Source organism: Schistocerca piceifrons, chromosome 3 (assembly GCF_021461385.2).
Source record: "Schistocerca piceifrons isolate TAMUIC-IGC-003096 chromosome 3, iqSchPice1.1, whole genome shotgun sequence".
In the NCBI taxonomy this organism is placed as follows: domain Eukaryota; kingdom Metazoa; phylum Arthropoda; class Insecta; order Orthoptera; family Acrididae; genus Schistocerca; species Schistocerca piceifrons.
Genome location: NC_060140.1, coordinates 713,552,365 through 713,696,543, shown reverse-complemented (window position 1 = coordinate 713,696,543; position 144,179 = coordinate 713,552,365). Strand labels below are relative to the sequence as shown.

General features: G+C 39.4%; 1 protein-coding gene and 1 pseudogene across 2 annotated transcripts; both read left to right on the top strand.

Moving 5' to 3' along the window:
• Positions 1–26,955: 26,955 nt before the first annotated feature.
• LOC124788074 (TGF-beta-activated kinase 1 and MAP3K7-binding protein 1-like) lies at positions 26,956–132,602 on the top strand. 2 transcript variants are annotated; one of them, XM_047255167.1, is made up of 8 exons: positions 26,956–27,097; positions 72,861–72,967; positions 78,034–78,271; positions 97,853–97,985; positions 127,548–127,788; positions 128,739–128,895; positions 131,353–131,452; positions 132,017–132,602. In XM_047255167.1, the coding sequence occupies exons 2-8, from the start codon at positions 72,889–72,891 to the stop codon at positions 132,497–132,499; spliced, it is 1,431 nt and encodes a 476-aa protein (XP_047111123.1). In that variant the 5' UTR covers positions 26,956–27,097; positions 72,861–72,888; the 3' UTR covers positions 132,500–132,602. The 2 variants fall into 2 exon arrangements, with proteins under 2 accessions (XP_047111123.1, XP_047111124.1); XM_047255168.1 differs by lacking the exon at positions 26,956–27,097 and adding an exon at positions 40,350–40,370.
• A 10,621-nt stretch (positions 132,603–143,223) lies between these two features.
• On the top strand, positions 143,224–143,343 carry LOC124790344 (annotated as a pseudogene).
• The last annotated feature ends 836 nt before the right edge of the window (positions 143,344–144,179 follow it).

Here is a 144,179-nt window from a genome sequence, read left to right as displayed (position 1 = left end):
GCTTTGACAAAAGAATTCTAAGTTGGTTTCTTGGCGTACATCTACACTTTTTCCAAAGATTGCACCTTGTAATTTAATCTTACGTAACGGAAGTGTGGGGCAATCGTTCGATTTGTTGCACTTGCTAAAAGCTGTTTCACTAATTACTGAAATGGGACTGCCAGAGTCAAGTACTGCCGTAAATTTTACGTCATTTACTGTAATGTGAATCACAGGATATGCAATGTTGTTATGTTTTACGTCGTGTTCCTGGAGTAAGATGTTCCTAATGTCTTCCATTTTTACGTAATTACCAGCTACGGCAGCTGCGTCATCAGTTTCATACGCACTTTTCGTGGCTGCCAGCGGTATGAGTCATTGCCTATTGTCTCTTTGTTGGCGCGCGTCGTTATTGGGATTTGGAGACCTAACTTCTACAAATTCACCTCCTCGAGAGGGCCCTGCTCTGTTTGAATCCCGCCAGTTCTGATGCAATTCAGGTCTGTCGTTACGATCATATCGTCTGTCGTCATGTCGGTAGATGCCATAGTTTCTTTCTTGTCGGTCACGTGGTGGAGAATTTCTCCCTGAATCGTACCTGCGCGCTGAACTGTTGCGTCTGAAGTTATTCTGTCTCCCTTGATAATAATTATTTTGGTTCCCATATTGTCTGTTTCTCTGATTGTCTCTGTGATATTCGTTACAGCGGAGAGGTGATCTTTCCCTGTAATTATTACTACTCTGCCAACGGTTGTCATACGGGTGGTGACTGTTTTGGTCACGATTTGTGTTGTGAGAATAGCCTTGTCGTGTCCAGTTATTATTTCTTTCATCGCGGAATTGCGACGGATGTGACCTGTAATTGTTGTGTTCTTGTTTTCGCGTTCCGCGATTATCAGTGTCAATTTCTAGTTCTTGTAACAGTCCCTGAAAAGCTTCAATGTTGTCTTTGTAACGTCCTGCTAAAATAATATGCCGTAAATGTTCAGGTAATTTGATTAAGCAAATGCGGATGAGTTCTGAGGGGCTGTATGGGTTTGAAAGATACTGATTCTTATGCAACATGTCTTCAAAATATTTCATAAGACTGGAAAATTCAGATTGTTCCAAACGTTTCATCATTATGATGCTATGTTTTACTCGGTCTTGTGTAGCTTGAGACCAATATGCTGAGAGGAAGGCATGATAAAATTCTCCTTCACTGTGACAATCGTGAATGACCGATCGCATTCTTACAGCTGGTTCATTCTCCAAGTAGCCACACATAAATTCTAATCTGTGTTCTAACGACCAGTTGGGAGGAAAACAATGAGAGAATTGATGGAGCCATGCTTGTGGATGAATGTCGTTGCCAGAATTCTTAAATGTTTTGAATTGACGTGTAGTAATGAATAGCTTATAGTCAAAATCATCATATCGGCGAGTCGCATATCGGTCATTGTTAGGTCGTGTCGGCCGTTCCATCTCAAAATTCGGTGCACATTGCCAATTTCTTTCATAACTTCCGAAATGCCCTGTGTTATTATTTTGTGGCTGTTCCGTATTTCTATGTCCCTCTTCCCGTATTGGGGCGCGAGTGTCCTCTGAAATACCTAATTCTTGTATTACCTGTGTCAGCTGATCTTGTACTTCCCGGATTTCTCTTTTGTACTGTGTATTGATTTGATTTTGATTCTGTTTGAATTTTCTAATTTGTTCATACTCTTCTGTGTCAGTGAAGGCTACAGGTCTTGTGTCATTCAGATCATCATCTACCTTTGTAGATAAGTTAGTGACCTGATCCGAAAGTTCGGCTACTTTCTCCGATAGTGAACACATTTCCTCAGTGTGTTTTTCTGAACCAAGTTTCAGAGTGTCCATTTGTGTTGAAATCGAATCTACTGTGTCCTTTAAGTTTTCCTGAGTTTTTGCAAGTTGCGTAACCAAATCGGTAGATGCAACTGAGTCAATTTTAGCCCACAAGGTCTCATGATTTTCATGAACAATGGTTTGCAGTTCTTTTATGGCTGCTTCGTGATTCTGTAATGCATTTTCATGCCGCGAAAAAATAGGTTGAAAATGCTCACAAATTTGTGTTTTTACGTCATTACAGACTTTTTGACATTTCGATTCAATGTCATGCAACTCAGTAGTTAAATCTTCACGTGTTTGTTCAAGTGTGGTGTCTAACTTTTGAAGATTTTGTTCCATTGTGTCTAACTGTTGCTGTGTTTGTCTCTGGTGTTGTTCCATTGTGTCTAACTTTTGAAGATTTTGTTCCATTGTGTCTAACTTTTTAAGATTTTGTTCCACTGTGTCTAACTTTTTAAGATTTTGTCCCATTTGTCTCCGATTTTGTTCCATTTGTTGCATTAATTGCAATAATAATGTATTAGTGTCTGGAATCTGTTTCTCTACGCTTTTCGGCAGTGCATTTGCACCGGCAACATTCACATTTTGACAAGCAGAAAATGTGTCTTGACTTATTTGAGAAAACGGTGATGACCCAAAACCTGAATCTACAGTATTTGCGAAATTGTGTCCTGTCATTTCGGATTCCTGAGGCGAGCTGTTGCCGACCGATCGATCGATAATGCTTCCCTGTTCACTACCTGTTTCACTGTCTACACCATTCTTTGCAGCCCGCTCCATTTCCCTATGCACAATTACCAAATTACTACTTTGAACATCAGTTAATTCATTACTCGGTGGCGCTAACACACTGCTTTCGTCTTCACTGTCATTTCTCAGTTTACTTTGGAGCCTAGTATTACGTTTTTGACACGCCATAATTGTCACAATATTTCACACGATAACACAGAAAAGCACAATTTGAAGACCAAAATAAAATAACATAGCAATGGATATAATGTCTACTTAATTGCAAGCGCAGCTGCGAAATACTTGGTGCAAATCTACATGCAGGCCACACCTGTTTTACTGTACAACAATGAAAGACCGCAACTACAAAGGAGATTCTCTCTACAATTACGCGCCAGCAATAAACAAAATCTACACTAATTACACGAACTACAAGAAAAAATCAGAAGATTCCCGTGAGGTATCCTCGGCTAAGGGTCGACATATGAAACGTCCCCTTTGAATAATTTATACTGGACTGTGCTTAAACTGACACACAATATTTTGTTAGCGCAACGCAATCTGACTTTCAATAATCCCTACAAAAGAATGGCCCTGACTAACATTAACCTATACGTTTCACAAATCACTTACCTCATAAAAATCTTGGTTACTCGAACTACTGCAATACAACGAGCACCACTACTGCCAGCTAAATAAAAGATTCAAACTATGGAAGGCACTAACTACTGATAGGGATAGTTAGCAAATGAAAGATATTAATAGAGAACAAACAATGTATTTACCTTAATAGTCATAATATATATAGCGGTTCATGACAAATTACAAAACTCCGCAGTCTCTCTCCCCACATCCACCACTGCTGGCGGCTCACCTCCAACTGCACAATGCTACGCGCTGTTCGCATCCAGCTGCCACTGCCCAACACTACAATGGCAGACAACAATGCAAACTAGCCACAGACTTCACACAGCACAGCCAGTGATTTTCATACAGAGGTGACGTTACCAATAAGAAAACCTAAACAGCCTACTTACAATATTACCAAGAAATTAATCATTTTGTGTGTGTATAGATCTCCCAGTGGATGTGTGGACACTTTTTTCAATAAATTAACAGACGTTCTAGATAAAGTCTCAAGTACAAAGTTCAACATAATTCTGAGTGGGGACATTAACATTAACACTAATATCGTAAATGAATCCAGGAGCACCCACATAAATATCCTTTAAAGTTTTGGAATGTCCCTATTGGTCAATAGTGCAACAAGGGTTACTACAATGACTGCATCAGTAATTGACTATGTGGCCACAAATATGGACAGGGAAAAATGTGATGTAGCTGTAAAAGATCTCATACTATCAGACCATCTGTTTCAAATAACAACAGTAAAATCAGGAATCTTATCATTCCCTAAACTACGAGCCTACAAGTGACATCTATCAGAAATTAAAATAAAAGGTTTTTCAAAAGAACTAGCAAAACAAATCTGGGATGAAGTTAATAAGGAAACCAATGTGAATTTGAAATTTTCTAAATTCTCCACATCATTTAAATTGAAGTTTGAAATGGCATTTCCAAAAGTATGCATGTCTGTATCAAAATCTCACAAAAACAGATGGATAACAGCAGGTATTAAGAATTCCTCCCAAATACTTAAATACCCCAGTTCCATGAAAAAGAGTCGCAATGATCCAGAGTTCTTAAATTTCTATCATAGATACAAAAAGATCTATAGGAAGGTACTGATTGCTGCAAAAAGTCATTTAATGAAAAAATATACAATGCAGAGAATAAAAGCAAAGCAGTCTGGGATGTTATAAAAAAGGAAACGGGGAGAGGCAAAGAAATGCAGAATAACATACAGCTAAGGAAGGGGGATAAGGTAATAAATGATGCACAACACTTAGCAAACTATGTAAACGAGCATTTTTCAAGTACTGCAGAGACGTTACAGCAAAAATTCCCCAAAACAAATATAACACCTGTAAATAGCTTTGCACTAAATACAATGATGTTACTTCCGCCCTTAGAGAATGAAGTCAATAAAACTGTTCAAAAACTAAAAAATAAAAAGTCAGAAGGCTTAGTGAAGTACTAATGTATGTACTGAAACAATGCATAGGGATTATACAAGGACCCTTGAGAAATATAATAAATAAATCCTTCACATCAGTGACATTTCCAGAGGAGTTAAAAGAGGCAAGAGTTGTACCTTTGCTTAAGAAAGGTAATTGTGGAAGATATAGAAAATTACCAGCCCATTTCCCTGCTGTCAGCATTCTCAAAAATAATAGAAGCAATTATGAAAGACTGATTAATGAATTACCTGAATAAATACAATCTTTTAAGCAAACCACAGTTTGGCTCCTGAAGCGGCAAACATATGGAGTCAACCATAGTAGAATTCACAAAAGTTCTACTTGATGCTCTTGATAAAGATGAGTGTGTCACAGGCATATTTTTGGATCTTAGGCTTTTGATACAGTCGACCACAAGATTCTATTAAATAAATTAGAAACATTAGGGATAATAGGGGTAGCTAATGACTGGTTTCGATCATACCTAGCAGATAGGGTACAAAGATTAGAGATAAAACATACTTCAAATAGATATAAACATTTAGTAAAACACTTATCAGAGCCAAAATACATTAATATTGGAGTTCCACAAGGTAGCATATTAGGACCAAGACTATCCCTGATATACATCAATGGCTTTGCCTGTAGTGTTACTCATGGTGAAAAAAATCTCTTTGCTGATGACAGCAATATTATAGTCACTGAGAAAACAAGAGAACTCCTTGTAGAGAAAGCAAATGACACTCTCAAGAATGTTTACGATTGGTCGATAAGCAATAAAGTGACATTGAACATAAATAAAACCAATGCCATGAATTTCAGTTTGAAGAGGGAAAATGACAATGTTAAATTAAATGTAGATGGAACTTCTGTAGACTGTGCAACAAATGCAAAATTTCTAGGAATGAATATTGATTCTCCATTGAAGCGGAGTGAACATACAAAGGTACTTGCAAACAGAATGTCATCAGCATGTTATGTCCTTAGAGTCCTATCATCAGTGTGTAACACACAGGGTCTTTTAGTTACATACTATTCATATGCACACCAAATTCTTAGCTATGGCATTCTTCTTTGGGGAACAAATGCGCAAAACATGAACACAATTTTCAAACTCCGGAAAAGAGCCACAACAATAATAACCAAAAATAGTAGTCGAGCTCATTGTAAAGATCTGTTCAAAACACTGGGGATTTTAACTGCACCATGTGAATACATTTACCAGTCAGATGTACACATCAAAAATAACATTGTTAATTACTGCACAAACAGCTCTGTCCATGACCATGGAACAAGAGCTAGACTTAACTTACATTTACCAGGAAAAAATATACATAAAACTCAAAACAGCGTTTTCTACCATGGAATAAAACTGTGCAATAAATTACCAAAAGAGATTAAAGAAATTACAAAAATATGCTTATTTAAAAAGGCAGCTAAGTAGTACCTGTTATGTAATACATTTTATACATTGAAGGATTACTTAGAAAAAACAGAGTAGGTGTTTGGTTAAGAAAAGTTATACAAATAAATAATACTAATGACTATAAAACATCCAACATTCGACGTAACACCTTCACACTATGTTTCTTTCCTTCTTTTTTCTTTTCTAGAAAAACTTATCCCTAAGCTATGCATAGCACAATACTAACACCTCTTCCCCTTCCTGAGCTCAATATCTCACTCTTTATAGAGGGATGCTGACTCAGTATTACAGGATAGCAAATGGGAAGTTGTGGTGCAGAAATGGCCCAGAGGTCACCAGTGTGTGTGTGTGTGTGTGTGTGTGTGTGTGTGTGTGTGTGTGTAGTGAGTGAAGTGTTATGAAACAATGTGTGTATAGTGTGTGTAGTGACTGGCAGTGAGATATGAGTGAATAGTGTGGCATTACGTCATGTAATATGTTATTTGGAAAAAAAAGTATTGTATACCAGGAGAAAATCTAACGATTGTCTCTACCTAGATGTCTGTAAGTGTATGTGTATACAAATTAGTTTATTTTAAATTGGTCTAAACTTGTAAATATTTGACACGTTCTATTCCTTGTAAAAAGAGATTTACAGATGAATAAAGCTACTACTACGACTACTACTACTACTACCGTCATTTGACAAGATTTGGTCATAGCCTGTTGCAAAACTTCCTTCCAAAAGCCCTCTGGAACCACCAAACGTGGTCCACAGCTCATCATTGTACACAACAAATCCTTGTGCATAATGAAATGTGGTTGTTACTTACATGCCTGGCACTCCTTATCCCTTGCTGTGCTTGCTGCCACTATTCAACGCTTTTCCCTAGTGTACTTAACATCGCTACCCTGCAGCTTAACGAATCTTCATTTACATGTGATGTCACTGGCTTATGGGCTATCTTGTACTCGGATTCACTAAACTTAAATGCTCTCCGAGTTAATCTACTAGATGGATCTTTCAAATCAAGCAACAATTTCAGTGAGGTATGGTCTGTCACGACCTTAAACTTCTTGCCTTACAGATAACACCGAAAATACGTAATACCATATATGACCGCCAACATCTCTTTCTCCATTGTTGAGTAGATACGCTCCACGTCGTTTAACTGCCTTGAAGCATAAGCTAACAGGTGCTCCTGACCGTCTATCATCTGTCGCAAAACACAACCAACTGCCTCATTTGGAGCATCACACGAAAGGGTAAACTCTTTCTCGAAATCATGAAAAACCAATACTGGATCTGAAACTAATATTCCTTTCACTTTTTCATATGCCTCCAGATATTCCTGTAACCAATGGAATTTCGTCCCTTCTTCAGTAGCTTGTTCGAGGGTCCGGCTATTTTCGCAAAGTCCTTTTCGAACCATCTATAGTAATCACAGCGGTCAATGAAAGACTGTATCTGCTTAGTTGCTTGTCGTATCAGATAATGTTGAACTGTGTCGTAAGATGAGGATCAGTCTGTACACCACGCTCAATTATCATGTGCCCCACATAGTTTATTCGAGTTTGTGCAAAATGGTACTTGTCCACTCTTAACGTCAAATGTGCCGATCGTAGTCTACTAAAGACATCCTCCAAACGCCTCACACGCTCCGCTGAATCCTTTGAATAGAGAATTATGTCATCGAGATAAAGTAACCAAGTTTTTGGCTTTAATCCTCTCAGTAACCCATCTAACAACCGCTGAAATCTTGCCAGTGCGTTCTTTAGTCCAAGTGGCATACATTTGTAATGAAAATGTCCTGCAGGGACGGTAAACGCTGCTTCCGGCCTATCTTCAGACCCCCCCCCCCCCTCAAATTGATGATATATACTTCTGAGATCGATAGTTGACGCAGATTATCCAAAGTTTCCGTGATGTTTGGAATTGGATAAGCATCCGAAATCGTTCGTGCGTTTAGATATATGTAATCACAGCAAAATCTGTATTTCCGTCCCGTCCATCGACTTTTTTTGACACGGTAACTGCTTTAGGGACTACCACTCGGTTCTAGTTGTTGCTCAATAAATTCGTCTACCAATGGCTGCAGCTGCTTTGCTATACGGTATGGCTTCCTATAAATTGGCGCTCTATCCCCTGTCGATATAAAATGTTGCGTCAGCGGTTGCTAGTAACACCTCATTCGCGCAAAATAAATCACTAAACCTCAGCAACAAGTTTCCCTAGCCATTCGGTTCCTGCCCCCAGCAAATGATGTACTTTCCCTTGTAACAGTTTCGTACTGATGGTTTGCTTGTGGCTTTCCTCTATGCTCGACCTACCGAAGTCCACATCTTCCAAGAATTGCAGAGAGGCTATTATTGCACCCTTTGACAGGGGCACCTCCTCTCTGGCAAAGTTATTCACACTAACCGGAATCGTCTGTTCCCCATTAACGCCACTCACATGCACTAAACTCCTGCGAATAAAACAATGCTAACTATCCAATTATTCACTGCTTAAGAGCGGATCAACCACGTATAATGTTTTCCTTGGCAAATTGGTATCCACTGAAACACACGATATCTTTCCCATACTGTTGGCATTTGATCTTGCTGATCGATCTTTACCGAAAATGTATGGAGTTTAGCTGATCTCAACTCAAGATAGGGGAACCTTGCGCCACTGTCTCAGATGCAACCGTTTCCCCAAGTTGAAACATAGTCCCACTGAGTTCCACTGTGTGTAGCAAATATCTCTCCAAGAATCACTGAATAACCTTCGCCTACACATGACAACACCTCCATGTATGCCCTGAACTTAGTTTTCCTGACCGAAAATTTCAGTAGTGGTTTACCCAATGATTTCACCCTGTTATCGCCAACCTCACATACCCTTTACCATCGTGGCCCCAGTCTTCTCTTTTCCATGAGACCCAAACTGACAATGGACTCATTCACACCTGTGTCCAGTCCACCAAAAATCTCTGTTTCCAACGACCCACTAAGCCCACTAAGAAACGTTCTATCTGTGCACTGACTTGTGCCACGTTGCGGTCTACCGGTACTGCCTCTGACAGTTGAAGCAATCCTGTTTGAGTTTAGTAGCTGCTTCCCTTGCCAGTGCTTTCCACCCTTCCTACCTCTACATTCAAATGCTAAGTGACCCATTATACCACTTGTATAGCACTCTGGCTGCTTCCTGTGTTTCCTTACATACTTCCTTCTGACCACATTTATAACACCTGACTTCAGAAGTGAACATGAGGTGGTTCACTCTCTTCTCGGTGGGCAAATCCGCCTTCTCTATAAGTGTTGTGGTCCTAATTAAGTCCTCTGAATTCCCCACCGCTACTCTCTATGACAATTCAGCGGGTATACCACACAAAAAAACATCCACCGCTCTATTTTCTGTCTCCTGTAACAACATCCTGTTAGCTTCTGCATGCCAGGTCTGTACATAAGTCTTTGCATTTAGCTTAAGCATTCTATTCAAAAACGCTTCCACAGACTCATTGTGCTACATTGACGATATACTTAATTTCTCGAAAAAGGTTGAGCACTGTTCTGTTTTTGGTACCTTTGGCACAATTCAGCACCCACTCCTGGAACATAAGAGCTCAATGTCTCGTGGTATACAACGTATGCTTTGACGTCCCCCACCAAACACATGTTAGCAACATACAGGGTTACTTCATCTGGCCACACATGTGCTTCGGCAGCGTCCTTAATGCCCTTAACGAAAATTGTCATGTCTTCTGTTGCCTTGCGCAAGAAGGGATTAATCAGCGCGACCACTGCTGGGTCATATGGAACAGAAGGCACTCTCAATCCAGACTTAGTCTCCTGTGACAAACCAGATTGTTACAACTCTCTAAGCTCAGGGCTGTAGCATGTCATAACGACCGAGAGGTATGATTTGGGAGACAGGGGTGACTCACGACAAAGCGTGTGAAGATACATACGCAAGTGTGTCATTTACTTTATCACACTGAAGGTACACAACGGGCCTTCTGCTGACCTCAACGATGCGCCGCATACCGGCCATGTGTGGGTCAGCGCGTGTTAATGCTGAAATCTGCAGCCTGCAGCATCGGTCCCCGATCGCTCAGCCTTGCGGACGTAGCGCTCTAATTCACAGCTAAGTAGCTGCCGTATGTGTTGCTGCATCCAATAGCCTGGAACATGGCTGACTGCTTCCTCAAGCGCGACTCGTGGACCCCATGTAGAGTGCCGAAGGGAAACAGCCGATCACCATCGTTGTACTGAACCATAGCAGCTCCTTTCACCCACTAAGGGCAGCTTGCTCAGTGAATGCAGACAGCTCTGCACCAGTGACGCCGCGAATTTGCGCTCTAGCCCCGCCGCTTTGGAAGGCAGCTTCCAGTTGCCAGACAATGATACCTAGAGTGAGGAGGCCAGTAGTCCTCTCACTCCATGCAGCATTGCAGCTCCAAGGTACGGCACGCCCCGCCACAACTACGATATGTCCGTGCAACGGAGGTTGGAAATAGCTTCAGCGGGCTGGTTGGCTGCCTATATCCATCACCAGAAGGTCAGAATAGTTGGCCTACAACTTAAACAATCATCATTCTCGCTGGTTCTAGATGCGGACACGCTGGTGACACTACTGCCTGGTTTGAGCCTCTGGGCTCGCGTATTTATAAGTCTTTTCCCTACACCTCTGATGTAGTTCCTCTGGAAGGGACAAGTGGAGTGCTATTTAATAACTACAATGTCAGCTTTCAACAGTCCGCTTCAGCCCCTAGACACAAGTCACCAGTTGATTTTGTAACTGCAGTGTATTGGTTCTTCTTCACCACACGTCAGTGCTCTGTGCTGCCCTGATTATTTCACAATTGTATACAGTGCTTTCTAGGCCTTGCCTTCTTGCCTGTGGGAGGTGTTGCAAACTTGCCTAACAGAATCGTTTGCAAAACATCAACATCACCCACGCCTGCCATGTGATGTGCCAATCTGTCCTTAACTACTACCTTCCAGACGCAGCTGCGCGAAATTTACAAAAATTCCCCAAATCCAGATCTTTACTTATTCTTGGCACAGCAGTACAACTGAATTCCTCCAACCTCAAATTTAACCCTTTCTCCTTCACATTTTCTCTCCTATCAGATCCTCCACTACTTTGTGCTTTAACATATTGTCTGTATAACACATTTTTACATTCACCCTTCAACATCCACTCAAAATTCATGTTTTCGTCAAGAGCCATCCGTTCACTACCACCAGCAGCTTGTATTCAAGCACAAACTCCTTCCTCTGAATAAATGATAATTAACTGAAACCCTCAGCTGCCGACAGGTGTTGTTGATATACCTCAGTGGGGACAGCTGAAAATTTGTGCCCCTACAAGGACTTGAACCCGGGATCTCCTGCTTACATGGCAGATGCTCTATCCATCTGAGCCACTGAGGATTCAGATGAATAGCGCGACTGCAGGGACTTATCCCTTGCACGCTTCCCGTGAGACCCACATTCCCACCTGTCCACAATCTATATACGTAATGTACCTAATAGATATTTGTCCATCCACTCATTACTCGTACACACTAAGGTGATGATTCCCGTAAGAGTTTAGGCAACCTGTGCACATTCGCACAGATGAAGGTCAATGGCGGGGTAGCCTTTAACTATATATATGACGATAGCAACTGTCCCCCGAAAGAACAGATACCATTGATGACTGTGCAGCTTCTCTAGAATAAATGATAATTAATTGAAACCCTCAGCTGACAACAGATGTTGATATACCTCGAGATAACTCTGAAATGACTAAATCAGTAGCTTCAGTCTTCACAACTTCAGAACCTAAAACCTCATCTTCATCTCCCTTTAACAATAAATAAACCAGGTCCATCGAAAATGTACTGTATTCTTCATCAGCTGACGAGACTATTGCTATAGCTTCTCCACAGATACCTTCACATACTTCTGTTGATACACCAAAAACTTTGTGTCCAACTGACGAAACTATAGCTTTGCCGTGTTCACAGATAGCTTCATTTACTTCCTCCAACACAAAATCTTCTACATTACTTTCACTTACATTACTATACTTATTGTTAATGTCTAATACCTCATTAGATTTCGTCATACATTCCATCTCCACCAAATTCAGTTCTGAATCAGCCTCTCTTCTGATCACAGGGTCTTTCAACAAGCATACATTCAACCCCTCATTCAGTTCCCTTTCACAAAATAAATTCTCCAGCCATATCTCGTCATTATCAAATATCTCTACATCTTTTATAACATTTCTTGCGCCCTCTTCATGGTTACATTGCTCAATATTATCCTCGATTTTAATCTCACTTCTTATAACCTCTGTATCCAACATTTGTAGCTTCTTTGGTGAATTTTCGACACCCACAGAATTTTTGAAATAACTTGTTGTTTTTGAACTCAAGTTTATTTCACCAAGTCCGGACCTGAGATGTGTGATCTCTTATTTGCTGACCTCGTATTCTGGCGTTGCTTTTCATAAGGCTCCCCCCTACCCCCCTCAAATATTTGTCCTTGATTTTGGTTTCTGTTGTGGGAAATTCTGTTTCTATTTCCCCTTTCAAAATTGTTATCACCATTGCGTTGAAAATTATTTTGGTGCTTATTATTATTCCCATTCTGGTACCCTCTTCCCTATGTACTGTTCACATTATGTGGCTTGAATTTCTACACATGTTCAAGTTTCTCATAAAAATCAAATATGTGTCAGAGGAATTTCCAGAAGTCGTCTCTTGAGCGTTGTAATTTCCATCATCACTCCCAGGAGATGATTTATATGCATCAGCTTAGCCACTTCACACACATAAAAATACTGCACTGACCCACTTCCACGTTCAAATTTGGTCTTTTCAGGAACTCATGCTCATGCCGTGTTTGTTTCACTTCACTACAGAATTTGTTCAGGAAACAACTCTTAAACACTTCATAGGTGGTAAATGGAGTACTCATTAAATTTGCCTATGCTCGCGCACTATCCTCAAGATGTCTTTTAGAGAACTTAATTTTTGCTTCTTCCAACATATCTCCCACAAAAACATCTCTACAAGCAGCAACAAAATCAACTAGATGACATTTTCCATCATCTGCAAAAAGTTTGTAATTCCCAAATTACCCCATGGAACACCTGTCACACTAGTAGCCAACTTAGTGCTATATAATGGATATATATATACATACATACTAAAAATTGCAAATTTTATAATGAGATAAAAATCCGAAAATGTGAAAATAATTTTTTTTCTGTTCTGACTCTCCTTGATATAGCTGCCCAACTTGTGCCATATCTTTTCCAACTTTTGCCCAAAATATTTTTCTGCTGTATCGACTCTGGTGATAACAAGACCAACTTCCTCAGATATTTTGCCTGCATCTACTCCTATAATTTTTAATTTTTTATCAATAACCCCTATAATATCTGATTTCATTTTTCCTCCTGTGCTGTACACTGTCAATATTTGAATTGAGATCAGAATTTCCCTGTTCCATTTTTGTAGTCAATGCCCCTAATCTACCACATTCAGATTTAGGACTAACTGTTTCACTAGCATTATAAAAACTACTCACACAAAGTGGTTGTCCATTCGTTGTAGGCTCCACACTGATGATGACTCAGTTAGTTCACATATATTAAAACTATGGGCACAAGCACTTTACTTATCAGTCATGCTGGCTGCTACTGCTGTACTGCTGCTGCTATATGCACAGTTGCTGCTAATGCCGATGGAGATGAATGAAGTCGCCCCCAGTGGCCCATGTACCTGTTGCTGCCTTCAGTCTCTATTGCTGCTTGCTGCTGCAGACTCGAACTCAGCATGCCTCTGAATAGGCTTCCTTCTTCTTTCTTGAAGCTCTGTATCTAACTTCTCCACACCTAAATTCTGCTAGCAGTTGTCATGCATGCAACTGCTGCAAAATCTTGTGCTTAGAGCCCCAACACAGACTGCCTATCATGCAATAGATTTGGGACCTGGATCACAGAATACTGTAAAATTTCAGAATTACAGCTGCAATTCTAAAGGGATTAAATTCATATCATAGGTAAGCCCCCTCCCCCCCAACTGTGACAGCACATAATGGCTGCCACTTCAGAGTTGCATATCCCATATGAGCAAACCATTTGTTTCTTTATTCATAGTTTTTACTCATAGTTAGGGTTTGGGCTATGCACAGATCTGTTTGAAAAGAATAGCTTGATATAGTCAGAAGGTAGAGCTGTACATGTTTGCTCTCATACCCCATGGCTAATTCGCTGCAAATCATAACCTGTGGCTGTGACCCTGCAGTCAAATAGTCTATGCATTGAGTAGAATTGCGAGTTAATAAAATATCTAGAGATACAAAATAAAAGTCAAGTGAATAATTTTTGTGAACAAGGGTTCTATTCTAATGTCTATAACAGGTGTAGATGACAGAAAATTATGTTGGATAATATTTATTCAAGAAAGGACCTCTCAAATAAACGGTAGTCCCAGAATATTCAGTTAAAATGCAGACAGAAAATACACTTATTAAATGTAATAAAGTTACACCCAGAACATTACAAGAATGGTAGTAAAATCCTCAAACTAAATAGTCATTGAAGAAGTCTATTTCATAACTGTAATACACGAAATATTCACCAGCTCAACAGTTCATCATATGATTTACAAATTATTACATGTGATACAGAGAATAGTAACTCATATTCTGTCTGTTCTCAGTTCTGTAACACAAGAGGAAAAAATTAGAGCCCTGCTCTGTGGCACATTCAGATTGCTCATGAGTTTGAAGCTGTTCAAAAGTTAGATTACTGCAGCAGCCATTCACCTCCCACAATCAATCACCTATACAACTGAATCATGCATGTTATGATAGGCAGGTCTGTCTTCTTCCAGTTCTTCACACAAAGTACCCAAATTGCTTCCCTGAGGTCTTCACACAAAAAGTCCCAGTCTCCACTTTACTCCTGTTGTGTTCTGCTATTATCTGTTTTCCACTGGCTGAACGCTATCCCTACCAAAACTACGCTGTTGTTAAGCTCGAAAGACATGATTTTATTCAATGTGACCACTTCCCAGATTAAACTATTAGATTACAACAATATTTAAATAAAGAAATGTTATAAATATTCAGTCACACTATGATCATTCACAATAATTGCAAACAAAGGTCTGTTCATAAATAAATAAACTAGTATTTTCACACCATGTGCTTATGTTAAATGAGAAGGACTTGTTGTTATCTTTTGTTTACAAATTATTTATGCCTTTTTTGACATAAGCATCTTGTAATTCTCTTTTCAGTTGTTGTGTATACTGACACTTGTGACTGACCACTTTCAAATTAGCACAGTTATTTAATAGCTCATGCAGTCAGTACCTGAATAAAGTTACTGGCAAAATAGTAAACTGCTCATTAAATAAGTACATGAGTATGACAAAATGTGAGGTATTCATGCTGTACCCATTTACTGTGTAATTGTGGGATATATGATGTTCTGACAAACATTTGCATAGTTACAAAGATATGAAAGACGACGTAAATCAATAAATAAAATAAATATGTGCATGTAGCTTTCAGGGATGGTAGCTATAGTGCAAATCATCATCTGTGATATCATATGTTTAAATGGCATGTAGCGTTTAAAAGTTGTTGATTCAGAGGTTCATTGTGAAAATGTTTATTCACTGTTAAACATTAACTTCTGTAGTTTTAAAGAAATTGAAAATATAGTTGTGTCATCAGAAGCACCTCTTTTGTTTTTGAGACCGCAGATGTATTCAGATTCCCATTAATATTTGACTGAAGTTATTGTCGAATTTCAAAGAGCTGTAAGAAGTCATCTTTCAGTTTGTCTGACACTGCCATTTCTTGGAGCATCGTCTCCTTCACAAATGCCGTGTAAGGTCTAGCCACCCAGAATCCCTGCTTCGAGATTTATCCATTTCTGGCGATGCTACTCCTCTCTGCATATGGCTGGCCAGTACCAGATGCAACACAACCACAGTCCTAGGACCACACAGCTAGTCCTTAGCTGCACAAGCAAAATTCACCTCCTCTTAATATTAGCCCTAGCTGTATGAATAGCTCAACTACATACTCTTAATGTTACAAGCCCAATGGTACCATGTAGGCTTAGAAATTTGGCGCTGGACTGCATGGCAGTAGCTAAGACCAAGATTGCCACCATATTAAAAGAAGACATTATCCAATCAGCAAATGGTCCATGCTGACTGCCAGCATCTGTTTGCTAAGAAGAGTGGAGCATGTCGTACATGTGGTGATTATAGTGTGCTTAATGCAAGAGCCATACGAAACCATTGCTCAGTTCCATTGTTATGAGATTACAGTCATTTTTTTCATGATGCAACAATCTGTAGTGTGCTGGATTGTGCCAAGGCTTATACTCAGTTCCCAGTGGCAGAAGGAGATATACCGAAGACAGCGTTTATTGCTCCATTTGGATTGTTCAAGATCCTGTTTATGACCTATGGTTTAGCAATGTTGCCCAAACCCAGCAAAGATTTATTGATTTTATACTACAAGGCCAACCCTTCTGCTTTGCCTACCCTTATGATATCTTTATCTTTTCGACTATAAAAGAAGAACATCAACATCACCTCAGAGATGTGCTCAAATGGTTGGAACAGTATGGTGCCATTTTTAACACAGTCCAGTGTATATTCGGACAACCTGAAGTCTATTTTCTCCATCATCATATATCTCCTCCAAGTCCCCTTCCCCTATGCGATAATGTTAAGCTATTCTGCGAATACAGAAGCCAAGCATGAGGAAGGATTTATGTCCGTACGTCAGGATGATAAATTTTTATCGTCGACATCTACTTCAGGCAGCATAACAAGAACCGTTAACTGCAGCACTTTATGGCCCTAAGATTAACGGAAAATCTCTGGCGAAAACGACTGAGGCAATACACTTCATCTTTGACGCCGATAAACAATGCATGGCGAATGCTGCTCTTCTGGCGCCTCCTAAGCTTGATGGACCCTTAGCGATCGTTGTTGATATAGGTGCTGTACTACAACAGTGGACAGACTGCTCATGGTAACAGCTAGGCTTTTATCCACATAAACTGTCACAGTCGCAACAAAAGTGAAGTACTTACGGCCGAGAACTAACTGTGTATTAAGCCATCAAACATTTCCGGCCAAAGATAGAAGTGAGAGACTTCACTATCTATGCATATTGGAGAAATAGCAACAACTGTTCACCAAAGCAGTATAAACATCTGCAGTTTATTGCCCTATTTACCACCATCAGGAACATGCCTGGTATGGACAACATGGTAGCTGACTGCCTTTCACGAGTCAACAGCGTTTCGAGCTACACTGACTTCAGTGTGCTCAGCCAAGCACAACAGACTAACCAAGAACTTCAAGCTATTCTGAACGATGACAACTCGGCATTACATCTGCAACTCATTAGTGGCCCTGGCGCAGGTGCTGAAATATATTGCGACATCTAGTAAGAAAAATCCTGACGATTCTTGCCCACTCAGTTTTTCAAGCAAGCCTTCAACAATTTACCCAGCTCTTCTCATCCCAGAGTCATCCGACGTTCTGTGTGACGTCATAATGTTTTTTTCTGTCCAGAATAGAGGACTGCTGTGAGTGGAAGGGCACATGTATGCCGTGCCAACGAATTGAAGTGTCTCACCACATACATGCAGCAGTGGGCATATTCCCCAACATCATCTCACGTTTTGCGGATGTATGTTTAAATTTCATGGGACTGTTACTGCTGTCGGATGGTCAACAGTACCTGCTGACTATGGGTGGCGCAATACCACTGGGCATCTCCACAGAAACATTAGTCTCTATCTTCATGTCCATATGGTTGTCAAGATTTGGTTACCCACTGCACATTAAAACAGTTCGTGGTAGGCAGTTTGAATTAGAGTTATTCGCTAAGCTTGCAATTTTCTGTGGGTATGTCCATCACAAAACCAAAAGTTACAATCCACCAAGCAAGAGTCTGACAGAATGATGGCGCCATTCATTCAAAGCTACTCTCATGTGCCACGAAACGATTTGGACGACTGCTCTGCTGATCGAGTTACTTGGTCTATGAAATACTTAGAAACCAGATGTAGGCCTCTCATTGGCAGAACTGGTTTTCGGCGAAGTGATACGTCTTCTGGACAAATTCGTCAAGACCGATTCTCTGCAGTCAGCTAAGCAAAATCAGCCAGACTTTCTATGTCACTCGCATAGGCGCTCGCTTGATTTTGTCTACATCAAGGTTCGAAATGTGGCACACCTGTTACATGTATCATGATTTGGCCAGCTGCTCACAAATAATGCCACAAAAGGATGGTGTGAAATCTCATCTGCAAGCTCTGTACACAGGCTCACACCATCTTTTACAAAGACATACTTGGACATTAGATATTTCTGTTAATGACAAGATGATGACTGTCTCCACTGACCGCATCAAACTGCGTACATCTTTCACGATGAATGTACGGCCGATGCTTCAAGAGGACGACATTATCTCTCCATTCCAGCACCGTCACCGCAAACATGGCCTCGAACTCAATTGAAACTGCAAGCACAACAACCATCTGACTCAGTTCCGCATCCAGTGCACACGTCAAGCTCTGGATGGCATGTGAATTTTCCTGCACATTCTGGCATGATGCTCCACTTCCACGACGAGGGCTGAGACAGCAACGGGACACTATCATCTGCCGTCGTCTACTGTGTATTGTCGCGTATCTCACTTGGAATTGCGCGCATCGCCACAGATCGTCTTGCAGGGGCAGTGCTCTTTTATTCCTTGCTTTTCGCTAGGACTGTACTTGAACATGACTCGAACTGTTCGACAGTTTACTACAAGTTCGGGAAATCCACAGACATACATTACTGGACTGGCAAAGATGCATCTCTTACTGAAGCCTGGTGTTTGGTGAGGTAAGATGGCAGCGTCAGCAACCAAGATTTTCTGAAACCAAATGATTTTGTAGCCTTTATGAGGTGATCTAATAAAGTTCTGCAGCTGAGTTAATATTTGTGTACTAGTTAAATAATACATTGTAGAATTGTGTTATGAGAAGAACATCAAGTTGCATATACATGCATTTAAAGCAGATGGTAGTTTTCAAAAGAACAGTCAAATGAATAAAGACACTAGTTCTCAAAGACAAATAACATGTTCTACTTATAGGAGCACTTTCATAAGGAGCATACTATTCGAAGAAAAGTCAAAGTTGTTAAAAGCATATCATTAAGCTATGTCTGTAATACTAGATTTATGCAACCCCCTAAAATGGACATAAAATATTTAATAATCACCAATATTTCAGATAAGACAAACTGTAATGTAATTATTTAGGATCACACACAGCAAAAAAGCAAAATAGGGAAGATGTTTCTAGTTATTCTTACATTGTGACATGTTCCTTTCCTTGTATCTTCCATCTGCTGTATGAGAAATTACAACCAAACATGACACACGTAATAACCACTTTGTCAAAACTCTCAAGGTAACGTAGTTATATCAGTTTATCCCCATTTCTTACAACTATTTTATCAATAAATAAAAGGATTTTTACGCGTCCTTTAAGCCCACCGCCATATTGCTGTACTAAAGTGCTGGCTTCAGTAACACCTATGATACAATATGCAGTATTGCCAGTCTATTAATGTATGTATGTGGAGAAATCTGAGGTTCTGTTCGATCTTTTGATTGTCATGCAATCTAATGACTTTTGTTAGTACTATCAACGACCTGTCTTAGCGCTTTTAATGCACTATGGATTTCAATGATAAAAATAACTGAGAAAGATGGACTGAAATATCTTCCAGGGTGCAGATCCTGTATAATAACAGCAACTAATAAATAAATAAAAGATAGCCAGCAACACTCTGTCCAATTCTGGAACTTCCGCTCGTCCTGCGGTCTAGTGACTTATGACATTGCTATTTCCAAGTCGGATCTTGCTGCTGTAATTAATTCTCATGATAAAAATTGCAGTACTTTATTACTATATATTTCGTTAGGTTAGCATTCGATTCTTGTTCAGTTTTCCAGATTCTTTCAACTAGATGCTGCCATCTTGTTTTCAAGCCAATTAAAATATGATAATGTTCCTAACTGTTATTTTAGTATGCGAAGAGTAACTTAATTGCTTATAGGTAACCTGCTTTGTAAATCATTACAGTCTCTCATAAACAAATAAAATATTGTCCTGGGTTCAGTCAAGTTAAAATTTTGGTGGACAACTTTTTCATCTTTGTATTTTACCTTCACGCAAATATCAGCATGAATGTTTAGCCTACATATCAGTACCTACCAATGATGTAAGAACCCTTAAATTTGTTCAGACCCAACAGGAGTTGTGCTGTAGTAGAATATAATGCGATTTCGTCCAGTGGTTCACGAAATAGCAAAATTTTAAACAGAGCTATAGCACAGTGTTGCTCTAGTTTGTAGTTTCTTGTGTATCCGTTATATTCGCGCTGTATGAGTCAAATGTCATGTGATTGTGCGAACAAGCTCGATATTGTATCGAACGATGTGGTGCATCGGTAAATCTCGAGGCCATTCAAATACAAATATCGTTTGCTCAGCCCTACTTTTCGCTTACTCTCAGAGAGACGGTACATAGATACATACAGTTTGACTACTGATTCATTGTTAACCGTTTCAGCCTTTTAAAAGAGGATTATACATTCATGTAAAAGTCTCTCAACTGTTCATAGTGAGTTGAATGCAACTGTACACCTGTTCAATAAATAAAGTTACTGTTCTACATAATTCAGAAAGTGGCTAATTTACACACTGTAGCAGGCTTGAAAGATACATGCCTAACAAAGTCAAGCATTCCCAATCAAACTCTTTTAATCAATACAATTATTTCTATGCTAGTTCTATTTACAAAACATTTCAAGCATGAACACTAAAATCATCGGCAGTACTGTGGCGCATATACTGAATACGTTTTGTAGCACTTGAAACTCACCCATGAACATTCCTCTTCTTCGAACTGGTTACAAGTTTTGCAGTAGAATTTTCACCACACATACCTGCTTGAAATTGAGTAAATTTTCGAACACGTCTCAGCATACAATTACAGCACAACTAACAGTGCACTGACAATGATATTCTAAGTCTGTGTTTCCTACAATGAAAAACAATAATGAACAATTAATGTCTGAAAGTATGGACTCTGATCACCCTTTCAAAGGAAGAATGTGACTTTGATCATTCTTCCAAAGTACACAACTATGAGCCTGAATTAAGTGGGCATCGGTCATTTCTGCAAAGCTACAGTTTTACAGTCAGGAAGTTCCTCATTTCTACTACAAGTTATCAGGGAAAGCTAAAATTCGATCTGGGAAGGACTTTTATCATTATTCCCGTGTTCTCTTCATATATGACTGTAATGAAAATTAAATAAAGTTATTGTTTTACCCTATGTAGACTGGTACAATCTACTATGGGACGTACTCTCTGCCACACATCTCGCAGTTGCTTGCAGAGTATAGATGTAGATGTAGAATTGAAGCTGAACACATTGCATGGCCAGATGAATGCAAGTCAGGACCAACGAAGTACCACATTCTAATAATTACAGTCACGACACTCTCGGGTGCGAAATTTGGTACAGTTTGACAGCTGGAGCGACACTAGTGCTCCAAGCAGTAAGAAATTAGATAATCGCCTGTGTTGTAAGTATAATGTTTGTTTTTAATTATTTTCTGCTTAATTAGCTCAATAGTTGTTATATTTTTGGGTTCCAAGCGTTAGTAAGTTACCAAGAGATATGAGTGATCGTGAAATACATCTAAAAACAGTCAAATAACAATGATTCATTGAAATATGCTACCACTCATTCGTGAAGAAATACTTTATGACGTATCTATATTTGCAGCTTGTTCCTCTGAAAGTGAAAGCATATAAACACATTTCAAGCATGAGAAGCATATATTTCTGTTATTGTCGGTTGTTAGTATCATAGGCCCTTTCCATTTCATTTAAAATTTGTTTCATGGAGTACAGTGAATCCCTGTTTTTTACACTTCACTCAAACTTTTTAATACACGAATATTTCTGTGAATGTAATTACTTTTGCTCCAAAAGTGAATGTGATGAAGATTTTTGGCGTTTTTGGTTCCGGTTTAGCAACAATTGTGGGATTAGTTTCACCTTCTTTTATTTTTATTTTACATATCTAGTTCTGTAGAACCAAATTGAGGAGAAAATCTCTAGGGTCATGGAACGTGTTAGTACTTGAAATTGCAACATAAAAGCAATAACAGATAAAATAAAATGCTTATGAAACCAAAAAAGACAAGCCATAAGTTTATGTAGGCGCAATCAACAAAATAATACAAGAACCATCTTAATTTTTCAAGGAACTCCTCAACAGACTATAAGGAGTTGAAAGAAAGATTATCGTTAATGAAGTAAAAGATCCACGCAGTGGACTCTAAGTGAAGACGCTACTCCTTATGTTTCAGAGCTAGACTGCCATAATAAAATGGGAAGGAACTGTTAATTAGAGCTCAGGGAGAAGTTTTAGTCTAATTGACAATGGATTTATTGATCTTAAACGTGACAAGACAACAAAATTATTAAATAAGCATCACACAAACATTTTTATTTAACAAACGCCTTACTAACAAGGGATCTATGGTGGACAAAGTGGTCTGCTGGGGATCGATACACAATACTAACTAGAACACTATTCGCTCTATGTGATTTCATACACATGAAGCCAGGTTATGGTATCAAGCTACGCCACCACCAAGCATCTATATTCTACCATACAAAAAAAATATGGTTCGAAAGAACAGGGTGCTGAGAAATACATATTATTGATCTACGTCGCAACAGCGACTGCAGTCATGGACAGCGGCAATCTGTTATTAAATACGCGTTCCCGAAAAATGCAAGTACACGGTCTCGCGTTTGGTTAACTCAGAATGCAGGTACTTCCCTGTGAGCCTCTGAAACCCTGATGGATTCCAGTGTGCATTTGGACCAGTTTGCTGGTCTGCCAAACCAATTTGACTCCGTGGCACGACTGTGTGTGTCAGAATACGTTAAATGTTTAGACGGCCGACTCAAGACAAATAAGTACATGCACATGTCACTCGTTGTGACCATGATGATATAAGCAGTACCTCTGATGGTTCAGAAGGTGACTGGCACAGGCTCTAAGTCGCACTCTAGCAAAGGACACAAGTCTCACCATTTAGGCAGAGACCTGAAGTTCTTTACTAGCGAAGCGCCAGTACAAGAGACTTGTACAAGAGTGATCATTCTTCCTTTCTCACCACTTCCTCCTCAACTCAGTTCCTAAAGCACATTTCTCTTTTTTGACTTCACCCACTTTCACACAAACAAATGACGAGCTGGAGCCCAGCATTCTAAGTTGGGAGAATGGTCTTTGTACTGCAAACCGATTTGACCAATCAGAGACTTTAAAGTAAATTGGCAGAAAACGGAAAGAAGATCCAGCTTCATGGCCTCTTTCCTAGGTGGAAGAACAGCCCTCCATAAACAGCTAGTTATCTCCCATGTTGCATCCATTTCATAGTTTCCAAGGAATGGCCATAAACTCGTAAAAAGCTTTGTGGTCTCACAAACATCTTTTGAAACAGAGTCTGGACGTCTGGACGCCAGTTCCCCTGTTCCACGGACATTTGCAGAACGTTTACATTTCTTTTGGCAGCTTGCTCCCTAACAAGGGCCCATCCTCTGCTTTATTCCCGACATACAGTGCGCTGTCGACGACTTTTCGGGGCTACGTCGTATACCTGGACGTCAGCCTCCCGTCCAGCGCCAAGTTAATGTGTTTTGCACAATGCGACCGCGGCACGCAGCTGTCTGGAAATGTCTCTCATCGTTCCCAAGAAAAACGCGCTTTGTCGGCTCACCAACGCCGTGCTTTTACGGCAGCCGTTTAAATTGGCACCCTGTTCCTTTGAACACACGTAAATCTACCGTATTTCCTTCCATAGAGCACGCAAACAAGACCATAAACTACTGCCCACCATTTCATCATTATGTATGAAGTCAAATCACAGTGAAGATCGTATTTCCTAAGAACATGAAGTGGCATAACACTGAATCAGAAGTGAGAGTGCCCTGCAACTTCTCAGAGTGAGCCATGAAGAGAATTTTCAGTTTCGAGTTGAAAGTGCGTGAATTACTGCTCAGATTTTTGAATTCTTGTAGTAGCATATTAAAAATGGACGCAGCAGCATACTGCACGCCTTTTTGTACAAGAGTCACAGAAGTGCAATCCAAATGCACATTAGATTTCTGCCTAGTATTAACTGAGTGAAAGCTGCTAATTCTTGGGCATAAGCCGATATTGTTAACAAGAAATGAAAGTGAAGAATACATACACACACACACACACACACACACATACACACACACACACACACACACACACACACACACACACACACACACATATATATATATATATATATATATATATATATATATATATATATATATATATAGGGCAACGCCAGTATAAAGAAACTAATGAACAGGCGTCGACAAGAGATTTGGAAACTTACACCACTTATTGCCCGAACTGCCTGTTTCTGAGCCAAAAATATCCTTTGAGAATGGGAAGAGTTACTCCAAAATGAAATACCTAACATCACGAGCATATGAAAATAAGCAGACTAGATTACTTTCCATGTCGAACTATCACTTACATCAGATACTGTTCGAATAGTAAAAATGGCAGCATGAAGTCTTTGAACAAGAGCCTGAACATGGGGTTTCCAAACATGGGGTTTCCACGACAGTTTACTACCTATCTGAACACCTAGAAATTTGAACTGTTCAGTTTCAGTAAACATACACCTGTTCTGTGAAATTAAAATATCAGGTTTTGTTAAATTGTTTTAGAAACTGTAAAAACTGAGTCTTACTGTGATTTAGCTTTAGTCACTTGTAATACTAGAGAGCATATAATGTATATAAATAAGGAACAAGTGTGGCCGCAGCACTGATCCCTGGGGCACCCCCATTTAACTGTGCCCCTCTCAGACCCTACATCATAGCCATTCTCGACATTCTGGAGAATGTTCTTTTGCTGTCTGTTATTAAAGTAAGAGGTGAACCGATGCTGGGAAACAGTTTTATTGCTTTTGATGGTTTATTATTACGTTTGTGTGATTTTCCCTTAAGCTAAAGTTGTCGTGGCTGATTCGATACGTTAAATAATGTTGGTACCAGTATTATATTCCATATAGATTTCCACATTCATGGATTAGGCTGAAAGTGTAGCGAACCAAACTCTGCTTTGTTGGTTTGATATACGACGTATTTCTGTAAAAGGTCGGCACACCTGGTGTTTACTAGCAATTTATTGCTCTTAAAGGAAAACGACATTATTCAGTAAATGTCTATGTTACAAGAGAATCGTAAATAAACTGTCCTGTCGTGCACCGTTTCGTATCTCCTAATGTCCTTAGGAAACTAAATACTCACAAATGCGTTGTAATTTTTTAGTTATTGTCGATTTTATGGCACTACCTACATTCCCTATCATAAAAAAATGATGTTACAAATCAATCTAAACATTAGGTTCGCCCTCATTCGATCTCGTATTCTGAAGCGTTGCTTGCTGGCCACTTGGAGCGCTGCTATCGCTTGGGTAACAAAAACGAGACGAGTTGCGACTGTTTGTTAAGCCCGGTCCACACGCAACGATCTGTCTGCGCAGACATCGGCGCAGATGTCTGTACATGCAAAAGATCGCTGCAAATGTGGTGTGTTCACACGACACAAACCCCAATCTACTACTCGCCCGCCATCAGTGGCTAGCGACTATGCTCCCCGTAAACGTCAAAAATTTAATTCGGTTCTTTTGATATATAGAAATGGAGGAAGTTCTGTTGTGGTCTGTGTTCGCAACTTGCGTTGCAAAAAACATTCAGACCAACCGCAGGAAACAGAGAAAGCGGTCAAAATGGTGTAGACAGTGGTTGGTAAAGCGAAAGCAGTTTTCTCACGTAAATTTACTGCGAGATTTGCAGGGCGAACCTTAAGAAAGCCAAGCAGATCAAAATACCATAACGTTGGCTAGTATACTTGATCTACTCCTACACCAGATCTTCTAGGTTTCTGTACTTTGGATAACTCTTTTCGGTAAACAGTTCGCAAAGAATTTTTTATTTTTTTATTACTATTTCTCTCTTTGCCGAGGGGTCAACTACCCGCAGTTTTTCAATTAGAGCATTGTATGGTACTGTCATTTTGTCTCGGTCACTATATTCTTTACTTTTAATCTTCAAGAAACATGGGTGGTTTCTACATATTTCAATGAATTCACTAACAAACTCTCGAGAACACTGACGAGTATCAGCCATTTTAATGCCCTGTGCGCACAAATACAAACAGTAGACTGAGCAAACAGCTGTTCCGCGCCAGATTTGCGGCGATCTCCTGTCCACACGCTCCAACTTGTCTGCGCAGATGTGGTTTGAACCCACAGATTTGAGAGGTTTCGCTCAAACCTCCAACTCCAACTTCCAGGTTTGCACACACCTCAGGTTGGTGCAAATCTTCTGTCCACACGCAACGATCTGGCTGCGCAGATGTGATGTGCGCAGACATTTGCGCAGACAGATCGTTGCGTGTGGACGGGCCTTTAGACTGTGGATTGTGTGGAAGTACTTCATTTGATCCAAAGAGAAACGAGAAAAACAAGCCGACGAGATAGCAGAAGATTGGCAATATGCATTTTTGAAAAATATACATTAGCAACATAATGTTACTCCTATAGGTGAAGAAATTAATGCATGAGAAAGTTTAAAGCTGTCGTATAACCATTGGACGTCAGATTGCTAACGATGCATATAAACTGAATTTTTTGCGCAATCTAGAAAATACTTGTCTGTGTTAATATAGGAATCTGTAACAAAATTGTGTTGGCAATCTTGATGGGTGGCCTGCAATTGTTTTCACGTGTTTACATTGTGTAATGTGTTTGTAAATAAAAGTATAATGTGACAGAGTATGTTGTCTGCAACTTTTCCCCCTTCCGTGTAATTCGTTGCTGATGGTAAGTCATTTTCATGCTTGCAGTTTTTTAAAAAAAACTTTTATGTAGGGTGCAATTGCGAAGTCACAATTGCAGTATATTCATATGGAAAATGAGAAGAAAAGGACTCACAAGATCTATAAAAGATTCTATAAACATTTCTGTTTTAAATGTTAATTATATTTTTTTTCATTGCTTGACTGGTGAAAGTTCTTGGTAGCATGACAGGCATAAACGATAGATAGTTTACCGAGATCAAAATATAGTAGTTGCACGCTTTACCCCGATATGAGCGCCTAGCAAATATGAATTTCCAGTTTGAGCCGACGCTTTTCTGCCTAATTTTACAATTGCGACATTTCATTGAAAACTGGTTTCACAGTGTATCTGAAACAATAATTTTACTATGTCTGGCCGATCAAGACTCTTGACTGTAATATAAATATAAATAAATCAATTGAAGTACTTGGATTGTAGTGAAGGGATTGGCATAGACCATACGAAAACTTAATTTGCTAATTATATGTGCAAAATAAACAGTTATTTTGCTATCGTTAATTAGACGGATCTGTTCCAATACAGTAGGCGTTCGTCAACACCAGCGAAAATATAAAGCGCTTGATTTAACAGATGAATAGCAAAGAATATTTTGAATTGACAGTGCAAAATCATTAATTATATTTAATATTCCCAAAACTTTGATAGCTTGTATGTATAATTTTACTCAGATATGTTTTGAATACTGTGTAACTACGGCAAGTTTCGTCATATTGCTTTTATTTTATTTAACTTTTCCGCATCTTCAGATGTACATATTGATTTGACACTGTAAAGGCTTTCTAATGCTGTTACTAGACTTGTTTGTCATTCGATCAGACTTTTAAAACGAAAACATTTTATTACCCAACAGACTTTTTAGCCCCATTAACAGTCTGCCTAATGACAATATGCTGTTGACGAATCCAATGCTCTTTGTAACTGTGCTGCAGACAGGTGGTTTGGTAGTGGGTAGTTTATCCAATATGTTATTATCTTGTCATGTGGTATTAAATTTCTTTCTCAGGAGAACTATATTTTACATTCAGCATTCCTTTCTCTACCTTGCTTTACGTGTCTTATTGTGTCTAAAATTATAATAGCTTCCTAAACTGAAAGTTCATCAGCAGAAAGGGAAAAATGTAAGCAGTGATTCTAAATTCAAAGACGTCACCATAGAATAGAATGATGCTGTATGTATATGAAAGGAGTAGGTACTCCCTCATTGAAACAAGCATGAGAGCCATAGATATATAAAGCACTGCATTAGAGCCATTGTAACTCATCATTCATTGTAAGCACAGTTTGCTCTCCCAATGAAACTTACAATGTAATGCAATAGAAACAAAATGTTTACCGCATATTACAGGTAGAAGTTTTGGACTTCCTTGTCTCAGCAATATTGAATGTGACATGTTATACCGTTTCAAGATTTTGTTCACAATTCTGAGACACAGTAAATGTTTGTTGTAGGCCAATACAGGACTGATCAAAAATTTACATTCCACAACTAGTACAAAATGTAATTTTAAGTGCTTAATGAAATTGAATTATGTTTCCAAGTTCTTATCAGCAGTGCATAAAAGTGCTTCAAGAATTGCCATCTTCCAGTTGCCATCAAATTCTGAACATCTTTCTCCAGAAGGCAAATGTCAGCTGCATGGAAAAGCCTGTGCTGATATGAATCCAACTGAACTTGATTTGGACCAGCTGAAACTGGCATTGTGAAATTGCATGAACCCTCGTCACATACTGGATGCCTTCAGTGGGCCTGATGTTCTCCTTGAGCAGCAACATCATGTTTAGTAAAAAATTTTCTCATTCTGGAATCTTGTTTAGTACTTATGGAAAGCATACCTAGCAACATGTTATTGAATTTACTTAACAACAGCTGATTCTGATTTCACAGATGTATGCTATTGAATGGACTGCTTTCATATTTTCTTGTTGTTTCATTTTTATATCACATTAAAAAAATTATTTATTTATTTTTAGTTTCCTAAAGCTTTTTCTTTCATTTCCAGCCTGCCTTGAAGTGAAGTGAAACCCCTATCACTTATTGATATGCAGGTGGCACAACGTTCTCCTCCTCCTTTTTTGTATACGTTTGGTGGTAGAAAAGCTACCATTTAGTTAGTTAGTTATGTGTTCCATTGATCAAGCTCACGGTAACTGTTATGATGTGTAATGTGTCAAGAGTATAAGAAATGCACACATGGATCAAGGTCTTTTAATTTTTTTGTTACCTATCCAATTCCCTTAAATGGCAAAATTCGTATATTATACCTATAGATTTATTCCTATTCAAAAATTCCTCTACAGTATAGAAGGAGCTGTGAAGGAGATATGATTTCAATTTATTTGTAAAACTATTACTGCTGTCTGTCAGACATTTTATTTCATATGGTAATTTATCAAAAAGTTGTTCAGCGGCATATTTTACCCCTTTCTGTGTCAAAGATAGGTTAAGTAGAAGATAGTGTAAGTCCTTCTTTCCTATGGTATTACAATGATGAATGTCATGTTGTTTTTAAAACTGGTCCATGTTGTTGAGAACAAATTTCCTTTTAAACAGATGCCTACAAGATGTGTGATTATGAGCCCCACACGTTATTCTAACGATTCTCTTTTGATGAGTGAACACTTTTTGCCTAAGTGTTGAGATACCCCAAAATATTATTCCATATGCCATCAGAGAGTGAAAATATGCAAAGTATGTTAGCTTGCTAATTTCTATATCCTCAAAATTGGCAATTATTCTGATTGTAAAAGTTGCTGAACCTAGTTGCTTTAGGAGATCCAAGATATGAATTCTCCAATGAAGATTCTCAGCTATATGTTCATCCAAGAACTTAGTATGCTCTACCCTGGCTACCGACTTCTGTTGATGTGTTATGTTTATTGAAGGAACTGTACTCCTTGTAGTAGAAAATTGGATGTACCATGTTTTTTCAAAGTCCAGAGCAAGCTCATTCACAGAAAACTAATCAATAATTTTTCCAAAGTCATTATTTGTGTCATTTTCTATTGGAGTTTCTTTGACTGAATTAATAATGATGTTTGTATCATCAGCAGTTAGAAGACAAAGAAGAAGAACAGGAAGAAAAAAAGTCATCTGCACATCCTCTTGAACTACTCAACTGCTATTATCATCTTATATTTTAAACTAAGCATGTATGCAACTTAACCCAGATGATTATCAGTTACAACCTGTTCAATATGAGAATTAGCATTAACTGAAAGTTACATCTACAAGTTCGAGTATTCTGATGAATTATAGATAAGTTGGTTAATAAGGCACTTCTTTTACTTTGTTCCCAAATATCTGAGGATTTTAAATTGCCTGTCTGATGTCTATCAACAGCTAGCTAAAATGCATAATCTGATGGAAAATAAATTTATGTGGATTAAATGAGACCATTCACACACACACACACACACACACACACACACACACACACACACACACACACACACACCACTACATGGAACTGACTGGACCAATGCTGTATTTCGGCAGGTGGACTGGCTGTGGTGGCAGTTGTGTTGGATGGGGTGAGTAGAGGGAGGCAGGGAGAGGGACTGGAGATGAGTGGCTAAGAGGGAGGCAGCCAGTTTGCAAGCTAGGAGTGTGGGAGGGAGTTGTAGCAGCTGTATGGGTCTGGCATGTAGTGCATGATTGTAGTGGCCAGTGGGGAGCAATGCACACTGAAGGGGGTGTGGGGGCATGAATTGGGAGGGTCTAACAGGATGGAGGAAGGGGAAACTGTTGGGTTGGGGGGGGGGGGGGTGCAGTAACAATAGATTACATGAGATTAGGCCAGGACAATTACAAAAGTGGAGGATGTGTTGTAAAAATAACTTCCATCTACACAGTTCAGAGAAACTGGTGGTGGAGTGAAAGATCCAGATGGTCTGGTTGTAAAGCAGCCATTGAAACTGAGCATGTTGTGCTCAGCTGCATCTTGTATTAGCAGATTAGCAGGTCATCAGTTTTGTTCTTGGCAACAATTTGGAAGTGGCCGGTCATCCTGCTGGACAGCTGGTTGGTTGTCATACTTTGCAGTGTTCTCAGCAGCTGCTTTAACAAGTGGCCTGTCCTCTATGGAGTGGGATAAGCCTGTGACAGGACTGGCCCAGCTTCTGATGGAGTAAGATAAACCTGCAACAGGACTGGTGTAGAAGTTCCTGAGTGGGTGGATTGGGCAGATCTTACACCTTGCACCCATGTGGCAAGAGTTTGGGAGTGGATGTGGCATAGGGATGGTTTAGGATGTTGTGTAGGTTGGGTGGGCAGCAGAACACCACTTTAGAAGGGTTGAGAAGGATCTTGAGTAGAACGTCCGTCATTTCAGGGCAGGATGAGAAGCAATCAAAGCTCTGGCGAAGGATATGTTACAGTTTTACCAGTCCAGGGTGATACTGGGTGACAAGGGATCACTCCTTTGTTGCTGATACTTGGCAGTGGTGGGAAGGTTGGGGGTGTGTGAGGATATGGCACAGGACTAGGTTTGGGGGTATTGCCTGTATGTGAAGGCCTGGGCAAGGGAGTTCTCATCACTGCATATATACCGTACACTGCTTGCTAGGCTGTATTGGAGGGATTTTGTGATGTGCATGGGATGGCAGCTGTTGAAATGCGGGTACTGTTGGTGGTTACCAGTATATGCTCAATGAGGCGATAAGAATTCATCATGTTGTTGCAGTTGACACTCAGACTTGATGTCTAGTTGTAAACCACCAAAACTTTCCAAATCTACTTGCGTCCAGGATTCATTGTAAGTAATCCTGTATTTGTCTTCACAACCAGAGCTTCTCTGAATCATTGTGTCTTGAAAGAACACTTTGGCTGTTTTTAAAAAGGTCATTCAATTTTGTATAATTCCCTGTTGAACAGCAACGATTTGGTAAGGCCTTGGATTCTATCCTGTGGTTAGAAAAGCAGTTACTTAGTCTTTTGGTAACTCTGCAGTAGTCTTCTTTTTATCAAACCATAGTGTTTACCACTTTACAAGTAAGGGTGTCTTCATATTAGAAATACAATTTTGATGCTATCTGATCTCTTAATGATGTGAATGACATAGTGGAAGTATAAGAACACTGCATAGTTCTTATGCTGTTCTGAGCTTGAGTCGCAGATTTAAAAAAGAAATAAAGGAATGAAGATCCATTCATTCCTTTCTTCCCTTCCAGTGTAAGTGTAAAAATATTACACCACTGCTGAATATAACAATGTAGGAAAAGATAGATAACTACTTATCGTAAAAAAGACACGTCAAGTCGCAGACAGGCATGATTAAAAAGAGACTCGCATATAGCTTTCAGCCACAGCCTTCATCAGTAAAAAAAAAAAAAAACACACACACACAAAAAAAACTGCCAACTCCAGCATCTCGGGCCGGAATGCAACATCACATGGAATGCAAGCAGCAATTTGGAGGGAGTGGGGATGTTTGATGAATTTTGAAACTGTAAAATGATAATTGACACTTGTAATAAATATCATTAATTCTGGTATTTGACAGGGGTAGGGTTTTCTGATAATTTATCCATACTGCTTCATTTTCTACTATCTTTTTACTTTCTTACCTACTTTTTTGCTGTCTTGGATAAAACGTAAAGGCTTTTAGTTTGTGGGCCTGGCCTTCCATACTAATTATTTTAATTTTATTTGTAATTTCTTTTCTTTTTCAGAGATATTTTGTTAAAGATTTACATTAAAACCTTTTAATACTACTTGAAATTTGTCATATGTTGAGCAGGTATCAGTATTTGGTTACCCAAATGATGAGTTGAATTTGCTGCTAAATATTTTACGGTGTATTCCACATGCAACAGGAAGTTCAGGGTAGTTTTATTTATATAACTCATGGTGTCTTTTAATTGATAATTGTTCTGGAAGGTAAATCCTGCCTCTCTTTCCCTTGTCGTAGTGGTCCTTTCTTCCCTTAAAGCACCTATGAAGTTTATAACGCTTGCCTCTTTTTCTATGGATAGTTTCCAAGGCTGATTAGCATGCATGCCTCTTTTGTCCTTGAGAGATATTCCAGTATCTTCATACTCGATTGTACAGTCTGCACTTTGCTATCCCATGAAAGCAATGCAGGCCTTTTGGCAAGCAGGAATTTCACTCATGGTATCATTTCATTTGATTCTTATGGTGCAGAAAGTTCAAGCTCTGACACTGAAATTGTCATGCCTTGACCTTCTGTGAGCAAATAATGTCACAGAAATTAAGCTGGTTAAATAAGAAGATTGATCATTTCAGTTACCCAAAAAATTAAAATTCTTGATAAGCTCTTCTTGTTTCTGGCACTTGAGTTGTTTGAAACATTCCAACAGTGAACATTTGCAGTGACTGCCAAACTCAGAAGACATAAGGTCTCTTCAAACATTACACATTCTATCATAGCTTTTTCTCTTTTCAGCTAATTGATTAAAAAATGGCTTCTCACCTTCATCTTGCAGTAATGAGTCACAATACTATTACACTGCAGACTAAGCACTATTAATGTAAGAAACAACACTGAGTAAGAAACTTGACCAATGACATCAACAGTTGCAACCCAATAGGTGTAATGTAAACAGTGGGAGCAAACATTGGACTTGTCCCATTCTTTCCATGAGAAGACCAACACAGAACTTTTTTCTGTTGCCACTAAAAGTGACTTGCCACATCATTTGACAGTCTTATTAATTGCCTTGTAGTACCAATAGCTGGCTGTCAGAATGTGTTATAATTCATAATTCATTTCCTAATTAAATGGACTTGCCCTGGTTTTTGCTTGGAGTCTTCAATTTCTTTTTGATTCAATAATTGTGTTGCAATTTGTCTTAAACTGTAGGTACATAAAATTGTTTATACTATTGTAACAATTTACTATCAAAAAGATTTGGGATAGTTTTTGAAAATATTTTTATTGTCTCTCTCTCTCTCTCAAATATGATGAGAGTGTTTCCAGGGCTTTTGGTCCTGCATATGATGGCTTTGATTTGTATTCCATGGTGTTGTGTATGGGCACAAGGAAGAGGTTCCATTTCTTTGTGTCATGGTTGTGTTGTGTCTTATCTTGATTTATAGGTAGCATACTTGAAGTTTGTCCATCATAGGAGTTTGTATAGGTATATGCTGGATAGTGTTAATATCCTGTTAGCTTTTAATGATTTTCTACAGAGAAAGCCAAATAGGACCTGTAAAGTGTTGTCCTAATAGAAGCTAACATAAAAATTATTCTGTTGGTATTGTGTAATTTTGAATTATATAGGAAGAATGAAAATATTATAGCGTTAGTTCCACTTCCTTACATGATGGGATCATAGCTCCACAATATAAAGCAAAAAAGGACCTGCTGAACCTTCTGCACAAAACAGTTGTGAAAATAAACTCAGAATAACGGAACATACAATATTCCAGTCTATTAAGTTTGACTCTTTGTTTTCTACTAGTCCTTTGTTTCATAAATGAGCTGTTCACAGGGAAAATTAACATACATTCCTGCTGCTATGTAACATTTTCACTTTTTTCAAAGGAAGAAAACTACACACTTTTGAGACTTGTACTTGCAACAATTTCTTTACATCAGTCTTCATCAAATGAGAAATGCCCCCACTAATAAAGATTATTTATTTGTTTATTATTGTTATTATTATTATTATTATTCTTTCTTTCTTTTATCAGACGTTATGTCTGGTCAAAAATGGAAAGTGACGCGGACCTTGATCAAGCGTGATTTCCTTTTAACTGTACGGTATATGTTATATTGCATTTAGGAACTTCCGGGTGATTGAACATGTATCAGTAATTACGGATTTCTGTAGTTGTATATATAAGTTTGGATGTAGCTGCATTGCATTGATGTACTGGTGGATATTGTGTGGTATCACTCCTGTAGTTGATAGTATAATTGGTATAATGTCAACTTTATCCTGATGCCACATGTCCTTGACTTCCTCAACCAGTTGGATGTGTTTTTCAATTTTTTCTCCTGTTTTCTTTTCACTGCCTTGTGTCCCAGTGGGAAAAGTGTCTCAAGAGCCAGGGTCAATACTTCTAACATATAGGTACTCGTTTCTGTAACTATGCCTCCGGCTCGTTTCTTTTTGAATGCCCCGTATACATTGTTTGTGATTCCCTGTTCTTACATGTCAGAATTCTAAGGAGACAAATGAAATTTTTGCTTGATGGTCTCTGTGTGCCATGCTGAAAACATTAGAACTTTGTGTCACACCAATCTGGAGCATGTTAACATTGCCCTACACTTAAAACTCATAGTTCTAAGTTTATGTGTTCCCAAACTCATTCGAATTTGCCTGAAACAGAAATGCATCACTGAATTCACAGTGTAAGGACAAACTATAGTTACTCAAGACAACTGACAACTGTAACTCACCAATATGATATGCTTTGGACATAACATTGTTGCTTAAAATGTGCAGGAGGCTCTTTATCCTGATTTTACAACAGTTTAGATTTGGAACAGCATTGTAGCATCAGAACTATGGCAACCAAAGTTGGAATCATCAGACACATGAACACAGTGGAAATTGTCTGGTTTGTTGGTGATGGGTCCCTGGTGAAGAAAAGTTTCGAGATGTGTGCTACTGCAACGAAATATGTGACTTCAAAGCTGCAAGTGATCCAGAATACATTTTGCTGGGTGATAATGTCCATCCTCATTGAGATGATGGGATGGATCAATTTCTTGCAGGTGCTGCTATCCACTACAGACTGACAAACTGGGTCTCAGTATCTGAATTCTATAAAGCATATCTGGAATGCATATGGTAGACAAACTGTGACCCACCAGCTGGGACTGTTCCAGACCTCCAGATCTATTTCTCACTTTTGTACGGTACTATGTGCCAATAGATTTCTTGGGGCCACCTTATAGAGAGCATACACTTATTAATAGGTTCAAAGAAAACTTGAGAGTCTGTATACCATTGATATGTTGGTATAAAAAAACATGTTTAAAGTTAGTAATGGACATAAAACATCATCCAAAATTGTGTTAAAAATGCTTTCTCTGAAAATTATTTTCAACAGCTAGTTCACATGCCTACTCCAACTGTAAATGGTTGTGAGAACATACTTTATATCTTAGCAACAAATAATCCTGGGCAGATAGGAAGCATCATGACAGACACAGAGATTAGTGACAACAAGGTCATTGTAGTGAGACTGAATACCATAAAAACCAGAGTATATCTACTTTAAAAAGCAGATAAAACTTCACTTTATGTTTTCCTAAGAGACAGACTCCATTCCTTCGAAACAAACTATGTAAGCGTAGGCCACATGTGGCTTAAATGCTAAGAAATAGTGTCATTGGCAAAATGGTGTGGATGGCAATTGGGAGATTTATACCAAATAAACTAATTAAAGGCGGAACTGATCCCCCAAGGTTGGTTGAGTAGTTACTTATCATTTGCATGATAAATTGTAATGATGTGGGGTCAGTCATTTCACATTCACATCAAAAAGTAAAATATAAATATGGCTAAATGCAGAAGTTATGTCTTTTATAAGTAAGATATACCGATGTGAAATAGTGGTTCCTATCCACCATATTTTACATATTACAATAACAGAAATTCTTCTGTGGGATAGAAGGAGTTATCAAAGAGAAACGTTGTCAGTTTGTTTTCATATTTTACTGTATGCTTTCTGTCAGACATTTTATACCACTGGGTAAGTCATTGAAAAATTTAGTGCAGCATTGTGCACCTCTTTTTTATGCTGGAGAAAACTTTGGTGTGGAGTAATGAATGACATTTTTTCTTCTGATGCTGTAATTATGTACATAATTGTTCCTTTTGAACTGCAGTAGATTATTTACAACAGACTTCATGGTGGAATAAATATACTGTGAAGCAGTTGTCAAAATGCCTGCCTCCTTAAACTCTTGTCTACAACACGATTGTGTGTGAACACCACATATTATTCCTACAGCACATTTTTGAGCAATGAAGTCATTCTTCCTTAAAGATGAACAAAATCAGGAAAAGTATAGATTGCTACTCACTGTAAAGATGACATGAGTTGCAGACTGGCACAACAAAAATTATAATTAAAAGTGAAATGTTTTCTGGTGTTAATTCACAAGCATACACTTTAATGTGTTATTCACTACAAAATCACTTGTCTTAATATCTTTGAACTTGTATTGTGTCTTAATGTATGATATGTTAAACAGGTTAAATAGAAGCAATGAAAAAAGTGTGCAAAATGTAAAAGAATGCAAAATCGCCAAGACTGACAATGTTATGCAGAAGGTCAAAGTTCTACGCGAACTTCAAAGTGAGATATTTTTAACTGTTTCCATACTGAATCTTTGTCTCGAAATCTGGCAGAAAATCCAGAGAGCCTGGTTGTATGTAAAGTACACCAATGGCAAGGCACAATCACTGCCTTCACTACACAATAGCAATGGTAATGTTACTGATGACATGCCACTAACGCGGAGTTACTGAACGTGGTTTTCTGAAGACTAGGTAAATATTCCAGATTTTGAATTAAGAACAGCTGAGAAACTTAGAAGTCAGTATCCTCGGCTAGTGAAGCAACTTAAATCACTTAATAAAGGTATGTCTTCCAGGCCAGATTGTATACCACTTAGGTTCCTTTCACAGTGTGCCGAATAATAGTTCCACACTTAGCAATCATATACAACATTGGCTTGATGAAAGGACTGCACCTGAAGACTGGAAAGTTGCACAGGCCACACCAATACTCTGGAAAGGGAATAGGAGTAATCTACTGAGTTACAGTCCCATGTCATTGATGTCAATTTACGGTAGGATTTTGGGACACGTACAGGGTGTCCATAATTCAAGTTCCAGTTCCAAAATAGTTTAGAAAGAGCACCACTGCCCAGAATGATTTCAATTTGTGCATCATATTATTGATGCAGAACAAAACACATCTTTCAGGTAACCCCACAGCCGGAAGTCACACAGATTAAGATCAGGTGATCTGGACAACTAGGCTGTAGGGAAATGGCAGCTGATAATTTTAGCATTTCTGAAATGCCTCTGCATTGGCCACTCCACTGGCTGTGCAATCTGTGGAGGAGTGCCATCCTGCAAATAAATGATCCTGCTCAAACAACCATGCTGTTAAAGGAATGGAATGTGTTTACCAGTGATGATACAGGTGAGAGGACCCACAGAACTCATCTTCTCAAAAAAATGCGGTCCTAAGATAAACAATGCTGTCAACCTGCACCACACAGTCACTATTGCAGACTGAAGTGGTACCAGTTGATGTGCATGTGGATTTTCTGTTGCCCATACTCTGAAATTCTGTGCTTAAATATGTCCTTCAAGACGAAAATGGACGTTTTCTGTCCACAGAATGTACCATGACCATGAATGCAAATGTCATGTGATTAAGCCCTACCCTGTTCTGTAACTTTCCCGAATTCCTACTCAGGAAATGTGCTTTCATTTGTGGATTGTGCTTTAGTTCACAATGCTTGTGTAAAACACACTGCATATATGCAATTTCCTGTAGTTGATAACTGAAAATTATTGTAATGTAGAGACCTGGCACTACATCGCATGGGTAGCACTAAGTGTATCTATGGCCAGGTCAAGGTATATAAAAAAGGAGGTAGGTCATTCCAGTCCCTGGTGAACAAAAAATTCCCAGATGTGCCGGCGCAGCATGCACAAAACCTGTGCATGTAGCAAAACATGGAAATCATGGTACATCCAAGGAAAACTCATTTTGTGTCAATATGAGCAAGGATTATTGTAACTGCAGCCTTGGCACAATTCATTAATGTTGTTTGAGAGATGACAAACATTACTTACCTTGGTTTAACCAAAAGTGAGCACTTGCAATATGAATGAAAGTGCGGGGACGCCACGAGAGAGGAACCTCTTTGACCATCAACTGTGTCCTTGCCAAGCGTATCTTTGTAAGGTGGTCTCAGTCCACTCTATCACTGCAAAGCAACATAACGTGCTTTTGTATTCACATCAAATTTTAAATAAAGAATGATCTAACCTGCACGGTATCATTACTAATTGTCATCCTTATCTTATTCTGTTCCTTGCAAATACATGGACAATTTTGTGTGGTGGGCTAGACGCATAAAATAATGTTACTTCTCAAAGTGGTGGCATAGCATAATGGCTAAGACTTATTCTGGTTATGCTAAAGATTGTTGGTTCCAATCTTGACAAGTATTCATCCATTTTTATTTTTAAATGTTTATCAAAATAACTTTGATTATTATTTTTATTCAGTTAATTGGTTTAACTTTTTTTTATTTCTAGTACATCACTTTAATCATCATTATTTGCTCTCATTTTTTCTTCATATCATTTGCCGTTTGTTTGTAATCTTTGTAGACATAATTTTGATTATTTTTAGTTATCTATCACAGTATTTAAATATAAGGAAATTCAGATCTGTTGGCTGCAAAATAAAAGACAAAATAATCCCTTTATACTGGCTGTGCAGTGGTGTCAAAGATGTGTTTTTTGTTACAAGAAGTTCATCTCTTTGGATGGTCATCATCTTGCAGACACTTAAAACAGAAACTTGTATTGCGCTGTGGACAAAACAACACACACAAAGATTTAAATGAAAGAAGGGATTATGAATAAAACAAAATACAAGCAACATGAGGAATTGAATGCAATAACATGGATGAAAATATGAAATGATAAAATGGAAATTAAAACAAAGTTAATATGTAAAAAATAATTAAAACCACATAGACATAGATTCCAAATGAAAAAGAGCAAATAAAAATTTAATATGATGATTAAAATGTTGTGGCAAATTATTAAAAATAAAAAATTACATTCCAATTAATTAATTCAATAGTAGTAATAATAATAATAATAATAATAATAATGGTAGTTATTTTAATAAATATATAAAAATAAAATTGAAAAAACACTTGAGAAGCTTCGAACCAACAATGTTCATTATGTCAAGGATGCATCTTAATAAAATACTATACCAACATTACGTGTAAATGGTGTTGGTTAAATATAAGTGTGAGGAATGCCATAAGCTGTGAAAGTTAAATAAAATTTATTAACAGATGTGAGAACAGTGTGCAATGACTCTTTAATCTCGGATATTCTTTCAGATGATGAGCTGAAATCGGTCTGCAAATTTAAATACTTGGGGTCGTACATACAGAGGGACGGAGGACTGGAAAGCGAGATACAACACTGAATAAATTGTGGTTGGAACAACTGGAGGAAAATGAGTGGAGTGTTGTGTGACAAGAAGGTGAGCACTGGGTTGAAAGGAAAAGTGTACAAGTTGGTGGTAAGGCCTGCTGTGATGTGCGGGGCAGAGACATGCCCAATCACAGTAGCGCAGGAAAGGAAGATGGAAGTGGCGGAAATGAGGATGCTGAGGTGGATGTGTGGGGTAACAAGGAAAGACAGGATTAGAAATGAATTTGTTAGAGGAGCTGTGAAAGTGGGACCCATGGGGAAAAAGATACAAGAGAGCAGACTAAGGTGGTACGGACACTTACAGAGAAAAGGGGGAGAGTATATCAGAATCAGAGTTGAAGATATAAAGATTGAAGGAGTGAGAAGGAGAGGAAGACTGAAGACAAGGTGGAAGGATAAGATATCCGGGGACCTAAGGGAGAAAGGATGGAAGAAGGAAGAGGCAATGGATAGAGTACTATGGAGGAGAAGGATCCAGAAGAGCAACGCCGACTCTATGTGACGTGGGACAAGGCAACAATAAAGAAGGAGAAGAAGAAGATTCTTTCAGATTTGTTGAAATGCGTTGCAGGCTATATTGAATTTAAATCCCAAAACATTGATAAATCGTTGGGTTTTCCAGCAGGGAAAAGTGAAGTAGGTGTGTCTAATACAGACTGAATATCAGTTATATCTCATGGATTTTTTCACCACCTGCTAACAGCATGTAAAAACAGTGTGTTGTACTTCGAAACAGAATTTGCTGCTTTTCGTGGAAACGGAGTGTGCAAACGAACAAACAAAAACAAAATGTAAAATATCTGTGCACTGTTTTGAAACAAAAGTTTCCTGAGGTTGATGTCACAGATAGTTTTGCTCTTTACATGCAATTGAGGTCATCTATGTAAATTAGGAATCTGAATCAAGAAGCTATGTTGGAAGCCTTGAAGAAATGTGTCACAATGGGAAGCAGCTATGGATTACATTTTCGTCTGGTGTATGAATGGCAGTAGAATTCTGGAACGGAGTACATTAACATCTGTTTCTTCATCAAAGCAGTGAATTATTTACATTTTAACTATCATTTATTTAATTCTAAGGTGTAATAATCTGTCATGCTACTTGATTTGACTTTTTTAACTTTGTTCTGCACCTAACTACTGGTGGAAAATGAACAAGTAATATGCCACAGCATCTATATCTATGGTGTGTCACATTTGCCATGTAACCAAACTGCAGCACTGCTCTCCACATCCTCACTGTGATGTCAGGGGCTCCAGCCATAAAATCTGTTTTCACCAAAATGGCTGCTCCTGCACTGAACAACTTGTATGGAATAGTGGTAATTTTACTCAGGGCTGCTGCATAGTGTTATGATTGTAGTTCAGTATCACTTTCATCTAACTTAACTATGTAAGCAGCACACCCTAGGAAATTTGTCAGGTGACGTGGATGTTGTGTGTTCAATATTTAATTGGTGTTCGGAGTGACATCTCATGATGCCGATTGGAGCTGTAAACTGTAGTGCCGTCCGGCTCATCCAGAGCCTATCTATTATTAGTGAAAATCATATCAAAATCCTTGTAGTAGTTCCTGATATAAGCCTCCACATATACACAGAAAAATGGGATAGGGGCTGTATAAAATGAATAGAAGAAGAAACGTATAGATGTGCAGATTCTGGTAATAACAGTTTAGTGTGGTGCAGTGGCCTAGTGCAAGTCTTTCAATTAGATGCCACTTCATGGGAAACATTGATTTGATCAATGGAGATACATGGGCAGTATAAACGTACAGAGGTCAGAATGGAAAATGGCAATAGGCCACACAACAACGAGCAGAGAACCGTCGCCACTGTTGGGAGCAATGAAAATGAAAATGAAATGAATGCTCTTGATTGTGCAGCAACAGCCTCCACTGTGAGATACGTCATTCACTACTAGATGGCAGTGGCATTGTTCTCATAGCAGTGGTTGACTTTAAATCATCATCGCTCATAAATATTTATAAATTATATGTAGAAACCTTTCCTGTATCTCAGTTTACTGATCAGTAAAAACCTTGTCAAAATCGCTACAGTAGTTCCCGATATTAGCCTGAATATACAGCCAGCAGTGAGCAGGGGTGTTCAATTTATGTATGTAGAGAAAAGAAGAAAATTCTCCACATATGGCTTGGGATATTCTTAAACAAGGTTAAGGTTTTTCTCAGTGATTTCTAATATAGAAAGGTGAGCTGTATTTTATTTTGCTGTTTCCATAGAAGAGACAGTTGCTTTCTGGAGAGGTATCTGGTATGACATTAATAAGAATTGCTTAATGGAACAACCAGCCTTGTATGATGAGAGTTTCTTCTAAGTAGCTGCTGTCTGTGAGTAGTGCATCTTTGATCTGGCAACGAGAGAATTCTGGTCTCAGCCCAGCCAAGATCGTAACAGAAGTGACATTGTTTCTATTTGAGAAATTCCACTAGGATCCAAGCTGGAGGACCTCACTTAGTTCTGGGTGGAATATTGCAAAATGCCACTCAAAAGAAATAATAAATGTACTGTATTCACTTCACCCACCAACTACAATTACAAACAGGGGATACCTCATAATCCATAATATTATCATTTTATCTTTAATGGAAATGTGTGTGACTGTGACTTTGTCTAATGATTCAATACTGACAGTTAGATGCTGATTATAGTTATATTATACTTTTACATTTAAGGAACCACAGGACAGATTGTGGACTCACACGGACTTACATCACAAATTACCAGAGCATCATAAATGCTAAAGAATATGCTTGATCAGCATCATAATAACATGTGCAGGATGAAACTGGTATTTTACAACATATTACTCTACAGAAGGTATCAGAAATGTTGACCCAAGTGTTCAGAAATGTTGATGTAAGTTTAAGCAAAGTGACAGATTGAGGTACTTAAAGATGAAGAGGACCAGCCCACTGTTTTTTCGTAAGTTGAACAGATTGCGGCTTGTATTGCAGAAGTACAGTACAAAGACCATAGATAATGACCAATAAAGTGGTTAAATGCCTCATACAAGCTACAGAAGTGGTTTTTGTACTTCCCTATGCACCTGTAGAAAACATTTGTGTCGAGATAACTCCTCCATTAGTGCTGCTTTCACAGTATATAAATGAGCAGGCTGGTGCAATTGAGTAAACAAGTGATCACAGGAAATTCACTAAGAAACAATGATCCTTTGAAAACTTAGTAATAGAGAGGCGGAATATAAAGAAAAGTTAGAAGATATTTGTGCTTAGCGTGAGTGACAAGAAACAGATTTCAAATTACTGGAGTGGTCAACATGAAAATTTCATCTCAGTACTGACAATACTGAGCATCAATGGACCAAGTTCAAGAGTATTGTACAATATGCCTTAGTTAGGCATGTGCTGAGCAAAGTTTTGAGGGATGGGAAAGATCCACCTTGTTTGACAGCCATTTCAAAAAGCTGCTATGAAAGCAAAGAGTACTTTACTGCAAATCTAAATATACACAAAGCCTCATAGACAAACAAAAACTAAATGAAGATATTTGTGCTTAGCATGAGTGACAAGAGAAACCTGTGTGAAGCATTCAATGAATTTGAAAGTAAAATTCTATGTACCAATTTAGCAGAAGATCCTAAGAAGTTTTAGTCTTATGTTAATTCAGTAAAATGATTGAAGCCACATATCCAGATGCTCTGTGATCATAATGGCACCAACACAGAGGCCAAAATAATAAACGTCTTTCTCCAAAACTGTTCCACTTAGTAAGATTGCAGTGTAGTTCCTGCTTTAAATCATTGCACTAAAGTCAAAATGACAATTATTGAAATAAATGATCTTGGGTTAGGAAAGCAAATGAAGTCACTCAACAGATGAAAGGCCACTGGACCTGAAGCCATTATAATTCTACATAGGTGTGAGAAGAAACTGGCTCCTCTTTTAGAAGCAGTGTACCATACTTCCTAGTGATTGGAAAAAGCACAGGTCATTTTCGCTTGCAAGATTGGTTGACAAACAGATGCACAAGACTATAAGTTTACATCTCTGATGTCAGTCTGTTGTAGAATTTTGGAACATGTTTTATGTCCATGTATTATGGTACTTCTGGAGACTGAATATCTCCTTTGTAGGAATCAACACGGGTTCTGAAAACATCATTCATGTGAAACCCAGCTCACTCTGTTTGTCTGCAAGACCCAGAAGGCAGTAGCTATCATTACCAAGGTTGATGCAGTGTTCTGATATATCACTTTTTCAAACCAACAGCTCAATTCATGGAATCAATACTAGAAATAAGAATAATCTTCACAAGGATTTAAAGTCACTTAGTCTTGTACAAAAAGGTGTGCATTATTCAGGAACACACATTTTCAATAACTTGCCAGCAGCCATAAAAAGCTTAACAACCAATGAAATTCAGTTTAAGAGAAGCCTAAAGGATTTATTGGTGGCCAACTCCTTCTACTCCATTGATGAATTTCTGAGGAAAACCAACTGATTTGTATATAAGAACAACATAACTTCTGCACAATTTCAGTGCAGTAATGTGTTCACTGAAAATTGTGTGTGTGTGTGTGTGTGTGTGTGTGTGTGTGTGTGTGTGTGTGTGTGTGTGTGTAAGTATAATCTAACTTCTGCACCATTTCAGTGCAGTAATGTGTTCATTGTAAATAAGTACACTCCTGGAAATTGAAATAAGAACACCGTGAATTCATTGTCCCAGGAAGGGGAAACTTTATTGACACATTCCTGGGGTCAGATACATCACATGATCACACTGACAGAACCACAGGCACATAGACACAGGCAACAGAGCATGCACAATGTCGGCACTAGTACAGTGTATATCCACCTTTCGCAGCAATGCAGGCTGCTATTCTCCCATGGAGACGATTGTAGAGATGCTGGATGTAGTCCTGTGGAACGGCTTGCCATGCCATTTCCACCTGGCGCCTCAGTTGGACCAGCGTTCGTGCTGGACGTGCAGACCGCGTGAGACGACGCTTCATCCAGTCCCAAACATGCTCAATGGGGGACAGATCCGGAGATCTTGCTGGCCAGGGTAGTTGACTTACACCTTCTAGAGCACGTTGGGTGGCACAGGATACATGCGGACGTGCATTGTCCTGTTGGAACAGCAAGTTCCCTTGCCGGTCTAGGAATGGTAGAACGATGGGTTCGATGACGGTTTGGATGTACCGTGCACTATTCAGTGTCCCCTCGACGATCACCAGTGGTGTACGGCCAGTGTAGGAGATCGCTCCCCACACCATGATGCCGGGTGTTGGCCCTGTGTGCCTCGGTCGTATGCAATCCTGATTGTGGCGCTCACCTGCACGGCGCCAAACACGCATACGACCATCATTGGCACCAAGGCAGAAGCGACTCTCATCGCTGAAGACGACACGTCTCCATTCGTCCCTCCATTCACGCCTGTCGCGACACCACTGGAGGCGGGCTGCACGATGTTGGGGTGTGAGCGGAAGACGGCCTAACGGTGTGCGGGACCGTAGCCCAGCTTCATGGAGACGGTTGCGAATGGTCCTCGCCGATACCCCAGGAGCAACAGTGTCCCTAATTTGCTGGGAAGTGGCGGTGCGGTCCCCTACGGCACTGCGTAGGATCCTACGGTCTCGGCGTGCATCCGTGCGTCGCTGCGGTCCGGTCCCAGGTCGACGGGCACGTGCACCTTCCGCCGACCACTGGCGACAACATCGATGTACTGTGGAGACCTCACGCCCCACGTGTTGAGCAATTCGGCGGTACGTCCACCCGGCCTCCCGCATGCCCACTATACGCCCTCGCTCAAAGTCCGTCAACTGCACATACGGTTCACGTCCACGCTGTCGCGGCATGCTAACAGTGTTAAAGACTGCGATGGAGCTCCGTATGCCACGGCAAACTGGCTGACACTGACGGCGGCGGTGCACAAATGCTGCGCAGCCAGCGCCATTCGACGGCCAACACCGTGGTTCCTGGTGTGTCCGCTGTGCCGTGCGTGTGATCATTGCTTGCACAGCCCTCTCGGAGTGTCCGGAGCAAGTATGGTGGGTCTGACACACCGGTGTCAATGTGTTCTGTTTTCCATTTCCAGGAGTGTATTACAGTAGTTGTATTACATGTTTCTTACCTTATAAATAAATATAAAACTTTTTTATTTTAAATTCAGTGCAATAGTATTTGTAAAATGACTCTTAGTGTTCATTAAAAAATGACGATCATTCCACTTGGGACCTGTGGAATGGTACATTAGCTTATTTGTTTTAGTTTAAATATTTGTCATGTATTGTTTTTTTCTGACATGTTCCACATCCTGGAGGACCTCCTCACTACGGATCAATTGGAATGAAAGTAAATCTAATCTAATCTAATCTAATCTAATCTGACTTCCAGGTGTTTGATACAGTTTTGCACTGCCACCTATTGAACAAAATATGAGTGACTGGAGTGAAGAATTTCTTGCAAACAAAACACAGCATTTCATCCTATATAAAGAGAAATCTTCAGACATAAAAGTAATGTTGGATGTACCCCAAGGAAGTGTTAAAGGAACATTAATTTTCACAATTTGTCGTGGTTGATTTGAACATTGACCCTGATTTGGCTGTAAATAAAAAAGTTTCAGAGAAAAAAATTATTATATGCATCTTAAAACTACAGGTTTTTACTATTTTTCGACATACCATTTAAATTTAAGCATTTGTTACAGAATTTCGCTAATTTATTAAGTTTGGTGCATAAGTTTGTAGCATTTTTGTTCCCACGTTGGTATTCCATTTGCTATGAGTTTATTTATCGATTGTTAGTTTTTATTTGCAGTTCACTGTTGCTATTTAAGTTTACATATTGTCATTTTGTCATTTGGAGGTAGTGACTGGAGCAGTGGACACTAGAAAATGGAGTGCAAAGTGCAGAAATCAAAACATTTCTGATGTATTCTTCGTTTGAGTTCAGTAGAGGGGTGACTGCAGTGAAGGCAGCCACAAACATTTGTGCTGTGTATGGGGATAATGTCATGGTTTTCTTGTTCTAAGGTGGATCATTTTGACATTAGTGACACTCTATGTTCAGGGAGACCTTCGAGGTTTGATGAAGATTGTTTAAGCAAGTTAATTCACATCAGTGTGCTCAAGAATTGGCAAATATGGTGAACTGAGATCTTTCCACCATTGTGCACAATTTGCTTGCAATGGGAAAGGTTCAAAAATTGCTTGTATGGATACCACAAGCTCTAAGCCAAAATCACAAAAATCAGCAGGTGGCCAAATGTGCATCTCTGCTTGCTCATCTCCAATTGACTTGTGAACAACACTAACCATTACTATTCTGCATCAATACTGGTGAGTAGAAATCATGTCTTTATGTTAACATAAGGAAAAGAAAGGAATTGTTGAGCCCAAACATAGCAGCAACTCCCTGTACAAGACATGCGCACATTCACAAGAGATAACATCATGCATCTGGTAGAGCAGTGATGGTGTATTTGTTTATTTGTCCATATAAATCTCTTCCCCTCCATGAACCATGGACCTTGCCGTTGGTGGGGAGGCTTGCGTGCCTCAGCGATACAGATGGCCGTAACGTAGGTGCAACCACAACGGAGGGGTATCTGTTGAGAGGCCAGACAAACATGTGGTTCCTGAAGAGGGGCAGCAGCCTTTTCAGTAGTTGCAGGGGCAACAGTCTGGATGATTGACTGATCTGGCCTTGTAACATTAACCAAAATGGCCTTGCTGTGCTGGTACTGTGAACGGCTGAAAGCAAGGGGAAACTACAGCCGTAATTTTTCCCGAGGACATGCAGCTTTACTGTATGATTAAATGATGATGGCGTCCTCTTGGGTAAAATATTCCGGAGGTAAAATAGTCCCCCATTCGGATCTCCGAGCGGGGACTACTCAAGAGGACGTCATTATCAGGAGAAAGAAAACTGGCATTCTACGGATCGGAGCGTGGAATGTCAGATCCCTTAATCGAGCAGGTAGGTTAGAAAATTTAAAAAGGGAAATGGATAGGTTTAAGTTAGATATAGTGGGAATTAGTGAAGTTCGGTGGCAGGAGGAACAAGACTTTTGGTCAGGTGATTACAGGGTTATAAATACAAAATCAAATAGGGGTAATGCAGGAGTAGGTTTAATAATGAGTAAAAAAATAGGAGTGAGGGTTAGCTACTACAAACAGCATAGTGAACGCATTATTGTGGCCAAGATAGACACAAAGCCCATGCCTACTACAGTAGTACAAGTTTATATGCCAACTAGCTCTGCAGATGATGAAGAAATTGATGAAATGTATGACGAGATAAAAGAAATTATTCAGGTAGTGAAGGGAGACGAAAATTTAATAGTCATGGGTGACTGGAATTCATCAGTAGGAAAAGGGAGAGAAGGAAACATAGTAGGTGAATATGGATTGGGGGTAAGAAATGAAAGAGGAAGCTGCCTTGTAGAATTTTTCACAGAGCGTAACTTAATCATAACTAACACTTGGTTCAAGAATCATGAAAGAAGGTTGTATACCTGGAAGAATCCTGGAGATACTAAAAGGTATCAGATAGATTACATAATGGTAAGACAGAGATTTAGGAACCAGGTTTTAAATTGTAAGACATTTCCAGGGGCAGATGTGGATTCTGACCACAATCTATTGGTTATGAACTGCAGATTGAAACTGAAGAAACTGCAAAAAGGCGGGAATTTAAGGAGATGGGACCTGGATAAACTGAAAGAACCAGAGGTTGTACAGTGTTTCAGGGAGAGCATAAGGGAACAATTGACAGGAATGGGGGAAAGAAATACAGTAGAAGAAGAATGGGTAGCTCTGAGGGATGAAGTAGTGAAGGCAGCAGAGGATCAAGTAGGTAAAAAGACGAGGGCTAATAGAAATCCTTGGGTAACAGAAGAAATATTGAATTTAATTGATGAAAGGGGAAAATATAAAAATGCAGTAAATGAAGCAGGCAAAAAGGAATACAAACATCTCAAAAATGAGATCGACAGGAAGTGCAAAATGGCTAAGCAGGGATGGCTAGAGGACAAATGTAAGGATGTAGAGGCTTGTCTCACTAGGGGTAAGATAGATACTGCCTACAGGAAAATTAAAGAGACCCTTGGAGAGAAGAGAACCACTTGTATGAATATGAAGAGCTCAGATGGCAACCCAGTTCTAAGCAAAGAAGGGAAGGCAGAAAGGTGGAAGGAGTATATAGAGGGTTTATACAAGGGCGATGTACTTGAGGACAATATTATGGAAATGGAAGAGGATGTAGATGAAGATGAAATGGGAGATAAGATACTGCGTGAAGAGTTTGACAGAGCACTGAAAGACCTGAGTCGAAACAAGGCCCCGGGAGTAGACAACATTCCATTAGAACTACTGATGGCCTTGGGAGAGCCAGTCATGACAAAACTCTACCATCTCGTGAGCAAGATGTATGAGACAGGCGAAATACCCACAGACTTCAAGAAGAATATAATAATTCCAATCCCAACGAAAGCAGGTGTTGACAGATGTGAAAATTACCGAACTATCAGTTTAATAAGTCACAGCTGCAAAATACTAACGCGAATTCTTTACAGACGAATGGAAAAACTGGTAGAAGCGGACCTCGGGGAAGATCAGTTTGGATTCCGTAGAAATGTTGGAACATGTGAGGCAATGCTAACCTTACGACTTATCTTAGAAGAAAGATTAAGAAAAGGCAAACCTACGTTTCTAGCATTTGTAGACTTAGAGAAAGCTTTTGACAACGTTAATTGGAATACTCTCTTTCAAATTCTGAAGGTGGCAGGGGCAAAATACAGGGAGCGAAAGGCTATCTAAAGTTTGTACAGAAACCAGATGGCAGTTATAAGAGTCGAGGGGTATGAAAGGGAAGCAGTGGTTGGGAAGCGAGTGAGACAGGGTTGTAGCCTCTCCCTGATGTTATTCAATCTGTATATTGAGGAAGCAATAAAGCAAACAAAAGAAATATTCGGAACAGGTATTAAAATCCATAGAGAAGAAATAACAACTTTGAGGTTCACCGATGACATTGTAATTCTGTTAGAGACAGCAAAGGACTTGTAAGAGCAGTTGAACGGAATGGACAGTGTCTTGAAAGGAGGATATAAGATGAACATCAACAAAAGCAAAACGAGGATAATGGAATGTAGTCGAATTAAGTCAGGTGATGCTGAGGGAATTAGATTAGGAAATGAGACACTTAAAGTAGTAAAGGAGTTTTGCTAATTGGGGAGAAAAATAACTGAAGTAGAGAGGATATAAAATGTAGACTGGCAATAGCAAGGAAAGCGTTTCTGAAGAAGAGAAATTTGTTAACATCGAGTATAGATTTAAGTGTCAGGAAGCCGTTTCTGAAAGTATTTGTATGGAGTGTAGCCATGTATGGAAGTGAAACATGGACGATAAACAGTTTGGACAAGAAGAAAATAGCTTTCGAAATGTGGTGCTACAGAAGAATGCTGAATATTAGATGGATAGATCACATAACTAATGAGGAGGTATTGAATAGAACTGGGGAAAAGAGAAATTTCTGGCACAACTTGACTAGAAGAAGGGGGATCGGTTGGTAGGACATGTTCTGAGGCATCAAGGGATCACAAATTTGGCATTGGAGGGCAGCGTGGAGGGTAAAAATCGTAGAGGGAGACCAAGAGATCAATACACTAAGCAGATTCAGAAGGATGTAGGTTGCAGTAGGTACTGGGAGATGAAGAAGCTTGCACAGGATAGAGTAGCATGGAGAGCTGCATCAAACCAGTCTCAGGACTGAAGACCACAACAACAACATAAATCTCTTTTTCAGTAAATATATTGTACACAGGATATTGGACCTTTTTATCTATTGATTTTTCAAATGTCAAACATATATTATTTAAATTTTTATAACAGATTGGATCTGTACAGTTAATAATTACAATTTTTTTAAAATGCTGTGTGTTTATAACTGTGGTGTCACCGCCAGACACCACACTTGCTAGGTGGTAGTTTAAATCGGCCGCGGTCCATGTAGTACATGTCGGACCCGCGTGTCGCCACTGTGATCGCAGACCTAGCGCCACCACCAAGGCAGGTCTCGTGATACGAGAGTGGACTCGACCCCAGTTGTACGAGAACCAAGCTACCGCCCAGTTGTACGCGAACCTAGCTATCGCCCAGTTGTACGAGAACCAAGCTACCGCCCAGTTGTACGCGAACCTAGCTATCGCCCAGTTGTACGAAGCCTTTCTCTCTCATTAGCCGAGAGACAGAATAGCCATCAGAAGTTAATGGCTACGAACTAGCAAGGAGCCATTTGTATCAGTGCCTATAGCTTACGAGTAATCAAGAGAGATGTATTCCAAGGAATCAATAAAAGTTAAGTAAAAAGCATCTACATACTTTTCTTCGTATTCATTTATAATTTCTCATGTTCCAGACTTCACGCCCGTCTGCTGTATGCCGTGCACTATCGGCTACCGCGTAGTCAAGCTTTCTTTTTCAGCAATCCACATCACGGTGTCGGTCCAGCTACCGACACTACAATAACTTATTTCTACAATTAAAGAAACAAATTACATTTTTTCTTGCATAAGATACTAAGAGATTGAATAGAAGCAGTTTTTCCGAAGGTAGGCTGTCGCAGACATTTTAAAGCTCTGTAGTTCAGGAAGAGATTTTATATGTCTCGGTAATCTGTTGTATAGTTTTGTTCCTGCAAGATATACACCTTTTTGGCACAATGTGGTGTTACACTAATTAATATATATGTCACTGTCTGACTTGGTACTGTAATCAAGGACACTTTTGTTTTGAGGAAAAAGGTTTTCTTTTCTCGGTATACTTTTTTTGACAGGCATGACTACCTCCAGTATGTAAATGCGGGGAATGGGTAGGAACTTTCTTAAAGATTTACATGGTTTTCTGCTGCTCACTTGTTTCATTATTATTATAATTGCCTTTCGTTACCTGAAAACTGTTATTGCCTGGTGATATTTCCCCAAAAAATGATAACATACTTCAGTACTGAATGTACACGAGCACAGTATACAGCCCTAACTGTTTCTGCACTAGTATTGTTGCAAAGAACTCCTTAGGGATGTGATATGAGTGCTCCATTTAAGATTTTCCTGGCTACGAATCCAAAGAAATTTAGTTTCATTGAGAGCACTAGTATTTGGTTATCTATACATATTATGGGTTGTGCCACATTTTTATTTTTATTGGTATGGAAATTCATGAGTACCGTTTTTTGGTGGTTAACTATTAGCCTGTTTCTGGTAAACTATTCAGACACTCCTTTTGTAATATCTTTTTCAGATGCAGTAAGATTTTCTTCTTTATTCCCTTCAGTCAATAGACTGGTGTCATCTGCAAACAGTACTGGTTCAGAATCCCTAACGTATGATGGGAAATCATTAATGTACACAATAAAATAAAAAAAGGGGGGAGCCCTGTGGAACACCATGACTTAGTCCACATGGTTCTGCAAGGTGTACCTGGAGTTCATTTCGTTCCATGTACTTAATTTCAGTCACCTGAGAGCGATATTCCAAATATGATTTAATCCATTGATTTGGTGCACCTCTTACACCATGCCGTTCAAGCTTCCTCTGGAGCATAGAATGATCAATCACATACGTATTGTTCCCCGAGGTGTAACCATCACTGCTGACATTTATTGTCAACAACTGAGATTTCTTGCAGATGCAGTCCAAGAACATTAACCAAGGAGACTGTCTAAAGTGATGCTAATCCAGGATAATGCCCTCCCGCATTCCACTAGACTGATGAAAAATACTAAATAGGAGTTGGGCTGGGAAGTCATTCTGCACCCAACTTATTCATCTGATCTTGTGCCCTCAGATTTGTACTTTTTCCACTCTCTCTCAAACAACCTTCAAGGAAGTTTTCTAGATGAAAATGTGCCCTGGACATGGCTCGAAGAATTCTTTGGCTCAAAACCACGTGATTTCTACAGTTGCACAATTGAAAAGTTACTGCAGCATTGGCAAACTTGTAAATAGTGAAGGAGAATATATTATTGATGATGAAAGTCTTTGTTATGTGTATATGTTGTGTTTATTAAACTTATGGAAAATTCTGCTGTCTGGGAACATAGTCAATCTTTCACAGCATTTTGAAGGTCATCACTGAGGTGCTGCGACACAAGCCACTTCTTTGTGTGAGCAAAGAAAGGAAAATCACTTGGCACCAAATCTGGGCTGTATGGATTGGACACAGTCACGTCCATAAAATATATAGGAGTATGTAGACAGAGTGATTTAAAGTAGGATGACCGCATAAAACTAATTGCTGGCAAAGCAGATAACAAATTGAGAGTCATTGAAGGATCCTGAGGAAGTGTAGTCCACCCACAAAGGAGGCAGTTTACGAAACCCTCATTCAACCACTACTTGAATATCGCTCATCAGTCTGAGATCTGTAGAAGATCGTTTTAATAGAGGAATTAGAGAAGATCCAAAGCAGAGCAGCCCATTTCTTTACAGGTTCATTTAGTAACTGCAAAAGCATCATGGAGATTTATTTATTTATTTACACATCAAATTCTGTAAGACCAAATCGACGAGCAAACCTCCAAGGTCATGGAATGTGTCAGTATATGAAATTATGACATAAAAGTAATAACGGATAAAAATAAAATGTTTAAACCTGAAAAAAGTCAAGCCATAAGTTTAAGAAAACACAATCAAGAATACAACGAGAATCAGTTTAATTTTTCAAGGAACTCCTCGACAGAATAGGAGTGACCCATGAGGAGAATCTTCAGTTTTGATTTGAAAGCATGTGGATTACTGCTAAGATTTTTGAATTCTAGTGGTAACTTATTGAAAATGGATGCAGCAGTATACTGTACACCACTCGCCGCAAGAGTTAAGGAAGTCCGATCCAAATGCAGGTTTGATTCCTGCCGAGTATTAACTGGGTAAAAGCTGCTTATTCTTGGGAATAAGCTAATATTGTTAATAAGAAATGAGAGTAAGGAATATATATATTGAGCAACCAATGTCAAAATACCCAGACTTGTGAACAGGGGTCAACAAGAGGTTTGTGAACTTACACAATTTATTGCCCGAACTGCCCATTTCTGAGCCAAAAATATCCTTTTAGAATGGGAGGAGCTACCCCAAAATATAATACCATACGACATAAGACAATGAAAATAAGCAAAGTAGACCAATTTTCATGTTGAATGATCACTCACTTCAGATACCGTTTTTATTGTAAGAATGGCAGCATTAAGTCTTTGAACAAGATCCTGAATGTGGGCTTTCCATGGCAGTTTACTATCTATCCGAACACCTAGAAATTTGAACCATACAGTTTCACTAATCATATGCCCAGTCTGTGATATTAAAACGTCAGGTTTTGTTGAATTGTGTGTTAGAAACTGTAAAAACTGAGTCTTACTGTGATCTAGTATTAGTTTATTTTCTACAAGCCATGAACTTATGTCATGAACTGCACTATTTGAAAGCGAGCCAGTGTTGCACGCAACATCCTGTACTACCAAGCTAGTGTCATCAGCAAGCAGAAATATTTTGGAGTTACCTGTAATACTAGAGGGCATATCATTTATATAAATAAGGAACAGGAGTGGCCCCAACACTGATCACTGGGGCAACCCCCACTTGACCCTACACCACTCGGACCCCACATCACAGCCATTCTCAAGACTGCGAATAATGACCCTTTTCTGTCTTTTGCTGAAGTAAAAGGTGAACCAATTGTGAGCTACTCCCTGTACTCCATAATGGTCCAGCTTCTGGAGCAATATTTTGTGATCAACACAATCAAACATCATAGTTTAATCAAAAAATATGCCTAACATTCGAAACTTTTTGTTTAACCCATCCAGTACCTCACAGAGAAAACTGCACATTTGATAGCAAATCGTGATATAAAATGATCAATTATCCTTACATACACAGCCTTTTCAATAACTTTAGCAAACACTGATGGCATAGAAATAGGTTTAAAATTGTCTACATTGCCCCTTTCTCCTTTTTTATAAAGCGGCTTTACTACTGAGTACTTTTATCATTCAGGAAACTGACCATTCCTAAAGGAAAAATTACAAATATGGCTAACTACAGGGCTAACACGTGCAGCACAGTACTTTAATATGCTGCTAGGCACTCCGTTGTATGCATGAGAGTCCTTAGTCTTCAGTGATGTAGTTATTGACTCAATTTCCCCTTTGTCTGTATCACAGAGCAGAATTTCAGGCATCAATCTTGGAAAAGCAATTGCCAAGAGAGTTATATGATTCCCTGTAGAAACTAAATTTTTATTTAATTCACCAGGAATGCTCAGAAAATGATTGTCAAACGCTGTACATATATCTGATTATCAGTGACAGAAATATTTTTACTACGAATAGACTTTATATCGTCGACCTTGTGCTGCTGACCAGACACTTCCTTCACAATTGACCATATGGTTTTAATTTTGTCCTGTGATTTAGCTATTCTATTTGCATACCACGTGCTCTTTGCCTTCCTAATAACATTTTAAGCACCTTACATTACTGTTTGCAATGGGCTACTGTAGCTTGATTGTGACTACTTCTAACATTGATACAATTCCTGCTTTGTTCTACATGACATCCTTATCCCACTAATCAGCCACCCGGACTGTCTTTTACTGCTAGTACCCCATTTAGATCGTTCTAATGGAAAGCAACTCTCAAAGAGCATGAGAAAAGAGTTGAGGAAAGCATTACATTTTTCATCTATGTTATCGGCGCTATAAACATCCTGCCACTCTTGTTCCTTGATGAGGTTTAAAAAACTCTATTACTGTTGGATTAACTTTCCTACATAGTTTGTAATAATACGTGACATTTGTTTCAGTACAAAAGCCTTTTAGTGTTAAAATTTGTGCATCATGGACTGAAAGGCCATTCATCCTTTTACTAACATACTGCCCATCTAGTACTGAAGAATGAATAAAATATTGCCTATAGCTGTGCTACTGTTCCCCTGCACCCTAGTTGAAAAAATCACAGTCTGCATCAGTTCATATGAATTTAGGAGATCTACCAACATCCTTTTTCTTGCACCATCATATACAAAATGCATACTGATGTCAGTCACCACATATAATTAATTTCTGGTACCTCCTACAAAGTGAATCAAGAACCCTCTCTAGCTTGAGCAGAAATGCTCTGAAGTCAGACTTAGGGGACCTATGAAGAACAACAATTAGAAGTTTAGTTTTACTAAATTTAACTGCACCAGCACAGCATTCAAATATCTGTTCAGTGCAGTGCCGTAATATGTCTAAAATGGAATACTGTTTTTTTACATACATGGCCACTTCCCCACCCCACAAGGAACTCCTTTAAAAATAGCCAGCTAATCTGTATCCTGGTAAAGGAAGCCTCTGAATTGTGAAATTATTTAAGTGGTGCTCCGATATACCAATAATTTCAGAGTCAACAGCTATAAGCAGTTCACTAACTTTATCTCTTATATTTTGATGAGATATGCTAATTCCTTCTCGACTTGGAAACATGATGTCCTCTGAAGGTGAGACCTTAGTTAGAGGGACTTCCTTTAAGCAGGTATACCTATCAGCTGACTTCAATCTAAAAAAGGTGCAGCTCTAACACCAGCTACTACTGGAATTTTTCCATGAGTGATCCACTACCACCCACTACACAGTCACCTACAAGCTTTGCCAGCCTCCCCTTCCAACACCTATTTAGGTGCAGGCCATGCCTAGTGAAACCCAATCTACTGATAGACTCAGCTGGCACCACTGAAATGTGACACATGCCCTCTGACATTAGTGCCCTCTCCAGCACCATGTTAACACACCTAATAGCCACATTAAGATGAGGCTGGTCATGGTGCTAAAAAAGTTGCATGAAATGCACATTAGTGCCACTAGTTTGAGTAGCTCTCTTTACCAGGTCACCGCCTACATCATATTCCCCGTCTCTGTCAAGACTGTTTCCTGCTCCACCCACTATCACTACCTTATCCTCCTTCATAAAATTCCTACATAACTCCCCTATGCTGTCAGTCACCTGAGCCAACCCTGCACTAGGCTTCACAATACTGGTGACCTGCTACTCACTGTCCAACACTTCCTGCAATTGCTGGCCCACACCTCTACCGTGCGAACTACCTAACAGCAGAACCTTCTTCTTTGTGTTAGACTTTGCAACTGACCTAGGCCTCCTAACTGTTGATAACTGCTGCATGTTCCCTATATCTACAGCCAACTGCAGTAGCAGAACTGCAAGACAGGCATTATGCATTATGATATGGTTTACTGTTAAAGTTCTGAGAGCATATATTCCTAGAGGAGTCAACTAAGATATTGCTTCCTCCAACGTGAAAATACCATGAGGATAAAATTAGAGAGTTTGAGCTTGCGTGGAAGCTTACCAACAATCATTCTTTCTGTTAACAATAAAAGGGGACAGTGAGAGTGGCACACACCATAAGGTGGGTTGTGGTGTGTAGATGTAGATGTAAATTTAAGCAATGGTCACTGTTCCTCTACCATACACAGGTTGGCAATATGTGTGTGAAAGGATAGTTTTAGTTCCAGTGAAAAGCAAGGAAAGAGGTGATACATTTTCAGTGCCAAAATAGGGACCATTTAGTATTCTTAACAGTTTGTGAGTGGTTTGGTGATAATTCATTACAAACATTACAGTGTCGTTTGTCAAGATAACTAGGACTTGTTTCTTCAGTTTTCCCACCCACTCCTCCTGGGAGATTGCGTTGAACATAATATGCTGTTGGATTCTGTGAATACCACGTCCTGCAGAGCAGAACTACAGTGAGCTTTATTGTTACATAGAATATGTGTGTTTTGTGCAGGTGGATAGGAATGCACTTCGCTGTTGTTCTTGGCTGTTGACCTTACCTTCTCCACGCTGTTTCTGTGGACTTTATACTATTGTAAGTTGGTACTGATTTGACTTTTGATAACTACTATGTCCATGAATTTTTCAATGCGAAAGACCAGTGTTGTAAAGAAGCCTCATTAACGGATGCTCAGCAGGGGGAACTGGGTGCTTTTAGCCAGTTGGACATGTTAAAAGTCACATTAGTGTGCTTATATGTCTTTGTCCATTTTGCTAAGAAGACATCTACTCTCATGATGGAGTAAAGAATTCTGCTCTTGTATGATGGGTAGGATGGTGTTACTACAAAAATTCAGATGTAGACTGTCAGCAGAAAAGCTAACAGCATTTCATGTTACAAGAATGAATTAATTAAAAAAGTAGACTGAAGTCATGACACGATTTTCTAAATTTAACCAAGGATTTTGTTTCACCAAGGCAGGCAATGAGAGGGTTAAGACATTGGAAAACATGAGGAAGAATGGAGTTTATGTCCTTGGCTATAAGTATTTAGCATTTAGCAGTTTCTGTTTCCTTCAAAAAGACCCCAGTGTTGTGCCCTGTCCTTGTGTCCCATCTCTACAACTTTTGTGCTAATGTAGTGCTGACCCATAAACTTCTTTCCTGTTTAGTTCATCAGCCATCTCAGTATGAGTCCATTGGATTGGTTTCATGCCTATGATGGATTGTTACACTGAATGGGGGATGACTTTAAAACTCTCCCAGTTAAGTGGCCCAGTCCTTCACATTCTGATACCGTGCAGGAAATGTTGAGAAGGGACACTCAGGCTTCAGTTCCAGTAAAGCTGGTATTGGTAATTTTAACCATTCACATCAAGTTGACAACTTACTGCAGTTGCACTTTAGAGACACTTTTCATTTTAAAATGCCAATGAGGTTACTGTGCCTCTGATGAAATACTTGGTTATTAAATTTGAAATTTCTGAAAGTGAGGACATACAGAGGCTTAAAATGTCAATTTAAGTACCCCAGTGGTAGGATCTTGAGGTGGAAGTAGGCAATTTAGTTCTGCAATGGTTGTTCAATAAGTAATGCCCCACATTTTTTTAAATGCTTCACATTTGATGTTTGTTCTGTGTGCCAGTGAAGTTTCAAACCATTCTGGCAGATGGCAGACCCGTATTACATTGTTGAAATGATGACTACATATGACTCACGTTACAAGCTATGTGCAGTTATTGAATTCTTGTGTGCAGAAAAAGAAACTGTAGTGAACATTCATAAATGTTTATGTGCAGTGCATGGCGATGCTGCAGTTGATAGGTGTACAGTTGGAAGATAGGTAAAGAAAGTTACAGCCTCAGGAAATGCAGAAATAGAGCTCCATGATCAGCCACACTTGGGACATCCTGTCACAGCCACTGCTCCAAACATGGTGAATCGTGCGGATGCCATTATTCATGCCCACCGGTGCATCACAGCTCGACAATTGACTCTACAGTTCTGTCAGCATTGGAAGTGGATCTTCAATGATTGAGACTCTTGGATATTCAAAGAAGTGCTCATAGTGGGTTCCGTGAATGCTCACAGCGGACCACAAGATTCAAAGAAAGACCATTTCATCTGATTTGTTGCAGTGTTTTGAGACTGACAGAGAGGCCTTGCTGTCATGGATTGTTACGAGGGACGAAAGTTGGGTGCACCACTTTGCGCTGGAAACAGAAAAGCAGTCCATGGAGTGGCATCAGCCTCATTCACCACAAAAGAAGAAATTCAAGACAACCCCTTCTGCCAGAAAAGTCATGGTGACAGTCTTCTGGGATTGTGATGGCGTCATTCTCATGGATGTGATGTCTTGAGAGATTGCCCTTCAGCCAGTCTACTGCTTTTAAGCTGAACTGTGTTCATATTTGTGAGCATGAGGACAGATTAAAGGATTAGATATCTCAGCTACCAAAATTTCCTGACTTAATACAAGTACAAAAATAATCAATTTTTGACAATATAATGTTATTGGAGAGATAAAAAAATCTACTCACCAAGTGGTGGCAGGAGAACACAAGCACACACACACACACACACACACACACACACACACACACACACAGAGAGAGAAAGGTTTAACTTAGCAAACCTTGGGAGCCAGTGGCTCCTTCTTCCAGAAGAAGAGTTGAAGGGGAACAAAGAGGGGTGAAGGGAAAGGGCTGGAGAGGTTTATGAAAATGATTACATTTCAGAAAGGTCACCCAGTCTGGTAAGTTTTCCCTGACCCAGGGTTCTGGGCAACTTTTCTGAATTTTACCTCTTTTTCTAAACCTCTCCAGTCCTTTTCCAACACCACTGTTACTTCCCCCTCAACTCTTCTCCTGAAAGAAGGAGCCACTGGCTCCCTAAGCTTGTTAAGTTAAACATTTTTCTGTGTGTGTTCTCCTGCCATCGCTTAGTGAGTAGATTCTTTTCTCTCTCCAATTACATTGCATTGTCAAAAATTTTCTGAGTGACGTATGGGCTATCAGGTCAATGTAAAATGATAGAAAATTGTTCAGGACATTCATGATACAGTTTTCCATTTACAGTCAGCAAGGGAAGGTGTACTTGCACATGTTGGTGGCCAAAGAGACAAGTGAACTGATCACTGAGATAGGCCATACACCTGCACCACCACTTTTGAGGAGAAAGATGGTACATCAGTCTGAAAATGAATAACCAGAGGTACAAAATAAGATTCTGCTGAACATCCTACCAACCAACCAGATGGTAAGCAGTCACCATAAGAAGACTGTCGGTAGAGCACTGTGCCACTGCTACCTTCTTCAGTGATGGGGCCAAGGGCCGACTACTCTGGGGCACTTCTGATGCGCTAGTCTGTGTGTGTTACATTAAGCCAGATGATTTTAGATATAGGTGAGACAAGGTTGTAGGTTTGAAAGAAGACCTGCCTTCTATTTTAAGTGATGGAGAGTGAGTGTGATGCAAAATGCAGTACAGTCAAGGGTGGCTTTCAAAGTAGGAGATCCTGCTCTGAACAAATATTTGTTCTGTGTAACATAATAGAATTCAAGTATTCACTACACCTATACTTTGTCGATTTCAAAAAAGCATTTCACCGTACACACTGAGAATCATTGTGGAATATTGTAAACCTCTATGGACCACCCCATTGATGTTTCCCGAAACCCATATCTACATTTGAGCTGCCGTATGGGAACAAAAGATGGGAATACCCCTTTCTCTAGTATTCTGACAGGTGTCAGACAGGGATACATTTTGCCACCATTCCTTTTCATACTAATCATAAACTTCATAATGAGAAAAACATGGTCAACTCCAACATGGACATATGTTCACATTAGCGTCTGAGCTTATGGACTTGGCTTTTGCTGATGACATCGTTCTTCTGACAGAGACACCCCAAAGTTTATAACTAATGAGCACCACGCTGAATGGAATGGCCAGTTCTGTAGGGCTAAAAGTAATTAGTGAACAAGCAAAAACAATGTGCATAAAAAGTGAAAATGTATCTGTTGTATAGTGACCATAGCCTGACTATGTACACTGCCAGTCCTATGTCTTCGCCCTGCAGGCTTTCTTACCTGATTCACATGTTATGAGCTCTGTATTATGTGGAAACAGCCCATTACAGGTGCCACTAAATGACACCAGCCACACTTCTGAGCAGCATATGTGTCAGGAAACCGGCAGCACTGCTGTTGAGGAAGCACATATCACATGGTTATGGATGTACTTCCGTCTTCTGGTTACTTAAGGTCAAGCACAGCCTCCAGCGGGCAGTCAGATGCTCATTCAGTTCTGGGCCAGGATCTGGCTACACTTGCAGATCAAAAATTGGAACTCGCCGAGACCAGCCAGGAAGCTCCGGTTTGCTCCTCTCTGTCTCTGTACAACCCCACTAACAGCTTGCAGACATTCAGGGTGAGGCTTCCTGCAGATCCAGTATCTCGCCAGTCAACTTTGTTTCTGTTATTCTCAAATGATCATAAACAATCTTTCAGATGTTCCTAGAACTAACTTGCTTGTGAACTTGTGCTATGGAAAATGGTGCTCTTACTTCAGTGTGAAAAATCATCATTTACTACGGCTTGCAGAAGTAGGACCGAAAAGTGTTGACTCAGATTATAGTGCAACAGAAGGTGTTACAAGATGTTGAACGATTTCTACATCTCAGCAGCCGTGGATATAGACATCACCAGAAAATTGGAAAAGTTTCAGCAGTATTCCAACGAGAGTGACTCATATGGTAATTATGTAGTGTACACAAAGCTTTGGCTGTACTCCTTTATCATCCTACAGACAGCTATATACGCATGTGTACCTGGAAAATGTTGGCAAAATCAGCACATGAGCTCAGTGTTTGTCACCAATGATGCATGGTGATAATTTTGAAGATCAACTATCATGACCATGTTTCAGATGATGAAGTGTTGAAAGAAGTGGTCTACACAGCCTATATAAAAACATTGCTGAAAGAAGAATGAAGCTTGTTGGACATCATCTCTGCATAAAGGACGGAAGAGTACCCAAGTCAGCACTGTTGTGGAAACCAATGGATGGATACAGAAGTAGAGGAAGACATCATAACACCTGGAAATGAACTTTTGCAAATGAAATTCTATGCATTGATGTGAAATGGGAGGCAGCTGAAAACTTGGTAGCTGATTGAGAACACTGGTGGAAACTTGTTGCCTTATATGCCACCTTGGACAGGAGGAAATAAATCCAAACAGGTCCTGATGGAAATGGAGAGTATTATACCATGAAGCACCATTCTGATTCGTATCAAACATTGTGGAGATGGTCATTGCATAATAATTAAATTATTAAATTTTCATTCCATTCAGAAAAGATGTCCATTGCCATCAGTAGGAGTTTTGACTGTCCAAACTAACTCTACTATTTGTTGTGATATGAAAGCAAACAGCCTCCAGTTATTAGTTGCTGAAGATTGCTGGCTGGAGGCTGGTATGTAGGTGTATGTCTTTCTGTCACATCCCAGACATGCCGTAAGGGTGACAGATCAGGGGACTGGACAGGCCTGTCAAGGACCTATACATTCCTCGAGGCATTTGTGATATGAACAGCAGGGCAGGGTCTCGCATTATCCATCTAGGCTGTGCCATTTGGTATCGTGCTCATAAAGTGTATAACAGGTGTACCATTCTTGCCACATACTGATGAACATTCAACTTTCTTTCAACAATTACTAAATCAGTTCTGAGTTGTCAAGTCAAATAGCTCCCTAGACCGTGGTTCCCAGATTTGGAGAGGTATGGGTCCCAAGAAATGACACTTCCTGTGACCTTTTAGCCACATCGCCATGGTCACATTAGTAGCAATCTGACCACCACAAACAGAAGCGAGACTTGTTGTTAAGTACCACAGAATCTCACACAATGATCCTGTTGTCTCCAGCTCTACACCATGCAAATTTCTGTTGCCTGTGATATTGTACAAATGGTCGACGATTCATGGGAACTTGAGATCTCAGCCCAACTTTCAAGTATTTGTTCTCAAGGGTGTGTGGTGATGTGCCTGTAACTTTTTCTTGGGTTTTAGCTGTTTGCATCCACCTGTTCATGAGAGCCAGTCAAATGATTCTACCTTCTTCTCGTGGTGTACTCCTTCTGGAAGAACCTTTGCCTATTCTTATTATCACTCTCTTGTCCTGAGCTATATCACCACCATTTGTTCAGTAGTCATTGTACTGCAATGAACTGTTTGTGTGGTCAGTCGATATGACGGCCCCATGTACCTCATACAGTGATTTGACCTTTCTCAAAGTTTGGAAGGTGGCGATTAGCTGCACATCCATGTTCTCTGGGCCTGCTGTGTTGTGAACTCTACCTTATAATTTTCAATAATGTTAAGCGCATCCAGTAGCCATGAAGTATTCATACCATTGAGCAACTGTAGGGATGACTTATTTTCTGTACTGAAAATAAACTCACAGTAGGGTGCAATCTTAATCAATATGTCCAACAGACATGAAAAGACTGGAGTATTAGCTTAATAGCATTCTATCAAGACGTTCATGGTGTAATACTTTCTGCCAGTGTGAGAGAAGAGATTGTGATACACTACTCAGTGGCTGGCTATACTTTTACCAGTAAACAGCTAGCCACATATGTCTGTGGTATTGTTTTTCGGACTTAAATTATGTCTGTAAGCTTCAATTGAAACTGTAGCTACTTAATTTTAAAAGGGAGCTGCGGGGGGGGGGGGGGGGGGGGGGGGGAGGGAGGGAGCAAGAGAGAGAGAGAGAGAGAGAATTGTACTGAGCAACAAGTTTTCAATATCTAGGAACAGTAATCTAGCTGCCTAACTTCTTGTTGATGAAGTCTCTACTGTTGCTCAAAATTCAGAATGAGGAACAACATTTTTATCTTTTTTCCTTTGCTTTGGTGCTACTGAGGGAGTGACAGTGACATAATCATGAGATACATTTTTGTTGAAAAAGTAGACATGGTATACATTAAATTCTAGTTTCATATTACATCTCTTCTTAACAGTAGCAATTACAAGGAGGAAAAATAATGTTCACATGAAAGCTTTTATTTACAGAAAGCCACGCTACACAGCTGTTTAATGAATTAAAATGGTTCTCTCATCTGAGGCCAGTCATGATAAAGGTAGTGAGCACTGAAGCCTTTCCATTGTGCTAGAATCCAACAGACTTTTGCACTCCAGTGAATGAGGTGACACAGTAGTTAAAACTCATATTTGGAGGGGTAGTGTTCAAATACACATCTGTTTTTAGGTTTCCCAAATCAGTTGAGATGAATGCTAGGGCAATTCTTTCAACAAGGCCATGGCCAAGCCTTATCCCCTCCTCCTTCCTCCCACCTCCCCCCCCCCCCCCCTCCACACACACACACACACACACACACACACACACACACACACAAAAAAACAAACCTCCATCACCGCGTCTGCCATGCACATACAACACTACACCAATGACCCTTGATGTGGATGGTGTCTTTGTAATGGCATGCATGGGTCTCATGGTCCTCAGTTGGTAAATGTGTTTGAGACGTGTAAATTACTTTCATCGTTGATGTCACTCTGTGACCCAATAAACTGTGTCTCTTTCATGACCATTTGTTTCCTTTTGTTCCTACCTAAAACATCTACTTACTCCTTACATTTGCACCTATAATATTTAAGTATTTATTAATTCTGCAGTTAACTTTGAAGCAGAGATACTAAAAACTGTCAGAAAATGCTTTGAGAAATAAATGTGGTATGCAGCTGTAGAATACCCACAGTCAGTATTTTATGTAATGTTTCAAGGAAAGCAATTTCTGCAACAACAGGAGGTGCATACAACCATGGTTGTTGGCTACATTGACCCAGGCTCAGCCACTGGTTGTTCACTCGCCACCATTCCCACCATATGATGAATCCACGGAAGATTGGGATGCTTACGAGAACATCTTCTCTAACATTTTGTGGTGTTCTGGGTTGTTGACAAGGTGGTCTGTAAGGCTCTTTTCTCATAATGGATACCCTTTCATATGTGCCACTGACTGTGCCAATTGGCTCCTCTGCAAGAACCATCGTCACTTTTTTTTTGTAATGATATCTGTAGTTTGCTGTCCTCCTATCACCTGAAGCATATGCATCTGATCATTGCACATGCTGTCACAAACAACCACAGCAGTCACATCGAGCTTTGGTGCATGAGCTCTTTGGCCTCAGTCATAAGTGTTGGTTCATCATGTCTAAGTCCCAGGATCTTACGCAAACACCATGGTCAGAGATAAAATCATTTGTTCAGCCCCATGTAAGGAGGTGTGTCAATGTGCCCTTCAGTTTTAGGACCCTGTGTTAGAAGAGTTTTTGAATTCTGCACAGTCGTTCAAAATCTTCTGTGCTGCAGGCCATCATTTAGAGTCTTGGGGTGATGTCACCATTGTTGACAGCATGTAGCCGTGGCGCACGGAGCATAGCACACTGTGGGGGCAGAGGAGGTAGCCGCAGTATAAACAAGCCAATTGGACCGATATAGACAAACACGTCATCGGCAGCAAGAACAGTTTATGCCATTTTCTTCATGCCCCTCTTGTTTTGTACAGCATGAACAGACGGCCTGCCCCAAGTGTGGGCCTCTTACCGTAAATGTAACGGAAAGGTCACATAGCAGCAGTATATCGATCTCCATAATCCCCCTCTCAGGAGTCATAGCAGGAATCAATGGATGTTGATATTCCTACTGTTCCATTGTTGTGTAGGATGTGGGGGCCATCATGCGCCTACTCAACTCACATACGGGTGCCAGACACTAGGGTCCCCACCATTGGCAAGTGTCAGTTGGTAAACTATAATGAACAGAAGATTCTTATTCTCGGCCAGTTCACAACTGACAAAGGTGACAAGTCAGTTGTATGTGTGTTATGTATTTGGGGGTCAATGGTGTAAATACCGAATGACATAGGAGACAATCTGAATAGCCCTATTAGACTGTTTGCAGATGATGCTGTCATTTACTGTCTTGTAAAGTTATCAGAGGACCAAAATGAATTGCAAAATGATTTAGATAAGATATCTGTATGGTGCAAAAAGTGGAAATTGACCCTGAATAAAGAAAAGTGTGAAGTTATTCACATGAGTACTAAAAAAAAAATCTGCTAAATTTCGATTACGCGATAAGTCACACAAATCTTAAGGCTGTAAATTTAGCTAAATACTTAGGGATTACAACTACAAATAACCTAATTTTAACAATCACATAGATAATGTTGTGGGTGGAGCAAACCAAAGAATTCATTGGCAGATCACTTAGAAGATGCAACAGGTCTACTATAGAGACTTCGTACATCACACTTTTCTGCCCTATTCTGGAGTATTGCTGTGCGGTGTGGGATCTGCATCATTTGGGACTGATGGATGACATAGAAAATGTTCAAAGACGGGTGGCTCGGTTTTGTAATATCACGAAATAGGGGAGATAGTACCACAGGCATGATATGTGAATTGGAGTGGCAATCATTAAAACAAAGGCATTTTTCAGTGTGACGGGATCTTCTCACGAAATTTCAATCACCAGTTTTCTCCTCCGATTGTGAAAACATTCTGTTGGCACCCACCTACATAGGGAGAAATGATCATCACAATAAAATAAGAGAAATTAAAGTGCTTGTTTTTCCTGTGCACCATTCGAGAATGGAACAGTAGAGAAACAGGTTGAAGGTGGTTCATCGAACCCTCTGCAGGCACTTTATTGTGAATAGCAGAGTAATCACGTAGATGTAGATTTGTTTGTGTTAGATGCCATTGTTACTTTTGGTTTTTTCTACTGCAGGTGTGGTTCATCTGGTGTCAGACCAAGTGCATTTTCGTAAATTGGATTCCTTGTATTCTGAGTTCTTGGTTCTATTTGCCCCAGGGTTAGGTTGTGCAAACAGTTTCACGGCATGCATCACCCTCTAACCCTCCATCCACCCTCGCTTTTTTCGGTCACAGTCAGTGCCAGTAGCTTTGTATGGCCAGGTTAAGGCAGAATTGGATTGCTTAAAGTCATTGGGAATGATTAGACTGATTTCGTCAGGTGAATGGGCTATGTCCATGATTATCGTAAATAAGCTGCCTGATAAACTTTAGCTCTGTGTGGACTTTGAGGTCACTATTAATGGACAGGAAATCATAGACACTTACCCCTGCCTCACTTGGAGGAGTTGCACGTGAAGCTGGCTGTGGTGAACTCTCTTTTGAAAATCAATTTGGCTGAAGCCTACCTTCAGATTGTAGTGGACGAGGCATCAAAACAGCTGCTTGTGGCTAATACACGTATTGATCAATATCAGTATCAGTGGCTAATGTTTGTGGTCACTAGTGTGCCTGCTATGTTTCAATGTTTTTTAGAAGAGGTTACAATGGTTGTCCTTCATTGCATTAACTATCTTGATGGTATCATAAAAATATGTGGTCCATGGAGGATCACCTATGTAACTTCTATTTTTTGTTTACTGTTCTACAGGCCGTGGGCCTCAAATGTAATCCCACTAAGTCTCACTTTCTCCACCCTTCCATGGTTTATTAGGGTGATGAAATTTCCCATAAGTACATGTACTCCATGCAACAACATGTCGCTGCCATTGTGACTTTGTCCTGTCTGTCTCATCTCTGAGAGCTTCAGGCACTCTTTGGCAAAGTGGCACAGTATCACAAGTCTGTCCCCAGAGTGGCTGCTATTGCCCACCCTTTGGTCTGCAACCTGTGAGCATACTTTCATGCAGCTTAAGGACAGTCTTCATTCCGCTCTGTGTCTTGCAACATTTCAACCTGGCAAGCATCTGGTCCTGGCCACAGTCATGTCCCAATACGGAATGGGAGTGGTGGTGGCCCTTCATCCTTCAGATGGCTCTGCAAAGCCTATTACCTTTTCATTGAAAACACTCAACACAGCTCAGCAAAATTATTCTCAAATGAAAAAGGAAGCTCTTGCTGTTTCATTTAATTACCTACCATAAGCCCTTAGTTTCTCTGTTTAGCCTGTCAGTGCCCTTACTGGAAAAAGCCACTCATCATCTTCAGCATCATGCCCTGTTCTTGTCCCAGTACAATTATGAGATCATTTTTTTGTCTCATGTCCCAACGTGTGAACACAAATGCTCTGTTCCGGGTCCCCATGGACTCTGACACCTCATTTGATCAGGAGGAAATGCTTGGACAGTGCTCCTCAGTGTGTGGTGCAGCCTTTCGAGAACTTTTGTATGCACAATGGCATTCACCATGTTGCAGCACCTCCCTTCCATCCATAGTCAAATGGCATGGTGGTATTCCTTGTCTGAACATTTAAGATGCAGATGCACAAGTACATAGAGGATTTTCCAGCCAAGGAGGCTCTCACATTTTTTTAAGCTCATACAGAATGATGCCAACTGGGACCAAGAGTCCCACTGAGCTCCTTCACATGCTGTCAGCTGCATATGGTGCTCAGCCTCTTGCCATCAGGCAGGTGTCCCCCAAGGGTGCTGGTTTTGTTGACATTTGTGTGTTCTTGCACTGTAACGACTCTTGGCATGCCATCAGAACCAGTTCTGTCCCAGGATGGGTGAAGGTCCCCTTCTTGGGCTGTGAGCCTGACACCTCATTCTTCGTCAACCTTGGCTGCTCCGGGGATCAAGCATGCCTGGTTGTGCCTGCCTACCCCAGCAGTCAGGGCTTTATTGGCACTGAACATGAGTTTGCTTCCTGTGGCAGTGGCAGTGCCTTCCATTGCACTGAGCAAGTGCTACTGTCAGAGGGTGTGGAAGCTGGATCTCCATCACCAGAGCCTCTCCTCTTGAGTCTGCCGTCATTACTGCCCGTGTTGGTGCCCCCTTGTTGTGGGCTCTGACGTCTGGATGGCTCCGGCCCCTTTGTGTCTGGTCCTGTCCACTGGCCATCCTGGTGTTTGCAGACAATGGTGTTGCCCTCGTCCTTCTCAATTTTGTCCATACCTACCAACCACACTGTACATAGGTTGGACCACTAAGGCAAGTTTAATGCGTGTTGACATTCAAGCAGTGCATCCACAACTACCTGAGGCAGCTGCTAGGGGCAGCCAGGTCACTGACCACCATCACCAGGTCTGCCATGTGCGCACAGCATTACACCCGTGACTCCTGATGTGCATAGTGTCTTTATAAGAGCATGTAAGGACCTCTAGGCCCTCAATTGTTAAATGTGTTTGAGACGTGTAATTTACTTTCATTGTTGATGTCACTGTGCACTCAGTAAATTATTTCTCTTTCATGGCTGTGTGTTTTCTTATGTTCCTAGCTAGAACCTCTATTTAGCCTTTTCATTTGTGCCTATGATACTTAACTCTTTAGTAATTCTGCAATTAACTTCGAAGCAGAAATTCTAAAGACTGACAGAAAATGCTTTGAGAGATAAATATGGTATGCAACTGGAGAGGACCTATATTCAGTATTTTATGTTATATTTCAGTAAATACTTTATCTTAATCATTGTTACACTGAGGTTCTCCATCACTGTAAAACATTCTGTAATACATTTGACAAACCATTTGTATCCATTAAATTGTTTTTTCTTGGTTCTGAGAAAAAAATCTGTGACCCTTTGGTGTAATTGATCCTCTTTAGCAAGAACAAATGATATAGTTTTTAAAATATTTATTGTAACAGTCTCTGTTGCAATTGGTGACACTTGATAACTAGTTTTCAATCCCATTTAATGATCATAATATGTGCCATAAGCTAAATGTGAGATGACATGCTCGTGTTGCAATAAAATCTTCTGAAGTGTCTTCCCAGGTCAGTTTGCAGTGAGTCCATGATGTTTTGGAAGGCATGTATGTACTCTCCTTCCATCTTTGGATGAAGTACCAGTGTCTCACAATCTGTCTCATTGTATAGTAACTGGCAATGGTTGACCTTTAAATCTCCACTGTGGTTGCTCCACAACAATTAAACCATCAAGTGGCAATTTGTTTACATTGCTGGCAGCTGTGTGCCCATTACTGCCCCATGAAAGGCAACATGTTGCCCCTGTATTAATGCTTCCAATGCTAGTTGTCAGTTATTACTGATGGTGAAACCCTTATCACCAATCACAAGATTTGTTATCACGCTAATTTCCTTTTCAGACTGAGTTTTACATTGTGTATATGTTCAGTGCGACATACGGAGACCCAACATTGTGTCTGACCAAAATAAGACTTGCCACAGACCATGGACTGTGGTAGGCCCCAGATATACAATGCCCAAGATTATCTTGTATGCTCCTCGAAGAATTTCTTATTTTTGCACTTGTTTAGAAGATGGGCCTGATTCATGTTTTGTTTAGAGTTTTACCGTTTCTTTTGGAGGCTTCACCAGCAAATGATAGGAAGGTAATTCTCTGGTATGTTTCTTAGTTCTTGTCTCTATGTCTTCTAATATCTTCCTTCCTGTAACTGCCGGAAGGAAAGGTCTTTTCCACATGTTCAAGCTCAGCAAGTAGGTTTTCGTCGTCATATATAGTCTTCATTCGACCTGTGCATCAGCATCAACAGACACAAAACTCACTGTAGTGTATGATGGTAGCTTGTTACAGATCTGTGTGAATGGGTTTTGTACATATCCATTGCCCAGAAGGCCATCGGGTTTCTTCTGCACATGGACCTTCACAAACACGAGACAACTGTTCTCATCAACCTTCATGATGAATCTGATGTTTTTATGGATATTATTAAAATGGTTGAGGAATTTCTCGAGAAAGACCTCCGATGCTGCTGCACCATGAGTGTGTCATTGTTATATCTGTAGACATACTGTGATAGATGTTTCAGTGTATTTAAAGTGATTTCTTCAAATAGCTCCATACAGAAGTTGTTATAAAAATGAACCTGTTGGGATTCCATCAACTTGCTCATAGCTGTTCCTATCATGAAAGAAGTATGTGTTGGTTAAGCACAGTCTTGGCAGTGGTGGTGCAGGGGGCCAGGATTATATGTGATGGAGCCAGTACACTTGATTAAAACCTCTACTTCCATTAGGTATAGGAAGGGATGATATCACGATGTTGTTGACGGCACAGAGATTTGGAGACAAGAGTGAAGAAAAAGACTGGCACAGCCTCGACAAAGAACTGGCAAAGGTTTAAACAAGAAAGGACTCAACCTCTCTTCTGACATGCCAATGTAAGAAATCTTTTGGGCTGTGTGGAAGACAGCTTTGGGCTTTGTACACCTAGGGTCTATCACATTCCCTTTGAATGCAACAATTCTTACACTGAAAATATGATGTAACTGGATAGATAAAAAATTTATTCACCAAGCAGTGGCAGGAGAACAAACACATGAAAGGTATTACGAGTGCAAGCTGTTGAAGCCATTGGCTCCTTCTTCTGGCAGAAGGGTTGAAGGGGGAGGAAGAGGTGCGAAGGAAAAGGACTGGTGAGGTTTGGGAAACTGGTAGAGTTTGGACATTGGACAGATATAGTGCTGTACCTCCTTATGTTGCACTGAACATATGCATACTGTAAGACTTACCCAGGGAGGGAAGTTTGCCCTGATTGAGCACAGTGTAATGGAGTAGCACATATTAGATTTTGAAAATATGTCTTTTCAACTGTCCAGCAAGTGGTTGCAGTTTGAAAAGATGTCTGTTACCTGTCCAGCATGTGGATACTGGGACAGTGTTATTGAGATGGCAATGATATACGTGAGACAACAGATCTCATGAATTATGAGAGGAGTTTTTCCGTCAGTGCATCTTTGCAACCTACATTGTAAACAATGAGATGGGTGCAACATGCTGCCTTTCTGGAGCAGCAGTGGACCATGAGCTGCCAGCTGTGTAAGCACATGGCCAAGTGATGGCTAAATTGTTGTGAGTGGCCATTTGAGGGATTTAAAAATCAACTACCGTCAGTTACTAACTAAGGAGTCAGACTGTAAGACATTGGCACTTCATCAGAAGATGGAAGGAGGGTATCTGTTTCTGAAACATTGTAAACTCACCGTGAAATGAAGTGGTAAGAAACCCATGAAGATAGACTTATGTGGAAACCTTCATTTACACATCAGGGTCTTGTTCATTAAGAAGATAACCAGGCAGTAGAATAGTCATCTGAAACATGTTGATATCATTGTGGTGCTCTTTTTGTCTGATGGTTTGCTGTTTCAGAGTTCAGTGGACATGCTCTGTGTATTCATCATTTTTATTTGAGGTTAAAAATATTAAAAATTGAAGTATGTGGTTTCTTTGTGTTACAGAATTCTGTGTTGCTTAAGTAAAACCATTATGCCAACAAGAGAAGAACTGCCAAGATCAGAGCCTTTTCGTAGCTGGACTGATGATTTACCAGTGTGCCGACTTTCAGGTAAAATACTGAATTTGCGGTGTATTGTGCAAAAATTATACTTATTAGTTAAAAGATGTATTGGTTTTTCTGTAGTAACCATTATAGTGGATAACCTGTGAGCAAAATACGTCTTCCCTCTGTTATTTGTGCTGTGATTTGGAATGCTAGCATTCCAATGAAGGCTTCACTCATAATAATAATAATAATAATAATAATGCATCTCTAGCATAATCTAGAGTGATTTTTAAAGTCCAGCAGACTTTGTCTTGAGAATAACACCAAATAACTGCATGGCATCCATGCTGTCAACTTGTACTCTTACAAGTAGTTATAGTATGTGGTAGTATAACAGGTCTCTGAACAAATGAAAGAGTGATTTCAGGTGTGCCGCAGGGGAGTGTCGTAGGACCGTTGCTATTCACAATATACATAAATGACCTTGTGGTTAACATTGGAAGTTCACTGAGGCTTTTTGCAGATGATGCTGTGGTATATCGAAAGGTTGTAACAATGGAAAATTGTACTGAAATGCAGGAGGATCTGCAGTGAATTGATGCATGGTGCAGGGAATGGCAATTGAATCTCAATGGAGACAAGTGTAATGTGCTGCGAATACATAGAAAGGAAGATCCTTTATCATTTATCTACAATATAGCAGGTCAGCAACTGAAGCAGTTAATTCCATAAATTAAAGCAGATGCCAGACTGAGATCCGTTGGAAGAATCCTAAGGAAATGCAATCTGAAAACAAGGGAGGTAGGTTACAGTACACTTGTTCACCCACTGCTTGAATACTGCTCACCAGTGTGGGCTCCGTACCAGATAAGGTTGATAGAAGAGATAGAGAAGATCCAACGGAGAGCAGCACGCTTCATTACAGGATAATCGCAAAAGCGTTACGGAGATGATAGATAAACTCCAGTGGAAGACTCTGCAGGAGAGACGCTCAGTAGCTCGGTACGGGCTTTTGTTGAAGTTTTGAGAACATACCTTCACCGAGGAGTCAAGCAGTATATTGCTCCCTCCTACGTATATCTCGCAAAGAGACCATGAGGATAAAATCAGAGAGATTAGACTCCACACAGAGGCATACCGACAGTCCTTCTTTCCACGAACTATACGAGACTGGAATAGAAGGGAGAACTGGTAGAGGTACTCAAGGTACCCTCCGCCACACACCGTCAGGTGGCTTGCGGAGTATGGATGTAGATGTAGATAATGGTTATAGTAACAAAAATGGTCACCATGTTTGGATATGCAGCATATATAAGTTAAATGAAGCATCCTAATATGTAAGTTTATGAGGAACAAGCTAAAAAAGGTGATGTATCTCTTTAGCAACCTTTTTTGGGCTATGGCTATTGTTGTCACGTAAGATACTTTACAACTGTCTAGAAATATTACATCCATATGGAATTGCTGAAGTAAGTCAGTCAGTCAGTCAAGCAAAAATTGGTCTGTTATATTCAGCAGTGGCATTGAGTGTGTCACATGTAAGAAGACCACTATTAAGAGTTACAATAATTATTGACTATTAACTCTTATTCCTTGCTGTACAAGATATTAATATATTTTAATGTTATCCATTTTAGAGAGTTGAGATGGCAGTTCTTATATTTTAACAGTAATAACTGATAGCATTGAACTGTATAAATGCAGTCTCACAGTGATAACATTGAATAAATTGTTCTCGGGTTTCCAACTGCGTCAATTGCTTAAAACTACACGAGCTTTCGGCCAAGCACTCCTTGGCCATTGTCAAGTGGTATGACTGCCAGTGGGCTGTTGGTGCACCCTTATATACGCTAACTGTCGGCTATGACATCACTGGTGCCCGTGACATTGCCATATATGGGCATGTTTTGAGTCAGCGTTTGATGTGCCATCTTCAACCGCGCGATCGCTGGATCCCACCTTCTCTATTCAGGGTGTTTGTGGTAATTTTTATTTCAATAGCTTCCTTTATTTAACTGTCTCAGAAGCCATTAGTGCGAGCCACGACAGAGGTATCGTCAAATTTTATGTGGTGACCGTTTTCTAACGCTTGCTCAGCTAATGCAGATTTCTCTGGATAACTTAGGCAATAATACCTCTCACATTCTTTCCTCCGTTGATCCACAGTGCGCACTGTTTGTCCGATCTACTTCTGGCCACACTCACAAGGTATTTCGTAGACTCCAGATGTTCTGAGACCTGCTGCATCTTTAACTGGTCTCGGTAATTGACGGATTTTCGTTGGAGGCCTGAAGATTGATTTGATCTTGTGTCTTTTCAACAGATGGCTTATCTTGCCCAACACAGAGCCACAGAATGGCAACAAAGCAAGTTTCTTTTCCTGCTCTTCATCAGTGGTCTTATTCTGATGCTTTCATCATTATGTAATGCTCGAAGGCTGTTGCGCTCAGCCCTGGTCATGTTGGATGCTGATAACTTCGCCTTTGTGCGCCTCTGTGCGCTACTGAACGAAGCTCCTTATCGGAAGCTCCTTATCGGAAGCTCCCACGCGACCCGACATCAAGAATAGTAAGAAAAACATCAGAACTTCTTAAGCGATCTTCAGTGGAAGACAGTGTGGTTAAGAATCTTTTCCCACAGGTGCCTAGACCACCTACTGCTTATGGTTTACTGAAGATACACAAGGATGGGATGCCACTTCGCCTAATTGTGTCCACAATACGTTCTCCGGCATACAAGCTGGTGAAGTACTTGGCCAAGCTCCTCGCTCCACATGTGGGACACTGCGAACATCATATAAAAAACTCAGCAGAATTTATCAGCAGAATCAACCGTCTACACCTTAGTGAGGATGATATTGTGGTCAGTTTTGAGTTAGTGGCGCTGTTTACGAATGTGCCTATCAAAGACGCTTTGGACCTAATTTCCCAGTACTTTGCAAGTGACGTGGTCGAGCTATTTAAGCACACTCTTACGTCCTCCTATTTCGTGTACAACGGCCAGTATTATGATCAGACAGATGGCGTAGCAATGGGTAGCCCGTTGGCTCCAGCTGTTGCAAACCTCTTCATGGAGAATTTTGAGGATATTGCCATAGATACTGTGGATTGAAGCCGAAGTGTTTCTTTCAATATGTTGAAGACACATTCGTCATTTGGCCACACGGACAAGAGAAACTAGACGAGTTTTTGGAACACCTCAATGGCATCAACAGTAATATCCAGTTCACCATGGAGGCGGAAAAAGATAATGCACTGCATTTCCTCGACATCCTTGTCCACTGTAAATGATATGGGTGCTTTGGCCACAGCGTCTACAAAAAACCCACCCACACAGACCTGTACCTGCACGCCACCAGCCATCATCATCCAGCACAGAAGCACACAGTATTACAAACATTAGTGCAACATGCAAGAGTAATATCAGACGATGATAACCTGCCCCATGAACTGTGCCACCTACGCAGGGTTTTCAAGAATAACGGCTAGAGCGCCCATCAAGTGAAAGAAGTGATTTCCGGGAAATATCAGAGTATGACCACTGTTGAAGAGCAGGAAAAGAAACTTGCTTTGTTGCCATTCTGTAGCTCTGTGTTGGGCAAGATAAGCCACCTGTTGAAAAGACACAAGATCAAATCAGTCTTCAGGCCTCCAACGAAAATCCGTCAATTACTGAGACCAGTTAAAGATGCAGTAGGTCTCAGAACACCTGGAGTCTATGAAATACCTCGTGAGTGTGGCCAGAAGTATATCAGACAAACAGTGCGCACTGTGGAACAACACAGGAAAGAACATGAGAGGAATTATTGCCTACACTATCCAGAGAAATCTGCATTAGCTGAGCATGCGTTAGAAAACGGTCACCACATAAAATTTGACAATACCTCTGTCATGGCTTGCACTAACAGCTTCCTGGACAGTTTAATAAGGGAAGCTATTGAAATAAAAATTACCGCAAACACCCTGAATATAGACAGTGGCTTGCAGGTCAGCGCTGCATGGGATCAAACTATCGCATGGTTGAAGAGGGCACATCGAATGCCGACTCAAAACATGCCCATATGTGGCAATGTCACGGGCACCAGTGACGTCACAGCTGGCAGCTGGCGTATGTAAGGGCGCACCAACAGCCCACTGGCAGTCATACCACTTGACAATGGCCAAGGAGTGTTTGGCTGAAAGCTCGTGTAGTTTTAAGCAATTGACACGGTTGGAAACCTGAGAACATTTTATTCAGCATTGAACTGTTTTTATGTCCTACACTCAACTCAACAACCCATTTTGGAAGACAATACTCTGATCACCAGGTTATCAAACTCAGCTCGTGAAGTTAAAACACTAAAAGTATACCAACACAGTTGTGGCGTTCATAAAAAACGGCAGGATAGAAATATATTGGACTGTGGGTCCTCATCTTACATTCAAATCTTTGACTTCTGCCCGTAGTTGGTCCATTTCCACACCATGCCATACACCAGACTGCATACTCCTGATTCACAGTGGGCTCCAAGAATGTCAATTTGACGCTTCTGCAGTCAGAAAGTTTTCAGTAGTGCTGAACCACAGTTAAAAAATATTTTTGAAGGAATACACTGCCATTTGGCTGTATATTTCCTTTGTACAATCTAGATTTTGGCCTTCACACTGATCTTAGATCATTAGATCTTAGATCATTAACGTATTTTGTTGTGCAACATGCAGGATGACATATTATTTCATGCCATTATTGAGTGTCTGACATCCTGCACAGTACACAGCAAAATGTTGTTTGTAATCTAAGAACATTGTACTCGATAATGGCATGAAATCTGAAATCTAGACTGTACACAGTAAATATACAATCAAATAGTGGTGTATATATAAATATAAAAAAAAAAGAAATGTTGCAGTGTGTGTTGGACATAAAACAATTGAACACTACTAGTTATTACTGAGATGATAATAAATCTGACTTTTCTGTATCATAAGTAGTACTCTAATCTTGCAAACAATATTTAATTTTTGTTTCTGTCTTTAACAAAATCTTTTTGTTAAATAATGTGTCTGGTGTTCATCACAAAATGTACAGCTGTTCCGTCTATGTCTTTAAAATGGAACCGGTTCACAGTTGAGAAATATTTATGATTTCAGGTGTTGGATTTTCAACAAACCAGATATATAGAGAAGATGGCTACCGTCAAGAAGAACATCCATTTGAAGACCGTAGTTTCCGCTGGCGTGTGGATGATTCAACCTCATTATATGGAGTATTTGACGGACATGAAGGTGTGCAGGCTGCAACATTCGCTCTTCAGAGAATGGCTGCTGAAATATTATTTGGAGAGTTACCAGGAAAAACCACAGATGAAGAAGTGAAAGAGTTTCTGAGGTTTGTAAGACTACCACATTTACTTTAAAACACTACAGTAATTACAGTAATTGAAATGTATCTGTTGCCCTCCCCCGCATTATCACCAGCTTTAGTACCTAACTAACTTTTTTTGGAACAAGTGCTACCCACAACTCCTTCTTAGAAAAGAAAGCTAACTATCCACAGTGAGGGTAACACCTGTTACAAAACATGCATTACTCCTCTCCATTGTGCCACTTGCTTGATGTGCACACTGCAACCCCATTTAAAATAAAACAAGTTCCCACTATACTTACTGTTCGTAAATCACTTCATTGCTGCACTCCTTAATTCTGAACTGGCAGAAATTGGACAACTTCAGGCTGTTAATGCTTTGTGTCTAACCACTCTAATAATAATAATAATAATGACAATAGTAAAACTGTGTGCAGCACTATAGTAGCTCTTATGTAGTTACTGCTGTGTTGTGCTGTCAATTAATTCATTTATCTGTTTCAAAGCAAGTAATGAATCAATTTCTGGACTACTGCAGGCACTAACTACAACTTGGTGAAGACATTTTCTTGAGATATTTAGCATTTGTTAAGTATATGTCTCACCTCTATCATTAGCGATGTATGGGACATAGCACAACATGTGTGTGTAGTGGGTGGACTATGTGAGGAACCTGTAACCTCCACTGCATTAATGCTATTATTTGAGAAAAAGTAATAATTGATGACTTATAGTCAATAATAGAGTCTTACAAAATTGTGATAGTAGTACTGATCTTTTGAAAATAATTTAGTTTTGTGACTGAAACAGACTCGAATTGTTTAGTTTTTACCCCTCTGAAAATTTAATTTTACCGCTCAGGGAGTAATTACCCCCAGGTTGGGAACCACAGCCTTAGTGGGAGTAGTCAGTTGTAGGGTCTGCTTCTGTCAGTTCTGCCACTCATCTGATTCCTTCAAAATAATAAAACAACAAAGCTTTTTATGAGAGATGTCAGTAACACTCATAAAAGAACCACTTTGGATTCCATTAAAAAAGATTTATGTATTGTTTCTTAGCTAACGCTTGATTGATTTCTGGTTTTTTCCACATTTAAAACTGATATCTACTTCAGCAGATTCTGCAAATTCCTCCTAACAATTGAACGAGCAAATTTTATAGTTTGGCAGAAGACAAATAGTATTACCATGCCTTGCCGTTCCCTCCCCCCCCCCCCCCCCTCTCCCCCATCCCAACCCCAACACACACACACACACACACACACACACACACACACACACACACACAGAGAGAGAGAGAGAGAGAGAGAGAGAGAGAGAGAGAGAGAGAGATCTGTATAGTACATAAACTGCAGTGGTGTGTCCTGTAGTGTGCTTACAGTGCATTAACTTAAAGATTTGGTTAGAATTCACTAGCCAAGTCTTACACATGTTGTGAAAGAGTGCTAACCTATACAGTCCAGAATATACAGAAACCAAATACTTTAATAAATGGTATGAAATATGTGTATAACTGATGATAAACTCCTGCTGTCAGCAAAGTGGTTAAAAAGAATAATGGGAAGACTAAAACAGAAATGAAATTATATTATAATACTCGTATTAGTGCCAATATTTTTATGTGGAATGTGGTGAAGGTAAAAATAAAACGGTATGGCCTGAGAACGCAGATTGTTAATGAAAGAGGTATTGTATCAAATGATACCATATTGAAACGGCAGTACATGTGTCAAATGTGGAAGGGGGGCTTGCCAAAGAAAAAAGTTGGTTGGATAATGCCAACAAAAATTTGTGAGCAGCAAAAAGTAGAAAATGTAAGCTCCATTTGTTTTGATGGAGCAATTTGGAAATCACTTCATTGATCATTTGAGTATCTCATTTATATCTCTTGTCTATCTTTTTCTGAGATGTAAGCACTGCAGTGCTGCCACTGTGATGAGAAAATCAGTTTGTTGTAGGTAATACAGGACTGCAGGCTGCACTGGACTGAATCACAGACTATTTATTAATAAGAGCTTCTGCCATGTTGACCTGTACCTCTTCTTTGACAATATAATCCCAGAAGTAGGAGGCAGTGGAGATGACTTTTGTTCTGTTGTCTAGCGCCATTTTATGTCATTTACTGAAGCAGTGCTAGGCTGCTGCATATTTCTGTGTGTTCACAGCAGCCTTGTAGGACGCTTAACTTCAATATATGATTACTCTTATTATTGTAACCATCACTTAGGTCCAAAAATGTTTATTGAGCACAGTTAAACTTCTCTAACAACAAATTATAATTGTCTGTCTGTTCACACAATCAAACAGTGATAGTAGTAGTAGTAGTAGTAGTTGTTGTTGTTGTTGTTCTTGGCAGGAGCTTATATGAGCCAAAATAGAAATTAATGTGAGATAGTTCCTGATTAAGTTTGAATAATGCCCAAGCACTATTTATTCATTGTGTGTGTGTTTAGTAAATGTACAAACAGAGTTGCATTAAGCCTGGTGGTTGTGAAAATAAGACGTTCATAAATGCAAGTACTGCATACTTAGATTATCATGGCTGTTGGAGCTCGCTGGAAGAGGTGAGGTGAAAGACAGCAAATGAGAAAGAGATCTCTCACTGGACAGCCTTATATTTGCCTGCTACAGAAATTTACATCACTGGTCGACAACATCGAGAGTGCTCCAGCCACCAGTGCTCTCTCCGGGCATCTATACAGCTGTCTTCCAATATCGTGTCCAGCAGGGTTACTAAATTTATTGACATGAAATCTTGTAGCATTGTGATTTCTAATGCTAAGGTGGGAATTTAAGGAGATGGGACCTGGATAAACTAAAAGAACCAGAGGTTGTACAGAGATTCAGGGAGAGCATAAGGGAGCAATTGACAGGAATGGGGGAAATAAATACAGTAGAAGAAGAATGGGTAGCTTTGAGGGATGAAGGAGTGAAGGCAGCAGAGGATCAAGGAGGTAAAAAGACGAGGGCTAGTAGAAATCCTTGGGTAACAGAAGAAATATTGAATTTAATTGATGAAAGGAGAAAATATAAAAATGCAGTAAATGAAGCAGACAAAAAGGAATACAAACGTCTCAAAAATGAGATCGACAGGAAGTGCAAAATGGCTAAGCAGGGATGGCTAGAGGACAAATGTAAGGATGTAGAGGCCTATCTCACTAGGGGTAAGATAGATACCGCCTACAGGAAAATTAAAGAGACCTTTGGAGATAAGAGAACAACTTGTATGAATATTAAGAGCTCAGATGGAAACCCAGTTCTAAGCAAAGAAGGGAAAGCAGAAAGGTGGAAGGAGTATATAGAGGGTCTATACAAGGGCGATGTACTTGAGGCCAATTTTATGGAAATGGAAGAGGATGTAGATGAAGATGAAATGGGAGATACGATACTGCGTGAAGAGTTTGACAGAGCACTGAAAGACCTGAGTCGAAACAAGGCCCCCAGAGTAGACAATATTCCATTGGAACTACTGACGGCCGTGGGAGAGCCAGTCCTGACAAAACTCTACCATCTGGTGAGCAAGATGTATGGAACAGGCGAAATACCCTCAGACTTCAAGAAGAATATAATAATTCCAATCCCAAAGAAAGCAGGTGTTGACAGATGTGAAAATTACCGAACTATCAGCTTAATAAGTCACAGCTGCAAAATACTAACACGAATTCTTTACAGACGAATGGAAAAACTAGTAGAAGCCAACCTCGGGGAAGATCAGTTTGGATTCCATAGAAACACTGGAACACGTGAGGCAATACTGGCCTTACGACTTATCTTAGAAGAAAGATTAAGGAAAGGCAAACCTACGTTTCTAGCATTTGTAGACTTAGAGAAAGCTTTTGACAATGTTGACTGGAATACTCTCTTTCAAATTCTGAAGGTGGCAGGGGTAAAATACAGGGAGCGAAAGGCTATTTACAATTTGTACAGAAACCAGATGGCAGTTATAAGAGTCGAGGGACATGAAAGGGAAGCAGTGGTTGGGAAGGGAGTAAGACAGGGTTGTAGCCTCTCCCCGATGTTGTTCAATCTGTATATTGAGCAAGCAGTAAAGGAAACAAAAGAAAAATTCGGGGTAGGTATTAAAATTCATGGAGAAGAAATAAAAACTTTGAGGTTCACCGATGACATTGTAATTCTGTCAGAGACAGCAAAGGACTTGCAAGAGCAGTTGAATGGAATGGACAGTGTCTTGAAAGGAGGATATAAGATGAACATCAACAAAAGCAAAACAAGGATAATGGAATGTAGTCTAATTAAGTCGGGTGATGCTGAGGGAATTAGATTAGGAAATGAGGCACTTAAAGTAGTAAAGGAGTTTTGCTATTTGGGGAGCAAAATAACTGATGATGGTCGAAGTAGAGAGGATATAAAATGTAGGCTGGCAATGGCAAGGAAAGCGTTTCTGAAGAAGAGAAATTTGTTAACATCGAGTATTGATTTAAGTGTCAGGAAGTCATTTCTGAAAGTATTCGTATGGAGTGTAGCCATGTATGGAAGTGAAACATGGACGATAAATAGTTTGGACAAGAAGAGAATAGAAGCTTTCGAAATGTGGTGCTACAGAAGAATGCTGAAGATTAGATGGGTAGATCACATAACTAATGAGGAAGTATTGAATAGGATTGGGGAGAAGAGAAGTTTGTGGCACAACTTGACCAGAAGAAGGGATCGGTTGGTAGGACATGTTCTGAGGCATCAAGGGATCACCAATTTCGTATTGGAGGGCAGCGTGGAGGGTAAAAATCGTAGAGGGAGACCAAGAGATGAATACACTAAGCAGATTCAGAAGGATGTAGGTTGCAGTAGGTACTGGGAGATGAAAAAGCTTGCACGGGACAGAGTGGCATGGAGAGCTGCATCAAACCAGTCTCAGGACTGAAGACCACAACAACACAACAACAACAATGCTAAGGTTATCTCTACATGGTAAAGCGAATTTGTTAATCTCACAGGAGCACTTAAAAGACGTTAACAGTAATAATTTTAAGAATTCTTCTAATTTCAGAAAAGCACTGATAAAGTATTGGAAGGAAGTCATTCTTAATGGAACCACAATCTTGTCTTGTTGGTTGTTTTTGTAGTCCAACTCTAATTAAAATATCCTGCATGTTCCAGATATGATGGTTGCACTTGCTCACTGAAGTACCAAATTGTGGTGTATTATATTTCGTACGGTATTACTTGAGTGACCCATTATCTTATCAGTTGTCTTCAGCCTTATGTACCTTCAGGAGGCTGTAAGGTATTGACAAAACCATGAAAATATTTGGTGAAGCAGAGCACTCTTGTATCATATGCGCTGAGTATTTCTATGAGTTTTACATGTCATGTTCCCTTCTCCAGTGAGTTAGTGGCTAGAATAATTGGAGGACATCAGCAGTAGTTAAGTAGTGCTTCATTGCAGGTTAATGCATGCTGTTTGATGGGACAATTTTCTTCTACTCATCTTCCTCCTTCAGGGACTGTGTTGTTGTTGTTGTGGTAGTTGTAGTCTTCAGTGCAAAGACTGGTTTTGATGCAGCTGTTTACTCCAGTCAATTCTGCGCAAGCTTCTTCATCTCTGTGTAACTACTGCAACCTATCTCCATATGAACTGCCTAGGCCTACATCATCAATTTTTATCCTCCCCCAATCCCTCCCCATATTCCTGCTCCCCCCCCCCCCCCGCCCCTCCCACACACATACACACATTTCCTTCTGTTATCAAAGTGATTGTTCCTTGATGCTTCGGGATGAGTCTTACCTAACAGTTCTTTATTTTATAGGGGACATGCTGGAAAGTAATGCTTCCAATTCTTTTATTCTATTCTCAATATTGGTTGAGGAATTACATGTCATTCATATTAGTAGACTTTCCCACTTCGCTGATGAAAGTTGCAACCCTCCATTGCTAGAGGGTTCTAAATTGTAGCATGTAACATGGCAGTGTGTAATGTAACTGTGTTAGCACATGAGAAACAGTGTGCTATAATTGAGTTTCTGACCATACAATATGTGCCTCCAATTGAAATCCATAGAAGAATGAAAGTTGTGAACAATGTTGATGCTAGTATGGAGGGAACAGTGGTGCTAAACTCAAGAGTGTATGGCAGAGCTCAGAGTAGACAACCACATATGGCAACCAACGAGACTCATGGGAATTGGTTGATGAACTCCTCAGAGAAAATCATCAGATGACACAGACACTGCTCTCAGGTAAGTGTGGCCCATCCTGAGAGTGTGTACAGGTCACCATTGCAGAACTGCAGTACAGAAAACTGTGTGTATGGTGGGTGCCTCGAATGCTCACTCCTGACAAGAAACAGAGGAGAGTGGACATCTGTCAACAACTTCTTTTGTGTTATGAATGCGAGGGTGATGGGTTCCTTAACAACATTTTGACAGGTAAAGAAAGCAAAGTTCACCATTTTGACCCTGAAAACAAGAGAGCACTAATGGAGTTTCATCACTAAGAGTCACCAACACCAAAGAGGTTCAAGGCCATGCCATTAGAAGGCCAAGTCATTTTCACAGTGTTCTGGAATGTTCAAAGTGTGTTGCATTTGGAATTCATGCCTAAAGACAACACCATACACTCTGCAAAGTACTATGAGACTTTTATAAAGCTGAAAGCAGGAATTTGAAGAGTTCATCCACACATAGAGCACCCGTTCCTTCAGCAGGACAGTGCTGGACCAAACTCAAGTGCTACAACATTATGATGCCTTGGGTTCTCTGTCATCATTCGCCCTCCATTCAGTCCCAACTTGGCCCTATCCAATTCATCTGTTTCCAAAACTTAAAGAACTCCTTTGAGAACTTCACTTTAATAATGATGAGAGGTGAGGTTGTGGCTCCATCAACAAAGTCAAACATGTTATCTCATTGAGGTTCGGGTTCTGCTAGTGATTTGCATCTTCTCAGCATGATATTTTGATGCCGTAACTCGATGTCTTCATCAGGAGTTCTCTGAGACTGGATCTCAGTCTCAGGTAATACGTGATGAAGCCATTGAGTTATGGCATCAAAGTACCTGGTTGCGAGGATGTAGATGACTGGCAGAACACCCAGTCTTATCTAGATGGCAAGGAATTGCAGGAAATTCTGAGAGATTACAAAGTCAAACATTGATTTTTCACATAAAAAATGTGGAGGCGCTGCCTCTCAGCATGCCCTAATAGTTTGTGTCATCAGGTTTTTTCACCACAGTTTAATTCAGTACATCTTCATTAGTTATTTTATCTACTCAACTAATCTTCAGAATTCTTCTGTACCACTACAACCAAAAGATTCTATTCTTTTCTTACCTAAACTGCGTATCATCCACATTTGTCTTCCTTACAAGGCCACATTACACATAACTAAGAAAAGACTTCCTAACTCTTAAATTTATTTTCATTGTTAACAAATTCCTCTTTTTCAGATTTTTTTTCCCTTTGCTATAGTCACTCACCATTTTATATCTTCTCTACTTTAGCCATCATCATTTGTCTTGCTGCCCAGGTAGCAAACCTCATCCATATAAATCTGAACTACTTTAATGAGTCATAACAACCCATAAAGGGACACATTTGCAATTTTAGGAGATGATAACACCCAACCAGGAGATTACATACATACATATTCCTCACAGCAAATGTTGGAAGCACACTCCACCAGCACTAATGTACAACTGTACTTCTTACACCATATTCCTTGATGTTCTGTGAAGTGTATCCTTACTAATGTTGCTTATTTCTTGTGTAATGGCCTCACAGGTTTCTGTAGTTGTTGTTGGTCTATTCTTGTACATTCAGCTCTTAAGGTACCCCCACTAGGAAAAAATCCATGGCTAGCTGATCAGGGCCCACAATTTTTTTTTAGGTTACTCAGTCATCAAAGAAACTGGTTACAAGTTGCATGGAAGCATTAGACATGTGTCACATTGCTACATCTTGTTGGAAATAGCCTTCTTTAAGTTCAACATCATCCAGCTGCTCCACAAATGCATTTAAGATGCCCATATAAACTGTAGTGCCTATGGTCGATGGTCGTATCAAAGAAAATGGGGCAGCATTCCTGGGAGCTGACACCGTGCACCCCACTCAAACCTTTCCATCATGCAGTGGTATTTTGTGGCTTATATGGGTTTTTACACCAGCCCAGTACTGCTGTTTTGTGTGTTGATGTAATGTGACAGATGGAACCATGCCTCATCTGTAAACTCAGTTATGGAGAGAATGTCTGGATGTTGAATAAGAAACACCCAAAACCATTGACAGTAACTCATTCTTTTCTGGTGATATGTTTCTTGCGATGCTTGCATCATGTGCTCTCTGTATGGTCAGAATGCCAATTTCTTCACAGCTCTCTGAAATGTGTGCCACATGAAATGCCTGTGTCCTTGCTAAATCAGGGCCAATGATTACCTTGGAGAGTTCCCCAAGCATCTTTGAACATTATCAATAACCTCTGAATTTGTCTGGATTTCCACTGTCAGTGTTTAGTACACCAGTTGTCTTGAGCTTCCTTACAGTCAATAAAATTGTTACCTTCCATGGAACATCATGCACATTGGATTCTCTCTGGAATGCCCATTGGGTTGTAATCAACGAGTCTGTCTTCCAATCTGTTTTCACAGTAAAAGTCACTCTCAAAGCGAATATTGCATGTTCCTGCCAGATAAAAACTGTGAACGAATCACTAATTTGCTCAGTATTGTTACACATCCCAAACTACACACTCACAGATTTCACAAACATTGACTGACTAGGCTATGAATGAGATAACACAAGCCGAGCAAGCATGGCATTATACCAGACAAAGGACCTCTTGTGCAGAAACAACAATCAACTTGCCAATATCAAGCAGTACTTTCAATTCCCCCAGAGCTAGTGGGATCATTAAAACAACTTTCCCATTTCTACAAGCTTTTATAAAGAAATTATGACCCATTGTAGTAGTTCACGTATATGTGGATCACCCTGTACGTTGTTACATATACATACATTAAACCTTGTTCCATAAATCATGAATACAACATTTCGTAACGAGCGTGGGCATGTTAATACACACACAAACAAACACACACACAAAATTCAAGCTTTCACAACCAACGGTTGCTTCGTCAGGAAAGAGAAAAGGAGAGGGAAAGATGAAAGGATGTGGGTTTTAAGGGAGAGGGTAAGGAGTCATTCCAATCCTGGGATTACAGTTTCGCCCCTTTCTGCAGATGTTAACGATCCTACTTGACGTTTCTCCTTGCAAGCTATGATCCTTGATTGGTTTTTAGGGTTAACCAAAATGCCTGTTTCATCACAATTAAATATTTGAGAAGCCATTAGTCTGTGTTTGTCAATTACATTTCTTAGTAACGGAAAAAAAAACTATCGCCAGCTACTTTATTAAAACCCTTGCTCTTGCACCAGATGTTGCTTCAGGCTTGCGAACAGGTAAAGTAGGATGTCTTTTAAGGAACCTGTTGGCCCAATCTTTGCCTGCAATTTCATTTTTAAATCTATGAACAATGCCATTTCTCACAGCCAAAAGATTAGCTAGTTTACACAAATCATTGATTGTTAAGCCGAATAACATATCCTCCATACTTTTTAAGTACTTAACAAGCTCAAGTCCCTGTTCTTCTGTAAATACGTTTTTAAACTTTCCAGTCATTTTATCAGTTTTGTAGTCAGGGTTTTCCGTTCTTTTTTTAACGTATCTTCCCAGAGTAGTCTGGGGAATGTCAAATTGGTTAAAAGCCCTCAAATACCCACAATGGCTAGAATTAACTGCCTCCACAGCATTGTTCATGGCCTCAGTAGACCATGACTGCTTATTTGTTTTTCTCTTATATACTCGAACCATCTGAAATCGAAAGCAAAATAGATTAGGAGCCTAATAAAAGCGGGGCAGAATGGGTACTTCCCCATTCCGCTCCAGTTACATGGTTTGGGTTATGGAGGTAAGACCACTAAACAAAGATACGAAAAAAAAAACATTTAATGGCATGAAACTAAATATTATAAACATATTTTAAGCATCTATTAACAATAGTCCTATTGTAAATAAGTAGGTATACCTTTTCTTGCTTCCCAGGAGCAAAAACTAGCACAGTGAAAACTTCACAATCCAACACTTATGGAAACCAAACAGACATGGCTGCCAAGGTTGAGCAGTAACTGTCTGAACTAGTTTTACTTACTGCATATCATTGGCAGCACCTCCTTGACATGAAAATACGTACATCTTCATTCTACCCTGGTACCCCCTTCTACCCAGGGTTCCTCTACTTCATTTTTACAAATATGTGATCCTACTCTTGAATACATTAGTTTTTCAAGAATTTTGGATAAAGATGTCAGAAGTGAGATTGGGCGGTAGTTGTTACCATCAGATCTATCCCCTTTTTTAATGCAATGGTTTAACAATAGTGTATTTCAGTCTGTCTGGAAAAATGCCCTGTTTCAGTGAGTTACTACATATGTGGTTGAGAATCCTACTTATTTGTTGGGAACAAGCTTTTAGTACTCAGTTGAAAATGCCATCAATTCCATGTGAGCTTTTACTTTTGAGTGAATTTATTATTTTCTTAATTTCAGTAGGAGAAGTGGGTTGGATTTCAGTTTTATCAGATTGCATAGGTACTGCTTCTTCAATATACTGCCTTGCATTTTCTAATGAATAGCTGGATCCTATTTTCTCTACAACACTTAAAACATGATTATTAAAAATCTTTTCTACTTCTGACTTCTTGTTAACAAACTTTTTGTTGTGTTTGATAGAAATACAGTCTTTCTGTGCTCTTGGTTGTCCTGTTTCCTAATCTCACTCCATATATTTTACTCTTGCTATCTTCCAAATTTCAAACATAGTAGTCCAGTGAACATTGTCAAAAACTTTCTCTAAATCTACAAATTATGCTATAAACATAGGTTTGCGTTTCTTCAGTCTACTTCCTATGATAACCCAGAGTCAGTGTTGTCTTTTGTGTTCCAAACTAATCTTTCCTGAGGTCAGATTTTACCAGTCTTTCCAGTGACTTATTAAACTTACGTTTCTGTAACATTCACACTTCCCAGTGCCTCCCTTCTTTATAATTGAGATTATTACATTCTTCTAGATGTCTAAGGGTACATCACCAGTCTCATATATTTTATATATCTGACTTGCTGTCCCAAAGATCTCAATAATTCAGAGGGAATGTTGCCTATCTATGGGCATTGTTTTGACTTAGGTCTTTCAGGGCTACATCAAATTCGCCTCACAATTTGATATCTCCCATCTCATCTTCATCTACTTGTCCTTCCCCTTGATAATACTATCTTCAAGTGTGTTTCCCTTGTAAAGCCATTTTTGTACAGGGTGTTTCACAGCTCATTTTACACACTTGTAGAAGTTGTAGAGGGGATGTAGTAGGTCAAGTTTTACATAGAAAGCCATGTCTAAGAATATCGCCCAACAGCATTACAAAGCATCAAAATCACAGGTGCTGTTACCTGTAAATGCATGTGTATACAGGGCGATTCCATGATGATGATACAAACTTTCTATGATGAAGAAGAAGGATAAATTTATCAGTCTGACGTAAGGGTCCCTGCACAAGAAATGAGTAAGTCAAAAATTATAAGTGAAAACAGTTCTGATACCTCTGACATGGAATACATGTACTGGTACTGTTGCTGCTAAGACTGTTAGGACTATTAGAGGCAGTAGTATGGAACAAAACAAGAAAAAGTCACTAAACATTGGCTCTAAAATGCCAACCTTAAAAGGTTTTGAGCACTTGTTCGGTAGAGGAGATGTGTGTCACAGTAGCAAAGATGAACAAGTGGTCATAGCTCCTCAGGTATGCTTTTTAGAGCCCATGTTTGCTGGATATATTTTCCTTTTTCTCCTTACCACCTTTGCAAGTTGCCTGTCCTACAGCCTCAGCAACAACTGTATCAGTACATGTATTCCACTATCAGAGCTCTCAGAACAGTTTTTGCTTATAACTTTCGACATTTATTATTCTCCATCATACTAGAATGTTTGTAAGATCATCACAGAATCACCCTGTATATACATACATTTACAGGCATTGGCACATATAACTTTGATCTTCTGTAATTAGTTAGTTGGTTAGTCAATTAGATGTTCCATGGGATCATTTTGCATGGTAGATTGTAATGATGTGGAATGAGTCATCTTACATTCACATAATAAATTAATTTGCACGTACGGTAGGTTGCATTCTGAACATTTCTTTCTTTTCTTTTTTTTCTTTTTTTAACAAAAAGAAGAAAGCTATACAAATGAGAGTTAGTAATTCCTATTCGCCTCCTTTTACACATTACAGTAACAGAAATTCTTTTATGGAATAGAAGGAGTTGTCAAAATTTTTGTTGCAGCATTGTGCACTTGTTCTTGTACTAAAGACAATGTTAATTTGGAGTAATGACTGTCATTTTTCCTTTTGGTGTTGTAATTATGTACTTCATTGTTTATAGTGGATTATTTACAACAAACTTCATGAGGGAATAAATATACTGTGAAGCAGTAGTCAGAATGCCCAATGCCTTAAACAGGTGTCTACAGATGATTGTGGGTGAGCACGATGTATTATTCTCACAGCATGTTTCTGCACAGTGAAGACTGAGAAGAATGAGTTACCCCAGAATATTATTCCATATGACATTATTGAATCAAAATATGCAAAACATGCTAACTTACTGATTTGTCTCTCCCCAAGATTTTCAATTATTCTAACTGCGAACGTTGTTGAACTAAGTTGTTTTAGAAGTTACGAAAAGTGTTTTTTTTTTCCAGTTTGAATTTCATCAATATGAATCCCTAAGAATTTTGAAGTTTCCACCATATTTATTATTTTTTCACCATATGTTACACTTATCATTGGTGTAGTGCCTCTAGATATGCAGAACTGACTATGTCATGTCTTTTTAAAATTGATGGTGAGACCAATCAGAGAAAACCAGTCAGTGTTACTTTAAAGAACTCTGTGTACTATTTCTTCTGTTTCTGTATGTGTGCTTGGATTAATTACAAAACTAATGTCATCTGCAAAAAGAAATAATTCTACTTGTTGTATACTAGATGGAAGACAAAAGATCGTTTACTATATATAAGGAACGGTAGTGGACCCAAGATTGAACTTGGGGGGAACCCTGTATATGATTTTTCCCCAGTCAGAATTATGTCCCTGGACTATTTTGCTTGAGTTACTAAGTACAACCTTCTGCATTCTTTTGGTTGGATATGACATTATCCATTGGTTGGTTATACTATAAATCCCATAAAACGTTAGTTTATCTAGGTGAATACTGTGATTCACAGTCAAATGCCTTGCAGAAAATACCACCAGGTGCTATTTTATTATTTAATGCTTGTAAAATCTGGTGAGTGAATGTGTAAACGGCATTCTCAGTAGAGTAACCCTCCTGAAACACAAACTGTGGTTTGCTAAGAATACTATTGTAGCTAAGTTGAGGTACTATTCTAGAATACATGATCTTCTAAAAAATTTTGGAGAATGATCTCAGCAGTGAAACAGGTCAGTAGTTATTGGCATCTCTCTTAGCACCTTAAGTAGGGATTTAACAATGGCATATTTCGGTCTCTCTGGAGAAATGCCTTTAGTAAATGATGCATTACATATTTCAGATAAGACTGGGCTTATTGCATGGGAACAAATTTTTCGTACTCTATTGGAAATACCATCAAAACCAGATGAAGCTTTATTTCTGAGAGAATGTATAATTTTCTTAATTACAGAAGGAGAAGTTGGTGATACATTCATATGATTGAATTTTATGAAAGTTACATTTTCAAGATACTGCTGTGATTTTTCTATTGAACTGTTTGTCCCTATGCTTTCTGCTATATTTAAGAAATGATTGTTGAATGCATTTGGTACCTGTGATGCATCATTCATAGCTGTTCAATTCAGCCCAGTAGTGATATTGTCTTGTTCTGTGGCTGGTTGTCCTGCCACTCATTTCACTACATTCCATATAGTTTTAAGTCTGTTGTTGGAAATACTGATTTCTGAAATTATGTGCATGTTCTATTATTTTTAATAACTTTTCTTAGTAATTTTGAGTAGTTGTTGTAGTGTTCAACTGCTACAGGATCCCTACTTGTTCTTCCCAAAAGATGCACTTCCCTTTTCCATTCACAAGAGACTTTAATCCATCTAGTGACCAGGTTTTTTACATGGCTGTTTAGTGTCCTTTCTGATTTGCTTTTGCTGAAAGCTGTTACAAATAATGATATAATTTATCATGGAATAGATTATGTTAGCATTTGGTTCATTATAAATTACATCCCTTATAATCTCCTGTAAACCATTCTTGTAGATTGTAGATTGTATTTTATTGGTCCTGTTGTCTACATAGCAGCTTATGCATAAGACATTGGACAAGTCAAGTTATAAATATACAGGCTGAAAGTAATTTCAAGGCATACATATTTAAGCTTACAATAATACACTTTACACACAAGTATTTATATAACACATTTCATAAATTTAAATATTCTTCAATGGAATAAAAGCAGTGATGCTGTAAATATGACTTTAGAGATTTTCCAAATGTATTGACCTCAGTGATAGCTTTTATGTTTTCAGGAAGTTTGTTATAAAGCTTAACTCCCATGTGAAAAGTACCTTTTTGGCACAGTGCTGTGCTGATTTGAGTCATATGTAAGTTCCTGTTTTGTCTGTTAAAGTACTCATGTATATCACAGTTTTTTGTAGCCTCTGGTCCTTGCCTATTACATTTAATTTAAAGAACAAAAGGGTTTCCATAATGTATACACACGGTAATGGGGGAATACCAGATTTCTTAAACAGGGGTTTACAAGAGTCTCTAGGCTTGCACCCAAACAAGATTCTAATGGCCCTTTTTTGTAGTTTAAAAGTGCTATTAGCTATTTTAAAGTTTCCCCAGAAGGTGACCCCATATCTAAGACGAGAATGAAAGTACGCATGATATGCATTCAATACTGTTTTCTCACTACAGCATGGTTTTAATGAACAAAGAAGATAACATGTTTTGCTCAGTTCTGCATTGAGACATTCAATATGCTTATTCCATCTGATGTTACTCTGCAGCCAAAGTCCTAAGAATTTGGTTTCAGTACTGTTACCAACTGGTTCGTCATTGATAGAGACTGATGGGATAAACATGTCCTTGTTAGGAACATTGTGGAATTTTAGAGCAACGGTTTTCTTACTGTTTATTACAAGCTGATTACTCTGTGCCCAGCTGCTAAGTTGTTTCGTGACCGTGTTTACTGTCTGCTGTAACTGTTCATCGTCGTCTCCTTTTAGTAGAATCGTGGTGTCATCTGCAAATATGATTGATTTGTGTGCATCAATATTTAAGCTTAGATCATTTATGTACAGAAGAAACAGAAGGGGTCCCAATACGGATCCTTGGGGTACACCACATTTTATTTATTTATAGTCAGATAAGTGATTAGATACAGTTTTTAGTTCAATATTTGTGTGCTTGACGCGCACTGCCTGCATACGATTTGTCAGGAAGGAACTGATCCACTTGTTGGACAGACCTCGAATACCATATCTTTCTAGCTTTGATAGCAGAATTTTATGGTCCACCATGTCAAAAGCTTTTGACAAGTCAATAAAGACTCCTATTGTTTCCTGTTTTTTGTCCATCAGGTTTAGGATGGAACTGATGCACTCATAGACAGCAGTTGTCGTTGACCTCTTATTTCTGAATCCATGTTGTTCATTACATAGGATGCTGTTTTTATTTATAAATTTCATAAGTTTCTCATACATAACTTTTTCCAGTACTTTAGAGATGCAGGAGGAAATTGTGATGGGTCTGTAGTTATTTACATTGTCTTTATCCCCTTTTTTATATACAGGAATAACTTTTGATGTTTTTAACACATCAGGGAAAGTGCCTGCCTGAAGTGAGCAGTTGCATAAATGTGTGAGTACTTCAATTAGGTTTGATGCGCTCTTCTTTAACATTGTTGCAGGTATACCATCAATACCTGCCGATTTGGAATTTTTTAGTCCTTTTATTGCTTTAGCTACTTCATCTTGTGAAACAGAGCTGATGTACATTGATCCTCTACATGTACTTATTTTATATTCATTACTTTATATAGCAATGACTCCATTTTGTTTAAGAAAAGTTTAAAATTCCCGGACGGTGATCAGTAAACTGTAGCAATAACCAGGTTGAACTGAGTAATGTTTCTTAGAAACATTTGTCTCAGACTCATTAATTATTCTAACTGATTTCCACTGAGTGGTATTCATACTGTAAGGCTGTGCATCATGATCAGGGAGAGCATTTGTTACTGGGTGAACAGTTATTTTCTTAGTTTGAGCTTCATCAAAGACAACATTATAAATTAGGGTCATACTGTCTTTCACCACCTGTGTTATAAAGTTAATTACTGAGCCCAAATTGTAGATCCAAATAAGGTTTCGAGACCTTTTTCCTATCAGAATCCTTCAGAAAATCTACACTGAAGTCACCACAGACTGCTTGCTGCTGTGTGACAGATAGCACAGTAAGGAACCCAGATCCCTCATAAATAGTTTAAAATTTCCCAGTGGGGAACTGTATACAGTTACAATCAAAAGTGAACTATTTTGCAGCATTAGTTCACAAGCACACACTTCTATGTGCTGATCTTGACAAAATATTGTCTCAGTGTTTTTGAACTTGTGTTTTATCTTCACATATGTAACAACTCCTCCTTTTCCTATGTTATTTCTGCATGCATAATCTGCAATAGTGTAATCTTTTACATGTAACTTATCTAATCCTGTTGTTATATGGTGCTCAGACAGGTACAGGATGTCTATCTTTTCAGAGCTCTCTAAATTTTCCAGACAAGAAACTATTTTGTCTGATGACTCAATCCTCTAGTATTTTGATGAAATAAGCTAACATTACTTTTCTGTGCATTATTGACATTTTGTGGAGCTCTTCTGTTATTTTCACGTCTTTCAAAACAGGGTACCTGAATCCTTATTCTAACCTAAATAAGGTGCCCCTCTGACACCAGTACCCACAGGGATCTTGCTATGTGTGATGGTGGCCCCAGCCAACCCATCTTTCCATTTCCTGTTCAGGTGTGGGCCATGTCTAGTTTATTCCCATCTCCCAGGTGTAACAACTGGCACTGCAGTCTTAAGAGGTTTCATTTCAGTCAGCAGCAGCCTGCTCAACTTCGTGTTCACACAACTCACAGTGGTGTCATTGGATGACATGGGGTCCTATATAAAACTTGAACTACTAAGTCCCCTCTACAACCTCTGGAAGTGTGTAACATGAATTGTGAAGCACCCTGTATATTCCTGTTACCTTCTGTCTCTCCTTCTTTGGATAGTATTGACTTGCCATTTAAGCTCTATGTTTTCTTACACCTGCTTTTCTTTTCTCAAGGATGTCATTAATCCTCATGCAGGTGGCATCTATTGTTGGATTTCTGTTCAAACCAGTTATGATTTACCATTTTGCACTTTCTGTCACATTTGTTAGATGTCTGTAATCCCTTTTGCTTGCTTCATTCGTTGAACATTTACATATTCTTGTTTCATTAGCTAAGTTCAATATGATTAGATTAGATTAGATTACTACTTGTTCCATAGATCATGAATACAACACTTCGTAATGATGTGGAATGTGTCGGGTTAATAAAAGGTGTCTATACAAGATATTACATTACACAAAAGATGACATGACACTTAATATTTTTATTTTTATTGGGAGAGGGGAGGGGGGGGGGGGATTACCCACTTACTATATCCAAAAATTCATCTAATGAGTAGAAGGAGTTGCCATTCAGAAATTCTTTTAATTTCCTTTTTAATGCTATATGGCTATCTGTCAGACTTTTGATGCTATTAGGTAAGTGACCAAAGACTTTTGTGGCAGCATAATTTACCCCTTTCTGAGCCAAAGTTAGATTTAACCTTGAGTAGTGAAGATCATCCTTTCTCGTAGTGTTGTTGCCATGTACACTGCTATTACTTTTGAATTTGTTCTTATTGTTAATAACAAATTTCATAAGTGAATATATATATTGTGAGGCTACAGTGAAGATCCCTAGCTCTTTAAATAAGTGTCTGCAGGATGATCTTGGATGAGCTCCAGCAATTATTCTGATTACACGCTTTTGTGCAATGAACACTCTTTTACTCAGTGATGAGTTACCCTAGAATATGATGCCATATGAAAGCAGAGAATCAAAATAGGCATGGTAAGCTAATTTACTGAGATGTATATCACCAAAATTTAGTAGCTGAACTCAAACGTTTCAGCAGATCTTCAGTGCATTTTTTCCAGTTCAACCCCTCATCAATGCATACACCTAGAAATTTTTGAATATTCTACCTTAGCTACCGATTTCTGATCAGAATCTATATTTATTAATGGTGTCATTCCATTTACTCTGTGGAACTGTATATACTGTGTTTTGTCAAAGTTGTTGAATGTTATCCATGGAATTCTACTGGACCATGTCTTTTTGCCTATTGGAACCTCTTATACCTTTACTGTATCATCTCTCAGAGCTACCCATTTGTCTTCTATTGTGTTCCTTTCCCCTGTTTCAGTAAGTAGTTGCCAGATGCTCCATTTGAAACTCTGCTGTAGCAATATAGATCACAGAGTTGACATTTCTTAATCAGTAGTGTTTTCTGTCTCTACAGCAGAGAATGTGGCAATTTTGGCATGGTCAATATTTTATTTCAGCCTTATCACAGTATAATGTTGGATATCCATTACACTTAGTTTGGGTTCTGGCTGCAGTTATACACTGAAGACACACTGACAACCAGATGCATATATAGTCTGTTCTCCAAGAGGGAGCTCAGACACACGAGAACAATTGTATGTTTTTGATAAGGATAGAAGCTGAAGCAGTGAATTAAAATTTGTGCCACAGCCAAACCTGAACCTGCATCTCCAGCTTTCTGGGCAGATGTGCTTAGTTAGCAGGAGACCTGGGTTCAAGTCTCAGCCGTGGCACAAATTCATTGCTCCAGCTTCTGTCCTGATCGAAGATAAAGTTGAGACTAATATGTCTCGAGGAAAATGTAATTCCATATCAATTATAAGTTTCTTTGCATTCTCAAACGCACTAATAATCAATGCAGCCTGTCAGTGTGTGATCTGAAAATGTTATGCAGCTACCTCAGAGATGTATTATGGAACTTACATAATCGAAACTGATTGCAAACAAATGAGCCATTTGTATTTTGTGTTGTAACTTAGTGATGATTGCGTTTTCAGTGCAGTGAATGTATTGTGTGCCACGTGGACTGCATCTTTCGAAATATAAGGAACATATCGGTGTGCTATTTGTGCTCAGAGAAATGTAATGACTGTGTGGTAGTTATGGATTAAAGAGAGAGAAACAAAGTAAACACAAAATTTTATGAGTGCTGTTCTTCCACAAATTTTGATTGATTTCCTGTGAATAATGAAAGCTTTTTAGTGAAAAATTTGCATTTAATTTGCTCTATCTTTTTTAAAATAATTTTTATCCAAGAGTAAAGCACGTAATTTTAAAAGTGTTTGCATTAGATGTTGTAAATGCTAGAATGAATAATAGTAAACATGCAACATCCACTGTTTTGTTCCATTTGTTACAGGCAAGCATTTTTTGCAGTTGAAAAGGGTTACTTCGACTCCATAGATGAACGTTTAGCTGTCCGAACAAGTTTACAGTATGAAATTCCAGAAGGAATGTCATCTTATGAGGCCTACCAGAAATTTCCACATGTGGTTTGTACTTAATATTAGCTCATTGATTACTATACATAAATGACCTTGTGGATAACATCAGAAGTTCACTGAGGCTTTTTGCGGATGATGCTGTGGTATATTGAGAGGTTGTAACAATGGAAAATTGTACCGAAATGCAGGAGGATCTGCTACGAATTGACGCATGGTGCAGGGAATGGCAATTGAATCTCAATGTAGACAAGTGTAATGTGCTGTGAATACATAGAAAGGAAGATCCTTTATCATTTATCTACAATATAGCAGGTCAGCAACTGGAAGCAGTTAATTTTATAAATTATCTGGGAGTAGGCATTAGGAGTGATTTAAAATGGAATGATCATATAAAGTTGATTGTCGGTAAAGCAGATGCTTGATTGAGATTCATTGGAAGAATCCTAAGGAAATGCAATCCGAAAACAAAGGAAGTAGGTTACAGTACACTTGTTAGCCCATTGCTTGAATACTGCTCAGCAGTGTGGGATCCGTACCATAGGGCTGATAGAAGAGATAGAGAGGATCCAAAGGAGAGCAGTGCGCTTTGTTACAGGATCATTTAGTAATCACGAAAGCGTTACGGAGATGATAGATAAACTCCAGTGGAAAACTCTGCAGGAGAGACGCTCTGTAGCTCGGTACGGGCTTTTGTTGAAGTTTCGAGAACATACCTTCACCGAGGAGTCAAGCATTATATTGCTCCCTCCTACGTATACCTCGCGAAGAGACCATGAGGATAAAATCAGAGAGATCAGAGCCCACACAGAGGCATACCAACAATCTTTCTTTCCACGAACAATACGAGACTGGAATAGAAGGGATAACAGATAGAGGTACTCAAAATGCCCTCTGCCACACACCGTCGGGTGGCTTGCGGTGTATGGATGTAGATGTAGATGTAGATGTAGAAGTTACTTTATTTATATATGTATTTTGAAAATCAATTACAAAGAGCATGAGGAAGTTTTGCACAGTAAGGTGCTAAGCAGACAAGTCACAACGAACTTTTACATCTACACACAGAATGTCAAAATAACCTACTTATACAAAATTTTAGAGTGTTTAGAGGTGATACAAAGAAACACGTCAGTATGTGACAAGAATGTAACATGCACAATTTCCCCGCTAGGGGCCGTGAAGGTTTTGATGTTAGCAGTGTTTGGATATGGTGTTCAGACTGCCTTGTGATGAATATTGTAAGAGAGATGTTGCTGAAAATATTGTAAATTTACATCAGTTTAATCAGAGCATCCAGGGAAAAGTTAGGGAATTATTTTATGTTCTGGAAAACTCAGGGAATTTTAGCATTTTGTGTAGAAACCAAGGGAAAGGCTTGATATCTGATTTGATTTTGGGCAGATGCATTTGCTAGCCATCTGTGCTCATCCCACCTCATTTCTCCACCCTTGAACACCTTCTGTCCTATCCGCTTCACGTGGTCCTCCTCAACCCAAAATTCCACCTTCCAGCACATTGACCTCCACCTCTCTGATGGCTTCATACACACCTCTGTCTATATAAAACTTACTAACCACCAACGTTATCTGTATTTAAACAGCTGTCACACCCTCCACAGCAAAAAATCGCTCACATGCAGCCTGTACGCCTGAGGGCAACGTATCTGCAGTGAGGAGAACTCCCTACCCAGTATGCTGAATGTCTGACTAGTAGTATACTTCTTAAATTCCATGTACGCTTTTCTATTTCAGATGTGTAATTTGGCTTTTTGTAACTTTAAAGTGCAAATTCAGGCAGTTTGTAGCACAGTTGTTATTCATTTGTTAGTTTTGAAGGGCCAGCAACTGTTTGTTTCAGCCCAGTCAGTCAGTCACATCCCAAGTGTCACGTGTACCACCTGCAATAACAGGAAGTTACATACTTAGCTTTTTCTATGCTTTCTAGTAGTGCTGGAATTGATAGGATGTATGCATGTTGTGTGTACAGCAGAGTCCCGGTAATCCGAACATTTGGTTAATCCGAACATGAAAAATGTTAGTCTAACTATGTAAAACTGTGTGTTAAACTGCTGTACATACACACTGTTTTAATTTACACAGTGCAGTAAACATGTATTAGAAAAATTGGCAAGAAAACATTAGGTTTAAACAATGAGTAACAATGAAAGAAAAGCTGTCAAATTTACTAAAATACAGTGGACATTTTATCCCTAACCTCAGTAATTGTTTTTTGGCGTAATGAAGACAGTCTGTTATATGATGCATAGTTGCGCCATCGTCTCATAAACATCAAAATAACAGGGGTAGCCTTGGGCTGTTGCTCCAAATAATGTGGCACTAGGTCAAGGGTTTCTGCTGTGTCACTGTGTGGCACCAGCGCTCCTTTGTTGCTTTCAGGCTCATTGTCACTTCCATCACAGCAGTGCACTTCTTCCTGGTCTTGACTCACAGCAGCAACTAAATCACCGTCAGTAAGGTTCTCCACATAAGCCCCATTCGCTGCCACCTACTCATCTATGTCTCCTTCACTAGCTTCTTCACATCCAGGGATTGCCTGTCTCATTGGTAGTAGATTTTCCTCTTCATTTTCAACTAGGTTGTCCTGAAATTCAAGAGATGTCCACAGAGTTCTCCAGATTTTCGCAAAGTATTTTCTGAAATATTCTGCCATACCTCAGTGGCCCAATAAACAACATCCCTCATATTGGTCTTTTTTATTTTGTCCACCAAAGGAATACTATCACCTTGGATCAGCATTCTTAAAAATTGTTTTCTTTAAATCAGTTTTAATGTTTGCAGTATGCCCTGGGCCATTGGCTGTAGAAGTGATGTAACATTTGGAGGCAATAACTTCACCATAATTTCTCCATCACATAATTCCTTAGTGCTGGGGTGAGATGGCGCGTTATCAGTCAAAAGGATTGCACGGGGAGACAAATGACTTTCCTTACAAAACTGTCAAACAGAGGGAACAAACTGGGTGTGTAATCATTTTTTGAACAGCTTACCATCCATCAGTGCTTTTTTCTGGTTGCGATAATATACGGGCAGGGTCTTCATGTTGCTCTGGGCCTAGCAGAATTGCCGATCAGCATTAAAGGGAGCTTGTGATTACCAGCAGTGTTGCTGCACGGTAATGAAGTCACACGATCTTTGCACATTTTAAAACCAGTAGCATGGTCTTCTGCTTTTGATGCCAGGCTTTTTGTTGGCAACACCCTAAAATTAAGGCCAGTCTCATCAGCATTATAAATTTCCCTCTCTTATCATTTTTTCAAACTCACCCAGGTATTCTTTTGCTGCTTCATGGTCAAAAGAGAGCTTCTCTCCAGTAATTGTTAGCTGACGGATTCCATTATGTTTTTTGAATCTGTCCAACCAACCTGTACTCGCACTAAAAGGATCATCACCATTCGTTAACTTGTTCAGGTAAACAGCCTTCTCCTGAACCACTGCTCCACTCAGAGGAGTTCCCCTATTTCTTTCCTGCCTGCCGAATTTCGAGTGTTTTTTCTGAAGACGTTGCACAGGACTGTTCAAGCTTCACTCAGTTGTTCTTCCAATCACAAATGGTTGCTGTACCAACACCCAGTTCTGTTGCCAGTTTAGATACATTCTCACCATTGTCTATCTGTTTTAGAGCATTTAGTTTTTGTTTGAGAGTTAATGTTTTATGTTTCCATTTACTCATGACGAAAATCCATACACCACTACACCTGAATGAATACAATACAATGCAACTGTTACATGTGCCAGGGGCTATAACACTACCTTGGAGAACGCCAGAAATCACTTCTGTTTTACTTGATGACTTTCCCTCAGTTACTACGAACTGTGACCTCTCTGATAGGAAATCACAAAACCAGTCACATAACTGAGATGATATTCCATAAGCACGCAATATCACTACAAGCCGCTTGTGTGGTACAATGTCAGAAGCCTTCCAGAAATCCAGAAATATGGAATCGATCTGAAATCCCTTGTCAATAGCACTCAACACTTCATGTGAATAAAGAGCTAGTTGTGCTTCACAAGAACGATGTTTTCTCAACCCATGTTGACTGTCTGTCAATAGACAGTTTTCTTCAAGGTAATTCATAATGTTTAAACACAATATATGTTCCAAAACCCGATGATGCGTGTTGTGGAGGAGCTGGTCTAGTTTGTGAACAGCTGAGGGCACTTTCAGCTATGGCCAGCTTTCTTTAGGCTATTGCTGCAGGGTGTAGCTGTGGTGGAGCGTCTGGCATGCCACATGGGATACCTCTGGTGTCACTTGTTTTGCCCATGGGCTCTGCTGCTGAGGCACCTCCCAGCAGGCTTGATGTGGGTGGTCCGCCCTCACCACAGGCTGAGTGGTGGGTGGTAATGCATTTGCATCCCTAGAGGTGGAGGGTCAGTGTGGAGGCCAGCTGCCTGGCCTCGCCCATTCACCCAGTGAGTAGACAGGTTGCCACTCCTCCAGCAGAGTCTGAGCAGGCACACTGGGGAAGGGGCTGGGTAGTTATTGGGAGATCCAGTGCTAGGTGCTTTATGGGGCCTCTTAGGGAAATAGCATTCAAGGCTGGAAAGAAAGTCAGTGTGCACTCAGTACGTCTGCTTGGGGGCCTTGTCAGAGATGTGGAGGAGGCCGTGCCTATGGGTGTCAAGCTGGCGGGGTGCAGTTGTCTGCAAGTTGTGGTTCACATCAACACTAATAATACCTGTTGCTTGGGTTCTGAGACCATCCTCAGTTCATGTGTTCAACTGACGGAATTGCTGAAGCCTGCTGGCCTCGTGTGCAGGGTGCAAATGAGCTTGAAATTTGCAGCGTTGTTCCCAGAGTTGATTGGGGGTCCTTTGGTTTGGAACCGAGTGGGAGGTCTCGGCTGAAGACTTCGTCAGCTCTATGACAGTTTTGGCAATACGTGCAGTGTGCCAGAATCTGCAAGGCTGGGTGCACCTTGTAATGTAGGGTAGCTCAGCAAAGGACAAGCATATTAGCCATCACAGGTAAGAAGTATATGCTAGAACTTGGGAAATCTAATCCCTTCACATTGTAGGATTGTGCTTCCTGGTAATGGACAATCAGAAATATTTAACATTCTAGTTGAAGTAAAATGTCTTTTTGTTCAGAATATGGTTTGATTTTGTCACTGGAGAACTCCTTTATAGATGAGCTACACTTTTCTGGAATTTTTCCAATAAACCGAAGTTGATCTTTCCCTGCAACAGAACTTACATGCATGTTCCATTTCACATCACTCTGCAAGAGGACAGTATCTGGAAAAAGTGGGTATCTTGGGGGGAAAAAAAAAAAAAAAAAAAAAAAAAAACAGTTCTCACCCTCCGTTTGTGTTAACATGTGAACATTTTGATGCCCAATTTAAAAACAACTCCAGTAAACATTATGAGCAAGTTCATAGTGTGAAGTGATTATGAAGTAAAGTATAACTACAGAGAAGCTATTAGAACTGAAGATAAACTTGCATTATTCTGCAATTAACAATTTATTCCATTTTGAAGTTTGTTAACATTTCTGAACATTTAAAATTTCAGATAGCATAATGTGAAGACAACCAAACAATTTAAAATCAGAGATGGTAAAATAGTCTATAATAAAATTAAGTGAAAGTCCAAATCTGCAATAGCTGTTCAATGTGTTTTCAGTGTATGACGACTGGTTTCATACCATGGAGGTATATTTTCAGGCCATATAAAACTAATACTTCATGTGCCATGAATTCCAAGTCCAAATGCATTCCTCGGTAAAACCTTGGATGCAACGGCAGCTGGAGATCTGATCTGAACCATGCATGATCACCAGTACATCTCCAAAACACAGTGATGGTTTATTTTGTCATACGTGGACTGTCATGTGGTGTCCGGGCTCACCTGTTGACTGTGTTCTGGAGATGTATTAATGATCATGCATGGCTCAGATGCGATGGCCATCTGCAGTTTCATCCAAGGTTTTACCAAGGAGTGACATGTTTTCACACACACACCTGTACCTTGTAATTCATAGCACATGAAGTATTAGTTTTTGTTGGGTTCAAATTAATGATATCAATATAATAGAGGGAAACATTCCACGCGGGAAAAATATATTTAAAAACAAAGATGATGTGACTTACCATACAAAAGCGCTGGCAGGTGGATAGAAACACAAACAGACACATACATACCCACAAAATTCAAGCTTTCACAACAAACTGTTGCCTCATCAGGAACGAGGGAAGGAGAGGGAAAGACGAAAGGAAGTGGGTTTTAAGGGAGAGGGTAAGGAGTCATTCCAATCCCGGGAGCGGAAAGACTTACCTTAGGGGGAAAAAAGGACGGGTATACACTCGCACACACACACATATCCATCCACACATATACAGACACAAGCAGACATATTTAAAGACAAAGAGTTTGGGCAGAGATGTCAGTTGAGGCAGAAGTGCAGAGGCAAAGATGATGTTGAATGACAGGTGAGGTATGAGTGGCGGCAACTTGAAATTAGCGGAGATTGAGGCCTGGTGGGTAACGGGAAGATAGGATATATTGAAGAGCAAGTTCCCATCTCCGGAGTTCGGTGGGTATGTATGTGTCTGTTTGTGTTTCTATCGACCTGCCAGCGCTTTCGTATCGTAAGTCACATCATCTTTGTTTTTAGAAGTATTAGTTTTGTATGACCTGAAGATATATCTCCAGGGCATGAAACAGCTCATCATACAGTGAAAACACAATAAACAGCTATTGCAGATTTGAACTTTCACTCCATTTTAATATAGGTTATTCTACCATCTCCAATTTTAACCCAACCCTTTTGGTGAGCTTGGAGAAATTTGAGTGACCATTGTGACCATTAACCTGTTCATAATGAAGCTAAAGAAAAATCACATGTGGTTTTCATATCTCCACAAATTGCAGAACAGTTTTTCTATTTTTACTTCTGTGTTCATTTCTGAGACAACTTCACAGTTTCATCCAACTTTTTCTAATGCACATGTTAGATATGAATGTTTTTAAGGGCGCACAGCATCCAGTTATTCATACAAAAGCATTGGTTACAGTTACGGAATGAATGACCAAACTGTTCAGAGAATTGTGAATGATAGCATACTTGGATCATCAGTCTTCTGACTGGTTGGTTGCAGCATGCCCATAATTTTCTCCTATACCTTTGTCTGTGTTTCCCTCGATTGTGCGCATGCCAGTGACTTGGGATGGGTGAGTCCATTTGCTCGGAGGTAATGTAGGTATGTAAACAACGTGTGCTGTCAGTGACAATAGTAGATTCCATTGCATAGTGTCTCCACAGCAGTGTTGCCACTATTTAAGTTCTAACCTACGTATATTCAGAACACATAAATAAATTGATGTGCTATCTTTGCTAAGTTTTCATGGGCATTGTGACAGATCTGATGTTCACAAGTAATTTTTAATGTTTATAGATGTTAAATTATGTTGCCAACTTTTTAAAAAATGAAACTGTGTGAATTTTTCTGTGGCCCTGAACAGAGCCTTCATTGACATAAAACATGTGGAACGTGATTAGGTAGTAACAAAATAACAGTACCATAAACCACTGTCTTGCTGCCCGGAGAAGTAGTTACACAGATGTCTTTCCTACTGCATAAAAAGTAAGAAAACACTTACATCAGTTATTATTTGTCTATTTATTATTATGATTATTATATCAAATGCTCAACATGTTTACCTGTAGTAGTGATACATGCTATAAAAAGACTCTGGCACCTGCCCACTAATTTCATCTAGACTGTAGTGTAAGCCCATTGTATTGGAATTTCGCATCTTTGTGAGTCATTGGCATTTCCTTGTTTTAATTCTACTCTCACATAAAAGTCCTGATGTGTGAAGCCTGATGAAGGTGCAGATTTTGTGTTTCCCAAAAGGCTGTTCCAGTGATCTCTAAATGTTTTGTTAAGAAAGTCTAAATATCTGTGCAGAAAGAGTGAGACATCCATGATGTTGGCACCACATGGATTGCCTTACGTCCAATGAGGAATCTTCCAACAACTACAGCAACATCCATCTTAGGAACTGTAGGTACTTAAGTTCCATCGATAGAACAGGAAGAAATTATGTGATTCTTGAAAAGCCTGCACAACATGCTGACTGGTCAAGATGATTGTTTATTCACATCTCACATATAGCATAGTGTTTCAGTTGCCCTTTTGTGTCCTGGGGTTTGTAAACAGTGCTTCATGCAATAAACTGTTGCGCGAAAGCACTGCATTACTTTGCACTGTTTATTGATATCATTCAGGGAGCTGTGCTCAGTTTTTAAAGTAATTTCCATCAAGCTGATGGAGTGAATTATGGAAAGGACGAAATGTCATGGAATGTAGAATGCACAGAACACTCTCCTGGCTAATTCTACTTGCACATTGAAGCTGCCTCATAGTTATGTGGATTGTGTGTTATCACTTCTAAAATGTTAGTTGCATTTCTTTCATCACTTACTGTTATTTTTCATTGGTGTTATTTTATTCTTTGTGCTTCCAGTCCCTTGCTCTTTTCCTTCCTTTTTTGTTTTTAGAATAAAAGAAAAATTTTGCAAAGACAGATCATGAGGACTTCGTGTTTTCAGTATGCCTTTCACTATACAACCTCATGAATGTTCTAACAGTTATGTGACATTCTTCCATAAACAGAACACATATCCACTTTTCTGACTGTATCATATATTTTGAAAGACTGACTAGCTTCAGGTGCATTTTGTGTGATCACCATGACAGGAGAGGACAAGCTGATGGGCACAGCTAAATAAATACATGAACTGTACCTGAGCTGTGTGGCTGCTTACATTTGACACAGTAAAGCAGATGTTTGTGGATCCTATTCTCCTGACAATGGGGCAGTGGGCTGCAGAACTGTTATCTTCTTATTCTTATCTTATCCTGGATTTATTTGGGGTAGCCTCTCTCAGATGCCTCACACTGTATGCAGGTGAAGTAGCAGAGGAGAAAGATTGCCTTCCTGCCTTGTGCTCTCTACAATTTGAGCATATATCTCTTGGTCTAACATTTTTATTATTCCCTGTTCATTTTTGTACATGTCATACATTACCTATTTTCCCATATAGTTTATACCAATTTGGTAAGGACTTCAAACATATTGCTATGCTGTGCAGTGTGAAACACTTCTCTGTGTAAAAAATCATATGACATTGTCTTGATTTTTCTTAAGTCTTGCTTCCATTATCAGTCATGTTAGCAAAACTACCTGTCTTGGTGCCTTTACCATTCAGAAAGCCAAACTGATTGTTATTCAACAGCTCCTCAATATTTCCCTCAAAGAGGTATGTGCTTTGATGGGTGGTAGTATTGGTGATTCTTAACAAAAAACTGAAAGGATTATAAGTCCTTTTTTTTTTTAACTGTATCTGAGTGCCAGTTGCATGTCCTTCTTCACCAGAACTCACATGTGAATACAACCAGAGTGACATAGGCTACAAGTTGTGTCTTTGCTGACCATTTCATGTTTGCAGAATGAATTTTTCACAGCATTCTTCTCGCTTGTATTTTATATATGTGTGCTTCAGTACAGGACTGTATGAATGAGCTCAGATCAGCAATACAGCAGCTGTCTACAAGAGCTGCAAAATGCACTGCAGTTGACGGTGGCCTTTTTAAACATATTTTTCAAGGAAATATACACAATTAAACAAAACGTTAGACATGCAGTTTCATTTACTATCACCTATGTTTGTCCTGCTCCCCATTGTTTTTATTTGTTTCCTTGGAAACTGTTGTATGTTCATATGAAATTGTTTGTTCAGAATCACTAGTACTGTCACTTCTCAGAGCATGTACCTCATCTCCTGATTCTCTCTGTATTAATTTGGTACGCAACTGGGAAGTTGTCAAGCTGACTGTGCAATAGATCCTGCATTTATCTACACTTGCTGTGTTCATGACTGAGTGCATGGTATTCTGCCAAAAGCCCATTGGTGTGACTGAAGAAAAATTCAGAAAAAATGTTATGGGCTTCTAGACTTAACAGAACTATCACATCACTGATATTCAATAAATGGCAAATATATAACCATTATTGAACTGCAAGTCTGCATCCTCGGTTCTATAACTGTAAAAAGTAATTTTTCTATTGTATGTATGGCAATAGTAATTGTGAACTATAGTTTTACTAAAGTTGATACATTTGCAAATAATTTTCAAGGGACAAAAATAAGGAATGTGATATCTTAGCTACCAGATAAAATAAATGGTCAAAGGGTAATAAGGCCATACAGTCAAGTGAGGATGAGGCATTTCTGTTACTTGGAAGCAAATGTGACATTTCTACCATTCCTGCATCATGAGTAAGGTATCATAGTCTTCAATTAGGGATTGTCACAAGCATGGTAACTGGTTGAATATGTTTTTATTGATGACATATCACTTTTTAGTATTCAAGAAAACTTTCAAGATTAAAGAAAAGACTCCAGAAAATGTAGTTTAGGCTGGATGTGTTCTCAACAGCTATAAGCCAGTCAACTTGCTGTTGCCATAGGGCGATGGTAACGCTGAAGAGTTAGAATCAATTCCTAAAAATGACATTGTCCGTTGCAGCATGTGAGAGCTAGAGCTTTGATGCATGGCTTCATCCTTCACGGTATGAAACAACTAATAATCTGGACATCAGTTGATTATCACTGCAGCAGAAAGAATTGACCACTAATAGGTCCTTTTAGATTGTGTTTTGTTGGCAGACACACCTGTTATGGTTGCTGGGAATTTACTGAAAAGGTTCTATCCCCAGTGTTTGTTGTGTTTACACAAACCAGCTTTTTCTGAACTGCTAATATTTGCAGGTTGTACTCAGTCCCAGATCTACAATATTTCCGAACGAGAGCAGAAACTTGATAGTGGCACCTCTCCTCCCCTGGAGTCTTTGAGATCAGTTAAAAAAAAGTACAGTGCCACACCTCTTCACACAGCATTCTTTTACTGCATGTCAATGTATTTCACTCTGTAGAATTGAAATGAGTATATTTTGTAATGGAAGGCATAAAAGCTATATCCAGGACAGTGGAAATTAAAATGCCCTGTGGTGCCTTTCCCGCTCCCAGTCAACCAGTCAGTCTGACTAGACAACTGGCACTTAGTAGTTTCTTACCTGTTATTCCTGTTAAGTCTTTTATTTCCAGTCTGGTAGTCTGAATCTATGGATTTCACTAATAATTATAACAATGCTGATAATTCTTACACCCAGTCAACTACATAAACAAAGAGTGATTGGCATTCACCCACTCGGGTTTATTTGGCTCATCTCATATAGCCCTTCCCCTTTTGTCTGCAGGCCCTTAGGTGTGGCGGGGTTCACTTAGCAAAGACATCTCATACACTGTGCATGCATTCAAAAATCAACTTATGATTCGTTCAGAAATCAACTTAGAATGTGTTCAAAAATGTTCAAAAACCAACAGGAATGTGTTACAAAATCATATGAATAATCAATAGATCAATGGACCTGGATGCTAGGTGCTTTGTGGAACAAGGTTATTTTCTTCAAGAAAACGAATTTGGCACCCCCCTGAAATTGCCACCTTGGGCAGATTCCCCGGTTTGCACCCCCTAGATCTGGGCCTAGTTGTACCATATCCATACCATTACTTGTCATATTTCTAATGACTATGAGCAAGCTGCATAGTATCCTGATTATTTTGAAGTTTTGTTTTCAGTTTTCTTTGAGCTGTTTGTTTCATGACTGCCTGAAATTTTCGTTAGCTTTTGAGTACATTGTGAGCCCTACTTCATTCTCATTAATCTATGCATGTGATGATAAGGCTGATAGAATGCTGATCTTTTGATACTGCTCCATTAAGTTAGTTATCAAGAAGGGCATTGAAAAAGACAGTGATTATAGGAACTGAAACAATAAATCACTTAGAAGGGAGGCTCAAGAATAATATGCTAATTGCCTCTTCTGAATAACATTAGAATAAAATTGATTCACAGAATTGATCCAGAATGTCATAATTGAGCATCATTTTTATTTATTTAATGCAGAATATCTACATCTACATCTATACTCTCCAAACCACTGTGAAGTGCATGGCAGAGGTTGTGGCCCATTGTAACAGTTATTGGGGTTTCTTCCCATTGCATTCTTGTTTGGAACACTGGAAGAATGATTACTTGAATTCCTCTGAGCATGCTACAATTATTCTAATCTTGTACTCAAGATCCCTATGTGATTGATACGTAGGGAGTTGTCGTGTATTCCTAGAGTCATCATTTAAAGCCAGTTCTTGAAACTTTGTTAGTAGACTTTCTCAGGATAGTTTATCTTCAAGAGTCTTCCAGTTCAGTGCCTTCAGCATCTCTGAGATACTTTCCCATGGGCCAAACAAAACTGCAACCATTCATGCATCCTTCGCTATATATGTTCAATATCCCCTATTAGTCCTGTTTGGCACAGGCCCCACACGCTTGAGCAGTATTCTCGACTAGGTCCTGTGAGTGATTTGTAAGCAGTCTCCTTTGTGGACTGATTGCACTTTCCCGGTATTCTACCACTAAACCAAAGTCCACCATCTGCTTTATTGACGACAGAGCCTACGTGACCATTCCATTTTATATCCCCATTAAAGTGTTATACCCAGATATTTGTATGAGTTGGCCAATTGTAGCTGTAACTCATTTATATTATAGTCATAGAATACTACATGTTTTCATTTTGTGAAGTGCACAGTTTTACATTTCCAAAGAATTTAAAGCAAGTTGCCAATCTTTGCACCAGTTTGAAATCTTATCAAGATCTTAGTGAATATTTATGCAGCTTCTTTCAGACAGTACTTCATTATAGACAACTCCTTGTCCACAAGATGACTGACATACAACATGAACAGCAAGGGTCTCAACACATTTCCCTGGGGCATAACCAGTGTTATCGACATCTGATGATGACTGTCCATACAAGATAACATGTCATGTCCTCCCTACCAAGAAGTCTTCAGTCCAGTGACAATAAGCATAGGTGTGGTAGTGACTCAAATGCTTTTTGGAAATCAAGAAATACTGCATCTACTTGACTGCCTTGATCCAAAGCTTTCCGTATGTCACATGAGAAAAGTATGAGTTGAGTTTCACATAGTCAGTGTTTTCGATCTAGTTGGCAGGGAGGAGGTCATTCTGTTTGAGATACCTCGTTATGTTTGAGATCAGAATATGTTCCAAGTTGATGTTGAGGATATTGGATGGTAGTTTTACGGATCACTTTTACTACCCTTCTTTTAGGTGGGTGTGACCTGTAGTTTCTTCCCACTACTGGGCACAGTATTTTGTTTGAGGTATCTGCAATAGATTATAGTTAGAAGAGGGGCTAACTCTGCTGCAAATTCATTATAGAATCTGATAGGGATTCCAATGGTCCCTGGAGTTTCATTCAGTTTTAATAATTTCAGCATTGTCTCAACATGACTTATGTCACTCATCATTTCAGAGGTGCAAGGATTAAATCAGGGTAGTTCTCCTGCTTTTTTCTATACAAAAAAATGTTTAAAGTCAGAGTTAAGCATTTCAGTTTTTGTGTTGTTATCCTCAATTTCATTTTCTGTCTTATTTTCTAGGGTCTGGACACTAACTTTCTTGCCACTAACAGCCTTTACATATTACGAAAATTTCTTTGGGTTTTGTGAAAGATCATTGACAACTCGTTTTATTCAGCATTTCTCTACCTATAGTCCTTTGTTTTTTTTTTTTTACACGTGTTATATCCAAAAAATCAACTCGAAAATAAGAACTAACACACAAAAAACGTCATTAACTACCACCACCACCACTGCAACTACTACTACTACTACTACTACTAACAATAATAATAATAATAATAATAATGCCTACAAATTCAGGGATGGGAGAAGGAACTTCATTAAATCTTGTTTATGTGCATATAGACTGACCAACAAAATTGCAACTCTAGAAAGGACGGAAAATAATGAAATTGTACTTATTTGTGGTGTATGGGGTTCAGAATTCAGTACATGAATGTGACACCTCTGGCAGCAACAATGGCTCCCCTTGGCAGAATTCATCAATCACAGGGCTGGCAAGTGGTGGTATGCCAGTCTCTCAGTGACCCACGACCCGGTGTTCTCAGTGGATGAGATATGGAGAGTGTACTGGCCGGGACAGGAGTCAAATACTCTCTGTATCAAAGTAGGACAGGAAAGTACAGGTAACATGCAGTTCTGTGTTATCTCGTTGAAGGAAAATGTCATAGGGCCTTGAAGATAGGACACAGCCACCAAACTTAACACATCAGAAATGTAATGTGCAGGACTGCATTTACGCACAGACAATGCAGGCTGTAGCGTGGAGTCCTGCACCGAGTTTGGACGTGGATGACTTATCACTCAATCCCAACCAACTGCTAAGGATTGTTGTTGTTGTGGTCTTCAGTCCTGAGACTGGTTTGATGCAGCTCTCCATGCTACTCTATCCTGTGCAAGCTTTTTCATCTCCCAGTACCTACTGCAACCTACATCCTTCTGAATCTGCTTAGTGTATTCATCTCTTGGTCTCCCTCTACGATTTTTACCCTCCACGCTGCCCTCCAATACTAAATTGGTGATCCCTTGATGCCTCAGAACATGTCCTACCAACCGATCCCTTCTTCTGGTCAAGTTGTGCCACAAACTTCTCTTCTCCCCAATCCTATTCAATACTTCCTCATTAGTTATGTGATCTACCCATCTAATCTTCAGCATTCTTCTGTAGCACCACATTTCGAAAGCTTCTATTCTCTTCTTGTCCAAACTATTTATCGTCCATGTTTCACTTCCATACATGGCTACACTCCATACGAATACTTTCAGAAATGACTTCCTGACAATTAAATCAATACAGGATGTTAACAAATTTCTCTTCTTCAGAAACGCTTTCCTTGCCATTGCCAGCCTACATTTTATATCCTCTCTACTTCGACCATCATCAGTTATTCTGCTCCCCAAATAGCAAAACTCCTTTACTACTTTAAGTGCCTCATTTCCTAATCTAATTCCCTCAGCATCACCCGACTTAATTAGACTACATTCCATTATCCTTGTTTTGCTTTTGTTGATGTTCATCTTATATCCTCCTTTCAAGACACTGTCCATTCCATTCAACTGCTCTTCCAAGTCCTTTGCTGTCTCTGACAGAATTACAATGTCATCAGCGAACCTCAAAGTTTTTATTTCTTCTCCACGGATTTTAATACCTACTCCAAATTTTTCTTTTGTTTCCTTTACTGCTTGCTCAATATACAGATTGAACAACATCGGGGAGAGGCTACAACCCTGTCTTACTCCCTTCCCAACCACTGCTTCCCTTTCATGTCCCTCGACTCTTATAACTGCCATCTGGTTTCTGTACAAATTGTAAATAGCCTTTCGCTCCCTGTATTTTACGCCTGCCACCTTTAGAATTTGAAAGAGAGTATTCCAGTCAACATTGTCAAAAGCTTTCTCTAAGTCTACAAATGCTAGAAACGTAGGTTTGCCTTTCCTTAATCTTTCTTCTAAGATAAGTCGTAAGGTCAGTATTGCCTCACGTGTTCCAGTGTTTCTACGGAATCCAAACTGATCTTCCCCGAGGTCGGCTTCTACTAGTTTTTCCATTCGTCTGTAAAGAATTTGTGTTAGTATTTTGCAGCTGTGACTTATTAAACTGATAGTTCGGTAATTTTCACATCTGTCAACACCTGCTTTCTTTGGGATTGGAATTATTATATTCTTCTTGAAGTCTGAGGGTATTTCGCCTGTTTCATACATCTTGCTCACCAGATGGTAGAGTTTTGTCAGGACTGGCTCTCCCACGGCCGTCAGTAGTTCCAATGGAATATTGTCTACTCCGGGGGCCTTGTTTCGACTCAGGTCTTTCAGTGCTAAGGATAGCAACTTGAAATTTGGAGATGTTGTGGACCTTATACTGCAGACATTGTTTAAGAAGGGGTGCTTCAAAATTCCACTCCAAAGGAGGTGAAATACGGGATGAAAGGCTTTTTTGAAAATATGTCACTATCAAGGCAATTATGAAGCTAGAACTACAAAAATTGTTATTTGATTTCTCAGTCAGTATTTCAGCATTTTTGCAAATTCAGCCAGTAAGGGGGTAAAATAGTGGAAGAATTTTTTAAAAAATAAATCATTATTAAAGCACTATTATGGCATTTTTTAAAGCTATACCTATGGAAATTGGTATTTGACTTCTTGTTTAGAAATAAAAAAATGCATTTTCCAGTGTTTTTGGAAATTCAACCCCCTGCAGATACTGAGCCGAGCAGATGCACCAGCAGCGGTAGCAGCAGCAGCAGTTGTCTGATACACAGTAATTTAGTTTTTTCCAGATGCTTCTGCAAATAAGTGAACTATACTTGTGTATTTTACTGTTCAGACTAGTGGTAAGCAAATTACTCTTAAGTTTTTGTTTTTCTGTAAATCTTGATGTATATCCTTGTGTAAGGCAGCCTCCAAGTGTAATTTTCCCGTTGCCAGAAGCTCCAAGTCATGCTACTAAGTTTAAATCTCGTGCTGATACACAGCATGTAGTTTAGATCAATGCATTCTTGTTTGCATACTTATCTCATGCAGAACTATTGGGTAAGCAGAGTTTTTAGTGACAGGTAACTATAGATACATCCACTTCAGTAGAGAATTTTTTTCTTTTTAAGAGCTTGCAGAGCAGTGTTGGTGTTTCTTTATGCTTTCCATTATATTTTGCGTACATTCCAAACTCAGTAGCACCATTTGAGAGCTTATATCTATTTTGTGCATTCTACGATACGGCTGGGGTCTATGCTTGTTGTGAGGAGACACAAGGAGAATTGTCTGCTGTCCATATGCAGCTGGAAGCTGTGTTGGCTACCATCGTTATGCTTCTAGCTAACGCTCAAAGTTGCAGTGACATTGGGGCACTGGTGATGCGACCTGTGATACCTTTGGTGCCATTAAAATGCCCCAGTGACCCGAGTGTCACTGCATCTTCTGATATGCAACTTCTGATTGGTCTGTCCTCATTCGAGAATGGGTGCAGACAATGGTGGGCCCGCGTGTCACTGGGCGGAAGATGAAAGAGGGAGCAGGTCATGTGGCTGGCTCCCTACACCTTTCAACACGTATGAGGTGCTGCCCAGTGTTGATGATAACTCTGAGTCAGTATGGGATGCCTCTCCTATTTGGCTAGTGGCTGACTTTCCTGCCCAGTCTGAACAAGTACAGAGGGTTGGTATTCTTGTCATTGGGAGCTCCAATGTTAGATGGGTGATGGAGCTCCCTCCCCCAGGGAACTAGCAGACAAGGCAGGAAAGAATGCCCTTGGGTACTCAGTTTGTTTGTCGGGGGGGGTCTCATCCGTGAGATGGAGGAGGCCCTACCAGTGGCTGTTGAACGCACTGGGTGCAATTGGCTGCATATAGTGGCACATGTTAGCACAAATAGTGCCTGCTGCTTGGGTTCACAGGGCATCCTTGGCTGCTTTCGGCAGATAGCTGATTTGGTGAAGTCAACTAACATCACATGTGGGGTGCATGCTAAGCCATCTATTTGTAGCATTGTACACAGTGTTGATCACAGTCCTCTGGTTTGGAGCAGAGTGGAATGTCTAAACCAGTGGCTCAGATGACTCTGCGATGTATGGAATGTGAATCCACTATCGGGTGCAGAATTCTACGATCACCTTAATAGGTCAGGTGTGCACTGGTCAGGTGTGCACTGCACTGCACACAGGAAGCAGCTACTAGGGTAGCGGAGAATGTGTGGTGTGCATCTGAGGTGTTTATAGGTTAGAGGAACCCTTCCTTGGGATCAAAGATGATTTTCCTGATAAATTAGCCACAGTGTCCTTAGAGGATGTTTGTCTGGAAATTACTTTCAGCAGATAGTTAGAGAACCAACTCCTAAGGGTAACATCTTAGACCTCCTGGCAACAAACAGACCTGAACTCATTGAATCAGTTAAGTAGATGAAGGTATCAGTGATCATAAGGCTGTGATAGTAACTCTGACACAGGGTCTTACAAAGAATGTTAGGAAAGGTAGCAAGAGTGACAGGATACAAATTTCAGAGTATCTGAGCAGTCTGCATCAGATATTCAGTGATGGGGACAAAGATGTGGAGAGCAAATGGAAAAAATTCAAAGTCATCGTGCAATAAGTCCAAGACAGGTATGCTCCAAGTAAGGTCTAAAGGGATGGGAAAGACCCACCATGATTTAATAGCCATGCAAACAAAAATTGAACAAAGTGGAAATAGGTGTAAGGAGGGCAATGCGAGAAGCATTCAGTGACTTTGAAAGTAAAACTTTGTCAACCGACCAGAGTAAAATTCCCAAGAGGTTTTTGTCATATGTAAAATCAGTAAGTGGGTCAAAATCATCTGTTCATTCACTCAGTGACCATACTGGCGCCGAAACAGAAGATAACACAGAGAATGTCAATGTACTGAATTCAGTCTTATGAAATTGTTTCACCATGGAGAATAGTAACACAGTCTCTTCTTTCAATCATTGTATGAACTTTGAAATGGCAGAAATTGAGATAAATGATCATGGAATAGAAAAACAACCACAATTAGTTAGTAGTGGAAAGTCACCAGGGCCAGATGAGATACCTATAAGATTTTACAAAGATTATGTGAAAGACCTTGCACCCCTTCTAGCAATTATGACGTTTTTGGAGAATGAAAATCTCCTGTATAAAAATCAGCATGGATTCCACGAACAGAGATGCTGCAAAACTCAGCTTGCTGTGTTGCTCCATGAGATCCACAGCACCACAGACAATGGCACTCAGGTTGATGCCATGTTTCTTGACTTTAGGAAGGCATTTGGCACTTTCCCCACTACCGTTCAGTAAAAAAAAAAAGAAGAAGAAGAAGAAGAAGAGTTTATTGAGTATCAGAGCAGATTTGCGACTGGATTCAAGACTTCCTTGCAGACAGAACTCCGTGCATCGCTCTTAATGGAACAAAATTGACAGATGTAAAGGTAATTTCCGGATTACCCCAAGGAAATGTGATAGGCCTATTACTGTTTACAATATATATATGATCTAGTGAAAAGCATTGGATGCTCTTTAAGACTTTTTGCAGATGACGCGGTTGTCTGTAACAAAGTAGCAATGCCAGAAGATACTAGCAATTTGCAGAATGAACTCCAGTGAATTGATGAATGGTGTAGGCTTGGCAGTTGACACTGAATGTAAATAAATATAACAATCGTACATACATAGGGAAAGAAATTATTATTCTACAGCCACACTATTAATGACGAACCTCGGAAACAGTGTCTACCATAAAATATCTAGGAGTAACTATCCAGAGTGATGTTAAGTGGAATGAACAGCCACCCAAGTGTGGCCGAGTGGTTCTAGGCGCTTCAGTCGCGGTCGCAAGTTTGAATCCTGCTTTGGGCATGGAGGTGTGTGATGTCCTTAGGTTAGTTAGGTTTAAGTAGTTCTAAGTTCTAGGGGACTGATGACCTCAGATGTTAAGTCCCATAATTCATCAATGAAGGAAGTGTCTTATAAGGCACTTGTTCAACCGATTCTTGAGTATTGTCCATCTATCTGGGATCCCTACCACATAGGACTGATAGAAGAGATAGAAAAAATCCAACTAAGAGCAGCGCGTTTCATCATAGAATCATTTAGCCAGCACAAGAGCGTTACGGAGATGTTCAGCAAACTCCATTGGCAGACTTTATAAGAGAGGCAATGTACATCACATAGAGATATACTATTGGAATTTTGAGAGAGAACTATCTGGGAAGAGTCGGGCAACATATTACTTCCCCCCCCATGTAAGTTTTGTATAATGATCATGAGGGGAAAATTTGAGAAATTAGAGCCAATACAGAGGCTTACCAACAACCATTCTTCCCACTCGCTATTTGTGAGTGGAACAGGGTTGGAGAGCTCAGTTAGTCGTACGAAAAGTACACTCCGCCACACACTGTTAGGTGTAGATCTAGATGTAGGTGTAAGGGAGTGAAATAGGGGATGAAAATTTGTATGAAATTATTTCATTATGAAAGAACTTTCAAAGCTAAATTTATAACAAATTGTATTTGGCTTCTCTGTTGGGGGGGGGGGGGGGGGGGGGGGAGGATTCGCTGCTTTTGGAAATTCAATCGAAAAGGGGATGAAAATTTTTAAGAAAGTGTTTTGTAATATTAAAATTTCTAAAGCTAAATCTGTGAAAAACTGATATTCCACTTCTCAATTTGATATAAAGAAATATGTAATAGAGGATGAAAGTTTCTATGGAAATATCACCACAAGAATGCAAAGGGCACAATTAACAAAAGCCTTGGACTCCAGTTACCAAAATCGGTATTTGGTCAGAAGCACTTTCAGAAAAGACCTGCTTCTATGGCCTCAATTATCACATTAAGTTTGGAAGGTATTGCAATTTGAGAAAGTAAAAATTTGATTAAATAAAAAATAAAAAATCATGCAGACCAGAAGACTATACAGACTATGCAAGTGAAGCAGTGGGTGCTAAGCTAGTTAAATAATAAACATTTGGTGCTCTGTTTGGTGCTATGTTTCCCTCATAGGGAACTAGAGATTCAACATAGTGTTGCGTCCCAAACATGGGTTTTGTTTGAGGTTGAATGACATGGTTCGTAACAATGGCTTAGATGGCTGGCTGTAATGAGGGAGACTTTTGACCTAGCTAAGATGTTACAATCTCTGGTGTGAGAGGTAAAAGGCTGGAAGGTAACTGAAGTAGCTCTCCAGAAACATTTAACAATCTGAGATTTAGTCAGAAATAAAATGAGTAAAACCCAACTGCTCTGGATATGCTTCTACTAAGTGGCTGAGTCTTATACAGAGACGATGAATGACAAACACCGTTCCATCTGTTCTAAGAAATGTGACCCACATGACTAAACTCAGAGTCCCATGGCTACTGCATGTCTGCCCATCAGCTCCCGTTGCTAACTCTGTAATGAACTCTATTTGTCCCAGCTGCATGCCTGCAGCACGTCACATCAGACTACCCTAACTTCTCTCTAGCACTATCTTACTGATCTGCATCGGAACATCGTACTGCCGAGTTTTGTTCATTTTACCCCTTTGACCCCACCATCTATTGCCATGACATTATGCTGAGGGCCACTTGCCTTCTTATTAGCTGTAAATGTGCACTATTCTTCAGTGCTTCTTCAGAGCCTGGGTGAAGAGGTAGAGACGCCTGTTTTAATATGGTCACACACTGTATCCTAAGCCCTGCATTGGCTTCTCATGATGTAGTGCTGTCCCCACCAGAAGGCCCTTTTTCTTTCTCCTTCTCATCCTATGCTCTCTCTCTAACCAGAAGTGCTGTTTGCTTATTAACTTTAATTCCAGTCCTTATCAAGGAACCTGTTGTCAGAAATACTTGTAGTTCTCTTTGCATTTATAGCTTACAGCTTTTAGCTAAGTATCAAGCACAACTGCCTATCAGCCTGGCATCGGCCAGCCTGCTTCCAGGTCTGTGGCTCCTCTTGCCACACCTGAAGTCATTAATGTTGCCTCTTTTGTTATTAATAGTTGCCCATCTTGTAATTAACAATGTGATTTAGATTTGGCTGTACTCATGGATATAACACCTTCGCCACCAGCAGAATTGGTGCTAATATTCAGATTAGTGTCAATTGTGAGTCTTTTTTATTTACCTTTGATAAATAAGGCTACAAACTTTACATTAGTTTTGCTTCTTTTACGTACCTTGGTTGAAATACATTTACATCGACACATTGACATCAACAAATTTACATTAAAACATTGATATTTGACACTAAGATCTTGATATTAAACATTAACACTGACACCGACATTTCATTTCATAATTTACATTTATTAATGCATGGGTACATTTACTTCAATTATTTCGTCAACTTGTACTGTTACTGTTATTTTAACAATTACATATTACTTCCATGTTTTACAATTTCTTTTCATCTTAACATCTGTTTATAAATGATATTGACTGATCTTGGTCCTTTGCATACCTTTTGTAAATAACTACATCTTCAGCCTCTCTACTGAGCTGTCTCTGAACCAAACTGATTTTGAGATACTGATTCACAATAGTGTTTCATATGCATATCTTTCCACAACAGTCAGTGTCCTCAAAATATTTCCATATACTCTTAAAACATTCTTTATAACATTTGAACTCTACAACAACATATTACTATAACTAGTATGATTAATGTCATGGTGACATATGTACTGACTAAATAATGTGTAAGATATGTGGATTATTTCAAACCTTCCTCCTGTATGTCGGCCATTCTCTGGACATTGTCTAGTCATTTGCCTGTGATTTTTAAATCGTCCAGTTGTGTTACTACAGGTTCTAAAGGTAAAACTAAGTTCAACGCTGAAACGTTTTTCTTTTCCTCATTTACAATATAATAATCAAATTCTAAATTTGTTTATGGTACTATGTCCTTTTTGTTATGTTAGTGGTAATCCTTCTTCTTTTGGAGCTACGTGTAAACTTTCATTACTGTTTAGATGTATCAAAATGCTTTGATTCAGTGAAACTATTCTTCGCATGCAATCTTCTGCAATTTCTCTCATTGGTTACAATAACTTGCTTCGCACTCCTCATGAGCAGAATGGATAACAATGCAAAGGACTTTCTGCACAGTCATGTTTTCTTACTTAATTCTTTGCAGTTCAGCTACTCCAATGAAAGTTTTGTGTATTGCCTTTTGGACTCATCTATCAGCAAGAACTCGTTTTCTGGCTGTATGTGCACATACTTTCCTTTCATTTCAGAAATCTCTCGGTAGTGCAAGTATTTTATACAAATTAAAATTATTGTTATCTATCAGTGGAATGTTGAATACGTATCCTAATGTACTTCTGGAAATGAAAACATCTAAGTTAATTGTCCTTAATAGTAAATAACCTGATGATTAAGCTAGAGGAACAGGAAACTTTACATCTTTTAGTTCATCGCATATTAAACTTAAATACTTTACAATATGGACAGGATTGATTACGTGAGGCTGTAGTATGCTCTTTTGTGCGTTCAGAGTGGCATTTATCATCTGCCTATATTCTTCCTTGATCTGGCCAAATACTGCTGGAAATCTGTTCTGTTATTGTTACAAAGGAAGCTATCCTTTTAAATCCCATGTTGGTTTCTTTCACATATGCTTTCATGAAACACTCTAGTCTTTCCCTAGTCATCTTTAAGGCATGTTCATTTGAGTCTAACATATAAACAGTCCTGTTCACTCCTACCAATGCAGCCTTTACCACTGCCACTTTCTCTTTTGTCAACCTCAGTAGCCCTCCTGAGTTTCTTTCAACATCATCTATTCTTTTCTTGTAATAGTTTCATCTGCTTCATCTAACATGCCAAAAAGCATTTTACTTAGCTGGCCTATGAAGTTAAAGACTCCACTTTTTCTTCTTGTCTCATGCGTTGTCAGTTGCTGTACTAGTTGTTGCAGACCTGCGATTCTCTCTACATGATGTATTATGTGTTGATCTAATAAACGACACTGTATTAAACCCACATTTAATTGATGTAATGTGTGTCTGCTTCTTTGCCTGCTGTCTTACCATATTGTTCTCCTTTCTGAAACCTTTATGTTATGGAATCCAAATTTACATATGTCACAGTTCTCCAAGTAGTGCTGTACATCTCTGCTTGTCCTACTTTATCATAGTGTAGCCCTGAAGAAGTTGGAAACTGTGTCACTTGAAAGTCATTCAGTACATATTCCGATGCATATATGGTGTATGTTGCGGTCACTATGAGGAGCTGGACAATTCTCCACCTGAGTGCCGTACCTGAAATTTAAAAGAACTGTTTCAGTCTGTTTGCACATACCATTGTTTCTTTTAATTTTTATGGATAAATTTAGAGTATCAACCTTTATTACTTCATATGGCCCTTGTCATTGTGTGTATAGCTTTCTAGATCTACCCTGTCTTACCGATTCATCGTGAGGTAACACTATGTCTCCTACCTTGAATTCTTTTATATTTTGTTCCATATCATACTGTTTTTTGCTAGTTTTCTTACATTTTACTATTGATTCTCTTGCTATTCTGTGTTGCTGTTGAATTTTCACCTTTAAACTGGTGACATATGATTCATAATCATAACTTACCTGCGTTGATTTTGTTGCAGTACTCCTGGCATATTTACTTTCCTCCCATACAGTAATTCAAATGGGGTGTACCCTGTGCTGCTGTGTGGTGTACTGTTAAATATGAAAATTGCATAGAGTACCCACTTGTCCCATGAACTTTGTCACAGGTATGTGACAATGTGTCTTAGATATTCAGCATGTGTTCCATGTCTTCTTTCTAAAGCACTGTTAGATTCTGGGTGGTAAGCTTAATATTTAACACTTTACACAATCTTTTAAAAACATCATTTAAGATATTTGACCCTTGGTTTGTTAAATGAACTGATGGAATTCCAAATCTTAATATTATGTGTTCTTCAAATGCTTCGGCTACTGTTTCGGTATCTCACCTTTCAATTTCTAGAGTAGACCCTGCTAGAGTAAATTTGCTTAATTTTTCCTGAAATGGTAACATGTACCTCTTATCTGAGTACCTACAATGTCCATAGTACATTTCTCAAACACAGTCTCAGCTGTGTCAGTAATTTCTAAAGGCATTCTTGTTTTTGCTTGTGTGTGCCTATTTTTCTGACAGGATGGCACTTTCGAATATAATCTTAAATATCGTGCTTCATCCCGCACCACTGCTTGTAAGTGTTTATTCTTTCTAATGTCCTATGCATTCTGTGGTTCACTCCCAAGGGATTTCTTTCAATATGTTCATTCTCCTCAAAACTAATTTTCTCTTTGCTATCTGTTTCCTTTTCTATCTCTGGCAACAGTTGTGCTTGTCTCACATTCACGGGATTACCTTCCCCACTCATTCTTACTACAGACATCTCCTCTGTCTCCACATGCTGTTTCGTATTTGTCTTCCTTCCCCTCTGGCCTTATTCTGCTCAGAGCATCTGCATTACTGTTTAACCTTCTTGATTTCAGTTGTATTCTTCGAGTTTCAGTCTCCACTTCAGGAGTCTCAAACTTGGATCCATTACAGTGAATATCCAAGTTAATGTCTTAAGGTCGGTTACCACTGTGAACCTTTGTACATATATCACAGGCAGAACTATTTCACTGTATATGCTATAGCCAACAATTCCTTTTCAGTAGTGTTATAGTTTAGTTCTGCATAGTCTAACTTGACCTTATGCCCTGTTAGGAAGTCTCTGCATATCAATGCATCATATGGAATGTCTAATCCTGACCCACACACATGAAACTTCTGACCAACTTTTCAAGCACTTTCAAGACTTAAATGTATTTTCACTGTACCTATTGTACTTACTGCTTCACTTGTTACGCCTTTCAACCAAAGCCTTTCTGCTTCATTGACTCTAATTTCTCTCTTAACTGGCATACTTGTTCTCTTTAACAAACACAACTGTGCTTCTGTATCTCTCAATAACTAAGTACTTTCTTAATTGTGCACAATATAATACGAGACCATCATTCTCTGTTGCACAGTCTATTACCCTAACTGTGGGCTTACTTACTGCGATAGTGCCCAAATGTGCGACCTTGCTGCCCTTTAATTTCCCTGTACCACTAAGCCTCTTTTATTTGATACTTGCATCCTGTCTCTTCTTCAGGCAGGGCACTATGTGGCAGTCCTTAGCATAATGGCCTTGCTGCTTACACTTGAAACATGCTACATCTTGTACTTGCATGCACAGGTTGCCACAATTACGCGGTAGGTTGCATTGTGGACACCTCCATTCCTGTAAACCTCCATTGGTTTCTCTGCAATTTCCCCAAAATTCTCTGACATCTATAGAAGTTACTTTCCTCAGTCTTGCCTGACATTCAGTGTCAGTGTGACCTTGCTGGTCACACCTGTAACAAAAATTGGTAAACTCTTTACTGGTCATTATTTGTACTCTCCCCTCCAGCGTATTCTTTCTACATTTATTTGCAATATGACCTCTCCAACTGCATGTAAAACATTCCAAGTTCTTAATTTCTTTTGAGCCCTTTACCATTCTCCTTCTACAGTTAAACATTAGCCTTGGTGTCAGGCCACTCTCTTTCATTGATAATATCAACTTTCCTCTTATAGAGCTAAGTCCAATGCCACTGCCAAACCGATTTCGTCTCCTTGGCTTCAAAATATTGTTTGAATTCTGTTATTACTTATACCCTGAATGAATCAAGCTCTCCCAATGAATGTACCAACTCTGTGGCACCTTTCACATTATCCCGACTTGTGACGCGACTTTCGGCTTCCTGGAAATCTTTTTGCATTTCATCAATTCTGCTTGCCCACAATGAGATTGGTTCACCTCATCTTTGCCTTGCTTGAAATATTTTACACACATAGTAGTCTATAGTTTGTTTACTTGCATAATTTTCTTCCAGGACACACTTTACTTATTCCCATGTACCAGTTCTTTCGCACACTTGCAGTCTTGACCTGGCCTCACTGATTATTTTAGCTTCAAAAAATTTCAGTAATGTTTCATGTTCCTCTGTCCTAACTAGATTGAATGCCACATCCACATTCTCGATAAACTCCCTAAGGTCTCTCTTGTTTCCTTCGAACATTTTTGAAATGATACACAAAGCCGCCTTAACTGACATTCTACCACTATTGGCGGATGAAGAAATTTCATTACTTTGGGGCAGTTTATCAAATTTAACAGTCTTTTTGTAGTGCATAGTGTTGTACAGTGCTGTGTCACTCGGTGTTCATGTGTTGTCCATGTGCCTGCGATGTTACGATGTGTTGGCTGGTGTCCTGCATGGTTGCACCGATCCCATAGCTTGTCTTGGCTGCCATTGCTACTATGCCCGCTTCTCTTGCATCTGCCACTACAGAGCCTGGACCCTTGGTTTCAAACCCACAAACCTCTGGCTGCTCAGGCCCCCTGTGCTTGGTGGATCTGCACTATGCTGTCGTAGCCCTGCACTATGCTGTCGTAGCCCTGCACTGCTCGGACTTCTTCTTGGACTCTGGTGTTGTTGAAAATTGCGAGTTGCCACAACTTTGTGCAGGTTTCCAGTCACTGTAGCAATGCCTACTGTTTTCCATCAGTGGATCCTACCTCCTAAATGCCTAAGTGCCTGTGTGGTACCCCACACATTGTGCCAAAATTTGTTTATGTCACAGAGTGACATGGTTTGTAACAATGCCTTAGCGTTGAGAGGGACACTTTTGGCCTAGCTAAGATGTTACAGTCTCTGGCGTCAAAGGTAAAAGGCTGGGAGGTAACTGAAGTAACTCTCCAGAAATGTTTAACAATCTGAGATTTATTCAGAAATACAATGAGTAAATCCTCTGGACGAGATGCTTCCACTAAGCGGTCAAGTCTGGTATAGAGATGGTGGATGACAAACACTGTTCTGTATGTTCTAAGAAATGCGACCCACATGACTCAACTCAGAATCTCATGGCTACTGCCTATTTGCCCATCAGCTCCTGATGCTAACTCTAAAATGAATTCTGGTTCACCCAGCTGCCTGCCTGCAGCACCTCACGTCATACACCCTCAACTTCTCTCTAGCATTCTCCTACTGATCTCTTCTCCCTCGAAGCATCCTGCTGCCAATTTTTGTTCAATTTTCCCCTTTGACCCCACCACTTATTGCCATGCTGGAATGTTGATTGGCTTCTCATGATGTGGTGCTGTCACCACCAGAAGGCCATCTTTCTTCCTCCCTCTTGTCCCTCACCCTCTCTCTCTAACCAGAATTGCTGTTTGCCTATCAGCTTTAATTACAATCCTAATCAAGGACCCCATTGTCAGAAGTACACACAGCCCTATTTGTGCATTTATAGTGTATAGGTTTTAGCTTGTTGTCAAGCATGTCAATGTGGTCAGCCAGCCTGCTTCCAGGTCTGTGGCTCCTCTTGCCATGCCTAAAGACATTACTGTTGCCTGTTTTGTTATTAACAGTTGCCCATTTTGTTATTAGCAATGCAGTTCAGACTTGGCTTTACTCATGGATGTAACAGTAGGGGTCTACAGCTTCCAAACATGGCTGTGGTAATATCTGCTATCCAAGTTACCTGCTTTAGAAACCTGAATTGATTGTGTTGTGTACCCAGTGGCACACCATACCATTATGAAAAGTGCTGGGTCTGTATGATGATGACGAATGCCGTCTGACAACATTTGTTCTTCTTGTAGCCTCCACACATGGATGCATTTGGTCACTGTGGTGTTGTACACAGAACTGGAACTTGTCTGAAAAGACAATGTGGGGCTCTTCCTGCTTGCAGTGTTTCATTGAGCTCACTACTGTCAATGTGCCTTTCTCTGCTGCCATGTAAGGAAAGCCGCAGGACTGGTCACTGTGTTGACAGTCTGTGGTGCTTCAGAAATTGTTGCACTGTCCATCTGGATACATGCCGAGCTGCAAAACAGCCCATTTCCTGAGTCAAGGTACGTGTTGTGGCTGAGCAAACAGTATGGCTGTGTTCTTGGTGCTAGTTGTGCAGGGCCACTGAGATCCTGCACAATGTCGAGTATGACCCTCCTGAACCCACTGATTCCATATTCTTATGACAGTCATGGAGTCCTGACCAATGTGAGCAACAGTATCATGGAGTGATAAATCACAATCTCAGTAGAGCACAATCCTGCTACTCTCCAATTCTAATTTGTGCTGGTATGCACTTTTCCTCCTTATGTGAGATATAACACAATCTTGTCCCAAACAACCAGCATTCAGATGTGATTTCTGAATGAGAATGATAATGAGATTCTTTCATTGTATAAAGAATGTAGATAGCATTACTCCTCTCTACTTTGTAAGGTTGTGATGAAATGCTAATCATTTGCATATCCAAGCATTGTAGTGTAACCTGATGGTCAAAGATGGTCATGTTCTGGATGGTCAAAGGTGGTCATGTTCTGTGTTAACTTGGTGTAACATAAGTGAGTCGTGGAAGAGGGGGGGGGGGGGGGGGGAGAGATGCTGCAGACAATATATGGACACATGGTGGCCAAAATCTGCAACAAAGTATGAAAATTGTCATTGGCTGTGGATGATGAGTGGTGCTTTGTTGGTATCTGTGAAAGGTGCGGTGAACTCCTCAGAGCAAGAGGGTCACTGACATTGTCAAGGGCCAGAACAAATTAAGACTGTCTTTGAACTGACTTATTTTGATGGTAGACTTTGCCTGAAATGTGTCGAAATGTATTGAGTTTCGTAATTGTCAGTATGTTATTAAAAAATGGGTCTGATGTTTGTTTGACTTGAGTTGTTCAGATGTAGAAGAATCATTGAAGAAAGGAGTAAACTGATTATTTCAGCAGTGCTAAATAGTGAAGAGATTTCTTTCAGCACCATCCTGCAGGAAGATGAAGTCCAATGAAATCATTTTCACACATGGCTGTAGTACAGAATAGCTGGACCGCAGGAACTTTCAGGATGATGACCATAATTATGTACAAGAATTAGCAAAAAGATAACATTGACTTTGAGTGAGGGATCCAACATGGATGTAAATGCATAAATATTATTATTTTGATGGGTAATATAACTTTATTCTTAATTCCTATTGGACTCAAAATAAATGTAATTTTTGTTGTTTTCACTGTATCTTATAGGTAGACAAGTTAAATGCCCTCAACTGTGAAATATCATCTGGGACAACAGCACTTATTGCACTTGTGCACGCTGGCAAACTTTATGTGGCGAATGTAGGAGATAGCCGTGCTCTGTTATGCCGAACAGATGGCAATGGTGTGCTGCGTGTTGTACAACTGAGTGCTGACCACGATTTGCGGAATGAAGATGAATTGTTGCGACTTAAAAGGCTGGGACTTGATGTTGACCGCATAAGACAAGGTTTGTTTGAATTTAAACTGAACCTTCTTTCTGCCATAATACATAAAAGTGATACCTTGGACAAAATAAAAATATGCCATCTCCAGCACTGTGCTTGGGAGAGTTCTTCTGTACTGTTGAATGAGGAAATAATGACTGTTTATATAGCCCATACATGGCCTATCACCTCTTCTCTAGTGCTTGTGTTTCTTTTACAGTATATCTCAACAGGGCCTTTTAATCTATTCACAAGCATTTCATTGATGTTTCACAGATTCCCCATGTAAGATTACTGAGATTTTTCTGAACTCCATAGACTGACCTGGCTGACAACAACTTCACTGTCATGCTTCAGAATTACTTTAAAATTTTCCTTTTTCTTGATGACGGGAGTCTCAGATTTCATTATTTAACTTTTGTTTCTATTTGCATCTTTTTTTCCACTAATTTGTCTCCTATCTTAATCTTCTCATTATCTCTCTCTCTCTCTCTCTCTCTCTCTCTCTGTGTGTGTGTGTGTGTGTGTGTGTGTGTGTGTGTGCGTGTGTGTGTGTGTGTGTGTGTGTGTGTGTGTGTTTTGGAGTTTCTCCTTGTCTGGCAGTTAGTGAACAGATGCCCCTAGCATAACACACAGGTTTTGTTAGTATAGCATCTGTTTTCATTTTGAATGTATTTTATTAAGAAGGTAGCTTACAGTTTTCCTGCTCATTTGTGAAAATGGTGGAAATTACATTTCTTCTGTGATGGGGTCATATCATCATAGAGCACTACATTTTTGCCTTGTAGTTGACTCTTTTAGTAGACAAGGAGGACAATTAAATTGGGGACTTCTTCCTAAATATATCTTCAATGTTTGCTGTGTTATGACAGCGTGTCATAAACCTTCGGTCAATTTCTATTTTCAAAAATGTGTGTTTATTACTGGTATTTTGTTACACATTAGAGTTACTGCAGTGTGAAACTGTATTTAGGATCCCGTTTGGGTAACCAAGAAAATACACGATGCCTGGGTAATTATCTAGTGAAAGGTGGCTACAAGGAATTCGAAGAGTTGGCCTGTGCAGTGGCAGAACCAGTGATAGCTGTGCCAGAAATCCATGGAGGAATAGTTCTGGATGAATCATGCAGGTAGGTTTTTGATTCACTTATATCAGTTTTTTCTGATAATGTTGCCCCTTAAGGCAGAAGACTCAGCAAGCTAAAGGCATGAAAGTGCAGAACCAATGGAAAAGAGGGGGCTTGCACAGGATAGACTAGTAAGGACAACTGCATCAAACAAGTCTTTGGACTGAAGACTACAAAAACAAGGGACTAAACTATTGGGAAGTTCTAAGGAGCTGATGTAAAATGGCTGTAGGAAAAATGTGAGGAAGTTGAAAAGGAAATGGTCATCAACAGGACAGATTCAACATACAGAAAAGTCTAAATAGTGTGAAATTTAAAGGAAAGGTGAAAGGTGTCAACTTCAAGAATGCAAAAGCAGTGGTGAGAGCAAGTAGGTGGAAAAAGGGGGGGGGGGGGGGGGGAGTTTTATATTTTATTACTGATGTGATATAAGAAGAAATGGGTGTCAGTTTGTTCGGAGAACATATTTGACCTAGTAGTGTAGGTGGAGTTTCACTGTGTGTTGGAGGACTTGCAATGAAACAAGCAGAAGGTATAGATAATACTCTTTCTGAATTTCTAAAATCATTGGGGGAAGTGGCAGCCAAATGATTACACAAGTTAGAGTGAAGAATGTATTATGCTAGAGACAAAGCACCAAACTTGAGAAAATATAATGTAATTGGATAGATAAAAAATCTACTCATCAAGTGGTGGGAGAACACACTCATAAAAGAAGGTTATAATTATGCAAGTGTTTGGAACCGGTGGCTCCTTCTTCCAGCAGAAGGGTTGAAGGGGAAGGAAGAGGGGGAAATTCTCTTTCTTTCTCTTCACGCCTCTTCCTTCCCCTTCAACCCTTCTGCCAGAAGAAGGAGCCACTGGCTGCGAAAGCTTGCATAATTATAGTCCCCTTTTATGTGTGTGTCTGCCGCCACATGGTGAGTGGATTTTTTATCCATCCAATTACAATATATTGCAAAAATTGATTGTTTTTGGTGTTATAAACTTTGAGAAAAAACTTCATCCAAAGAGTCACAAAGCTAACTAAGACAGATAAATACAAAAACTGTCACTCAGTCAACTTAACACCTTATGAACTCAACTTGCTGACAAAGATAACATATAGAAGAATGAAAAAGAAATTAAGGATCTGTTATGTGATGATCGGTTTAGCTTTAAAGACATTGCACTTGGTAATAGTGGAGACGGGACTTAAGAAAAATTAAGATATCTTCATAGGATTTATTAATGTATTAGTGTTTGATATAGGAAAATTGTGGAAGATGCTTGAAATTTTCAGAAAATTTGATATTAGCTGTGGAGAAAGATGGGTAATGTAAAGTATATATAGAAATCAAGAGGGAACAATAAGAATGGAAGACAAAGAGAGAATTGTGTGAATTAAAAAGGGCAGAAGGTGGCAATGTAGCCGTTCTCCCCTTCTGTGCAGCCTATACATTGAAGAATTAATGACAGAAATAAACTAAAGGTTGAGGAGTGGGGTTAGAATTCAAGGTGAAAGGGTATCAGTGACAACACTTGCATGTGAAATTGCTATCCTCTGTAAAAATGGGGAAGAATTACAGCACCTGTTAATTGGGATGAACATTCTAAAGAACATAGAATATGGAATAAGATGAAACCAAAGAAAGATAAAAATAATGAGTAGTAGTAGGTATGAGGTTAACATTATGTTGCAACACATCCTTCGGTCCCGTAATCCTTCTAGTCTTGATCTCTGCTAGCCCCTGCCCCACACTCACCTTCACCTGTGCCCCGTGGCTCTAACCTCACTCATCCTACACCCACGCCCTATTCCCCCATCTCCCCCTCCTCTGTTGTACCTCTCTCTCCAAATCCACTTCTCAACATCATAGTGTGTTTGAATGCATTTTTCCCTGTTTGTATACATCTTTCCCCTGCCTGTGACCAACACAAGCTCACTGGTGCCAATCCTGTCCTTGCAACTCTTGCCTCTCCTTCCCAGTTGTCAGCCACTCTTACCAAACCCTCCAATCGACATAACCTGTCCCCTGAGTTGAGCTGCAGTGCTGACATGGTGTAACCTAGCCACACATGCATATGCTTTGGAAAGCTAGCAAAGTTTTCAGTCTTGTTTATGTGGTTTTTGATGACACAGTGCCTCTATTATTTATTGTACTTTCATCAGATCATTTTAATATGAATAAAATTAACAATTTTAATTTTCATATGACTGGGAGGGTTTGGTTGATATCTTAATTGGATTTAAATTTTGTGCATTTTTATTATTTTAATCATTTTGACTTTATTTTTTCCTTTGTGATTCTCTGTTTCCTACAATTAGAGTACCACTTAATTGCAATTCAAGTAATACTTTCCAGTAATACATAAGAGTAGATGTCACTTTTATTTTTGTTTATTCTTAGTTGTGAGGCTTTGTGTAAAGATTTTTATTTGCTCTACATTTAATTGAAATAATTGTGTTATCTGTTCAAGGTTTCTTCTGTTGATGTCAGATGGCTTATATAAATCCCTTGAAGAAGCAACAGGAACGGATCAAGTTAATAAAGAAATTGCTCAAATGGCTGTTGAACAGGTATATTATCAACATTTACTGTGATCTTGTACATATTCAAATTCAGTTATTTTTTGCTTATTTTTGTTAGTCTTTAAATTATTAAATCATGTGTGTAGTAAAGTTAATGTTAAATAAAACGGAGAAGGCACAAAGAGCAGTGCCAACAGTATTGATTTAACTGCATATCTACATCTACAAATATACTCTGCCACCCACTGCCAGATGTAAATGTAGACTACTCTGATATATCATGAGTGTTTGCATAGATACCCATATGCACATGCACTTAATTCCAGGAAATACTTCAAGGGAATGAAAGAAAAGTGAAGGGTTTTCAGCATTTTTATGTGCATTTTTGGAAAAGCTTTGTCATTAAGGAAACATGTCACTTAAGCTGTATATAGCCGTATCAATATCATATGTTCTCACTCATTGTAAATACAGTATGTAATTGCATCTGTCAACAATGTTCAGGATAGTCTAATACCATACTGGAGAAAAATGCTTATTGTTATCCCCTTATATTAATTGTAAATAATTAGTTCTTGTTTTCTAAAACATTTATGATTTTTTTTTTCACAGTTCCGTATTCAGTCAACACTGACTGGTGTAGCACAGGCAGTTGTGGACAAGATTGTCAGAATTCACCATGATGTTTATATGAGTGGCTCTACAGCTTCAAATGGACAGTCAAGAGTTGGTGGCAAGAGAGATGATATCACACTACTAGTCAGAAACTTTAATTTTCCTCTTCCAAATGCATTAAGTTCACCAACAAATGCTGTTGTTCGTTTCAATCCAGTTGTTACTACAGTACCGATGCCCTCATTTGGCGTGTGTGAGGAAACAACAACAAATGAAAATTCACTAACTGATGCAACAGAGACAACAGATGACCAGCAGAATGATACCTCCACCACTGAATCATCTGATGTATTTCCTCCAACTCGAAATCCACCAGACAGGAGACGTCGTATAAAGCCATATGTTGACTTCTCTGATTTTTATAAAAATGTTGAACAAGCACGTCAGGAAGGTGCTCTACCATCAGACATAGAGCTATAATTTCTTATTGTCATCCTACAAGTCACATACACATTATAAAATATTTTTGTAGAACATTTACCTGAATGTATATTACGTGTATTAAATGGATATGTTCACTTTATAGTGTTCAAGCATAGCACCAAATACCCTCATATAATAGATAACATTATAAATACTGTGTACTTGGTGCTCCACAGCTTATGAGTATTTGGTGAAAGACATCATGCTGTACACAGTGAGCTGGATGTAAAAATAATTAGTTGTCAGACAGTTTACTGGACATGTAGCCCATTACCAGTGGCATATTTGGTATGTTCATGTCAAATAACATACTTGTCAAGTATGAAATCCTTGTGATGTTAAAATTGATGTGGATCTTTGTGGTACAAAAGTTGTTGTGCATATGTATTATAGCTGTCAAATGACAAATGGCAACACTTCTTGGTCTTAGTGGACACTACTGTCTAGTGATGAAAACATGGAACTGGTGATGAGGCATGACCAAGAGGTGTGGCCTATTAGTGTTTTACAAAAATAACATGTACACCTGACGGCCTGTGTCCCACAGATATCCACATCATTTTTAACATCATAAAGATGTCATACTTGACGCACATGTCAGTTGATATAGATGTACACAATATATGCAACTGTTGGGCTATGTACCCAATAATGGTCTGGAAACTAAATATTTTTTGATGCAGCTCATGGTTGTGAGGAAGATGTGTTTTAAAAAAATGTATATGCAGTCCTAAAATAATCAACCATCACTTGTCTTGAAGCTGAAAAATTTGTGTTCCTCAAAGTGGAGGACAGTTTTTCAATCCTGCATTATTGCACCATCCATCTCACGACTGAAGCATCTCCAGCTGACAGCCTTCCAGTAGTGAAACTATTTTATGTCCCTGGTACTTGACACACAAACTGCAAGTCATATTTGCGTATTTGGATGGCACTCTATAGCCTGTTTTATAGGAGGACAATGTATGTGCTATTGACTCGCTCCCTGTCCAACATATTGTCAACAGTGAAATATTAATTTGTGCTGCCATGTCAGTGACTTTCACAATATGTGCTGGATTCCTGGCATAAAACAATTCCTAACTGAGCGGTGTGTGTATAATGTAGTATATTGATCATCCATTTGTCACAGTGAAAACATGACAACAGCCTTTATTTACAGACATTTTTATTTGAAACAGATTTCATGAAGCCAACAGACAGTCTGCAGAAATGAGAAGCAGTACCATCAGCTGACTGAGCACTTTCATCCAAGTCCACTTGAGTTCATTTGTCTCATGTGTTAAAGCTGGTAGTAACTTTGGGCACCTGGAGATAATATGAAATGTGGTTGAGCAGTGGGAGACTAGCTTAAGTAGTGTAGAATAATGCTCAAAATGTCCATGATATTGACACAGATATCTCATGGGTATCATCACATACAATCCTATGGTGGGTTTATTGGGAGAGACAATTAGTTCATTCTGCGAGGAATTCACATGGGAATTGCAGCCAAAAGATGATCATGATACACTGGGAAATATAACAGTTGTCTCTACAGGTGTCAAAAAATTGCCTTTAATTGATTATTTTAATTAAAAAGTTATCTTTCTATGAGACAAGAATTTCTGAAGGACATCAGTGTTGCTCTTTTGTGACACATGAACATTCAGGAGATAATTGTATCAAATGGATGTTTGGTGCATGTTTCATGCAAAATACTGTAGGTGAGTCATACTAACAAAGTGACTCCAATCACACTGGGAAAAGGCCACCATCAGTAGCTGTGGAGAATTGGAAAGTTGCTCTTTGTGCAGAAACACCATAATTCAGTTTGATTGCAAATAATTTACTTGTATATCTACATACATACTCCTCAAGCCACAGTACGGTGCCTGGTGGAGGGCACTCTTTACTACATCTAGTCATTTCCTTACCTGTTCCACTCACAGACAGAGCGAGGGTAAAATGACTGTGTATATATCTCTGTACAGGCCCTAATTTCTCATATCTTATCTTTGTGGTACCTATGGGAAATGTACGTGGGCAGCAACAGGATCGTTCTGCAGTCAGTTTCGAAGCCAGTTCTCTGAACTTTCCCAGAAGCGTTCTTCAAAATTAGTGTCTTCTTCCCTCCAGGGATTCCCACTTGAATTCCTGAAACAAATCCACAACAATTGCTTGCTGATCAGACCTACCGGTAACAAATCTATCAGCTTGCCTCTGGATTGCTTCGAAGTCTTGTTTCAACCTGACCTGGTGCGGATCCCAAACACTCAATCAGTACTCAAGAATAGGTCACACTAGTATCCTCTGTGTAGTCACCTTTATAGATGAACCATGCTTTCCTAAAATTCTCACCATAAACTCAAGTCAACAATTTGCCTTCCTTACCACAATTCTCACACGCTTGTTACATTTCATATCGCTTTCCAACGTTATGCCCAGATATTGACTGTGTCAAGTAGGACACTACTAACACTGTGGATGAACATTAGGGGTTTGTTTTCACTACTCATCTGCATTAAATTACATTTTTTACATAAAGAGCCAGCTACCACTCATCACACCAACTAGATATTTTGTCTATGTTATCTTGTATCAATGTACATTCACTTATCTCTGACATCCTGTATACCACAGCATCAAGAGCAAAAAACCACAGATTGCTGCCCACCCTGTCTGTCTGATCATCTATGTGTATAGAAAATACACACTTGCTTGGGACACTCCTGATGTTAGCCCTGTCTGATTAACAATTGCCATCGAGGACATCATACAGGGTTCTACTACTTAAAGAAGTCTTCGATCCAGCAACATATCCGGGAGCCTATTCTGTATGCATGTACCTTTGTTAACAGTCTGCAGTGGAGTACATTGTCAAATGCTTTTCAGCAATCTAGAAATATGGAATCCGCCTGTTGCCCTTCATTTTTAGTTCACAGTATATCATGTGAGACAAGAGCAAATTGGGTTTCGCACGAATGATGCTTTCTAAAACCAAGCTGATTCGTGGACACGAGCTTTACTGATCTCTAGGAAATTTAATATAGTCTTGGAAATTTATTATATTCGGACTCAGAATATGCTCTAGAATTCTGCAACAAACTGATGTTAAGCATATTGGTCTGTAACTTTCGTTCTTTTTCCCTTCTTGTATACAGGAGTCACCTGCAGTTTTTTTCTAGTCACTTGACACACTTTGCACTGGTCAAGAGATTCATGATAAATTAAATATAAGTTAGGGGCCAATGATGTAGAGTAGCCTTTGTAAAACTGAACTGGGATTCCTTCTGGACCTGGCGACTTATTTGTCTTCAACTGGTTTAGTTGTTTTTCTGTGTCAGCGATGCTTTTTGCTATGTCATCCATATGGGACTCTGTGTGATAGTCAAAGGTGATGTATGATTTTCCTGTGTGGATGATTTCTTAAATGTGGAATTTAAAATTTCAGCCTTCCTTTTGCTATCTTCTACTGCCAAACCAGACTAGCCAATGAGTGACTAGATGGAAGCCTTAGACCCACTTAGAGATGTTATGTAGGACCAGAATTTTTTCAGATTCTGCACCAGATCTTTAGCCAAGGTATGACAGTGGTAGCCATTGCTTCACACTTAGATCTTTTTACAGATGCACGAATCTGTACTTATCTCCTGTCATAATTTGTGCATCCTGTTTTGAACTGAGAGTGCAACAGCCTTTGCTTCCTCAGCATTTCCCAGATTTCATTATCAAACCACAGTGGTTTTTGTCCGTCCTTAACCCACTTATTAGGCACATAATGTGATTAGGTGTATTCATTGTAGAGTTCAGGAAGCCTTCTGGGATGGCTATATTTAATAAGTGGTGCAAAGTGAAGTAGTTTTATGACATGAATGGCCTTAATTGCAGTGAGTGGGTGCCGTGCAAAGTGAAGTAGTTTTATGACATGAATGGCCTTAATTGCAGTGAGTGGGTGCCTTAGCTTAGGACTGGACCTTGCCTTAAAAGATGGCAATTCTTGCATCCAACAGGCCAACTGTTGTACCACATGAAGTGAGGAACAATCAGAAACACTACTCTCACATCTGGATACAATGCAAAATTCTCAGATTTGAAGCCCATTACAAACCACTGGAACCCTCTGAAGAAACATACTGAACATCAAAAAGTGGGTCATTGTCAGCTTTCTTGACTTTAGAGACGCTGCTTCTCACTCAAGTAGCTCCTCCACTGGGATCACGGGGATGAGTGCACCCCGTTCCAGTCATCCCACCATATAAACATATCTGGCAGTACTGGGTATCAAACCTGGTCCTCTGCATGGCAGCCAGACACACTGACCACTGAGCAGTGGAGTCATTTACTCATATTGTTATGACAGTCCCCACAATTTGCATATTTGTAACCATTGGTGATACAGCATTGCTTGTAAGCAGTGGAGGTTACTATGATGACCTGTAGATGTGTGGTTCTTGGTGTGCTTATATGTCTAATAATAATGTGCAGTGGACCACAACCTCTCATGTCACAAAGTTATACAAAGTCTTGTGAAGCAGCGTATTAACAAATTACTTTGTTTGCAAAATGTTTGATTATGACAGATATCAGCAATCGGTAATATGTTTTGTAAGATGGGTTTAAAAATTGCCCAAAATCTGCTGATAGGTTGTTCAGATTAGATGTTATTCTGTTCAAAAAAACATCATTACTTTTGAGCTCAGGATATGTTCTATGATTTTACAAGAAATGGCTGTCTACAATAACTGGGCTGTAGTTTTGCAGATCACACTTGCTACCATTTATGTAGATGGGTGTGACCTGTGCTTCCTTCTAACTATAGGGCACTGTTTTTGTTTATGGGATGTTTAAAAGAGGTACTAACTCAGCTGAAAATTTGGTATAAAATTTGATAGGCTTTCCATCAGGTCTTGGAACCTTGTTCAATTTTAATGATTGCAAATCTTTCTCAGCATTACTGACACTAATATCTGTAACACCCATCTTTGCAGTGATGCAAGAATTAAATTGGTATTTTCCTTTGTAAAAGAACGTTTGAAAATAGGGTTCAGCATTTCTGCTTTTGCTTTGCTGCCTTCAATTTCAGTTCCTGTCTCTCCTATGAGTGTCTTTACACGAACTGTGGCACCAAGAACGTCCTTCACAACGAGTTGCTTTAGGTTTTGTGAGAAATCTTTTGATAATATTCTGGTACAGAAGTTGTTGAAGGCTTCATATGTTGATGGCTAAATGTCTTTTAGCCATCATCCCTCTATCTATAGCTCTACACTTTGTTTTTCACCTGCTGTTTCTTTAAAAATTTCTTTACTCTGACTATATACCATCAAGAATCCTTCCCATCATGAACTATTCTACTAGGCACATACCTATCAATTGCGTGATCACCTTATTCTTTTAAACCTGAGCCACAGTTCTTCTACATGTTTCTCTCTAGAGCTAAATGTTTCAACCTCGTTGTTGAGATACAACACTACTGACACTTTATTTAATTTGCTCAGCATAAATAAACCCTTCCACTTGTTTTAGTTGTCCTTTGTAATCCCGTAATCATTGTTGCTACAACTGCTTCATAGTCACTGATACTAGTTTTAGTATGGGAATCTTTAAAGAAGTTAGGTCTATTTGTTGCCTGTTGCCATTAGATGTAATTTATCTCAAGCATGAGTGGGCTTTCTTTGTAGTTTTCGACTTTCAACCACCCTCACAGGGAAAAATCTGCAGAGTGTAAGGTTTAGGTGATTAGTCACCTAACTACTAGAATGTGCAGCAGCCCCATCATGGAACTACTTCAAATAATGTTGGAAGCTAGTGTTCAAGAAAGTCTAGAAACAGGGCCCTGTAAGATGATGCGCTTACACAACTGGCCCAATAAACTGATTATTTTTCATACAACACCACACTTAATGGACAAGCAGTCTTGAAACTTCACAACTTTAACTTCAGTGTCAATCAATAAGTAAACCCATAGCAACTGGAGTACCAACACTCGAAATGAAAACTTATCTCTATAACCAGAAGAATATCTGGGAGGAAGTTTGCTATTTCACTCAAGACACTAGAAATTTTTTTCTTGTGAACTTTTGTTTCAACTAGTTTGCATTCACCAACAAACATGAAAGTAGCGGCAATCAATGCTGGTGCAAAAAATACAGTATGCACAGTTGTTGAAAGGGAAGTAAATAGAACATGATACGACAGTTATGTGGAGAACACAGTATTACTCCACAGCAGTCGACTTCATAAGAGCTACATTTATAATGGTCAATGAGTGGAAAAAGGTGAAAATATTGCACTATTTACAGAAAGATCTACACTGATATTGGGGGGAAATGATTTTCCAAACCAGATATTATTGCCACAATTTGCAGCTTGCAATCTTTGATTTACGTGTGACACACTTAAGCTTTCTAAAATTCTAAAAAAAATATGCTTTTAATTATACTGATATACCCTGAAATTAGATGGAATGAGTGTATGAATGAGAGTATTGCTGCTGATGGTATAGTACGAATTACATTTTCATAGCACTCATTTTCATAGCATACATTCAAAAAATATACAATTTGAACAATCTGCTCCAGCTTCATGTGCGTAGCACTAAGTATCTGTGGCTCTACAAATAGTACAGCAGAGCAGTAATTTTGTTTATGGGCCACTGCTTAGATTTATGATTAAATTTATAGCATAAACTACAGCCACTTCCCAGTCACCTGACTCCTATCACCAGTCTGGCGAGAACTACATTTTCTATGAGACCTTTTTCCACATTTCCCAACATAACATCCCTAAGAAGCACTTTGTGCCGTGCAACATCGATAGTATGCACCATCTTCGATCAAAACATTAATATGAAATGCACTTGACATGTAATATTGGTACAAATTGCACTCTGCCATGTGACATTTGTACAACGCATCCTCTGCCATGCAACTTTGATACGAAACACCATCTGCCACCTACCATCAGTATGAAGCACCCTGGACCACGTAAAATTGGTAAAAGGCACATATGTCATACAATGTTGCTACAGTGCAACTTGTGCCACACAACACTGGTACAGTGCAGCCAGTGCCACACAACATTGGTATGAGGCACCCTTTTGCATATAGCATTGGTATATGCACCCAGTGACACGAAACAATAATGTGTGTGAATGATTCTGAGGAGTTGTGCCATTCATAACTAGACACAATATTCATCACTTTCACAGCAGCATTGGGCAATTTGCATGAAAAACCGGGTGGTCTAATTAAAGTGCAGCTACTCAGAAAGGTCCAATGTAGGCTATAATTATCAGATGGCAGCAAAACTTGGTAGCTGTTCTAATGCGTTAATGCAGGACAGGTTCACACTGGAAAGAATTGATTCCTGTTTTGGTCACCAGGTACAAACCTGTGCTGTGAATACAAGAAAGAAGAAGAGAAATGTTTCCAAATGTAATGGATTAGAAAAGGGACATGGGCAGAAAAGGTCAGACAAATGAGAAAGGCATAATGTCGATTTTATTCACTGTCACTTACAAAATTTGTGCAATACAAGCACTGGAGACTTTGAAGAGATGCTGAATCCATAAAATGACGTGATCAACAGTTGCTTGCAGTAGGTCCAGTGGAATCTGAGCACCGTTTTCCTGTATACTAGCCTTCAGTTCAGGTAGAGACTGAACGTATCCTTGGTAAACGAGTCCTTTTAGATATTCCCAGAACCAGAAGTTTCTTGGATTCAGATCAGGTGATCTTGGAGGTCATGCATCTGGAAAACCTCTGGAGATAACACGTTCATGGAAGGTTACGTTAAGCAGGTCTTTCACTGGTTGAGCAACAAGGTGTAGCCCCATCTTGCATGAAAACAGTGGTTTCTACACAGTTGCACTCTTCCAAGACAGGTAGCATATGCTGCACAACGAGGTCTCAGTAACATGCAGAAGTTACAGTACATGTGACTGGCCCTCTGGGTGTATTCTCTTCAAGAAAGAATTGACCTAGAATAAATGTTCTTGTGAATCCACATGACACAGCCACATAAATTGAGTGCAGTGGCTCTTCATGCACAACACGCAGTTTAACAGTATTGCACATATGGGAGTTCTGTGTGTTCACTACATCCTGTAGGGTAAAATGTACCATATCACTCCATAGAATGTTACCCTGCCACAAGCCATCAATGTCGACCCATGCCAGAAACTGAAGAGCAAATTCAGAATGTTGCTGCAGATCATGAGGTTTCAGTTGCTGCACTGACTGTATCTTGTACAGATACCAATGTCAAATAGACCACAAAACTTTCCATGCTGTTGGCCATGAGATGGACAGTTCAAGTGACACTGCATGAGCACTAGTGCTCCTTGGGAGAATGTTCTGCATGGTCAGTTGCAGCAACAGCAACCTTGTCAATAACTTCCACTGGGATACGGCGCCTTCCTCATCCAGGTGCCAACCGAGCTCATCAGTGTTTTTGATTTTCATTGTCATCATCTTTCAACTGTTTAATGACATCAAGCTTGTCCTCAGATATTTCAGTTGGCGTCACTTAATGGAGCACTGTAATTACTGATGTTCATATAAACAGTTTGTTGAAAGCACGTGGCCTTTCTTCTCGATATCCATACTGTTCACTCACATTAAATTTATCAAATGACATCATGGACGTCATACCATCATCCAAACAGTTCAGCACTGGATTTGCACTTAGTGTCCACAATTGGAACTAATATGTTTTCCAGCAAAAATCAGTACCACATTAATGCATTTGCATGTCTATCAAGTTTCACTACCATACAATAATAACAGTCCACAATGGACCTCCTTGTGTAGCTGCATTTTTATAATAAGCACCTGGTGTTTATAAATATACATACAAACCTTCTTTGTGAATCAGTCTATAACCATATCAGAATCCCTACAGTAGTTCCTGAGAACAGCCAGAACATACAAACAGAAGCCGCTGTGAGGGACTTCAGTTTATATGTGTAGAGACAGACAATACACAGAAAAAGATAGATATTGCAACATATACATAAGTATAGATACACAAGTGGAAGATAATGGGGAAACAGCAAGAACAGTACATTTAGTTTGTAAGTAAACGTTATGATTTAGAATTATGACGTGAATTTATCTGACACACATTTCTCGCTCATGTACACAGGAAAAACAAGAAGTCATTTTATATACATAGGCCACTGAGGAGGTGTGTAGTATACATTACAGTTCTTTCTTAAATTTATGGAACTTTTTATTGAGAAATTATTGTTTTCCTTATTAACGGTATCTCTGGTAGTGCATGGTATAGTTGCAGTGTTGTACAACTTCCAATAATTTTACACTTCATATATCCCCTTTTTCCTTTGGTTCAGGAAGCCTAATGTACAGGATGTTGACCTGATTTTGTATTGTAATAATTACAAAACATGGGATGTGCCGGCAAGGAAATTTGTGTTGTTTGAATGGACGTGGTCTAGAGTTTCAGGATATCGCCTTTTAGATGTCAGCCAATGCTTCTTCTCAGTTTGCAATCAGTCAGAAGTAAGATGGTGTCCACTCAACAGAAGGCGTTTGTAATGCTGCAGTTTGCAAAGATAGTGATTTCGATTGAGCATGCTTTTTGTCAGCATTTTGGTATCGATATGACTGCACCCAAAGCATTCATCATTGGTATCAGCAATGTGAAGAGAAAAAATGCTTGTGCAAAAGTAAAAGTCCAAGTCGAACTCACACTTCTGATAACATAGTGGAAAGAATACAGCAAGCTTTTAAGCAGAGTCTACAAAAGTTTACTCAACATGCAAGCAGAGAATTGGCAACTCCGTCACACAGGCACAACAACGTACATCAGTTTCTCAATGACACACTGTATCAACATTGAATAGGATGCACGGGACCCCGAGACACTGTCCTGCATTATTGGCCTCCAAGATTGCCAAACATTACTGTATGCAATTTTTTCTCATGAGGATATGTGAAGGAGAGTGAATAGAAGTAGTTAAGAACAGAATAATAGCTATGATAACTTCTGTAAAAGCAGATACATTGTGGAAAGTCTATAATAAATTTAGCTATCGTCTAGGTGTTTTTCATGCTGTTACCAGTGGACATGTAAAGTATTTGTAATACCATAGCTAAAACTTTAAGATTTTGTGAGTATTTTGGATTTCATCCCATGTTTGTAGTATATTTTTATCAATAAATATGGAGTTTTGAAATCAGGTCGTTCTTTTTGAAACACCCTATACATCACGAAATGTGCTACAGCCAACTACCTTCGAGCATCCAATATCATATTGCCTCATAATGGACACAAAAACGCTGCTGGGCTTGAAGCAAACACAGGGGATTTGCACTCCTATGGCAACTCACCTATCAGACAGCGTGGCTATTGTGCTTCGAGCAGGGACGAGTGGAGGTTTGTCTGTACCAACAGATAGAATACTCGCATGTTATATCACAGGGTGCTGTAGCTGGTGTGCATATTCTCTGACTACAAACAGTTCCAAATGCCCCATTAGATAGCATCACTGTACAGTGGATGTTTTCCCGAGCTTTCTCTTCTTCCACAATGTTTATTTGTTACCCAAGCCATTAGGGCATGCCATTCTGCCACCCACAATATTACAATATTAATTTTTCATTAGGAACCATAACATTTTTTTTTCTTTCAAACATTTGTTTTGAAAGTAGAATTTGGAGGAATCTTTTCTCATCAGCATGAATGCATTATTTTTGTGTTGTCTTGTCCTATGCAATCCCAATGGCATTGCCATGTTGCTAACACCAGTTCTCATGTGATCACCAAAGTTAAGCAACGTTTGGCCCGCCTAGTACTTGGATGGGTGACCACCCGGGGAACACTGGGTGCCATTGGTATTAACTCTCGCAATATCAAGCCATTTTCAGTAATGTGTATTCCCAAGGGGGGTACTTTGTGCCCACCATAAAAAATTTAAAAAACAAATAAAATTCATTAATTGTTCTTGAATTATATTAATAACATACTTCTGAAAGATCTATTGAGCATAATCAGGATCCAGAACCTGAATATTTCTTTTAAAACTGTTTTCAAAAATGCATTTTATACCTTTCACTTCCTTCGTCATTTAAGTTTACTAAGTCTAATTATCTTGAGAAAAATTAGTAGTAAAAATCGTTATAGTACTATTGAAGTACACTTTACTATAATTAAAAAATATTACAAAAATTTGAGCTAATATACAAATAGCTTAGGTACAAAACATAGTTTTGTGAGAAGAATTATTCACAACTTTCTTTGGAATCTACTTCACACTTTGAGCATACAACAGTTTTTATACTGTGTTTACCACATGTGTATCTCTTACAATAGTTGCAGATTATTGTTGTTTTGTTCACTTTGTCGTATTTTTCTGCTTTTGAACAGCTTTCACCGACACACAAATGACATCTACCTTTATTTCTATGAGCTTCCTTTGCACCTAAGTTCTGCTTGATTTTCTGTCCGAGAATACCCACCATACTTGAAACTACAGGCTTTGGCAGTCCTGAAATATCTGTAGCTCTTTCTTCAATGTGTGGTTTCGTGAGCTGTGGTCCCAGTTCTTGAAGAAAAAGTCATCACGTATTAGGGTTTTTCTTATTCCACTCTGGGAAGTTCAACAAAAAGAGTGTATAATTATTTACCACTGCTATGTCCACAAGAGTATAGAAAACAGTTCAGTAATTCCTAC

Bases quoted from the DNA above. Each gene is read 5' to 3' on its own strand.
- LOC124788074 (XM_047255167.1), top strand. From the start codon at position 72,889: ATGCCAACAAGAGAAGAACTGCCAAGATCAGAGCCTTTTCGTAGCTGG. The intron at 78,272-97,852 runs GTTTGTAAGACT...CATTTGTTACAG, and splicing joins GAAGTGAAAGAGTTTCTGAG to GCAAGCATTTTTTGCAGTTG. The intron at 127,789-128,738 runs GTTTGTTTGAAT...AACTGTATTTAG, and splicing joins TGTTGACCGCATAAGACAAG to GATCCCGTTTGGGTAACCAA.